General features: G+C 42.7%; 3 protein-coding genes and 10 non-coding genes across 17 annotated transcripts; 5 read left to right on the top strand and 8 right to left on the bottom strand.

Annotated features, from left to right (window-relative positions):
- The first annotated feature begins 26,935 nt into the window (after positions 1-26,935).
- On the top strand, positions 26,936-47,340 carry LOC148666459 (uncharacterized). Of its 5 annotated transcripts, none has more exons than XM_088631709.1 (4): positions 36,137-36,799; positions 42,208-42,414; positions 42,562-46,123; positions 46,657-47,340. In XM_088631709.1, the coding sequence occupies exons 1-3, from the start codon at positions 36,220-36,222 to the stop codon at positions 44,304-44,306; spliced, it is 2,532 nt and encodes an 843-aa protein (XP_088487835.1). In that variant the 5' UTR covers positions 36,137-36,219; the 3' UTR covers positions 44,307-46,123; positions 46,657-47,340. The 5 variants fall into 5 exon arrangements, with proteins under 5 accessions (XP_088487836.1, XP_088487835.1, XP_088487833.1 ...); XM_088631707.1 differs by having other exon boundaries at positions 42,208-46,123; positions 46,657-46,708; positions 47,137-47,340; XM_088631710.1 differs by lacking the exon at positions 36,137-36,799 and adding an exon at positions 26,936-27,006 and having other exon boundaries at positions 42,208-46,123.
- Positions 32,642-32,713, bottom strand: trnaa-cgc (transfer RNA alanine (anticodon CGC)). The gene has a single exon. It is a non-coding gene; the product is annotated as a tRNA-Ala (tRNA).
- A 7,089-nt stretch (positions 47,341-54,429) lies between the features above and the next one.
- On the bottom strand, positions 54,430-55,621 carry LOC148666458 (uncharacterized). The gene is made up of 4 exons (XM_088630976.1): positions 55,258-55,621; positions 54,960-55,058; positions 54,809-54,882; positions 54,430-54,641 (listed from the first exon to the last, which is right to left on the bottom strand). Exons 2-4 carry the CDS (start codon positions 55,025-55,027, stop codon positions 54,430-54,432), a joined length of 354 nt encoding a protein of 117 aa, XP_088487102.1. The 5' UTR covers positions 55,028-55,058; positions 55,258-55,621.
- Positions 55,622-55,867: 246 nt separating this feature from the next.
- Positions 55,868-69,411, bottom strand: LOC148666456 (zona pellucida sperm-binding protein 3-like). The gene is made up of 3 exons (XM_088630975.1): positions 69,394-69,411; positions 56,089-56,397; positions 55,868-55,987 (listed from the first exon to the last, which is right to left on the bottom strand). Exons 1-3 carry the CDS (start codon positions 69,409-69,411, stop codon positions 55,868-55,870), a joined length of 447 nt encoding a protein of 148 aa, XP_088487101.1.
- On the top strand, positions 68,559-68,631 carry trnag-acc (transfer RNA glycine (anticodon ACC)). Its single transcript has one exon. It is a non-coding gene; the product is annotated as a tRNA-Gly (tRNA).
- Positions 69,412-70,018: 607 nt separating the features above from the next.
- LOC148666455 (U1 spliceosomal RNA) lies at positions 70,019-70,183 on the bottom strand. Its single transcript, XR_015937879.1, has one exon. It is a non-coding gene; the product is annotated as a U1 spliceosomal RNA (small nuclear RNA).
- Positions 70,184-73,376: 3,193 nt separating this feature from the next.
- Positions 73,377-73,495, top strand: LOC148666454 (5S ribosomal RNA). The gene has a single exon (XR_015938453.1). It is a non-coding gene; the product is annotated as a 5S ribosomal RNA (ribosomal RNA).
- Positions 73,496-74,032: 537 nt separating this feature from the next.
- LOC148666453 (5S ribosomal RNA) lies at positions 74,033-74,151 on the top strand. Its single transcript, XR_015938553.1, has one exon. It is a non-coding gene; the product is annotated as a 5S ribosomal RNA (ribosomal RNA).
- Positions 74,152-74,688: 537 nt separating this feature from the next.
- Positions 74,689-74,807, top strand: LOC148666452 (5S ribosomal RNA). The gene has a single exon (XR_015937304.1). It is a non-coding gene; the product is annotated as a 5S ribosomal RNA (ribosomal RNA).
- A 10,374-nt stretch (positions 74,808-85,181) lies between these two features.
- trnaa-cgc (transfer RNA alanine (anticodon CGC)) lies at positions 85,182-85,254 on the bottom strand. Its single transcript has one exon. It is a non-coding gene; the product is annotated as a tRNA-Ala (tRNA).
- Positions 85,255-99,190: 13,936 nt separating this feature from the next.
- Positions 99,191-99,283, bottom strand: trnar-ucu (transfer RNA arginine (anticodon UCU)). Its single transcript has 2 exons — positions 99,247-99,283; positions 99,191-99,226 (listed from the first exon to the last, which is right to left on the bottom strand). It is a non-coding gene; the product is annotated as a tRNA-Arg (tRNA).
- A 9,365-nt stretch (positions 99,284-108,648) lies between these two features.
- trnai-uau (transfer RNA isoleucine (anticodon UAU)) lies at positions 108,649-108,742 on the bottom strand. The gene is made up of 2 exons: positions 108,705-108,742; positions 108,649-108,684 (listed from the first exon to the last, which is right to left on the bottom strand). It is a non-coding gene; the product is annotated as a tRNA-Ile (tRNA).
- A 3,958-nt stretch (positions 108,743-112,700) lies between these two features.
- On the bottom strand, positions 112,701-112,772 carry trnat-cgu (transfer RNA threonine (anticodon CGU)). Its single transcript has one exon. It is a non-coding gene; the product is annotated as a tRNA-Thr (tRNA).
- Positions 112,773-135,793: the final 23,021 nt, after the last annotated feature.

Raw genomic sequence — 135,793 nt, 5'->3', positions numbered from 1 at the left:
TTGTTCTTTGGAACAGCTTTATTGAAAAAAGTAATAGTTCAGACAATTAGTTAAATATTTGTTAACAACACTACACACAACATAAACATACAACACGCAATTACAAATTTGCTAACAAGATGTTTTAGACACCTACATCCTAAACACCCAGAAAATCCTCAAACTGCTACCAAGTATTCAGCTTTTACAGAACACCTACATAAAAGAAAGAGATAAACCAAACCTTCTAAACCAAAGACATTACAACCTACAGTTAAATCTCTTTCTTTGTGAACCCAATTGCTACAAAATGAATGGGAACCTATCTCCCTGTTCTAAAGATGCTCCCACTAGCCAGGAGAGGCACTTTTTAACTAAGGGATTATATAAAAAAGAAATAAAAGTTTCTAAAAACAACAGAAAGGCAAGCTCTCTTTATGAGGTTCAAAGACTAAACTCCAGTCCGGTCTTTCCAGTTGATCTGGACAAGTAGTAAAAGCAAGAAGTAGCTCTCGCCTTCTATCATTGACAGTTGATTGACAATCATTTACCCAGAACTTTATGGTTGCTTTGATCTCTGAATCTCACACCTCAGCATCTCAGCAAACATCTCCTTGCTTTGCAGCCCCTAGCCATGTACTGTAATTGGAATTGGAATTGATGACATTACCCAGGTGTACCTAGATTTTTTAAAACACTTACATAGTCACAATAGTGTAGTGAATGGGGATTTTAATTTTCTGTAACAATCAGAAATTATAGCAGTATATTTTGAGAGTACTTGTAGACTTTTAGGAACTAATCAAACATAATAATCTATAGTCTCACACATGTATTCTAACCAGACAATATACAATTTATTGATATAATAATAATTTGCATAACAAACAATAAGCATAATAGAACATACTGTATCTGAGAAGTACTCTGCTTTGATATCAATGGCTATTAGTGGGCTAACAGTTATAGTATACAGAATAGATGTTACAATATTGTACTCAAAAGCGTTTCATAGGTTTTTTTAATTAAATTGTATCTTTTTGGAAGAATTGATGATTCAGTGTAGAATTAACTTATACTTATGAAGTATCAATGTAATTCTCTCTGCAGTCAGAGAACAGAATTCCTGGTCTTGGGGAATCTAAAGCTGCTGATCAATTTAAATTAATTTAAATCTGATTGGCTAGGTGTGTCAGTAGGTGGGTTTCAGTGACACTGTGATCTTTGTGATCTAACTTTGTACAATTCAGGTCACTCAGTCTTTATTGGCTGTTATTGATCCTTGTAGGACATGGAGTGAAGCTACTGCTACTGCAAAATGCCTGATTCCCCCCTGTCTTGGATGACAGTGCAACAGAGATGGATTACTGGAGGTTATCTTTCCCATCCCTGAAATACCTAACCCACACTGAGCCCCCTGGCTGTACTTTTACCTGAAGTGGGGTCTTCCTCACTGCTGAACACATCACTGTACCCAGAGGGTGTCTCATCAGAGAGGAGTCTCCCTGTGAACAGAAGAGAAGGTCAGTAATGGCTCTGTCATTCTGATACAGACTGGCCTGTCAGAGACCTCTTTTCTTCTAGGTAGTGTTTATTTGAAGATATGAAATTAGGTTGAGACTAATTTCTAATGACAAAGGCTACTGTGGGCTGGTACAGGGGGTACTCCTTAGTCTTATTTATAATAACTCACCTGACACAGTGTCTGGATTCTGGGGCACAGTGATGGCATCATCATAGTACTCAGGGGCCTCTTCTTTCACAGAGGACATCAGCTTTCCTAAAGCACACAGAGCACAGCTTCACTGTCACACATCAGCACACTGAGTTATCTAGAGCACAGGACTGCTGGAGCTCATCAGAACACACTGATTAACTGAACATCACACAGGATCTAAAACTCCAGGCTCTAAGTACAGGAGATCAGGGGGAACCTGATTTCCAGTCCTATTCACAACTGTTATAAATGTAAAACAATTCCTAGATTTTCAAATAAGATGTTGAAGGAAAACAGGGCAGAGAAAGTTTGGCTGTATTTGGACAGAGAGGGTGGTGATGTGAACCCTATGAGATACTGAAGAGGAGCCGGACACTGTCAGCAGTGACCCAGATTGAGTGTGCAGGGCTGAGATCACAGAGAGAGAGTCAGATTCATGTAACTGGTACAGAATAGTACAGACTCCGTATTCAGAGGCTGAGATCCAAGAAAGAGTAGAGAGATTCAGACTCTGTGGGAGTCCAGACTGGAGTTTAGTCTTTGAACCTCATAAAGAGAGCTTGCCTTTCTGTTGTTTTTAGAAACTTTTATTTCTTTTTTATATAATCCCTTAGTTAAAAAGTGCCTCTCCTGGCTAGTGGGAGCATCTTTAGAACAGGGAGATAGGTTCCCATTTATTCCCATTTATTTTGTAGCAATTGGGTTCACAAAGAGAGAGATTTAACTGTAGGTTGTAATGTCTTTGGTTTAGAAGGTTTGGTTTATCTCTTTCTTTTATGTAGGTGTTCTGTAAAAGCTGAATACTTGGTAGCAGTTTGAGGATTTTCTGGGTGTTTAGGATGTAGGTGTCTAAAACACCTTGTTAGCAAATTTGTAATTGCATGCTGTATGTTTATGTTGTGTGTATTGGTGCAGAGTTTCCCCATGTGATTGGACTGAAATAACCCACCTGACAAGGCATCTGGACTCTGAGGTACAGTTACAGCATCATCGTAGTACTCTGGGATCTCTTCTTTCAGAGAGGTTATTGAGTCTCCTGAACCACACAGAGAGACAGAGAATTTACACTTCAGGACTCAGACTTACTTTGACCATAGAGCTGCAAAGTAATTGGAAAGTGTGATTTTAAATGTTTTGTGGTGTATAGTTAAGCCAAAACTCTAGGGTCGCTGATTAATCTAATCTGAAAGGCCGTTTTTACAGCATGCTGTTCCGCAGTCTCCTTTTCTATCAAAACCAATGAGAGCACCCCAGTATTGACCAGGTCTAGTTTTGCTCGGCATCTATGATTTGCTGATGTAGCGGCAATGCTTGTTAATAAGACAGAATTAAGCGTTGGTATGCTCCTAAATGAGGCCCCATCTCACCCTCCATCTCTGTGGTGCAGCCACAGAGAAAGAATTCATGCAGGCTGATTTAAGATGTTTTCTTTTGATAAGAAACAAGCTCCCAGACGGGGATGCAATTAGCTAAGCCTGGCTATCATGATCAATGGTCAACCATTGGCGCCTATCAGTCTAGGGAGTGCCGAATGGACATCTGGACTGCATTCCTAAGTGTCAAGAGTAAGTGAATTATATCTCATCTTGACCAACCAATCAGGGACTGGCAGGGCGTGGTAATACCATGTGGGTCTCCAATGCCCGCCAAACTCTCAACCAATCAGCACACATCTGGGTCTTGGTCAAAAAGGGAGTGCAAGCTCAGATCGGAGCTCTCCTTGGCCATTTTCGCGCATCCTCAGAGACAATCACGTGACAACTGCTGTTGTCTGCAAAAGGACTTGGACTTTGTTCTAAGCGCGAGGCCGAGGATCCCGTACGTACTCAAAATTCTACCAACGTGAATGCTCCGCTTGATCAACGGCAGCCTACAGTTGGACCCTCGTCGACAACCTGAATAGCTTATTCAGAAGCAGCGCTGGACCGGGAACGAACCAGCTTCTTCCCAGGCAAAAGAGTGACTTGTGAGGACTCGCAGTCACACTCTGTGCATAGAGACTTTCTACTAGCCAGCCGGACTGCTGGTAGATCCCCTCGGAGCAACGACTGCCCTGCGCGCCGCAGTCAGATTCCTCCGCCCGTCCTACTCCGAGCTGCACCTTGACTGGTTGGCCGGTAGCCAGAGGACGCCGACACAACGCCCATTGGACAACCGCTGGAACAGAGGCTGCAACAGAGCCTGTCAGCTGGTTTGGTGTTCGTGCCGGGAATTCCAAATCCATACACAGTGGATAAGTAAACCCCATGTTCTACATTGCATCTCGAGAATTCAATTGTACCTCAACACAAGTTGTTATCAATTTAATTCATGAGTAATGTATTTACTTCCGAGTTTAGAGTAACAGTGGGTAATAACACTAGCGATTAGCGATTTGGTAACCGAACGATATATATTGACATATATTCTCTGTTGTGTATCTCTTTGTGTTTGCATCTCTTCGAGATTATATACCTTGTATATTGATAACCCTCACAGTAAGGTCTGCCGCTCGTATCCAGGCAGACTAGTATATGTTTGGTGCACAGTTTATATTAAGAAATGTATCCCGTGTATTGAACCCGTGTGTGTGCGTTGTTAGTTGTTCTGACGATTGATTTTCTAAAAGCCCCAACGAACAACCTCGTGATTACTGCTACAATTAATAATTGTCTCAGTAAACCCATCAAACCACTACACTGAGATAAGGCTAGTGTGAGGCAACACTGAAGAAACACGTGTGGTTATATTTATATAATTCAGGATTTTCTACATAAGTTCTCTAAACGTCAGCCTGGTTTGAGGTGAGAGTGAGTACTGGACTGAAGACCTCCTCACTCCCACACTGAGCCCCTTGACTCCATCTCCCCTCACCTGGTACTGGGTCTCCCTCACTGTCCTCCACATCATCGTATCCAGAGGGCAGCTCGTCAGAGAGGAATCTCCCTGTGAACAGGAGGACAGATCAATATTACCTGCAGTCAGACAGCAGACTCATTGTCTTCCACTGGCTGTGGAAGAAGCCAGGGTGTGAACAGTATCTCAGAGTTTGTGTGTATAAGGCAGATCAGGAACTGTGAACTGTGGTGTCAGTTACTTTGACACCAGTTGAGAAAAAACAATCCTACAGTCAATCAGCACTGTCTCTTACTGGGAGAGAAGCCAGGTTGTCAACAGAAACACAGAGTTTATGATGCTTTTCTTCACTTACTTTGACAGCAGTTGAGAAAGAAAACTCTACAGATTTAAAACCAGTATGGTGAGATTTTCTACAAGTGTTAAGTCCTCAGATCTTCCTCAGAAGATGGAGACTAATCACTCCTGAAGACTCTCTCCACTCACCTCTCCTGGGTGCGCTGTTGGTTCCCTCTCTGGCCAGTTTGTACTCTATTTCCTCGTAAACGGCATCATGATAGGGTGCGAGTGCTCCCTTAGATAGGGCTGTGTGAGAAAATAGACACTCAGGGTTAACATGCAGGGAGAGGAGTACAAGATCAAACATTGACTACTAAACCTTCTTTGGACATTACAGCACATAAATGTTATGCTTCTGGATTTGCAAATTTCCTGATATCTCCATCTGTAATTGTTGATAATCTTTTTTAAACTTGAAATGGTTTTCTCTACCAGGTCTCTACCAGGGCACAGCCGGTGCCCCTCAAGGCTGTGTGCTCAGCCCACTGCTTTACTCCCTGTTCACCCACGACTGTACTGCTAAGTTCAGCACAAACACCATCACCAAGTATGCTGACAATACCACAGTCGTGGGCCTGATCACTGACAACGATGAGGCTGCCTACAGAGAGGAGATAAAACAACTCGCAGACTGGTGCCGAACCAACAACCTATGTCTCAACATCAGCAAAACCAAAGAGCTGATTGTTGACTTCAGAAGACAAGGAAAAGTTCACTCCCCCATCTACATAGAAGGGTCTGCGGTGGAGATGGTGAATAACTTCAAATTCCTCGGCGTTCACATCTCTAAGGACCTTACATGGACACTGAACACCTCCAGTCTCATCAAGAAGGCACAACAGCGGCTGTACTTCCTGAGAAGGCTGAAGAAAATACACCTACATCCACAGATCCTCACCAACTTCTACAGATGTACGGTGGAGAGCATACTGACCAGCTGCATCACAGTCTGGTACGGCAACTGCACCGCATCCGACCGTAAGGCACTACAGCGGGTGGTCAAAACTGCCCAACACATCGTCGGCAGTGCCTTACCATCCATCCAGGAAATATACAACACCAGGAGTCTGAAAAAAGCCACCAAAATTATGTCTGACCCCACTCACCCCGGTCATAACTTGTTTGTTCCCCTACCATCTGGCAGAAGGTTCCGGTCACTCCAGTCGCACACAACTAGACTCCAAAATAGCTTCTTCCCCAGAGCTGTCAAGTTGGTGACGCCCCCACTCCCTTCCACCTTATTATGATCTCTCCTAACATCCTCCTGTACCCACAACCACTGTACTCCTACACCACCACACACACGTAAGTCAAAATTGTACTGTCCCCTCGATAGCCCAGTAAAATTGTAACAGGCATAATAATATTCAATATTAATTAACCACACTACTTTTAACCACACTGTTTTTTTGCACTGTTCCAAGAATTACCTTGCACTGTTTCTGTCCTGTTAAATTTTCTCTGCGGAATTTTGCACAGTTTTCGATTACTTGATTACATGTTATTTATGTTATGTTATTACATGTTACTATTATTGCTATTGTGTAACTGTCTTATTGTGTAACTGTTTATTGTCTCATCTTCTGTCCTATTTATATACTGCACCTGAGTGACTAATGAGAAACACTTTTCATTATACTATGCACCTGTGTAAGTTTAATGACAATAAAGTTGAATTGAATTGAATTGAATTGAATTATTCCTCAAGGTAATTATGTAAATATAAGTTCCATGTGAGTGACAGAACTGACCACTAGAGGTCACTATGTGGATGGAGAGTTCCCTCCCTACCTTTCCTCAGATTCCTGTTCTGGATCAGCTGCCCCACTAACAGGGCCAGCACCACGAAGAGCAGAGCCCCCAGCAGCAGGAGGACCAGGGGCGAGGCAGACAGGCCTCCCAGTGGCTGTGTCTGGGGTGTTGTCCTGGTTCTGCCTGAGAGAGGGGGAGACAATGGATGAACAGGGATCAGGAGAGGTGCTCTTGGGCTCATATACACTTCGACACATGTCCTGTTCTCCTCCTGTTCCGATATGTGGCTCTCATGGCTTCAGGGTGAACCCAAGATCAATGAAGAACAGTTAAGGATTCCCAATCTAACCCATCAGGACTGTCACTAAATCAGTGTGGAAAGAGAGGACACTAGCACAAGATCTACACTGGAAATCTGAAAACACTGATCTTCACTCTGAGAGAGGAGAGGAGACACTACAACAACACTGGGAATCTGAAGAGACACTGATCTTCACACTCAAGGAGGAGAGGAGACACTACAACAACACTGGGAATCTGAAGAGACACTGATCTTCACACTCAAGGAGGAGAGGAGACACTACAGCTACACTGGGAATCTGAAGAGACAGAAAGACAGGAGTTATCAATGACAAGGAAGATTTCTGCTCACCTTTAGCTGTTGCTGGACTGGCTGTTGTCTCTGACAAACCTGTAAAAGAGATAGGAGAACTGTCATTATTTTGTCTTTGGTTTTAAAGCAAGTTGAATCCAGAGTGGTCTTAATAAAAAAAAATCTTTACATTTGTTCCTTGAGGTCAAATCTAGGATTGCTGGATGAATGGTGTCTTGTTCAGAATTAAAGCCTAGTGCTGTTCACACACACATGGCTACAAAACATCCCAATCTTGTGACTGATGATCTTTGTTGGTTCAGTTAGATATTAAGCAGTGATAGAGTATGGGTAACATCAGTCTAACTTCTCCATTGATCTGCTACCTTGTTTATCTACAGTTCTAAGACTCTCCTCACCTGTACAGGTAACCCCTGCATCCTCCTTGTGTCGACAGTCGCTCTGATTCAGTCCAGAGTGACAGCAGTCCCACAGGTGAAGCTCACTGCCTGTGCAGTTCACCTCGTCCAGCCAGATGGCACCACTCCCTGGTCCGAATGAGGCCTCTATTGCTGCACTCACTGCGTCCCCACAGCCCAGCTGTCTGCAGACCACCTGGGCATCCTGCAGGTCCCAGGAGTCGTCACAGATTGTCCCCCAGGAGCCCTCATACCGCAGCTCCACCCGGCCAGAGCAGTTAGTGCCTCCAGCCAGGCGCAGAGCCAGTGGGACTGAAAGACAACAGAAAGGTTATCAAGTGTCATTAGATCTGTGACTGTAGACGAGAGCAGAGAGCTTACTGAGTGTCTTCAGCTCAGTGACTGTGGTAGAGGTTAGTGAGGTATTGAGTGGCTCTAGAAGAGAGCTGTATGGTTACTGTTCCTCAGCTCAGGGCTGCAGTGTCTCTGACTGTTTTACACACTGAACTCACCTGGGCAGTGCTGCTGTGGCTGCTCTTCCTGAGGGGCTGGAGTGCTTCTGTCAGCTTCTTTTCTAGGACCTTCAAAGATTAATAATAATTATTTCATTTTATACATGTTTAGAGATAAATTAATAAGAATTCAGTTTAAAGCTTTTGTCTGTTCTAAAAATGGCAAAACACTAATTCACAGAGCATTACTCTTCCGTCTGTACCTGAGCAGGTGATCTCAGCCACTTCCCGATCTGTGCAGTCATTCTGACCCCAGGGGGAGGAGGGACACTGCCACAGGGTGGAGTCGTGTTTGCGACAGGAGACAAAGTCCAGCCATTTGGGATCAGGGCTCAGCCTGGAGTTTGTCTCTCTGACAGTGCCCTTGTCTCCACAGCCCAGCTGTTTACAGATCACTGCAACTGTGAAGTCTGTCATGCTGTTGGCACAGATGCTGCCCCAGGTGCCATTGTAGTAAACCTCTGCCTGTCCTGAACAGCCTGCAGATAGCCTCAGGAGAGTGTGATCTGCCAAGACAGCAGGGAAAGTCAAAGGAAACAAACCCTGACAAGACAGCCCAACGTTTCAATCTGAACTGGTAAGAAACAACCAGCAAACAATGTGAACAGCAACCAGTCTCATTTCCTGTACTAATCCAGTTATAACTGACTCACGTAATGAAACAAGGACAGCTGTACAATAACACAGCTGACATGAAGGTGACAGGAGTGTGTGGTTCTGTTCATTCAGAATCTGGACAGTGCATCACACAGAGCTTTAAAATCCCATTACATGATCAGGTTCTGACCCAAAATGTAATTCTGATCAGCTTGGCTATTCAGCAGCAGCACAACTAAGAGACTGAGGCATGAAAGTAGAATGCGTGGCTCAGGGTGAGCAGTGCAGCGCTGTGAGTGGAGAAAACGAGGCTCAGGGTGACATTTAACACCAAGTGGTTCATCAGGATATGACCAGAAGCCATTCTTGGAACAAATCAAAATGAAACATTTGAGGCAGAAAATCATGAAAGATCATGGCCAAGACAAATACACCCAAACAGACAACAGGTCTTATTGATGTGAGAAGTTTAAAGTTTGGACCCTAGATTTTACTGGAGGACTGAGATTAATATATCCTCATTAAAGTGGAGGGGAATTTATCTTGAGTTTCTTTCTCTATTTATTTTTGCTGGGATGTGCATTCACAACTGTATCATAAATATAAATATTTATTTTAAAATTAATTCTGCATACAGCTCAGTCTTTTCCTCAACAAGATATATTTAAGCACTCCAGATGCAAACCATATCCACAATGTGGAATTTAAGACTATGGATTATTTTACTTAACTAACTTACTGAACACAAGATTCTCACATCCTCACAAGTCAAACATATCTAGGCACTCTAGATGTAAGCCATATCCACAATGTGGGATTAAATTATCTGAATCATTGTAATTTTAATTATCTCCCCTACCTGAACACAGGATTCTCACATCCTCCTTGTGTCCACAGTTGTGCTGTCCCCACCATGCTGAGGGACACTCCCCCAGGGACGACTCATTCCCCAGACAGCCCACCTCGTCCAGCCAGATGGGACCAGTTCCCTGGCTAAAGGAGGCCGGCACTGGGGCACTGAGGGCCGTCCCACACTGGAGCTGCCTGCACACCACCTCAGAGTCTGCCAGGTCCCAGGAGTCATCACACACTGTCCCCCAGGAGCCATTGTGATAAACCTCCAGCCTCCCAGCACAATCATCTCCTCTCCCAACCAGCCTAAGGGATAGCTGATCTAGGACCAGAAAATTAGAGGTCAGGGGTCAGAGATCAGGAGTTCTTAGAGATCACCATGACCTCCTGTTACAAGTTGGCCCACTAGGCACAGCAGATACAGTTCAAGTACAGTGTTTCTTGACTTTTGATTAATTTAATATTTACACTTATTGTAACAAATTGTTCATAAGCAGTATATATATATATTATTATTATATTATATATATATTTAATATATACAGTAAGTTTAACATATTCCACATTGTTCATAAACAGTATACCAGATAAGTTATTTTTTCTGACCCACTGTTGGGCATAGAGACAATAGCTCCACCAGTGTCAAATTGCATTATTCAGATAGATGTGTTTGCTGTAGAGCCCAAAGACCCGAGTGTGTTTGTGACACACAGAAAAAACTGCACACACACAGCTGTTGCCTCATTGACTGATCTGGGATTCCACTGAGCAACAGAGACATCAGCACACACTGAGAGCCCTGGAGATACAGAACAGGGGCTAATTCATACCTGGTGTTTTGGAAGAGGGAAGAGCTGAAGAAAGGAAGTCTGTGAAACAAACAGAGAGAGAGAAATCAGACTGTTAACCTTGTGTGAGAGGAGCAATTTAACACCAGAAATGAAACTACAAATAAAACAGCACTGATGTGATTAAGACAGTCCTCATTCTCTCTTTACCTGCTCCAGGTGAATCTCTGGTCATATTTGAGTCTGTAAAAGAGAAGAAAGGAGCTCATTTCTGTCCACTGGAGTGATGTTTCACCAGTGGAATGTCAGCTGTGTGTGGGGCTCAACTGCACATAACATCTGTAAACTTTGACTTTCTGAGACTCACTTTCTTTTCAGGCTCCTGTTTAACTGGGCTCTATTAATTAAACTAATTAAGCAGGTCAGATGTTAATTACAGGATACTGAGGTACATAACTTTCTTTAATCTTTTAGAGCATTGATATCAACATAAATATAAAACTGAGCTTTAGTCCTCAGTGTATTTGTGCATCTATCCATCAGAAAGAAAATAACAACCTAATAACACCTTGAGGGAATATTTGAGATAGATATGACATGTTTAAAACACACTCACGTTTTAAGGAATATGTGTTTTCATCTTTGCATCTCTTACATGACTGGCAGTGTGTAACAGAGCAGATATTCAATCATGAAAACAGTGTGCTTCTGTGTGTAAGCAGAGGGAGTGTCACTGTGTTTTAAATACACGATTCTCACCAGAGCAGATGACTCCTGCGTCCTGTCCATGAGAGCACCCTGCTCTCCCCCACGAAGAGACAGCACAGTGTGAGAGACGACTCTCATTGCCCTTGCACTCAAACACATCAGCCCATACTGGTCCACTGCCCTGTCCAAACCTGGCCTGTCCTGGTGCTGCTACAGCCTCTCCAAGTCCAGCTGCTGGCAGAGAGCCCTGGCATCTCTCAGATCCCAGTACAGGTCACACACTGTCCCCCAGTCCTTGAAGAGCCACTGTAACTCCACTCGGCCAGAGCAGGAGTCAGAGCCGTTCGCCAGCCTGAACCCTGTGTATCCTGCAGATAGGAGAGAACTTCACCAGCATGACACCACAGCAGGCCACAAGAAATACAACAAATTAAAGTACCAATACAGTGAAAAAAAACTATAAGATCCAGCACATAGTGAGTGAGAAACCAATAGCAGGCATAGAATAAGATATTGTGATGCCATAAGGGATTGTTTCCTCAAAGGGTGCTACTTTCCCTGGGGACTCATTTTTCCAAGTTTTCCCCATACGTAAGATAACGATGTGCAGCTCATAGGAGACAATTAGCACCCTGCTCTAGGCCACATAAAACCAGGAAGGACTTGGAGAAGACAGAAAAATTCCCCAATAATTGCCTCAGCCTGGCACATATTGAAATAAAGTATTAATAAACTGTCCCCAAGATGAAGGTTTTCACTTATATTTTCATCTCTACAATTCCAGTCTTAGGCCTGAAGAATAGCGTTGATATTTCTGTAACAGTCCTTGCCATCACACTGGCTGTTTACCTTACTTTTCCTAGCTTCATTGGTGAGGAGCTTTGTTACAATTGAAAAATCTACCTACTACCTGCTAACTGTACTTTTTTCCCACACAGTCTGAGTGGGCTGAAGGGTAGGCTGCTGCTATTAAAACAGGCTTTGGCACAGCCTAGGCTGATTCGTTTTCCAAGCCTCAAGGCTGAAGGGCAGTTTTCGCCATTGCACAGGCTGTAGATACACGTTTCACAAGACAGCCCAGGCAGAAAGCACCATCCCCTCAGTTCTTACGCTGAACCACCTGTGTTATTTTCTTCCCCTAGCAGTTCCACACCGGGTGCCGATCGGAACACCAACACAGCCAACCGACATCCTCAAGAACAACAAGCTACTATGTCTAGTGCACCAGGTCCAGATCATAAACTGTAAGTTCCAGCTAATAAATCACTGGTTTAAATTAAGTCTAGTGTGTGGGGTGTGTGCTTGGGACCCTGCCTAGAACCTGCCGATTGCGTGCTGCCCCACTCGACACTCCTCAGGAGATCACCCACTCTCCCCTGGAGATCACTCAGTCTACATCAGAGATCACCCAATCACAATATGTATCATTTATGACTCTATAACGATTGTTTCCATGAGTGAAAACATTGTGACAATCTTACCTGTACAAGTCAGACCCACAGCTCTGCTCTGGGAGCAGCTCTGCTCTGGCCTGGCTGCAGTGGGGCAGTGCCGTAGCTTGGACTCTTGTCCTGTACACTGGAACTGCTCTGACCCAACTGGACCCTGGCCCTGTCCGAAATGAGCCCCTCTGTGTATCACTGAAGGAGCCCCACAGTCCAGCTCCCGACAGACAACCTCTGCATCCTGCCAGTCAAAGTCAAAGTCACACACTGAGGTCCAGGTGTTCTTGAGATTCACCTCCACTCTCCCGGAGCAAAGACTGTGTCCATTCACCAGCCTCAGGAAACCTGCAATAGAGAACTACAGGCTGTCAGTCTGAGCAGGTAATCTCTCATAGTGCAGCGCATTGCTCACTGTCATTGAACCTGGCTGTCACGAACACGGACTGAAATCCATGTCAGATCTTATAGAAGACCCTATGAGATGCGGTAAGAGCTGGAGAATACAGGAGGCGTGGTAAAAGGGAACACACAGGGGTTTAATGGTGCACAAAATAATAGTGACAATCTGTGAGACAGTGTACGGGGAAAACAAAACGGCATCCAAATCCAAACGGCTCCAAGGGCAGGTCAAATGCACAGTCCGAGAGTCCATCAACAAGGAATCCATCCTGGGACGAGACAAAGTTAAAACCCCCGGGAGGGGGGAGCACACGGACAAACGAAACATGGAGGTCCAAGGGTAACGGGGCGAGATCCTCCAGACCCCGGGCTCAGGAAACGGGAGGTGTCAGGGATGAGGCCTATGCCCTCAGGAGACGGATGTAGGGTTTCCTGGTGCTAGGCGGGCCTCGCGACATCTTACCCTAATGATGAGCCCCAAGGACTGGAGGAGCTGGTCTTTAAATAATAACACTAAAAGGGCACACCTGGAGAGCTTAATCACACGGACAATAATGGGAGCAGTGGAGCGCCCTCTAGGGAGGGATGTCGGGCGTGACACTGGCGTCTGTGAAAATTAAACTTACTACCCTATGAAAATAAATTACCTTCATGTGAAAAATAGATATCATAGATTCTCAATTTAAATCTTGACTTCTTATTGTTCCATTCATAAACAGATTTACACCTATGATTAGGCGTAGAAAATTACATTTTATAAATGCATATACTATTACAATCAATTGTACAATAATGCAAAGTGCTTTCAATAAGAATATAGATAATAGGATAGATATAGATAAGAAAGTAGATAATAGGATATAAAAATTAAATGAAAGAGAGGAGTGTTGGAAGAAAATCTGAAAGGTCAACGTCAAATAGTTAAACCAAAAAATATTTTGTGGCTGAATGTTTTAACTGAATGTAAAATTGATTAATTTCTTCCAGAAATAATGTAGATATATGTTAATCAAATAATTTTAGATGTATATTAAGATCAAAGAGGCTAAATCACCTATCTCCACCTCCACCTCCACCTGTTCTCTAAAATGTGTCTCTGAAGAAACTCAGTGCATTATTAGCCGTACACTGGGGCAAATAAAACTCACAGACACCAAACTGATCAGTTTGTGGAACATTACAAAGTACCCAAATTATCACTATCATTCCAGCTGCTCAACATGCCCATAACTATTACTACAGCGCTGACAGTAGTGCTACATGTTGCACACAGACTGCTGTGAAATCAATCAAAACAGAAAGTGATAACAAATCCATCCATGAATTCTGCTTCTTCCAGTTCAGTGGAGCCAGAGGTATGAAATTAATAACTACAGAAGAAATGGCTGATCATTATCATCTAATTCACAAAAGAAGAGCAGCGTGTCACTCCAGGCGTTATAAACCCAAGGAACAGAGATCTCACATCCTGGCACTGCTGGAGCAGGACAGTCTGACCTGGGTACTGACAGATACTCTGGAGATGACCAGGACTGTCACAGCCTGGCACTGCTGGAGCAGGACTGTCTGACCTGGGCACTGACAGACACTCTGGACAATATGACAACACACACTAGCTGAGGGTAAGACACAGTAAAGAGAAACAGACCCTGAGGAAGTATAGGCTCAATTACCGAAGCTCACTTCTATTAAGATTAATAGAAACAGTATTATTCTTCATGTATTTACAGTATATATTGGCTATGGAGGTGTGCATATGTAAACTTATTTCAGGTACAGTGCCTACATATTATTTTCTAATTTGTAAAGGGATGAGTATGTGGACACAAGACAAGATTGTGATTTCTGTCAAACCCATGAAGATTGATCTGCCATCCTCAGTCACCTGTAAGGTGACATTTAAAAGCAGGAAGCAGTTCACCCTGATGAGATGGGAGCAGAAGGAAGGGACTGATCACTTTTGAAAAAGATATTAAAGAGCTGGTAAGCAGCTTAACTGCCTGTTGTATTCCTTCATGTGAAGATGCTCATTCAAATGTTTAGCTTTAGTTTTTTGTTTTCTGGTTGTTTTTTATTGTTCTGTAAATAATTAAACACTATTTTGGAAATGAAGGCTGTATTTGTGTTCATCCAAAGAGCTGCCTGTTTATAGCAGCTGGCTTCTGGGTTTGACACTAACTTACAAAGCGTTTTTGTTTTCTGAAACCTGAACCCTGGAAGAAATGGAACAGAGGGAGAAGGACATTTTCCCCTAGAAAAACTGAGATGTTACATCAGATTTTTTAGTTATTTTCTAAGAATGTGATTGTATTCATTATCTATTTAAAAAAGGTTACATATGTACACTGAGAACTGAGGGCACCTTTGCTAAAGGATTGTAGGAATATGGAACAGGTTACCCAGATATCCCAGCTTTCTTGAAGAAACAGTGGATGAGTTCCTTGGATCAATACTGACTACCAAATGGACCAGGAAGCTGAGAGATCTCCTCTACTTTGTAATAGATTAAATTTTGAGAGTACATATCAGTCATATTGTTTTTATTCTATAGTTTTTATTTCTATAGTTTTTAGATATTGTTGTAACTAATTTGTTTCACTCAATCTCACAGAATGTGGTCATTGTTGTTATGTTTGTAAATATATCAGAGAAAAGCAACTGATGTTCAATGTCAATGCTGTCATTCTTTGATCAATACAGCTCTTTGAATCTGAATTAAATAGAGAAAAGGGAGACTTAAGAGAGACACAGCAGAACTGTAAGTGAAAATGATGCTGGTGATTTACATGGAGGACAAACAGTAGTTTTCAAATCAAGACCAAGAATAAATTTGTTTATACGGATCTATCGGTCACATACTGTAAATTTATTTGTAGATTTACAGCCTTATGATCAAACACTGTCCTTTGGCCTCTTTATTGGTCAATTGTAAAACCTAACAGGAATCATACAGGTGGGGTTGGGGGTTTCAGACAGCTTTCAATATCTTTTCTACACACTGCAGAAAATACAATCCAGAAGGAGAAAAGACACAGTGACTTTGAGGGGTGCTGTCACAGCTCTCAGCAGGACAGTAGCAGTGGGAATGAGAGGATGGACAGATGGATCCTGATGATGGACTCTAGATAAATCGAGGAGTTTTAATTCTCCTCAGTGCTGGAGACTGGAGAGAGTCTGTGTCTCCTACCTGAACACCTCACCCCAGAGTCAGAGATGTGAGGATAGCCTTCCTGTTTCACTTCATCTTTTCCACAGTCCCTCAGTGCAGACTCTGAGCCGCTGCAGGAAACTTCATCTAGCAGGACTGATCCAGACCCTGGTCCGAAGCGAGCTCCTCCTGGTGCTGATACAGCAGATCCACAGCCCAGCTGTCTGCACACCACTGTAGCATCATTGAGATCCCAACCAAACTGGGTTACTGTCCCCCACTCTCCACCATGATACACCTCCACTGTCCCCTCACAGGGACTGGCACCATTCACCAGCCTCACATCAGCACTGCCTGCAGAGAGAGAGAAACAATACCTCTCACCACGTCTACAGAATATTTTTATACTAAGACATTTTAGATATACACCTAGAATTTTTATTTTGTTTTACCTGTTTGATTGGATTGCTAGTCTCTCCCATGGGGAACAAGAGACAGTGGAGTGACAGGAAGTCCACCAGCAGCCATCTTACCTCTCCCTCCACACACCTGTGTCCAGCTCCTGTTATATATCTCTCTGTCCATATCACTGTGTGACTGCAGAGGGCTGTTCTGCTATGGTTACTACAGTGGACAGTGGCTGTAAAGACTGTGCTCATGTGTTTCTAAAAGCTGTGGTTAGTACAGTGGACAGTGGCTGTAAAGACTATGTTCCTGTGTTTCTGGGGGCTGTGGTCAGTACAGTAGTCAGTGGCTGTAAAGACTATGTTCCTCAGTTTCTAGAAGCTGTGGTCAGTAGAGTGGACAGTGGTTCTAATGACTTTTTTCCTGTGTTTCTAGAAAATGTGGTCTGTATAGTGGTCAGTGGCTGTAATGATGGTCTTCCTGTGTTTCTGGAAGCTGTGGTCAGTACAGTGGACAGTGGTTGTAATGACTGTGTTCCTTGGTTTCTGGGAGCTGTGGTCAGTACAGTGGTCAGTGGCTGTAATGATAGTGTTCCTGTCACGGACGTCCAAAGGGACTAACCGTGGGGAGCAGGGGAGCGGAAAATGATCCAAATGCTTAGCAGCGAGATGGGAAAAAGGCCCGGGCTCATTAGTGCAAAGAGTTCAGGAATGCCGTATAGAAACCTGTGCCCTCAGGGAGCGGACGTGGGGCGCCCTGGTGCTAGGCGGGTCTCAGGACATCCGAACCTCAATCCTGAGCCAGGACAGAGTGCAAGACCCGGAAATATATAGCCCAAGGGAAAGAGAGGGACAGGAAGGACAGCAGACCGGAAACTAGGGACAGGACAGAGAAGGAGCGCCCTCTGGCTGTAAAGGGCGTGACAGTTCCTGTGTTTCTGGAAGCTGTGGTCAGTATAGTGGTCAGTAGCTGTAATTACGGTGTTTCTGTGTTTCTGGAAAATGTGGTCAGGACAGTGGACAGTGGCTGTAAAGACTATGTTCTTCAGTTTCTAGAAGCTGTGGTCAGTATATTGGTCAGTTGCTGTAATGATGGTGTTCCTGTGTTTCTAGAAGCTGTGGTCAGTAAAGTGGTTAGTGGTTGCAATGACTGTGTTGCTGTGTTTCTAGAAGCTGTTGTCAGTACAGTGGACAGTGGGTGTAATGAGTGTGTTCCTGTGTTTCTGGAAGCTGTGGTCAGTACAGTGGTCAGTAGCTGTAATGACTGTGCTCCTGTGTTTCTAAAAGCTGTGTTTAGTACAGTGAACAGTGACTGTAATGACGGTGTTCCTGTGTTTCTGGGAGCTGTGGTCAGTATAGTGGACATTGACTGTACTGACGGTGTTCTGGGTTTCTGGAAGCTGTGGTCAGTACAGTGGACAGTGGCTGTGGTGTCAGAAGGCTGAATGACTGAAACCAGGTTTGGTGTATCTGGTGTATCTGGGTCTCAGGCCCCACATGTACTTAGCAGTGCACACTGACCACACGTCTGTATCAGACACTGATTTAAACACTGATAAGTCTTTTTAATGGTCTAAAATAAGTTATAAAATCCAAAACAGAATCAATAAAAATATTTTCTTAATAGATGGATGCTTCACAACTTGTGCTGAAATATGTGAAGTGTAATGCTGCAGAAAGATGGAAAATCTGCAGCAGGAGATATAATTGAAACCCAGGCGCAGGACTTTGAGCTCTTTCAGAGTTTGAATGATCAGGGAGTAACAGATCGAATGCAGGCTGCTGGGCTGAATGAAAAAGGTGAACAGAAAGAAAAAATAAAGAGGGACACCTGTCTCCCAGCTGAAATAAAGAAAAGAAAGGCTGGAGAGTCAGCGAGGAAAAGGAAAGAATTAAAACAGAGAAAATATTTCAGGATCGAAGAGCAGGAGTAGTGAGAAATTAAAATAACCGAGTGATAAACTTGACTATGAGAGGAATGCGATTGCTAGGTTCACAAGATTTAGCTCTAATGATGGAGATTCGGTGCTCTGAACAGTTTCAAATAAAGAGGTGATTAGTGTGACTGGGAGCCTGAATGAAAGACTGAAGGTTTAATTGAAAGACGTCCTGACCCAGTCTGAATGACAGGGTGAGCGCTCGAGGGAATGTTACTGTTGACGTGAGTCAGTCCCAGCCCAGTCTGTACGTGAAGTGTGTATACTTACTGTCCAGGGCACATTTACAGTAACTAGATTTGTTCTTTTTGATTAAATTTTCAATCACCTTCAGTTTGGAGTTTGAAATATTTTTTTTCCATTACATACTATATGCTACAATTCATTTAAATACTACTTTTTATTCATGTATTTTTTGCTATGCTTACATGATAAATATGGGAACAATGTGTTTTAGCTTTTACCTCTCAAGATCTTAGTACATAATTCACAGATTGAATTATAGTTGCACTTAATAATATATTCTAGAATCACAGTGCACAGGTTGTTTTTATTAATCTTTTTTTTAATTCCATAATGTAAGAAAAATTATCCCTATCATTAGTTTTCTAAGACTTACAAACAACAATTCATTTAGCTGTGAAGTATCAGTCAAATTCAGAATAAACATGGAAAAATAATTAAACCTTTCTCTCTTCAAAATGAAGGACTTCCGGGTCAAATACACATTTCTTCCAACATAATAGACACATTTCTCAAATAAAACTCCAGTCTGAACAGATCCCAAACTTTTGTTTAAAGTTGAAAAAACTACAAGATTTGCCTCAGGACTCCTGTGTTGTTACTGAAACTGGACATTGTTGTCTAAAAGCACCCAGTATGGATTCAGGTCAGAAAACTACAACACACTGCAATACAAATACCTACCACCTGAATGTGACTGTTATAACAAATAAACACAACTATATGTCTTGTCCTCAATCGTGTTACAATGTTAGATCCTTCTGTAATATAATTACCATAGTATCTAAAACTACTGTAATCATTCTCAAAAATAACCATGGATCAAAAATATTTTAATACATTTACCTTCAGTACTCCTATTTGTATTAGCACATTCACCTGCAATAGTTACTAATATTATTTGTTAATCGGAAACGTGCCTTAAATATACTTTTATCTCTGATCACCTGTCTGTAATAGTTCTTTGCACTAAAATTGTCACCTTCTCTCTAAATACTCTATTTTTAAATAACATTTCCATAATGTTATAATGTTATTATTATTAATGTTACTTTAATAATACAGTAAATACAAAATGTGTCAATAGTAATAATACTGGAGTCTCAATAATAGTCTAAAAATACTCCAGTGTTTAATAACACATCAGTTCATTACTTTAATAAAACATATTAATTCATCAGTGTGTAAAATAAAATATCAGTCCGATCAATACAACAGTGTTTAAAAACACACTGATCTCCGTTAATACACTAGTCTGTTATTATACCTGTTAGAGAGGGCAGAATTGAGCACAATGAAATAAACAACCCCTGGTAAATATTTCGAAGACGTTGTATTATTGTTAAAACATTTATATTCCATTTTGTTTGCAAATGGGAACATTTCCACAAGTCCTAGCACATGACCCAAATTACAACCAAAATTTTGTATTTTATTATTGTGGTAATAGATAAGGGATTGTCAAGTTGTACAACATTTGTGATAAGGTTGCTAAATATCTACAATATTAATAGTTATAATAATTATATGTTAGTACTTAAAAAACATTTTAAGTCTGTGTTGTGTGTAATAGTGTATAACTGCATATAAAACTATTAATACAGCATTAATAGAAAATAATTTAAAAAACATATAAGCTGAATTAATATTATGATTAATTGTAGAGGTGAAATTCTTGTTAATACTGCAAATTGTTTATTATTTTTCCTTATTTATAGCACCAGAATAAAATCAATTATAATTTTAAGGAATATCCATAAAGCTGAGTTTTAAATTAAACAGAAAAGCGCTTCTGCATGCTGTGGTCACTACGGCGGGCAGTGGCTGTAATGACTGTAGAACCTCAGATGGCTGGTCCTGGGTTCCAGGAGACTGTGGTCACTATACTGGACACAGTACTAACTCTGTGGCTTCCAAGTCCTGGGACCAGTGTTTCTGTGTTACTGGGACCTGTGGTCACAACAGTGGTCAGAGGCTGACAGGTACTTCACATGTTGTGCTGAAATGTGTGTGAGGTGTATATTCCCATTGTCTGTATGTGAATTGTTGACAAAGATTTTCTAGCCTTTACCTGCCAACATCTAAACTTAACACATGATCATCAGACATTTTTTAAAAATACCAGACAGCCCAGTAAAACTGTACCGGTCGTAATAATATTTAATATTTATTAATTAACCATACTATTTTTAACCATACTATTTTTGCACTTTTCCAAGAATTACCTTGCACTGTTTTTGTCCTGTTATATTTTCTCTGTTTGCGGAAGTTTGCACAGTTTTGATTACTTGATTACATGTTATTTATGTTATGTTATTACATGTTACTGTTTTTGCTACTGTGTTACTGTCTATTGTCTTATCTTCTGTCCTATTTATATAATGCACCTGAGTGACTAATGAGAAACACTTTTAATTATACTATGCACCTGTGTAAGTTTAATGACAATACAGTTGAATTGAATTGAATTGAACAGGTTTAACATATAGGCACAGTTACATTTATTGTGATGTTGTCCTGAGCAACTGCTCAAAAATCTAAACTTGAGTCCTGTGATTACTAATTAATTTTTAAATATTACATTTGTATGATAACATGTAATTAAATATTTAATTTGTATTACTTATACTTATATAATTGCATTTGATAATAATTTCAGATTCCGAATGTAGTCAAAAACAATAAAGCATTCTTATTAAAACTTCACAATTTACAAAAAAAAACTGTCATTAGATAACTAACCTAAAAACACAAATTAAATTATTTAGCTGTTAAATAATAGACAAATCCTGTATAAACACAAAACACAACTACCATTTTTTAATTCTTCCTGTAATGCCACAATGTCTTGTAGTTGTTAAATTATTAATTTTACACCTCAGTTTCTGATGAGACCCCAGTTAATAATAATACACCTACAATACTAAGAATTTCCACAATTTTGTTAATATTTTTCATTTTATAGCTTAAACCAATAATGAATGTAACTTTTATCAGCCTGTGCTTTTCAATGTGAAAACAAGCAAACCTGGTCTTACAGGTTATACAAATTTTATTTTCACATAAATATAAAAATACAAGAGCTAATTGTCCTATGACTGAAAATGTTTTACATTTTCAAAATGTAATTGTATGTCTTTAAAATGAAGAATTCACATTCATAACTTCCTATCATATTGGAACACATATTCTTATAACACCTAGAGGAACTACTTGTTTTCACAGCAACTGAATATCACACAGCTTAACGATAGAAACCTGGACTGTCTGAATACACCAAAGATATAATGGCAGCATTAAAACTCCAGTCTTAATTCTCTAGCATAAACACTTTAGGTGTTAATAACATATTTACTGTATATCTATTAATACATCAGTCTGTAATAATTTAATATCAGTCTCAATAATAATTCACTATTTAAAAACACGTGTATCTCTATTAATGCACCAGTCTGTAATAAGACAATACAGAGGAGTCAGAATTGAACACAATAAAACAATAAACAACCCAGGGTATTTCTGAATCATCCTGTATAATATGATATTATTCTAGAAACATTTTTTATTGCTCACACTTTTTTTGTTTTCGAGTAGATGAAGACTTTTTCACATGTCACAGCATATCACTCAAATTATCACTTATATATAAAGTTTATTATTACAGTAACAAGTAAGTTAAATAACTTTTTAAAGATTTTATACACTCCATGTTTTCATAAATTATCAATAGAGGGTGATAATGGCCAGCTTCTGCTCTATCCATCTATAACATTATTGTTATTTAATGTTTAGAAATCTTAAGAATATTTTTTAAAAATCCAATAAAAATTAAAAGCAACTAATTAAATTTAGACACAGCTAATTATATTTCCTTACTTACAGACCAAGATAAAATACAGTTATAATATTTTTGATGAATACCCACAAAGCTGAATGTAAAATGAACATTTAAAAAATGTTCAACCCACTTATTGCTCCATTTCCATCAAAACTTTACTTAATTTAATTCCAGTTGTTGTCTGTCTGTCTGTACAGGAGAAGACTGGTCACTTACTGGCTGAGCTGTGCAGCACCAGGACAGCGAGAGAGAAGATGGACAGGCAGCTCTCCATTGTCATCAGGACAGAGCGCAGCTGAGACCCCTGTCTTCACCCCTGAGCCCACAGGGCAACTGAGCTGCTGCTCCGCACCCTGGACCCCCAGTAACAACACAGCCCCCCGCCCCGCCAATCACACACAGCACTGCCTTTTCAGACTGACAGCAGGAACCTCTCACACAGGCGGGACGCCAATCACACAGGGCCCTTTCAGTCTTCTCCATATATATCAGAGACACATCACTGTTTCCTCTCCCTGAAGACACTCCCAGCAGTGCGGAGGAGAGGAGAGACAGGAGCAGCTCTGTGTCTCACTGGAGGAAACACAGATACAGATACAGATACAGACAGCAGGGCCGCAGGTGCTACAGGGGCAGGAAGAGATCAGATATTAAACTAAAAAAATTGTAGACAAGTATTATATTTTTAAATCAGTATCAAGATAATCAATTATGTATATATGGCCCTGTAATTCTTGCTGTCTGTATCAGGAAGTGTCTAGTGACTGGTGTCCAGAATGTGGTCCTGTGTGCCTTCCTGTCTGTGTCAGGCAGTGTCCAGTGACTGGTGTCCTGAATATGGTCCTGTGTGTCTTGCTGTCTGTGTCAGGCAGTGTCCAGTGACTGGTGTCCTGAATATGGTCCTGTCTTGCTGTTTGTGTCAGGCAGTGTCCAGTGACTGGTGTCCTGCAGTGACTCACAGAGTTGTTGTGTCTCCAGACAGTAATGTCTTCTGGTCATGGTCAAGGGCAGTGTGAGGAGAGCCTGTGCTCAAGGTGGCAGTGAGGTCACTCAGGTCAGCACAGGAATACAGAGACAAGGTGGACTGAATAAGAACTGGCTGTCCTGTGACTGTGATCAATAATTTAAATGAAAAAGAAAGAAAAGCCCAGCAGTGATTGTCCCTTATGTACTGAGCTTGTTTGACAGCAGCTCTTCCAGTTGACTCCCTCAGACCCTCAGTCTATCTCTGCGCAGCTCCAGTCCACACAGATGTTCCAGCCCCTCCAGCTGTGGCCCCAGTGTCTCTCTGTGTGGAGCTGACTGTGTGACTGAGACTCTCTAACAGCACAGTGGAGCTGAACTGATACTGATAGACTGATGCACCACTGGGCTGAACAGTGTGAGGGCACAGCTCACATCCTCTTCCTTATTATTATAGGTAGTAGGAGCAGCAGTAGGAGCAGCAGTAAAATATTAGTAGTAGCAGTGGCAGCAGCAGTTGTGGTAGCAGTAGTAGTATTAGCAGTTATGCTGTATTTAAACTCTCCTGTTCAATATAGCAGAGCTCTTGTGTTACAGCTTCACCATAATAGCTGCAGCAGCAGGAGCCACAGAGCAGGAGTCAGTTTCAAATTTGAAAAAGCAACAAAATAATGAAAAAAAAAGTTCAGTCCTTGTTAATACAGTGGTGATTTAAGGCAGAGCTGTACTGGAGCTACAGGTCAGGCTCTGCAGTGAGAATGTGGTTTGTGCTCCTCCGAGCTCTTCCAGCACAGGAAGCCAGGCTGTACTGTGAGGCTGTGGGTGTCAGTGTGATGAGGCAGCTGAGAGCTGAGCTGTACAGAGAGACACACAGGGAGCCCAGTGTTCAGAGCTCCAGTGCTGCACAGGGAGACACAGGAGAGCCCAATATTCAGAGCTCCAGTGCTGCACAGGGAGACACAGGAGAGCCCAGTGTTCAGAGCTCTAGTGCTGCACAGGGAGACACTGGAGAATCCAGTGTTCAGAGCTCTACAGGGTGACAGGTCCTCTCCCCACACAGCTCTCTCTGTGTGTCTCTCAGGGCTGAACAGGAGGGGCTGTTCCTGTCAGAATGGAGGCTGACTCTCAGAGCTCCAGTGTCAGTATGAGCAGAAGCCCTCAGACCTGACTGCTGTCAGAGCCTCTGAGCCTGAGTGGCCATGAGCACTGAGCTCCTCAGCAGCTGAGAAAAGCCTCCTGTCTCTTGTGGTCACAGTGTGGTTGAACACCTGCACTGTCTTCCTGCTCTTTCTCTTCTCTCTCCCCTTTCCTGACTCTCTCGCTGCGTGTGCTCTTATCTGTCCATCTCTCTTTCCTCTTCTCTCACTCTGACAGTCTGTGCAGAGTATCTGAAGGGGATGTAACATTGCTTGGCAAAGGAAAAGACTTCTCAGAGGCAGAATAAAAAAAAGTATCTCCTCTCAGTCAGATTCACAGCTCAGACTCACACACAGAGCTCTGGGTCCCTCAGTACTTTACCCAAACTCCTCCCTCCTGAACAGACAGAAGCTCATCTCCATCCTTCTCTTTATCCCGACAATTCAGAACCAGAGAACATTGAGACAATCAGTGCTGCTACATGAATAATATCAGACAGAACAGCCTGGACTCAGGTCACATCTCCCCCTTTTCTCCTTCCTCACAGCCTCTTAGAGACAGAAGTGTTTGACTGAAAATTGAGCAATATGTGATTATCTCTTATTATTATTTTTTACTGATTTAATGAACAGCAGTATTGCTACTCTTATAAGTGTAATATGATTATCAGCAGAAGCAGACCGATTGTCTTGTCTACAATAGTGACCAGTTGACCAGTCTGTAGCTCTGAGCAGTGGGACTCAGATCACACAGAAGACCTGTCTGTGTGTTATTCCACACCAGCCCTGGGATACAGCGTCTCCCACAAGTCTCTCACGGAGTCTTATATACAGTTAAACAGAGTCTGATAACAGTGATACAGTTAATTAAATCATCAAACTGGCTGAGGAACTGAGAGCTCGAGTGGAAATAAAACCAGGAGATGCTCTTCAACCTCCAGGATCAGGAGTCTGATCCTCCTGGATTCTGTTCTGTGGAGATTCGTGTAAAACGCTTAAAAGCGCTTATTACAGGGACTTGTGCCCTTTCTCTTCTGCTCTACGGGAGTATGCTATACAACGCATTAGTCTGTGAAGTAAACTATTTTTTTGTTTCATAAATTGTATTCCTCGGTTTGTCGCTCTCCATTTCCAGCTGTTATGAATCGCCTTTATTTTTGGAGATGTTAAATGTGTAAGAAAAGCCCCCCGGGCACCGGACAGGAGTCTCCTCCAGCGGAGACGCGCTCTGCTCTGTCAGAAAGAGCGCTGTGACGTCACAGACACCAGCCAGAGCGCCGGGATCAGAGAGCGAGACCGCGGGAGGCGCGCGGAGCGCACGGAGACTTATTGATCACTTATCTATCGACAACCAATTAATTCAACTGAAGAACCGTAGAATAATCGATTAACTTCACTGATTGGTGAGTACTGACCCTGTTTTAAATATCTATAAAACAGTCAATACAGCCTCTATCGATCAATTACAATAGCGTCTTTAGTGTTAATAATGTTCAATCAGAAATTAAAGAATTATTATTCAAATGATTGTTTAGGAATTGTATGCTAGAGCTTAAAAATTATATTCCAAGTTGATAAATTCTTAAAAACTGTATTCCAAGTTGATAAATTTGTGTAAGTAAAAGCTGAAATGCATTTTTCCACTGTTTACAAATCATAAGTATGGTAACCACGGCGACAGGCGCCAAGTCACTGTGCACTGCTAGGTGTCTCGCCTTCGTCACAAAGAGCGGTGTGACGTCACGGATAGCAACTAATACTAATATTGTCTTCATGTTAATATTAGTGTAAGTACAATCGGTAGTTTTAACATTAATGCTAGTGTTCATGTGAGTATTAATGATGATAGTGCTACTGATTGTTTTAATACTAGTTTTCCTGTTAATATTAATGATAATTATATAGATAAGGTTAGATTTTTTACACTAGTAGTCATGTTAGTTTTAGTGATAGCATTACTGTTATTATTAATATTATAAGTGTGGTAGTATTTTGTGTCAGTGTTGGTGATGATGATAGTGTAAGTCTTAGTGATAGTGTTACTGTTGCGATATAATTGGTATTTGTATTAGTGTTATTTATAGTATATTTGTAGTTATGAGTGTATGTGTTTGTGAGTGTGTGGTGTTTGTGAGGAGTGTGTGGTGTCTGTCAGTGTGTGAATTTGTGTTTGTGAGTGTGTGGATGTGTGTCTATAAGTATTCGTAGTGTCTATGTGTGTGTCTGTGAGTCTGTGTAGTGTCTGTGTGTGAGTGTTTGGATGTGTGTCTGTCAGTGTGTGTGTAGGTGGACTTGTGCTCCACTGGTGTGTCTAACAGAAGTGATCCATCAACAGGTGTTGAGGTCCAGAGCTGTTTGCGAATGGAACCACTTTCTAGAGTCCAGACCCACATCCACAGATCTGTGAGTGCCCTGTTTTTATCACTATTAGTAGTAATGACAGCAGTAATAGTAGCAGGAGTATTAGTATCAGAATTAGTATTAGAATCTGAAGTCGTGGTGGTAGTAGTAGTAACAGTAGTAGTATTAGCAGCAGAAGCAGTAACAACAGTGGCAGTTGGATTATCCAAGCAGTTACTTCAGAAACTAAGGTTTTACAAATTTATACTCTACTTTTCTATGCATGTTTTGTAAAGTGCCTTGATGCTCTGGATTAATTAAATTAAATTAAATTTATTTTTATATAGCGCCTTTCACAATAACTAGGTTGCCCCATGGCGCTTAACAAAGGAAGTGACTGTACAGTGGATATAAAAAGTCTACACACTCTTATTGAAATTGCAGGTTTTTGTGATGTTAACCCAGAAATCAAGATAAATCATGTCAGATGTCTTTCCATCCTTAATGTGACCTTGCCACCAACAAAATTCAAGAGAAAAATTTTGGAAAAATTGAAACTAATAAACCTACAACACCCTGGTTGCATAAGTGTGAACTCCCCCAACTAATACTTTGTGGAAGATGCTTTTACATTTATTACAGCAGTAAGTGTTTGTGAATAAGTCTCCATGAGCTTTGCACACCTGGACTTTGCAATTTACTCTGTAGACAAGCAAATCTGTTCAAGGAAGAAACTCAGTTTAGTGAACTACTGGTGAATTCAGCACAAGTTTTGTCATCACTTGTTAGGATGGCTGAGTTGTCTAAGGTGTCAGACTTGAGAACTGATGTCTTTCATCTTGGTTGGGTGTTCTGGTCTCCAAATGGAAACATGGGATTAAATCCCACTTCTGACAGCTACTTTTTTATTTTTTGTGTATTGTTCCTGTCTTATTGTGCTGACAATGACAATAGGAGGAAAACAGAGAAACCGCTTATCAAGAACATGATGGGCAGGAAAATGCTTCGTCAACACTTAAATGTGATTAGCAGAAAGGAACTTTTAGATGGGCTCCAATTTCTGCCTTAAGAACTTTTTGAGCTGTCTGTAAGTAAAGAAAGATTTCCGGTAAGGTGTGCATTCAAAAGTCAAAGACCGAAATATACAGTGCCTTGCGAAAGTATTCGGCCCCCTTGAACTTTTCAACCTTTTGCCACATTTCAGGCTTCAAACATAAAGATATAAATTTTTTATTTTATGTGAAGAATCACCAACAAGTGGGACACAATTGTGAAGTGGAACGAAATCTATTGGATTTTTGAAACTTTTTTAACTAATAAAAAAATGAAAAGTGGGGCGTGCAAAATTATTCGGCCCCCTTGCGTTAATACTTTGTAGAGCCACCTTTTGCTGCGATTACAGCTGCAAGTCGCTTGGGGTATGTCTCTATCAGTTTTGCACATCGAGAGACTGAAATTCTTGCCCATTCTTCCTTGCAAAACAGCTCGAGCTCAGTGAGGTTGGATGGAGAGCGTTTGTGAACAGCAGTTTTCAGCTCTTTCCACAGATTCTCGATTGGATTCAGGTCTGGACTTTGACTTGGCCATTCAAACACCTGGATACGTTTATTTGTGAACCATTCCTTTGTAGATTTTGCTGTATGTTTGGGATCATTGTCTTGTTGGAAGATAAATCTCCGTCCCAGTTTCAGGTCTTTTGCAGACTCCAACAGGTTTTCATCCAGAATGGTCCTGTATTTGGCTGCATCCATCTTCCCCTCAATTTTAACCATCTTCCCTGTCCCTGCTGAAGAAAAGCAGGCCCAAACCATGATGCTGCCACCACCATGTTTGACAGTGGGGATGGTGTGTTGAGGGTGATGAGCTGTGTTGCTTTTACGCCAAACATATCGTTTTGCATTGTGGCCAAAAAGTTCGATTTTGGTTTCATCTGACCAGAGCACCTTCTTCCACATGTTTGGGGTGTCTCCCAGGTGGCTTGTGGCAAACTTTAGACGAGACTTTTTATGGATATCTTTGAGAAATGGCTTTCTTCTTGCCACTCTTCCATAAAGGCCAGATTTGTGCAGTGTAAGACTGATTGTTGTCCTATGGACAGACTCTCCCACCTCAGCTGTAGTTCTCTGCAGTTCATCCAGAGTGATCATGGGCCTCTTGGCTGCATCTCTGATCAGTCTTCTCCTTGTCTGAGCTGAAAGTTTAGAGGGACGGCCAGGTCTTGGTAGATTTGCAGTGGTCTGATACTCCTTCCATTTCAAGATGATCGCTTGCACAGTGCTCCTTGGGATGTTTGAAGCTTGGGAAATCTTTTTGTATCCAAATCCGGCTTTAAACTTCTCCACAACAGTATTACGGACCTGCCTGGTGTGTTCCTTGGTCTTCATGATGCTCTCTGCGCTTTCAACAGAACCTTGAGACTATCACAGAGCAGGTGCATTTATACAGAGACTTGATTACACACAGGTGGATTCTATTTATCACCATCAGTCATTTAGGACAACATTGGATCATTCAGAGATCCTCGCTGAACTTCTGGAGTGAGTTTGCTGCACTGAAAGTAAAGGGGCCGAATAATTTTGCACGCCCCACTTTTCATTTTTTTATTAGTTAAAAAAGTTTCAAAAATCCAATAGATTTCGTTCCACTTCACAATTGTGTCCCACTTGTTGGTGATTCTTCACATAAAATAAAAAATTTATATCTTTATGTTTGAAGCCTGAAATGTGGCAAAAGGTTGAAAAGTTCAAGGGGGCCGAATACTTTCGCAAGGCACTGTAAAAGCAGCAACACTGCGATTTGTGAGTGTTCTGTAGTGTTAAAATCCACAGGTTTCCATGCTTCTTGGATTTCTTAGCCCAAGAAGTGATTCCTGTTTCATTTTCTATTCACCAATTTGATTTGCATTACGCTCCTCAAACCTCAAAACCGAATAACAAACGCTAATCAAAGTTGCACAAGGGCTACACTACTTTGCCCCGTCTAAATACCATTATGTGAAATTAAGAAACCGCAAAGTGCGGTCTTCAAACAGCAAACGCTCAAGTGTTTATATTTACTTGTGAGCAGACCAACCTTGATTTAGGAAAGCCTTTGCTCGCCCCTTGCTATAACAACGATATCTGAATCGGGCCCCAAAGTGGTAAGAAAGCTGAATTACACAAAGCACATAAGACATTGGGTTGTCACTGTACGCTATCATGTTTTGCTTGCACTGTCCTACTAAAAGATTAGAGGGATCAAAAAGGACACAAACAAACCTTGAATCCACAATTCTGAACTTAAGGGTCACCAGCTCTACCGACTGCACCTCTCTTGCTCCTCTACTACAACAGTGATATTACTAGCGTTGGTTGAACATGGTATAGTAGGCTGACAGCTGAAACACGTGGCTCACAAGCAGTGACAGTACCATTATCAGATATCGCTGCAGCATATTGGTTTGGAAGCAGGAGTAAATATCCCATGGAAACATGTATGCCTCCATTAACATCGTATAGTAGGTGGACATCTTGGCTATGAGGGTTCAAACCCTGTCCGTGCTTCTTTATTCTGCACCACGTTTCTTTATCTAGGTCTTCAAATTACTTGGCAAAACATTGGTTCTTGTTACTCTTTCTCTTAAGCGGAAGATTGGTATTTCAAGCCCACCTAGAGGAGCACGTCTTGTGATTCCCATGTAAGCATAATATCTGCTCAAACTCGATTATTGTTCTCAGTGACACCTAAAACACCTTGATATTTGCAAGAAATGCAAATATTGTGCACGTTTCAAGCTACAAGAAGTAATCAATTTAGTACTTAAGTGAATATGATCTGGAATGCTCAATAACGACCAACATCAGCAGCTTCCAAGAAATTAATTTGAATTTCATACTCACCTTGCATTTCAAAATTACAGTGCAGATTTGGTGGAGAACTTCACAAGCATTATTAGGTTTGGACTGTACAATTGTATTTTAATATCTCGGTATATGTACCTTCATTTTAATATACATGTAACCATAAATGCTGTATAGTATATTGTACTTTTGTTGTACTTTTTAAAACATTTTACCTGAGGACGCAAGGGGACTGTTATATCTTGTGATACATGCAAGACATCTGTAAAAGAAGGTGAAATTTTAATAAAATTGGTGATTAAAAGAAAACCACAACTTGTATGATATTATCTCTCGATATCGAAGACCAATTGAAGGATTTGAAGAAACTATCAAAGAAACAACAGCAATAGCAGATGTTTGGGTTTTGAACCAATGATTACACCTCAATAATCAATTCGTCCTCAAAAAAAGAAGAGACAGGCATGTTTTGAGCCTCATAATGATCCTCTTCTGGATCCACAAGAAACGTGTTTTGGATGTACTTATAACTTCCATCAAAGAGAGATCTCATCAGTTGCATGCAATTGAAACTTTTGACTTTTTGGATGGTATTGAAAATATTTTTTAAAAATAAAATAAACAATTTTCCAAAGAAGATCTCATGAAGTATTGCCAGGATCTATTCTTAGCGTTTGGTAGTGATAACACTGCTGATATTGATGGGGTAGAAACGTACGATCCGTTGACAGGATTTCTGAAGCGAGAAGTCCTAGAATGCCGCCTATAAATGAGCTAGGATTCATACCAAGAAATACTTTTTGTTTTCCACCCAGAAGGCTGCTATTGCATTACACATCTTGTGAAGATTACCAGTTTTGGTAGCTTTTGGGCGTGATTTTCCAAAACCGAAACTAATAACAAAATTATTTAAGATGCACCATGTCCAAAAATTGTAAATCGAGACTAGTATTACTACAGAAGAAAATATTTAACTGAAATATCAATAAGACTCTGTAAGTATAAAAAGTAGAACAATTAAATTTATATAACTTATTTTTTATTCTTATTACAAATGGGCTCACACACCGGAAGACACTAACGTTTATCTTTGTTAGAGTGTGTGAATAACAGTTTAACCCAAAATGTTTGTAATTGTGATTTTGTTAAAATGCAATAAATCGTCTATCAGCAGTAAGAAATTATTAAGAAAGTAAGAATTTTTTTTATTTCACAAACGGTAAGACGTGAAGAGAGTTTACAGTTCGTATCCTTCGCTTTGTCTTAACTTAAGCGTTCAGGATCCAAGCCCGTGTGTGGATGGTTGTGTTTCTTGAATCTCTTGTAATCATCAAAAGTCGTTGTTTAGTCCTTCAGTACTTTCTCGAGTTGTACCATGGATATTATAAACGATTAATACTATTCATGCTCTTTTGCCTTTTCCTTCACATACGGAAAAAGTTCCAAGTGTCCTTATGGCTGTGCTCCACATCTACACGAGAGCACCTGTAACAGTACAGGACACGCAGTGAGGAGTTCGCGCAGCTTTCAGTTTAGTGCGGAGTCCAGAGGGAGGACTCGCTCGCTGAATGATTTCTCAAGAAATCCCGGGTGAGATTTAACAGGTGATTTCTTCAACAGCCACGACAAGTGTGGAGACGTTCTCTGGATTTCCTGAATATGACGTTAAATTAGTTCAAATCATTTGTTGTAGTTAACAGAACTAAATGCTTTGGAGGTACATCTAAAACAGCAGAGCAACACTGTAGCACTTCGTGTGTGACTGAACTTAATTGTGTAAACCTGGCTCTCTATGAACACCGACAAAGAGTTCTCACTCAACAGAAGATTGCGATGTGAGCACAATAATATAAAGCACGTGGAGATGCCAGGGATTGAACCCGGGACCTCATACATGCGAAGCATGCGCTCTACCCCTGAGCTACATCCCCAGTGGTGGGTGCTCATGGAGAATGCCTGCAATTTCCCACTTTCGTGTTTCCTCTACTACAGAGTAAATTCATGGGAATGAAGAAATAAGGAAGGAAAAATAATCGCATTGAAGCTTCCAGAGACTGGGCAAAAACGAATCAGTTATTTTTATATCCAGTCACGCGGGCGACGGTGGTTAATTCCTCAACGGGGGAGTGCTTTTTTACCTCCTTATTCTACTGTCTTTCAATTCTGTTTTCTTTGAAAGCTTTTTGCATCTTTTAAGTGCTCTCGGTTAAACTACGCATAGAACAACAGCAGTACTGATGGTTTTCATGGACCGATGCACACTTCTTCTGTACAACTCCAGTGATAAAGCCCTGTCTGTAAATATTGTAGAAGAACGAAAAAGGGCGAAACAACGCTCCAACCACAGGAATGGTAACCAGAAGGATCGTGGTCTTATTTAATATGTCATTTTGAGATGCCTTGTCAACGCAGACAGGCGTTAGAGCTGAACAAATAATTTATAGTGGTGGTTGTAAACATGAAACATGTTGTTTCTATACCAGGAAGAAAGGAGCAGACTCTTAAACTCTTTAACTCTTAAGTTAAAAGAGACAAAAACGACACCTAATCACAGCTAACATTAATTAAAATGACATCACAACAAAAGAGCAGAGCCTTAAGTGAATCAAATTCGTTTTCATTAAATGTCTGTGTCTTCATCACTTTGACCGGGGTAAAGTTAGCTTGAAGTTCGAAAACGATTTTGGCACGCCTGTAGCGTTTTTATGAAACAATTGCTTTGTATATACAACTGCTCTGTGTATAAAGTACATTGTGAATGTTCTCACAGCCTTCAGTTTGTCTTTTTATTCCACGCACGAATATTCTTGTGTCCATATCACATATCATATAACACAGAACGCCTTCAAACCAAATGCATTTTAAAGACCACGACTTTGAAAATTTTCACAACCCCTCCATAAACATATCAGTGAGCTAATTATCCTTTTCTGACAGTCAGGGTTTTGATTGATGCGCAATTACGCACCATCTGGAACACTGGGGGACCGCTGTATACATACATACATTCACAACGCAGAAATACTGCTCAATAGAGTTTCATGCGAAAAACCCATATATGACCATAGGAAGCAGAACAGCAGTTTCCAATTACCCAGACTGTCAGCACGGGAATAAAGCTTTGTTTTATTTCTGAAACCCTTTCTTTATTTCCTGTTTTCATTCTGCAGGAAAATTCCTATTCTTTACTCAACAGCTTTTTAAAAACAGCACCCATGATGTTCAAATCATGATGTCCATGATTGTTTACACAGAAGACTGGCAGAGCTTTGGGTTGTGAATCTCTTTTTCTCATGGTTTGATTGAATGTGGCACTGTGCACTAGGATAGGGGGATGCTGTTCACAAGCCAATAGCATTTAAACCACAGCACCCACAACGCTGCAAGTAAGTGTTTTACACACTAAGCAGGTCCTCTGACCTTTCCCAGCCTTGCTTTGGGTTGTGAAACCTCTTTCAGTTTTTGTTATGATTTTTTCAATACGGCACCTACTGTATTAGACACGCAATACACTGGGATAGGGAGGTCCTCTTCATGACTCAATAGCATTTGAAGCACAACATTCACAATGCTACAACCAAGTGTTTTACACAGCAGACAGCCCCCCTCACCTCATACAACCTTGCTTTGGGTTGTGAAAGTATTCTTTATTTTTTATGATTTTTTTTAATATAACACTACAGGTAATATACTGGAATAGGGGGGTCTTCTTAATACATGGGGTACATGGGGATAGCGCCTTAAAAGGTGGCTTCTCAAAGCTCTTTACAGAATGACAACAACAATAAATAAAAATACACAAGATAAAACACAATTACAATATATAGAGGAGACCGTGGATGGTGGTACTAAGAAAAGCAGAGGGGTGAAGAATGGAACCAGTTCAGTAAAGGCTTTTCTAAAGAAGAGGGTTTTGAGTCTGGATTTGAAGTAGTTTAGAGAAGGTGACTCTGTGATATCCTTGGGGAGAGAGTTCCAGGGCTTGGGGCATAACAGGAGAAGGCCCTGTCACCCACAGAATGTAGATGGGCTTGGGGAACAGTTAGGAGAGCAGAATTAGAAGACAGAAGGTTGCAAGGTGGGGAGTAGGGCGATAATAGTTCAGACAGGTGCTGAGGTGCCAAGCCATGCAGAGCCTTATAGGTGAAATTATATTGTCAAATTTGTAAACCTGAAATTATTTTTTGTTCATATAGTCATTAAGATCCAAAAGACTTGGACAGAGATTCAACGAGCCCAGGCATAGAGACTGAGTGTCGAGCGAGCAGGAGCGGTGAGGAAGGAGACTGCGAGAACATAGATATAGATACTTTACACAAAGTACAGACAGTGCATCAAGACAATATACTGTACAAACAGTAGACAACGTACAAGTAAACAATGCAGACATGTAAACAGTGACTGCAGACGTGCGGAATAAATAAGAAATTAAGGTAGATGTTTCTATTAAATTAACGGTATTCGAAATGTTGTAAAAAGAAAACCAATTTGTTTTGTAAAAAAAATGAGAGATGATTTTTATTTTATACAGGAAAGGTGTGCGTGTCAAGTTGATCTTTTCGGAGTGCACCATTTGAAAATATAAATTGGAAGTTAGTTTGGATAACTCCTGATGGATATTGTATTACAAATAAAGCTAAAAAGATATGATTTAAAATTGTTCATAGGTTTTATCCAGTTAAATAAGTACTGTCTAAATTTAAGCATGAGCAGGATGATTTGTGCGTTTTTTGTCGGGTTGAAAGGGAATGTTTGGTACATTTACTTGTAAGGTGTGTGTTTGTGAAGTTGGACGGACTTGCAGAGTTTTGTTTGTAGGCATTTAAAGGTGTTTTTTTTAGGTTTAAGGACTTTGATATTGTACTGTGTAAGAGAACTTTCTTTAAAAAGAATTTATTTATAGCAAATTTATTAGTCATTCTGAGTAAATTTCACATTCATAAATCAAAATGGTCCAGTAATACTCCCCTTTTTAGTACTTTTCAGATGGAGTTGAAATATTATTTAAATTCTATAAAAATGAAAAAAATGCTTAAGCAAGGAAAACATTTGATATATGTAAAAAATATAATTTACTTCGTTACCTCTGCCAGTTAATTTTTTTTTTCTGTTCGTGTTTTTTTTCTCTTGTATCTGTTTCTGCTCCTCTAGTTGTATTTGTAAATTATTTACACATTTAATAAAAATAAAAAAATGTCGACCGTATACGTTACACTATAATATAACGCAAACATCTATTCTGGACTATTTTTTTCAGATTTTTATTATTCGAATAATATTTTTGTGGTTTATAGCAACGGTCACTAAGGAAGTTCATCTGATAACCCGGAAGTCCTCTCTTTGACCACTTTTCGCTTTCCGTGTGTTCAAACCCACGTGTTTACAGCCGCTGCAGCTGCAGGACTTGTCTGTGTCTTCCAGGATCGACTCTGAAGAAATGGAGAATCTGTTGCTTAATCTGAAAACTGAGGCGCACTCTTTCATGGAGATTGTGCTTAAATCGATCGTGCATAAAGTTTCGGAAGTTTTCCGAAACCGGACAGATGATTCCGAGAAATCGATTAAACAAAAATTCCGCCGGATCTCTCAGGTTCTGGCGAGACAGGTCGTGATTAAAATCACGTCTGTCGACAACTGTTTCGGGGTCGAAATCGCGCAAATGAAGCAGGAAAACGAGCTTCACTGTTTCATGGAGGTTTTGCTCAAATCGTTCGTGTATGAAGTTTCAGAAGTTTTCCGAAACAGGATGTCTGACTCCCACGACTCGTTTCGAGACAAACTCCGCAGCGTCTCCCAGATCCTGGTGAGTCGGGCCGTGATTAATATCACACAGTGTGTGGAGGACAGTTTCGGGACAGAAATAACGCGAATGAAGGAAAACGAGACCTTTAAAGTGCGACTGCAGCTGTGGGAGAAGGAGTCGGGAGCAGGAGGAGATCAGGGAGCGACAGATCATGTTGGACTCATGCCTCCCTGTGAAATCACTGCAGAAACAAATGAAGAAACGGAGCCGTCGGGTAAGTAAGACTTTTATGTAGTAATGTCTGTGTTTAAAAACGGTGTTTTTAACGTCCTCACTGTTGAAACTGTCGTGGAGAGATGCAGAGCGAAGTAGGAGAGGTTTCTTTTCTGCGAACTGAACTAGTTCTGGTCTAGTTAAATTCTCATTAAGGTTATTGCTGTTCTTTGAATGTGGACAGAAACTCGGTTTTGTCTGAGTAATATTGAATTTGTCATCAACTGATACACTTTCTTTATGTGAAAACCAATTTAGGAGACTTTGGAGTCTTGAAAATATGTTTGTGGGCAGATTATTTATCGACGTGGCGGTAACTATCTCTTCTGTGCAGTGTTAATGTACCGCATTGTACATTAAAGCAGTGTCCAGTCAGCCAGTGTGTCTGTATTAACCCCTCTCTCTCAGTGCAATGTTAATGTACTGGAGTGTACAGTCAGTGTGTCTGTATTAACCCCTCTCTCTCTCTCAGTGCAGTGTTAATGTACTGGAGTGTCCGGTCAGTGTGTTAAATACTGGCAATTTAGACAGAACAAATGTTTTCGTGAAAAATCCCCGATTGTCCTCTGCTGCCCTTTTCAATCTTCTGGAGAGCACAAAAGAGTCTTAAGAAAATGATTACAACTTTGTTCGATAAGCTTCTCCTCCTAGACCCTGTTAATTGCTACGATGAGTTCTTGCTTTGTGCTCTGTTTTGCCGTTCAGGGATAGACACGGTGAGATTCAAGTTCATCAGCCTGCGAATGGAGGAAGGAAAAACATTTTTAAGAAATTCTGTCCACATGCACTCACTCACTGCAAAAGCAGCAGCGACCACAGGAAGCGTTTTGACCTGCGTAACAAACCGGTGACGTCACTTGGGGGTGTGTCCCATGCCCCGCTTTTTGTAATGGTGCCCCCTCAAATCCTCATGTACTTGAAGTCCACACTTCTTACGCTGCGTCATGGTGTGGACCTGGAGAAAGGGCTTAGTGTACAGTTTGAAAACTGGGACATGGTCTTATAATGTTAGTGAATAGGGAAGACAAGTTACGCCATGAATCAATAAATGTGTGTTGAATGTCTTATAAACCCTCTTAACATTGACACAGGAGCAGGATTTGTGGCTGCTGTGGTTCGGAGCCTCGAATTGTCTTGCAAATGTGCTCATCTGTGTGACAATGAACCCTTTCTCAGTCTGTCTGGGGGGTGGGGCTCAATCTACTGTCTCCCTTCCTCGATTTAACATCTGATTCGTCCTCACTACCACTACGGGCTTAAGAGCTCATGAATTTAAAGTGAATATTTAACAGGCTGTGATATGTATGTATAACCAATATAAAGGTCAATATAATATACATATTACTGAGAAGTTATCATCAGTGAATGATTTTAAGATTTTAATGATAAATATGATTTATGATTAATGATAAATATCTATTGTACTTTTCTATTCTATTTGTGACTTTAAAATCTTTGTATATAAAATTTCAGATTAAAACATGCTCAGAACTTCAAAGAGGCAGGTACTTTAATGTACATTATAAACCCCTCTCCCCCTCTACAGGTAATGCAACAATGGAAAGGCAACAGCTCCTTAATAACCTATTTTATGCAGTAGGTCTGATATCTACTTCCATACACAATTAAGAATTAACAATCAAAAATCACAAATATGTAGTGCAGTACATGGAATCAGACCGCTCAAGGTTTAAAAAAAATCAAGCAATTGATGAGTAGTTTAAATCCCCAGAAAGAAATAAGGATGAATGCAAAACACTGTATATTGCTTAGAACTGAAGTCTCAAACAACAAATCGTGGCGAGCTTTACACTTCTCTTTTGTTAGCTCCATGATGTCACCCTTTAATCTTAGTGTTCATGTGATGGCCGAATCCCTAGCTAGACCCATGGCCTGGGTATTATGGGAAATGTTTAATGCAAAGTATAGAGAAGTCCGATTAACACTCAAAAATGTAACAAAAAATGAATTTCACCAAACCTGGCTTAAACTGTGCTTTTTCCCAATTTTTACGTGATTAATAATAATATCCTTTCAGTTACATAGTGCTTCTCTGGAAACCCCAGTGAAAGCGCTCTACAGGTAATGGGGACTTCCCTCCACCGCGTAAATGAAAATAACTAAGTTTTTTACATTGTTATGGATTACAGTTTAAGTGCACATCAAAAAGTCTATGTATTTGTAGATAGAAATTGATAAATTAATATTTTTAGACCTGCCTACTCACGTTAACTGCAATACCAAGGCCCATCACCACTTCTTTCGTTTATGATATGTTTTCAAAGCATTGCATTCACCACTTAATCATTTCAGCTTTCACATCAGCAATTTGTAACATGTCAGAGATTTTTTGGGGTTCAGTTCTCCTTGTAACACTTACAGAAACAAAACATTATAATTTAAATTCAGAAGTGTGACAAATCCTTTCAAGTTTCACTTGCATGTGTAGAAATATCATGATAATGACAAATGAAGCTTACTAATTTTTGTAGTATTCCCCGCGATGTAAAACAAGTTTCTCAAATATCTTTACTTTAAAATAAATTCATGGGAACGTCAACGTAGCATCATAATTACAGTATAGCATTTCTAGTTTGTAAAGTAACTTACGATTTGGAAGAAGAGGTCTTCGCCAGAGATGCAGATAATAAATCAAACATCAACTGCAAAGGCTGGGGTCAGCTGATCAAGAGATCACAATTGAAAGATCTGGTGGTCTTGAACTTGCGGTTTTGTATGGTGCCGATGGCACAGAGTGACGTCACGGACAGAAAAAGAAGGCACTATATTAAAATGTAAAACATCCACCCCCACCCGACCAGACAGAGTCGGAAAACAAATTGCATTCATTGTTTTCATCACATCCAGTAATTTAAGTACTGAGTGTGTTGGTACCTGTAAACGTCCTTGTAGTCATATCTGTGTATTCAGAGGTCAAGGTGTGCCCTCATGCTGTATTCTACACCAAGGACTGACCAGAAGTACAGATAAAAGGACTGAGCTAATCATTTCATGTTTGTGCATAAGACCCCTGTTAATACAAACACGTGGATAATGCCAGTTTTTCAAAGAACCTAGATATATGTTCACTTCTGTTCTGTGAAAATAAAAATATTTTCCAATATTGCCGCGGTGTTCATGTGTGAGATGATAGACTCTTGTTTCTCAGATGTGTTATGAACCGTGTAAACTTTGTACATAGTGCCCCTTAAAAAAAGAAAAAAAAGTCCTGAAGTCCTGGTTCCTTTTCACATTGGCAAATGTGCTTTGCATAAAAAAAAACAACAATGGTTCAGAAAGTTGCAAATTCAAGTCTTTTTAAATACGTGGCTACACAGACAGGTCAAATCTTCACACGTCCCTTGATGCCTTTTTATTTAAGAAGGAGACAGTATGAAACTGATTACTTCTTCAGATTTTTAAAAAAGGACAATGCTATGAGGTATTAAGACTTGTTTGTTAAAGCCTCTTTGTAAGAATATACAATTTTGCTAATGTTCACTTTTTAAGTCTACACCCGCAACTCCTCTGATTCGGGTATGATATTGGAGACAAATTTAATTTTCCTGTTCACACAAACACATAGAAGATAATGATATTAAATGCAAAATCCACCACGGCCCCCCCGTACCTGGGCAAACAGAGGAACAAAGTTGCAGAATTGTTACTCTCGCACTGGTAACAGAGTGCTTTAACTCAGTTGATGGATTTACTCGAGGTCAAAGTCACTGTGCATGGTCACGTGATCACCAGAAAAACAAGGCGCTATATCTCAGGAATGAAACAAACGCTACTTTCAACAAACCGGCACAAACGCAGCACTAATGATTGAGACCGGTCCGGTTCCCCTACGACGTTGTAGGGGGGCTGAGTTATGTCTGACCCCGAATCGTTTGTACTGTCTGTAGGGGGGCAACTTTACGGAGCTAATTAACCAGTCAGTGTGTCTGTATGAACCCCTCTCTCTCAGTGCAGTGTTCATGTACTGAAGTGTCCAGTCAGTGTGTCTGTATTAACCCCTCTCTCTCAGTGCAGTGTTAATGTACTGCAGTGTCCAGTCGGTGTGTCTATTAAACCCTCTCTCTCAGTGCAGTGTTAATGTACTGGAGTGTCCAGTCAGTGTGTCTGTATTAACCCCTCTCTTTCTCAGTGCAGTGTTAATGTAAATGTAATGTATTATTATTACTGTATTCTTACTTTTTACACGGTAATAAGGTTTCTGACAAAGCTTGTATATCTAAAATCACGTATTGTCAGAAACCCATTTAAACTCTATTATTCCTCTATGCTTAAACAACCCAAATTGATTGCGAGAATACTAGACGTGTGTTTGTGTAGCTTAAAGCTTACAGCTTTAGCTTGAAGCTTTTAAGATCACATGGCTTCAGCTATCATTACTATGGTAATGTTACTGATATATACATCCATACCAAACCTTATGCTGATGTGGCTGTCTCTATTCTAATTGCATCTCTGACATAAGAACTTGGATGACTCAAAATGTCCTTCATGTTAACTGTGACAAGACTGAAACCATGGTTATTTGTACCACCCATCAACTTTATAAAACCAGTAAGAAACCCTATCTGTAGATGGTCTTGTAGTTGAGCTTCAGTCTAAACTGAAAAACTAGGGGATGATATTTGACGTTCGACTCACATGCGCAGAATGTTGTCAAAACATCTTTCATTCACTTCAGAAATATTCCTCGACTACGCCCTGTGTTATCACTAACTGTGGCTGAAAAGTGTTGTCTAATCTTGAATCGACTACTGTAACGCTCTACTCTCTGGGGTTTCTAAATCCCCATTGAACAAACTCCAGTATGTCCACAATTCGGCAGCCAGAATCCTGACCAGGTCTAGTGCAAGTGTTCCCATTACTCCTATCCTGGAGTCCTTGCACTGGCTTCCTGTCAAGTTTCCTGTCGACTTAACAATCCTCCTGCTCACCTATAAGGCTCTCCATGGCTCAGTACCTGTCTGAGTTATCACCCTACTCCCCACCTCACAACCTTCGCTCTTCTAATTCTGGTCTCTTTACTGTCCCCCAAGCCCGTCTACATTGTATGGGTGACATGGCCTTCTCCTGTTATCCCCCCAAGCTCTGGAACTCTCTCCCTAAGGATATCGGAGAGTCACCTTCTCTAAACTCCTTCAAATCCAGACTCAAAACCTTCTTCTTCAAAAGAGCCTTTATTTAACTGTTCTTTACCCCTCTGCTCCTACTGTACTTAGTACCACCATCTACTGTCTCCTCTAACTGTGTATTCTCATCGTGCTAATTTTGTGTATTTTTTGTTGTTGGCATTCTATAAAACGCTTTGAGAAGCCACCTTTAAAGGTGCTATATAAAATAGTTTTTTTATTATTATTATAAAGGTCTTGTTTTCTTGTCCTGTGTTTACAGGCTCAGAGGCCAGTACTCTCTCTGAAGCTCTGGAAAGGGTTCCTCTTGAACAGCAGCACAGTGAGGAGGAGTGGGGCTCCAGTCTGATGCCGGAGACAGTGCTCACTGCCGCACAAGAGAAAGAGAAACTCAGGGAGCAGCACACAGAGAGCAGACAGAGTGTCAAGGATCTGGACTCTGTGCCCACGATGAAGACAGACCCTGAGAGTGAGACACCTGGGCTCTTAGTATGTGATGATTTTATAGAGAAGATGAATAATCTGGACTCGAACAATATTACACAAGGTTGTAATGAATTGGGCTGTGTCTCTGTACAAGAGCACAGTGAAGAACTGGATGTCTTTAATCTTACAGAGCAGGACATGGAGCCCCAGTTGATTGACTGTGCAGAGCAGCAGACTGATGTACCTGGTGAAGAGAACAGTGTTGAGATACAGCACCGAGAGGAGAGTCAGTACAGGGAGGAGTACAGGGAGGAGCAACAGCAACAGCAACTCCTACAGGGCTTGATAATAATGAGGCCTTGTTCTGTTCAAGTGGAGAGACTGTCATTGCACAGTCTCAAACAATCATGTAATCCCTTAGCATCTGATGACTTAACACACAGGTTTAATAATCTGGTTACTGAGAAAATCGTTGAAAGTTTTAATGAACTGGAGAGTATGTCTGTTCTTGGGCAAAGAGAGGAACAACTGAATGAAATGGATGGTTTAAGTCTCAGAGAGCTGGAGATGGAGTCCCAGATGATTCACACTACTGAGCAGCACACTGAGGGACATAATGAAGAAAACAAATCTGACTTTCAGCACACAGAGCAAGACCATTCCATGGAGCATTTGCAGAATAAGAGACCCCAGCACGATCAGAGGATGAGGAAGAATCACTCAAGGGCTTGCTCAGATGGAGTGGACAAACTGATATTATGGCACAGGGAGGAGCAGCGTTTCTGTCAGTCTGGCATTTCACAATCCTATCAGCACCTTCACACAGGAGAGAGACCGTTCATCTGCAGTCAGTGTGGGAAGAGTTTTAGTAAGTCAAGTAACTTAATTATCCACCAGCGCATTCACACAGGAGAGAGACCGTTCAGCTGTAGTCAGTGTGGGAAGAGTTTTAGTGTGAAAAGCCACTTACAATTACACCAGCGCATTCACACAGGAGAGAGACCTTTCAGCTGCAGTCATTGTGGGAAGAGTTTTAGTCAGTCAAGTCACTTAAAAGGGCATCAGCGCATTCACACAGGAGAGAGACTGTTCAGCTGCGGTCAGTGTGGGAAGAGTTTTAGTCAGTCAAGTACCTTAATAGACCACCAGCGCATTCACACAGGAGAGAGACCTTTCAGCTGCAGTCAGTGTGGGAAGAGTTTTAGTAAGTCAAGTCACTTAAAAAGGCATCAGCGCATTCACACAGGAGAGAGACCTTTCAGCTGTAGTCAGTGTGGAAAGAGTTTTAGTCAATCACACCTCTTAAAACGACATCACCGTATTCACACAGGAGAGAGACCATTCAGCTGCAGTCAGTGTGGGAAGAGTTTTAGTAAGTCAAGTCACTTAAAAAGGCATAAGCACATTCAAACAGGAGAGAGTCCTTTCAGCTGCAGTCAGTGTGGGAAGAGTTTTAGTAAGTCAAGTCACTTAAAAACCCACCAGCGCATTCACACAGGAGAGAGACCGTTCAGCTGTAGTCAGTGTGGGAAGAGTTTTAGTCAGTCAAGTAACTTAATAACCCACCAGCGCATTCACACAGGAGAGAGACCGTTCAGCTGTAGTCAGTGTGGGAAGAGTTTTAGTCAGAAAAGTCACTTACAATTACACCAGCGCATTCACACAGGAGAGAGACCGTTCATGTGGAGTCAGTGTGGGAAGAGTTTTAGTTGGAAAAACCACTTACAATCACACCAGCGCAGTCACACAGGAGAGAGACCGTTCAGCTGCAGTCAGTGTGGGAAGAGTTTTAGTAAGTCAAGTAACTTAATAACCCACCAGCGCAGTCACATAGGAGAGAGACCGTTCATCTGCAGTCAGTGTGGGAAGAGTTTTAGTCACTCAAGTAGCTTAATTATCCACCAGCACATTCACACAGGAGAGAGACCATTGTAGCGGCAAGGTTTATTAAAATACAGGAATTAAGTTTGCTGCTCCCTTGCCAGTCTCTCTCTCCCTCATCTCAAGTGGTGCTTGATACAGAGAGGCCATTCTATTTGGTTCACATTTAAGGTGTTTTTCTAGCTGATAAGAGTGTTCTGATAAGGAACAACTCCCAAAGCTGAGACACGTGAATGGTCATCACTAGTGCCTCACTGTCTGGGAGATTCCAAGGGAGAGTCTCATCCCAAGTGGTTTACAACCCCAAGGTCAGAGTTCATGGTTACTCATCCTCACAGGGGGCACCAATAAATGTAGGCATCCTCTCACAAGGCACCAATAACTGTAGAGGTTTGTACATTTACTGGGACAATTGTTAATTGTAGCAGTAAGTCACAAAATGATTCTCGAATGCCCATGGAACTTTCAACCAATGAGCGACCGTAGTTCCTCCAGGTACAACTCCAGCTCCTCCTGGACATCCTCAGACTCAGCTCAGACAGTCACGTAACAGCCAGTGTGTCCCAGTGCCAGGACTTTCCCTTGTTCTAAGAGTCGAGAATGGAGGTTGCCAGCGTGTAACCAAAGGATCCACCCGAGGTTAGCCCAGCAGCAAGCCTCGTGAGCCCACCGCGAACGCTCACCTGATCAACGAGTGAACTACGGTCGGAACTGTGGACAGCTGAATATCAGTATTCAGGACTCGCGCTACATCGGGAACGAACCGGTCTTCTTCCTGTCTAAAGATTTTTCTGTGTGCAAACTCTGCTAGTTTCAGCCAACACTAACTAGCCGGTCTTCAGAGAGCATCAGCAGCGCACCGCAGCAGAAATCTCTCTCTTCCTTCTCCTTCTCTCACGTCGAACCAGCACTGCCTGGCACCGGGCCAGAGAGTGCCGATTGGACAAAGCAACAGCCTGCCACTGCTTCTTTGTGTCCGCTGGAGATCTGAATCCCCACAGAGAGGATGAGTATTCAACATTCTGCATTACAGTTCAAGAATTCAATTGTTACCTCAACCTGAGTTGATAGCAATTTAATTCCTATGAGTCATGTACTGGCTTTTGAGTATCTAATGTACAAGTTGTAACAAAGTTCATTTACAAAACAGTCTAAATGAATGATATTACGGAATGTATGTCCCTCTTGGTTTGTAACTCTTCGTGATTGAATATATACCTTTTGTATACTGCTAACCCCCTCTATAAGATCTGTTATGTTTATGCACATTTTATGTATTAATAAATGTATTGTCGTGTATTAGTATCTGCGTGTGTGCGTTGTTTGAGTTATCCTGCAAGGTTGATTCTAATAGCCATCAGAAGAATAATTTTTGTGACTTACTGCTACAATTAATAATTGTCCCAGTTAAGCTCAAACCCCTAAATTTACTGGTGCCTCGTGAGAGGATGCCTATAGAGTAAAGAACAGGAACATGTAAGATGATTAATATACATTAATATACCCATCCACTCGATTCAGGGTTGTGGTGGAACTGGAACAATCCTGGCAAGCAGTGGGTGCAAAGCACTATCACAGATAATGTGACACCAGTCCATCACAGGACTCACTCACCACGGCCAATTTTCACAGAAGCCAATTAAAATCCATGTCAATACAGAACAACAGACCTCCACCTCCATAGCTTCCATGTTGTACAGTATTTTGAGAAAATCTGGAATGTACCTTTCTTTTTTATCAGATGTTTAATCTTAAACTAAGCTGTAATGCCCAGGTCAGCAGCTGTGAAGGGAGACGAAGAAGTTTTTCATTTCATCTGCGGGAAAGCCAATTCACAGTCCTTCCAAAGACTTGAGAAGACTGCATGAGAAGTAAGCAGAATAATATATTACTTTAATTTCTATGGTGTCATGCCCCACACTCTACCTCCAAAACGCTGTTCTATCCCTGTCACACCCCACACTCTCCCTCGCAAACGCTGTTGCATTCCCAGAACCACTGTTTCATAATCTCATCCCTGATTGAACCCATCACATTCTCACATGGACCAGATTCCTCAAATTCTCACTCCCTAACCAATTATCCAATCACACCCCTTTCCTTTCAGTATTTAAACTCCCCTCACACACGCATCCCCACGCTCACTATAGAGAAGCCTCTTGTAGTATTCTTCAGTGCGTGTTTCCAAGCCTTTTGACTGATCTCCTGTTATGAATCTTCTGCCTCTGCCTTTTGACCTCGCCTTCTGGATTTTGTCTTTTGGATTGTTTTTGGATATCGTTACCGGACCCTTTGCCTCCCTTATCGACCCAGCCTTTGGATTTCGTCTTTGGATCGTCCCTTTGCTACTTTGTGTTCTGTGGGATTCTGGTCACGCATAAGGATCCTCCAATTCTACCTATAGGTTCCCTGACACAGACGAGGGGAGTCCTGGTGTCCGTGTGGCGGCGCAGCTGGTAAAAATGCTCCCTGTGCTGTGTGTGTTGTGAGCTGCTGGTGTTTCTGAGAGAAACGGGCTGTTTGTGTGGGAAGATGCTCTTTCCTCAGGAGGGGAAAAGTCCGTCTGGGGCTCAGCTGGAAGAACCGAGCGGGAAGGAAAGTTCTGGAAGTGCGCGTCTCCTCTCCGTCTGCTTCAGTCCCAGTTACTGCGACAGCAGGACAGAACACGAGTGACGAGCGAGTCTTCTTTTGTACACGGAGTATTAGAGGGGTTTTTAGGAAACAGCACAGAGAGAGAGAAAAGGACACCAGTGGGAGAGAGTCCTGAGGCTGATTGATGAATCTCTCAGTTCTTGTCTTGATCCAAGTTGTACCCCGTCCCAGTTTAAACTGGTTTACAATATGGGATTTCTGCACTGACAAGACCCTACATGTGTCTCCACAGGAGATGGGAGTCCTGTAACGTGTTTTTAGACAGAAACCCGCCAGAACAGACACATTAGAAGTTACCTGGAGGAGAGGTCAGAGCGGGGACAGTTTCTGGACGAGTATAAAAACCCTGAACTTCGCTTTTTATAGCCACACTTTCTGATTAAAGTGTCCCGTTACTTCAGTCTCAAGAAAACTATTTAAAATTTCCAGAAATGGATTAGTCGGGTGATGTCCAATTTTATTAGAAAGAGATATGATCTCCTGACTCTTACTCTCACTTATATAATAGTATGTGTTGTTATCAGTACAGTTACTCCAACATCGGGACTCATTACAGCTCATGACATTAATTACAATTAATTCACTCTTTATCCTGAGTGTCTTCAGTCGTGAACAGAGGTCCGTCCAGTTTCTATGCACTGTATCCAGTACAGGGTTGCGTCTTTAACACTAATGAAATGTAAAGAATGAAAACACATTGAAACAAGCAGTAAAACGGGTACAAAACGGATACATTTAGAGGACTATTATACATATACGGTTGGAGTTCCGGATAACTTTAGAGCAGTGGTTCTCAAACTTTTTGGACCAAGTACCACCCCTAATCCAACCAAAGCATCCATGTACCACCTACAAGTCATCATCTCATAGGAACCCCAGAAATTCTCAATGACCAACATGAGCGTGCGTGCACACACACTCACACATACATATAATAAATATTATAATAATAAACTTTAATTGATATAGCGCCTTTAAAGGTGGCTTCTCAAAGTGTTTTACAGAAAAAAAAAACATTAACAACAACTAATAAAAAAGCACCATTTCAGTGAGAGGGGTGAGCCTGTTAAGTTGAGCAAAGCAGATGTGAATTAATTTTCGAGCCTTGATACAATTCACAACCGAGTCTAACAGATATTAAATCGTCAGGCATTTTCTTGACGGCAAAGTTCTCGCGGTGGATGTTGAAATGCGTACATTAATTTCTGGAGCAACCTCTCTATTTCGTGCAATTACACCGTTATGTCAGCTTGTCATTGCTCTAGCACCGTCTGTACAAACTCAGACGCATTATATCCAGTCGAGGGCATTCTCTTCGATAAATACATTCAGAAGCTGAAATATGTGCTCTCCTGTAGTTCCTGTTGGTAGCGGTTTACAGAACAGAAAGTCTTCATGGGACATGCCCTCAAACTCGTATCTAACGTAAACGAGCAAATTGGCCAAATCGACTACAGACTCATCTAATTGCAGTGAAAAACATCTGCTCCTCTTAACGCGCTCTATCAGTGTACTTTTGATTATAATCCTTCATTTCAATAATTCTATGAATGAGTTCAGGGGGAGGGGGGCAGCAGGTCGAGCTATTTAGCAGCTTTTTCTCCACACATAATACGTGTCAGCTCTTTTGCCAACGGTAAATAAGGTTCTTCAAAAATAGTGTAGCTTACCTGCTTTAGCAATACGCAAGCTTGCATTTTTCAGCGTTTCCGTTTTTATTTCCGTATTTATTTGTTTTTATTTCATGCGCATGGGAGCGAAACACAGAGACGCTCGGTGTATTTTTCTCAAATTAGAACAGTTCTGTGTGCTCACAAGATTACCGGCGTTCGTAGCACGTATTTCTATGCATTCCTGTGTTTAGAACGTTGGCATAGTTCCAAAATCACGTACATTCTTTGTTCTCCCTATTTGCTGGAGATGCAGTAGCTTTTTTTAAATACAATTGGTCACTTGCATCCGTAGCACGCATTCCTATAGAGTGGTATAGAATTACAGAGTATCTCTTGTGTCCACTGAAGTATTAGCGCGCACTGTATCGTAGTACGTAGGCTGCGTGTTCGACACGTATTAAAATACAAAATATGAAAACCGATCCCGATTTTTCAGCGCACATGACACAGTTCCAGGGTCATTTGGCGTACCACTTGGCGGCACTCCACGTACCACTGCCGGTACGCGTACCACAGTTTGAGAACCACTGCTTTAGAGGACTATTATACATATATGGTTAGAGGTCTATTATACGGATAACTTTAGAGGACTATTATAGGTATATGGTTAGAGATCTATTATACGGATAACTTTAGAGGACTATTATACATACATGGTTAGGGGTCTATTATACATCAAAGATAGGTTTTTTAGGTGTAGAAACTAGTAAAGCAAGCCAATGATTTGGTTTAGAAATGTATTCTGAAAATACACATTTACACCTGAAAAATATGTATTTCAAATTATACATTGTATACAATCAATCAAAAATCAACATATGGGCAACAATCATAAAAAACACAACTAGTCTTAAACTTCAGCTACAAATTCTGTATACAGTATAGTAATGACAAACCCAAACTAATTACATTAACACACTAACTCAAAACCACATTTTGATTCAAATATAAATTTTAAAATGTACAGATGCAGCCATTCAAAATGCACGGTACAAACCCGCGGTACGGTAAACTACCCACAAGCCACCGCAGGGCACCGCGGTAAGTGATTGGCTGGTTGGTAGTGAAAAGATTTAATCATTTAATCTCTTTACTGTGCACATTTTAATCCGCTTAGTTTTGAATATTTATATGGAATTTTACCACTAAAGGGAAATTTTAGTAGCTGAGCATAAAAAGAAGAGGAGCATAACACATCTGAAGGTCATAAACGATATTAATTTAGGAACATAAACATTAATGTATGTACGTAAACTGTACTGTGTATGGCTGGTCTTGGTTGTTTAAAGAAAAAATACACACCAGTCTTCCATTTCTCCCTAAACATTTTAAGCATGAAAGTTTTATGAAACGGTACCCAAATATGCGATTGCTGTATAAAATAAATTTTAATTTAAAACAAATATTTAACACAAAAATTAAGCTGTTTACATCTTCCGCCTGAGAACAGTCACCCGTTGCTACCCAATGCAGAAACACAGCCACTAACTAGCAAAGAGAGGACATTAGCTAGCCAATATGATAAAGAAATAAATGATTATTTTGTTTTTTTCTTTTGCACATTTATTTGAACATTTCCATCGATTGTACAAGCACTTGGAAACTGTCCAATCCCTAGTTCATCAGGCATTTTCTTTTACACTGCGGGCATTCTCCCGGTCTGGCACCTTCTAGGTCTGTGTCTTCTAGGATATAATGCCAGCGAACTCTTGTTTTTATGTCCACTATAACAGACATTCTCCTTTGCTTTTAACCGAGCATTTAATAATTTCCTAAAATGAAAATGATTTACTTTATTTCCCTCACGGGATCAATAAAAGTATCTATCATCTATCTAAACAATGGGACAGAATTCTGGGGTCTCCCTATACCAGAGATTATGGTAGGGCTTCAGAATGGTGATTGGCTGACACCAATTGGAGGAAAAAAGACGTGCTGGTTTGCTATACATACTGTACCAGGAAGAGGATTTCTTTCTATTCGAAACGTGTATTTTAAAAGTTTAATTAAGAAGTAAAAACCTTACAGCGTACACAGATTTCTAAACTGATCAAGATCGTTATCTTTGTCTTATGCATAATAATGTTCACCGCTCTGTCCAGCAAATTAATAATAAACTTTATTTTATATAGCGTTTTAAACGTTTTAAGTAATTGGATTGCTCATAAACCTAATCACTTATTCTACATAAACACAGCGTAATTTCTCTCTGAAAATGCTTTTTCTTTTTATTTAGGCTCAGATTTCAACTATAGATCGTATTATTAATAACCATAATAACGACCAACCAACAAAAACAACCATATAAACATAATACCAACCAAAAACATAGTTAACAACCACAATACAAAATCAAATATATCAAACCATTAAACTCTTATCATAATCCCGCCCCTTTAGCAAAACCAAACCCTCCTCCCATCCCAGTTTATCCTCTTTATTATAAACAAAATCCACCTCAGTTTTCAACATAAAGCATTACACAAAATCAATACCTCAACACTCCATACTCAACAATGATAATTCACAAACAGCCAGAACATGTAACTCCAGATTTACAAATAGACCTCATTTCCATAGCCCCGCCCCTTAAGCAAAACCAACATTCCTCCCCTGTTTTCTAAAGAAATGTTTCCAGTAACTCGAGGGAACAACTTTGCAGATGCAACTGTCAGGTGAGCAGTACTTGTAGAACAGGAGTCTGAGACCCCTGTGAAACCTCTGTTGGTGAAAAGGGGACAGCCACAGGACATTCAGGCTGAGGCCTCTAAAACAAAAAAGGACATGGTTAGAAAAGCGTTCGGGGCTGATGATGATGGGGTGTGGTGCTGCCAGCACACTGGACGCCCTGCATGCCCTCACAGCCTAATGCCCTTTGTAGCCCCACAAATGCACTCTGTCGGACACCCAGGTGGGAATCAAAAGGTGTGCCGGTTACCCAAAACTGGGTGAGAACCGGGTTTGAAGCAGTAGCCACTTATGTGGTATCTCAATGTAATTTTGTTATCAAAGGAACTCAACTACAGTTCAGGTGAGGGTGCTACAGCTCAAAAGGCCTGCTCCTGAGGAACCTTTCAAACCTGGCAAATTGACAATTGTAAAGGGAAACCTGGGCTCTTATAATCTGTTTTCCCAGTGGGTTGCTGCCACTGGCTCTGTGTCTACCAAACACTTGATAACAGAGATAAGCCCTCGGTGGGCACTGCCCTGCCCCTTGTATTATGATCAAGGAACACACTTCACAGGGAAGGTGTGTCAGGCTGTGGCTGCATTGTTCCGAGTGAGATGGACTGAGATCATCCTCAGTCTGCTGGAACAGTGGAATGAAGGAACAGATCTCTGAAAGATCGACTAGACATCAGACTGAAGGAACGCCATGGGATGCAGGCTGGATCAAACAGAACTGTGTAACAGAGCCTGTTTGATATCATCACGGGCCAATCAATGAAACTTCCTGGAGGGACGAATTTAGCTAATGGATTGTTGAATTTGCTAATTCTCTATTGTAGTATTGTAGGTTGCTAGGACTTAGCAAAGAACATCTATGATGAAGAAAAATATATATCATAATTATAATCCAGATGATTGGGGCATTGGTGCATGGCTACAGTCTGTGCTAGGAACCTGGAGAGGGTCTCTGGTTCAATACATATTTGTGGGTCTGGTATTATTCGTTATGATCATACTGTTAATATCCTGCTTGAAAAACATGTGGACTAAAGCTGCTGCTTCTGTGCTAATTGTATGCCCTGAAGGGATCATGAAGGTCAAAAAATGATTTCATGGGAAAGGTTCTCTTATCTAGTGGCAGAACCTGATGGGTAGACCAATATAGTTTTAGGGGGGGTTACCCTTGGGAGTGATTCCCATAGATGCACATTATTATTATGGTTTGTTTGTTTATAATAAGATGTTTTGCAGGAACGGACCAAAGAGAAATTTTACAACTTCAGCTAGAATTGTTCTGCAAAACGGCACAGCTGAGGCAGTGGAACAATGTGTAGATTTTTCTAAGAGTTATTACCCAGCTGTTGACCAATCTTGTAAAAAACCCCTAAGAAAAATGCTGGGCTCCAGCCCACAGGGATTTACCTGTGCTGTAAGAACTAATGCGTGAATAAGGAGACTGGATTCTGGTGAAAGACAGGAAAAAGAGGTGTTCGCTCAGGTGGAGGGGGCCGTGCCAGGTGCCCTGAATTCATGGTTCCCATTTTAAAAAGGTCACAAACGAACTGAGCAAAGAGCAGGAGTGATGTCTCCACAGGGATAGATGGGGATCACATGCTTGGGACTGATGTGCACAGCCTTTTTCCTTTTTATGTGGAAGCCTGTCACCCAGAAGCCCAGAAAGAGGAAGAATCTAAACGCGAAGCCTCTTTGTATACAAACTGGCTGAATGAAACTGATAATGAGGGGGATATGAGTAATTTGTGGTACAAATTTATAAATCATACTGTAAAGTTAAAGAAATTTAATGCATCTTGTTATGTATGTGCTTTAATGCCTCATTCTACAGCCTCACCCATTTCTCTCCTGGTTAGAATCACTGTTTGGGCCAGGGGGAATGTTTTTCTTTAAGTTACTAACACCAATTATAGTAGCTGTGATACTTGTCTTTCTGTTTTTGTGTTGCTGTACAAAATATATTATTCCAATGCTTTGAAATATGGTAACGAATGTTTGCGCATCAGTATGTTCTGGTAAGAACGCAAGAATCTGAAGTATGGGAGCCTCCTGGGAGTCCATATGAAGAATCTAACTTTTAATCATTTTCAAGAATAAAAAGGAGGGAATTGAAGTGGAAATCTAATAAGTAAATTGATTCTTAAAAATGTAGAGAGCTTTGAAAAAAAAAATATATTTCCATGACAGGAACCATTATATAAAATAGTTTATCCTAGATCCTTGAAGCTTTATTAGGGCAGTGCAGTAGGGCTAAAAATTAACAGTGTTAGTGGGCCAGCAGGATTTGTGCAAATTATAGGTAGTCACAAAGAGACTAGGATTCACTTGAAATTCATGACATGGGACACCGAAACAGGGGAGAGGCTTTATGTAGTAAGCGTTCAGTCTCAATCTACGCAGTCTGTGCTGCTGGTAGAGGTGGTTGTGAACACTTGTCTTCCCAGACTAGTACTGGGATCTCCAGTCTCAATCCTAATACTTCCCATGACTGTCCACTACCACTACTGTGAAACCAACACCCATAAGACAAGACCTCCGAGATTCTAACTGCACCATTATTCACTGATGTTTGTGCACCAGTATTGTTCCTCTGGTGAGGAAGGGAAGGCCTACTTTATACCAAGCCCCTGTTGACAATTCCTTCCTTGTGTTTCTTTTAATCAGTTTGTGTAGCCTAGAATAGGACATCAGATCTCACTCTTACTGGGCACTACAGTAGCAACTCACACTCCATAAGCACTACCCCTCTCGGAAATGGGAGGATTGCCAGTATATTGAACACCTCTGTCTCTCCCCCAGTAAAGAGTGTCACACTGCCCTGCCCAAGGAACAGTGCAGCCATCTTCCCCCAGTACAACGCTTTGTTATTCCAGCCATTTTCAGTCCTCATTGGCAGCAAGACAGGAAGCATTCTTGACAGGGGAACCCCCACAAATACTTTCATTGATTAGTGGGTCTCACTTCCCTTGAATTCCTCCACCCCATTCAAACCTATAAACCATAAAGAAACAAGGGCAGGCAGAAGGGTCTTTCACAGCTTTATTGAGATGTTGCCATTACAAGGCGAGTGGAGGCAGGAGAGTCACAAGGGCCAGGCTGGAGCCTTCATTCAGGCACCTGGGGAGGAAGAAGGAGAACAATGCAGCTGAACTGCAGGACACCCACCCCTACAGGAGCTCCTCCTGCCAGACCCTACCTGTCCACTGGCCAACATCTCCAAAGTCCTCTGCTCCCTCCACATCCTCACTGGTGCTCTCAGCATCTTCACTGGAGATCTGAGGGTCTCCCTCCTCATCCTCAGTCCAGTCAGCTCCCACATCCAGAGGAGCTTCTACTGGTGCCACAGCCACCCGACTGCTGGTCACCAGGCTCCTGGTACCTGTGGACAAGTAACACCCAGGAGTGAGGGATCTGCTATACCCAGAGACCCACAGTCTACTCATCTACACAGTCCCTTTGTCAGGCACGGGATCATTCCTCAGTTGTCCAAGCATGGTTGTCTCCTGGGCAGAGATGCATCCACAAGGGATAGAGAACCAGACCCACCTTCATTCTGACTGCCAGCACACCTGGACTCACAGCAGGCACAGACCTCATGGTCACCATACAGCTCCTCCCACCTGGAGGAGAGGAGGACAGGTGAGGCCTCCACCTGGCATGTCCCAGAGCACCCTCAGCAGGCTCCTTGCAGAAGTACCTCTTAGCCTCCCTGTTGTAGTTGCAGGACTTGGTCCCTGGTGTTGCTTTAGCAGGAGCCACAGCCATGACAGTGCATGTACAGCTCAGTCACTTCATGCTGCAAGAGGGAAGGTCAACAGCATTAAGGGATCAAGGCCAATAGAGGGACAGAGAAGGACCTTCTGCCATCAGTGAAGGCAAGCTGGCAGCTCTAGGCACTACAGCTGTCACAGTCTGGTTCACATCTAGATCATGGACGTGAAAGCAGACCATGGATCAGTAGAGCAGGAAGGCTGAGCAGCCTTTGAGAGCAGTACCTTCCTGGACAGCTTCTTCTGGAAGAGGAAGGCATCAATCGTGAAGCGGAGCACATCCTTCTGCTTGGAGGGGACAAACCTGGACAGGCAGCCATCTGCCTTGCTGTCCACCATGCACCTGGGGACAAGGATGAACCCCTGCAGGCTCTCGGGGCTCCTGCCCACCTGTCCTTCCAGAAGGGGCCGTACCCCAAGTTATCGATCACAGGGAAACAGGGCTGCAAGTGCTGGTCCGGTTTCTCGGTTACGTAACACGAGTGGATGTACAGCCTCTGCTCCGCTGTGGCAAAGTAGGCAGTGGCCTGGAAGTACATGGGCTGACCCAGGAAGTACTCATCCTTAGGAGAGAGCCGGACCCAGTGGGCTGGAGAGAGAGAGGCAGCATTACACCTGCACACAGCACCCCCTGCTGCCAGGAGGAGCCACTCGCTCAAGGAGCTTACAGTTGGTGGTGAGCAGGACAAAGCTGTGCTTGTTCTTCAGGTCCTTGAAGAAGGTCCTTCTCCTGGCCCACGTGGGGACATAGCCAACCTAGTAGGAGTAGTGGAACCTGCAGGACAGAGGAGATGAGGGGCTTCTGGACACTTTCCCAGCAGCAGCAGAGCCCTGCCTACCTGTTGTAGGAGCACTTGACCCGCACAGAGAAGGGAATGAAGTGATGCACAAGCGCACTGGAGGAGGGCGGGGCATAGTGGAGAGTGTTGGAGTACACCAGGCGGCCCTGGACAACCTGCAAGGTCACAGAGGAAGGGGTATTCCCAGGAAAGGCAACCCCGACACTAGCCCTACAGTTCACATCGATACATTGCCTGTAGATGAAGACCCACTTACCGATCGCTCGGTACCGCACTCGTGAAGCCCGTAGATGAAGTAGAAGTAATGGCGTGTGGTTCGGCTGACGCTGCAGTTGCCCAAGGTCACCTCCGATGGCCGACAGCTGAAGCCGAACAGGAGCCGACTGACCCTCACGTACATCCTGCTGGAGTCGCACCACACAGCCACTCCTCGGGTGCCCCCGATGGCCGGGCGAGCCGGCTGCCGCCCTCGCTGGGGAGGAAACAGGACGCTCTTGATGTAGGCGGGTAAGGGGCGGCTGCCGGCTTCATCTTCTCCTTGTCGAAGTAGGGCGAGTACGCGTCTCTGGACACGGGAAGGCGGCGAAAGTCGGGGGCCAAGGACTGCGAGTCGTGCTCGCTTGCAGACAGGTCTTCGGAGGGCGCATCTGCCAGGTTCAAGTCCTCCAACTGGGCTGCATCTTCAGGAGCCGGGAGGTCGGCCTGGAGCGCCAATTCCCGAGAGTCCCAGCCAGCCGGCCCGGCGGAGATCAGTGCGGGGAGCCCGGCCCCTGCGCACAGGCACAGCATAAAGAGAAACGAGCGCATCGCCAAATTAACGTCCCGCTTAATTGCTACAGGAGTAAAATAAGTAAACCACAAAACCGTGTTGAAGCAAGAAAGCATAAAGTGTGAACGCGGTGACTAGGTTTTTATACTGGCAGGACCTGCTACCGCACACCTGGTCACACTACCGCTCAATCAACACAATCAATTACACACAGAGACCCGGATTGTTCTCAGCGTCTAATTAGAACCTGCTTCCAGTCTGAGGCGGGACTCCGTGAAGCCGCCTGAACACTTTCCCGTGTGTATCTGACCTCAGCGGAGGAGTTCCACGCAATTTCGACAGAATTAAATCACCCACACGTGTAAAATTTGCTCAGATTAATTTATTGTTCAATTAGTTTCTAATTTCCGAGGAAAGTGTGTTAAACTCGCTGTCAGACAGAGTACGGAACATGCGACACGTCCGTCCACACTTTCTTTTATCGAGGGGGCTGTTCTATCAACACGTACCGCAATGAAAATAATTTTACTATTTTTCATGTGTAATTGCATGTCATATTAAAATGTGTAATACAAGCATTTCTTTGCTTCCCAGTAAAGAAATACTGATCAGCTTTTGACATGATCTGATAATAATTTGTCTGATTTTCCAGAGATTGCTTTTGCTTCGCAGCACTGAGAACCTATGGAAGCCCGTTTCCGCCAGGGAGTAAAAAAAACGCACTATGGTATCTCAGAATTGTGACTTAGAATCATAGAATTGCGACCTAAAAACTCAGAATTTTGACTTTATCTCTCACATTTGCGACTTCGAAATAGCCCATATTTCATTGTCTGTCCTTTTGTTATTGTAACGGATTCGGGTTCTAGGGCTTGTGCCCTCGCCGCTCCCACCCTACTTCGTGCCTCAAACCCCGTATTGGCTCAAACCCAGGTCTTGCTGGCTAGATCCCGAATCCGTTACAATAACAAAAGGACAGACAATGAAATATGGGCTATTTCGAAGTTGCAAATGTGAGATATAAAGTCGGAGTTGTGAGTTACTAAGTCGCAATTCTGAGTTACTTAGCCGGAATTCTGCGATACCATAGCGCGTTTTTTTAACTCCCTGGCGGAAACGGGCTTTCATACATTTCAATTAGTCTGATCAGTGCAGGACAAGTTAATGTAGAATCATTACTATGTGTGTCTCTTGTTTGTATATAAATGAATGTCTTTGACAACTTAATGTTAGTTTTTAATTTAGTTTTACGATGTAGGTCATGCGTTAACATATGCACGAGCATACGAAATGTCTCACTCCTGATTCAGCTCATGCTCCATAGGAGAGAAGAGATTCCTCCTGCTTTTCGTACAATCATATCAGAACAGAAGCCCGTGTCGCCCAGCTCTGATTCAAGAGCGACTCGCATCTTCAGCCCTTTTTTTATTCGTGATCCTAATTTTCTTTAGTTATGATCAATATTGAACTTTTTCTAAATAAAACGACAATAATCAAACATGCAGGCAGACTTTTAAAAAGTATTAGGAGCTGACAGGGTGCCCCTTTGGAATAGTTGTCAGAAAATGTGAGAAAAGGAAAGGTACGTAAGCTCTCACACACAGCATTAGAGATTGGCATCTGATGAAAAAAACAACTACCTGTCTCCCCAGCATTTAAAGGTGCTGTTGTTTTGATTTTACATATTGTTAGCATTTTAATGAATTGTTAAAAGATTGATACACAAATCGCTAAATAAGAAAACGTAAAAACCCTAGCTGTAAGCAATTGGCCATTCATATTCCTGAATTTTAAATCCCTGTGTTTTTCTGTATCCGAATGCCTGGTGCAGCTAATTTGAAAGCAGAGTCTACCATTTACTGTATTGCAGAAGCGTATTGTTGCCACCAAGGAAAAAAAAATCCTGAGTTTACAGGAGTAAAGGAGGAAACAAATGCAAACACCGTTTAGAAAAAACACACACGTCTCAGGCCTTAACCATGACAAGAATGGAATTTGAACCTAGATGAGCAGAGCACAATGGATTAGCAATCCAAAAACTCCTGACTCCTGTTTAATTTTCTTTTCGCTTGCTCGATTTGTAGTACGCTCCTCAATCCTTACAACCGATAAACAAAACGGCTTCATGTGCCACAGCATTCTGCTGCAGGTACGGGTTGCACCGTGTATTAGGCGAACCCGAATTAAATATTTCAAATTTGTGAAGAATTTCATGAAAAAGATCACAGCCAATGTCAGCAAATCGGAGCCTGTAGGCAGCTTCAACAGAACAAAACGATCTGAAGCCGCAATTCTTTCATAGAGTGTATTGTGACACTCTAACCACGTTGTTGCTATTACTGCTACTTCTGCTGCCGTTGGTTAAAACTCTACTCAGCGGGCAAGTAAAGGTGTACAAGGAATAGACTACTTTGAGCCGTCCAAATTCCATTATGTGAATTTAAGCTTTTTTTTAATTAATAATAGCATTAGTAATACAATGTGTGCTCAGAAATGTTACTTATTAGCTTATGAAGCAACAGTGTTTCGACAATTTGCGGTCTTCAAAAAGTAAACGCTGAAGTTTTTATACTTCCTTGTGAGCAGATCACCTTTGATTTAGAAAAGGAAAACTTACTCCCCTGTTGCTTTCATTGCAATATCTGAATCGAGACCCAAGCGCTAAGAAAGCTGAATAACGCAAAAGACATATTCCCGATTTTAATTTAGATACACATTTTCTAATGCAGCTTTCATTACAAGACAGTCTATTTCTCGAAAGCGTGTTATGTAAAAAAGAGAAAAACGAAAATATATGCGACCCACTATGCCTTCCTCCAAATCTTTTTCTAGATCTCTTCGTCTTACCTTCTCTTCCTCCCTGGGCCACTTGCCCACTTCTCTCACTAAACCAGCATTCCGTCTCTTTACAGCTATCTGTTCCAAGACCAGGCTTTCTAACCACCTTCTATTCCTTTACAGATGTCGTCGACATAATATCATCCCTAAAGGATTTCGCCTTAAATTTAATACCTTTTCTTTTGACTCTGATACCACCCAGAGTAACACTCAGAGACTTCTAAAACAATTTTCTAGGAAACTAATGCTCTCTACCATTTTCTCCCTCAAAAAACAGATTATCCTTTCCGACAACAACATCAAAGAGGCTAAGGAATTTCTACGGCTGACAGCTCCACATCATCTTCCCTTCATAACTAACCTCATTAGATCTCTCAAGTCTAAACTCTACCAGTTTCTCACTACAGAGAAGGACAAAAAACTCAGTCATCTTCTACAGAAGAAAACTATTAACACCCCGAACACCCTCACCAACCCTAACCTTGTTGTCACCATACCTTCTGACCTTTCCCTTTCACAGGATGAGCGATCCCTCCTCAGCAAAGGGCTCAGTTTTGGACCAGTTCCCAGGAAACTGGACATCACCCAGACCAATGTCGACCTTAACCGCTTTTACCGCAGGATCCGTCTCAGAGCACATTTTGCCGACAATTTCTCTTCACAGGCAGCTGATAACAACCCGGTTATTGATGTCATTAACAACATTAATCCCAAACAGAGCTGTTGGATTCCCTCCTCTGGCCGTTTTCCACCAGTTGATTATTTCATCAACCAATGCACTAATCAAGCTCCCAAGGCACTCCCTATACCCAGTAAACATAGGTCTAACCTCACCCAAGGAGAAAATCAGGCGCTCCAGTCTCTCCGCAACAGGGATGATATTGTCATCAAACCAGCGGACAAAGGAGGTGCTGTTGTGGTGTGGCGTAAGGATCTATATATCTTTGAAGCCTCTAGACAACTAACTGACACTTCTGCCTACCTCCCTCTCCAACAGGACCCTACCACTGACTACCAAAAGGAAGTGGTATCCACCATTTCCCTTTTTATCAGCAGTAACGAGCTCCCCCAGGAGGCGAACCGGCTCATCATGGAACATCCACAGGTATCTCAATTTTACCTCCTCCCCAAAATCCACAAACCGGACACCCCTGGACGCCCCATCGTATCAGCATGTAACTGTCCAACTACTTACATCTCAGCCTTTCTCGACAGCCTCGTGAGACCGCTGGTTGAAGATCTTCCCTCATACATCAAAGACACCAACCACGCGCTCCAACTTTTTAATGATTTCCAATTTCAGGGTACCGAATGCTACATTTTTACCATGGACATCACATCTCTGTACACCGTCATTCCCCATAATGACGGCCTTACAGCCCTCAAGCACACGCTGGACAAACGCACAGTGCTTGATCCACCCACCCACACCCTGGTACGCCGTGCAGAATTGGTCCTCACACTGAACGCATTCTCTTTCAATAATCTTTTTTACCAACAGGTCAGTGGAGTTGCCATGGGCACCAGGATGGGACCCAGCTATGCCAACATTTTTGTCAGCTGGGTAGAAGAACGCTTCTTCGCTTCCTACACTGGCTATGTCCCTGACCTCTACAAGCGATATATTGATGACTGCGTCGGTGCCGCCACATGCTCCAACGATCAGCTTGAGTTCTTCCTGCACCATTTCACCAACTTCCACCCGTCCCTCAAATATACGGTTAACATATCTTCCACCACTCTTCTGTTTCTAGACATCCACTTGTCTATCAACTACCCCCGACTGTCCACTTCAGTTTATTACAAACCCACGGATTCACACAGCTACCTCCTGTACAGCTAATTTCACCCCAACCACACTAAAAACTCTCTTCCTTTTTCACAATTCCTTAGGTTACGACGATTATGCAGCGACGACATCGACTTCGAGAACCAAGCCCTCGAAATGTACTAATTTTTCATCAACAGAGGATACCCCAGCAGTGTGATTGACAAGGCCCTTGCCCGAGCCAAAAACACCCCCCGGACCATCAACCCGATCAGGAACTCCCGCCGTAAAAACTGCATTCCTTTGGTGCTTCCTTACCACCCTAACACACTTCCTATCCCCAGGACCATTAACCAGAACTTTTCCATCGTACAGGATGATCCCTCCATTGGGGCCCTCTTTTCTGATCGCCCTATCATCTCATATCGCCGACCACCTAATCTGCGTAACCTCCTTGTTCACAGCTCCCTTGACCGCCCTCAACAACCATCCACACCAGGCACTTTCCCTTGCAACAGAGCTCGCTGTATCACCTGCAAATACACAGCCACCACCACACTCATTCAAGGCCCCTCAGGACAATTTCCGGATCACCCAGACAGCATCTTGTACCTCCAGCAACCTTATTTACTGTATCTCTTGCAGTAAATGCCCAGCCATCTACATTGGAGAAACAGGAAGGAGACTCGAAGACCGCTTCAGAGAACACGTCAGGGCTGTGAAGATTAAAGATCTCTCCAAGCCCATTGTTTCTCATTTCACCTCTGACGGCCACAACCACTCTAATCTCTCTGTATGTGTTCTCAAAGACAGTTTGCAGAAACTCATACATCAGAAAGACCACCGAAACTAAAATTATTCTGCAGCTAGGATCACACATTCTCCCTTCCCTTAACGACAGACTACTGTTCTTTTAAATTTTCTCCATTCATTGGAAGTTTCATTTCACACCTCTCTGCACCCAATCTGACTTCACACCTCTTGATTGGCCTCTCTTTCTGTCCCCTGCTCCCACCTCTCACTCCTCCTCCCTCTCAACCTTTGTTCTCCTGCTACTTTACCTTTGCCTACTGCCCTGTCTCTCTCACACCTGAAGAAGGCTCCACGGCCGAAACGTTGTGTTCTCTTTCTTCTTTTTTTCAGCATGGAATAAACCTATTACTTGACACTGATTTATGCAGAGAGTAGCGGGGGTGGGATGTCAGGGCCATACGACACTTCTTTACTTAGAGAGTGGCAGGCGTGCAATGTCAGGGCCTGACAACACTGCTTAACGCAGAGAGTGGAGGGGTGGGTCTCAGGGCCATATGACAGTGCTTAACGCAGTGAGTGGCGAGGCTGGGATGTCAGGGCTATACGACAGTGCTTTACGCAGAGAGTGGAGGGGTGGGTCTCAGGGCCATATGACAGTGCTTAACGCAGTGAGTGGCGAGGCTGGGATGTCAGGGCCATACGACAGTGCTTTACGCAGAGTGGAGGGGGCGGGATGTCAGGGCCTGACAACACTGCTTAACGCAAAGAGTGGAGGGGTGGGTGTCAGGGCCATATGACAGTGCTTTAGGCAGAAGGTGGCGGGGGTAGGATGTCAGGGCCTGACAACACTGCTTTATGCAGAGAGTGGTGGGGGTGGGATGTCAGGGCCTGACAACACTGCTTAACGCAGAGAGTGGAGGGGTGGGTGTCATGGCCATAAGACACTGCTTTATGCAGATAGTGGAGGGGTGATTGTCAGAGCCATAAGACACTTCTTTACGCACAGAGTGACAGGGTGGGATGTCAGGGCCTGACGATACTGCTATACGCAGAGAGTGGAAGGGGTTGGATGTCAGGGCCATACGACAGTGCTTTACGCAGAGAGTGGCGGGGGTGGGATGTCAGGGCCTGATGAGACTTCTTTATGCAGAGTGGAAGGGTGGGTGTCAGGGCCATACGACAGGGGTTAACGCAGAGAGTGGAGGGGGTGGGATGTCAGGGCCTGACGATACTGCTTTACACAGAGAGTGGCAGGGTTGGGATGTCAGGGCCTGACGATACTGCTTATCGTAGAGAGTGGCGGGGGTTAGATGTTAGGGCCATATGACATTTCTTTACGCAGACAGTGGCGAGTGTGGGATGTCAGGGAATGACGATACTGCTTTACGGAGAGAGTGGCGGGGGTGGGATGTCAGGGCATGAAGAGACTTCTTTATGCAGAGTGGAAGGGTGGGTGTCAGGGCCATACGACAGGGGTTAACGCAGAGAGTGGAGGGGGTGGGATGTCAGGGCCTGACGATACTGCTTTACACAGAGAGTGGCAGGGTTGGGATGTCAGGGCCTGACGATACTGCTTTATGCAGAGAGTGGAGGGGTGGGTGTCAGGGCCATATGACACTTCTTTACGCAGAGAGTTTAGGGGGTGGGTGTCAGGGCCATACGACCGTGCTTAACGCAGAGAGTGGAGGGGTGAGTGTCAGGGCCATATGACAGTGCTTTACGCAGAGAGTGTCGGGGGTGGGATGTCAGGGCCTGACGATACTGCTTTACGCAGAGATTGGTGGGGGTGGGATGTCAGTGCATGAAGACACTGGTTTATGCAGAGAGTGGAGGGGTGGGTGTCAGGGCCTGACAACACTGCTTAACGCAGAGAGTGGAGGGGTGAGTGTCAGGGCCATATGACAGTGCTTTAGGCAGAGAGTGGCGTGGGTGGGATGTCATAGCCTGACCATACAACTTTACGCAGAGAGTGGCAGGGTTGGGATGTCAGGGCCTCACGAGACTGCATTATGCAGAGAGTGGAGGGGTGGGTGTCAGGGCCATGCGACACTTCTTTATGCAGAGAGTGGCTGGGGTGGGATGTCAGGGCCTGACGATCCTGCTTATCGTAGAGAGTGGCGGGGGTTAGATGTTAGGGCCATACGACATTTCTTTACGCAGACAGTGGTGAGTTTGGGATGTCAGGGCATGAAGACAATGCTTTTGTAGAAAATGGAGGGGTGGGTGTCAGGGCCATACGACAATTCTTTAGGCAGAGAGTGGCGGGGTTGGGATGTCAGAGCCTGACAGCACTGCTTAACGCAGAGTGTGGAGGGGTGGGTATCAGGCCCATACGACACTTCTTTTCGCAGAGAGTGGCAGGGGTGGGATGTCAGGGCCTGACGATACTGCTTTACGCAGATAGTGGCGGGGGTGGGATGTCAGGGCTTGACGACACTGCTTTATGCAGAGAGTGGAGGGGTGGGTGTCAGGGCCATACGACAATTCCTTACGCAGAGAGTGGCGGGGTTGGGATGTCAGAGCCTGAGAGCACTGCTTAATGCAGAGAGTGGAGGGGTGAGTGTCAGGGCCTGACGATACTGCTTTATGCAGATAGTGGCGGGGGTGGGATGTCAGGGCTTGACGACACTGCTTTTCGCAGAGAGTGGAGGGGTGGGTGTCAGGGCCATACGACAGTGCTTAACGCAGTGAGCGGCGAGGCTGGGATGTCAGGGCCATACGACAGTGTTAACGCAGAGAGTGGAGGGGTGAGTGTCAGGGCCATGTGACAGTGCTTTAGGCAGAGAGTAGCGTGGGTGGGATGTCAGGGCCTGACCATACTGCTTTACGCAGAGAGTGGCGGGGGTGGGATGTCAGGGCCTGACGAGACTGCTTAATGCAAAGAGTGGAGGGGTGGGTGTCAGGGCCATACGACAGTGCATTATGCAGATAGTGGAGGGTGTCGGATGTCAGGGTTTGACAACACTGCTTTATGCAGAGTGTGCAGGGGTGGGTGTCAGGGCTATACGACAGGGGTTAACGCAGAGAGTGGCGGGGGTGGGAAGTCAGGGCCTGACGATACTGCTTTACGCGGAGAGTGGCGGGGGTGGGATGTCAGGGCATGAAGACACTGGTTTATGCAGAGAATGGAGGGGTGGGTATCAGGGCCATACGACACTTCTTTTCGCAGAGAGTGGCAGGGGTGGGATGTCAGGGCCTGACGATACTGCTTTACACAGATAGTGGCGGGGGTGGGATGTCAGGGCTTGAGGACACTGCTTTATGCAGAGAGTGGAGGGGTGGGTGTCAGGGCCATACGACAATTCTTTACGCAGAGAGTGGCGGGGTTGGGATGTCAGAGCCTGACAGCACTGCTTAATACAGAGAGTGGAGGGGTTGGTATCAGGGCCATATGACACTTCTTTACGCAGAGAGTTTAGGGGGTGGGTGTCAGGGCCATATGACAGTGTTTAACGCAGTGAGCGGCGAGGCTGGGATGTCAGGGCCATACGACACTGCTTTATGCAGAGAGTGGAGGGGTGGGTGTCAGGGCCATACGACAGGGGTTAACGCAAAGAGTGGAGGGGTGTGATGTCAGGGCCATACGACAGTGCTTTACACAGAGAGTGGCGGGGATGGGATGTCAGGGCCTCACGAGACTGCATTATGCAGAGAGTTGAGGGGTGGGTGTCAGGGCCATGCGACACATCTTTACGCAGAGAGTGGCAGGATTGGGATGTCAGAGCCTGACAGCACTGCTTAATGCAGAAAGTGGAGGGGTTGGTATCAGGGCCATATGACACTTCTTTACGCAGAGAGTGGAGGGGGTGGGTGTCAGGTCCATACGACAGTGCTTAACGCAGTGAGCGGCGAGGCTGGGATTTCAGGGCCTGACCATACTGCTTTACGCAGAGAGTGACGGGGGTGGGATGTCAGGGCCATACGAAAGTGCTTAACGCAGATAGTGGAGGGTGTGGGATGTCAAGGCTTAACAACACTGCTTTATGCAGAGAGTGGAGGGGTGGGTGTCAGGGCCATACGACACTTCTTTACGTGGAGAGTGGCGGGGGTGGGTGTCAGGGCATGAAGACACTGCTTCCTGCAGAGAGTGGAGGGGTGGGTGTCAGGGCCATACGACAGTGCTTAACGCAGTGAGCGACGAGGCTGGGATGTCAGGGCCTGACCATACTGCTTTACGCAGAGAGTGACGGGGGTGGGATGTCAGGGCCATACGAAAGTGCTTAACGCAGATAGTGGAGGGTGTGGGATGTCAGGGCTTAACAACACTGCTTTATGCAGAGAGTGGAGGGGTGGGTGTCAGGGCCATACGACAGTGCTTAACGCAGTGAGCGGCGAGGCTGGGATGTCAGGGCCATACGACAGTGCTTTACGCAGATAGTGGAGGGTGTGGGATGTCAGGGCCTGACAACACTGCTTAATGCAGAGAGTGGAGGGGTGGGTGTCAGGGCCATATGACAGTGCTTTAGGCAGAGAGTGGCGTGGGTGGGATGTCAGGGCCTGACCATACTGCTTTACGCAGAGAGTGGCGGGGGTTGGATGTCAGGGCCTGACCAGACTGCTTAATGCAGAGAGTGGAGGGGTGGGTGACAGGGCTATACGACACTTATTTATTCAGAGAGTGGCAGGGGTGGGATGTCAGGGCCTGACGATACTGCTTTACGCATATAGTGGCGGGGTTGGTATGTCAGGGCATGAAGACACTGCTTCATGCAGAGAGTGGAAGGGTGGGTGTCAGGGCCATACGACACTTATTTACGCAGAGAGTGACAGGGCCATACGACAGTGCTTTATTCAGAAAGTGGTTGGGGTGGATTTTCAGGGCCAGATGAGACTGCTTTATTCAGAGTGCGGAGGGGTGGGTGTCAGGGCCATACGACACTTCTTTACGTAGAGAGTGGCGGGGGTGGGATGTTAGGGCCTGACGATATTGCTTTACGCAGATAGTGGCAGGGGTGTGATGTCAGGGCCATTCGACACTGCTTTACACAGTGAGTGGCGGGGTTGGGATGTCAGGGCCATATGACACTGTTTTACACAGAGAGTGGAGGGGTGGGTTTCAGGGCTATACGACAGTGCTTTACGCAGGGAGTGGCAGGGGTGGGATGTCAGGGCCTGACGATACTGCTTTACGCAGAGAGTGGTGGGGGTGTGATGTCAGGGCCATATGACACTGTTTTACACAGAGAGTGGACAGGTGGGTGTCAGGTCCATACGACACTTCTTTACGCAGAGAGTTGCGGGATTGGGATGTCAGGGCCTGAAGATACTACTTTACGCAGTTAGTGGTGGGGGTGGGATATCAGGGCCATACGACATTTCTTTACGTAGAGAGTGGCGGGGGTGGGATGTCGGGGCTTGATGACACTGCTTTATTCAATGAGTGGAGGGGTGGGTGTCAGGGCTATACGACAGTGCTTTCCGTAGAGAGTGGTGGGGGTGTGATGTCAGGGCCATACGACACTGCTTTACACAGTGAGTGGCGGGGTTGGGATGTCAGGGATGACAACCGAGGAGCCAAGAGATCATTTCAGCATTTCGCGACCAACTCGGAATGACTTGCCTTTGACGCTTTTCAAAGCGTTCTTTGTGCACGACGACTGCGCCACCTAGCAGATACAAATGGGTTGTAGAACTTTGAACTAGCAAATGGAAGAGGGCTAAGCCCCCTCTCTTTTAGCCCAGGTTCGATCTGTCTCCCAGAATCACCAGGGCGCACCCACACACACACACCCGTGCCGTTGAAGTGCTCTGCTTCATTTCTAAGGGCAACTCAACATTCACTCCTACCCCGAGTGCAGAAAAGACAGCGTCCGCAACAACAACAGCTCAGGTCTCTGCACAGGAGCTAAGCTGCCCCCATCTCCTCTGCTCTGCGGCTCCTGCGGAGTGGAGTCCTGCCTGGAGCCGTGTTTGCAGGCGGCAGTTCGCTGCGCCCTGTCTGTGCGTCGTGTCCAAGAGCTCCTGGGAGGAAGAGAGAGCCCTCCCACTCGGGGGCTTTTCCACGGTCTGTGTGAGGAGGGGCGGGTGTGTCAAGTAGCTTATCAAGCGGAAGCCTGGGGAGGCAGAGAGCTGTGATCGTGCAGACCTTGAGGTGTCACCTCTTTGTCTGCTTTCCCGCCCCCCCTCCGCCCAAGCTCTGCTCCAAAGTAGCCCGGCAACCCCTCACACCTGCACGTGTCACAACCTAAGGTGTGGTCATGAGACACCCATGGGGTGTCGTTCTGTTCTTGCTAATTGTTTCCTGCCCGTCGCAGGCAGGAGTCCATGCGAGGAAGATGCACTGGACAGAGCTCAGAGGGCGCACCTGGGTGGCTTTCCTTCAGAGTGACGTTCCTGCAACACTCTCCCGCTACTCTTGGTGCGCTCATGCCGCAACACAGGAAGGCTGGAGCAGGTGGCTGTGGGCTCTGCGCACCGCCAAAATAGCTCAGTTGGGAGAGCGTTAGACTGAAGATCTAAAGGTCCCTGGTTTGATCCCGGGTTTTGGTATTTTGTTTCATCGCGCCCTTTGTTCCTCTCTCCAGCGCACCCTGCCTAAAGTGACGCGTCCCTTTCTCAGCCCGAAACGCAAGCAAGACACCAGCAGCGGTCCCTGCAGGTTTCCGTAGTGTAGCGGCTATCACGTTCGCCTACCACGCGAAAGGTCCCCGGTTCGAGACCGGGTGGAAGCAGCCTCGTTTTGCACGCTCCTGTACTTCACAGAGGTCTTGAACGACCGGTCATTTGTTCCCAATGTATTTCCGGTGCCTTCGTGCACTCTTGTACCAAACGCACGTTCCTTCTGTACATGGAGCCGATGATTTGCAATTGGGCTATGCCGACAGACCAGGACGAGCTCTGTCGGCTCAAAAGCAGCGCAGGACCTGCAAGAACAACAGAAAGATTAGCATCCAGCAGGGGCCTCTTAGTGAGCCCAAGATCTCATCAAGAATCGGCTCCAGCAACAGGGCTGGGCGCATTGTTCCATTCTCCGACCACTCTCGGTGTAAACAAGTCCCTCCTGGTCTCTGCTTGAAATGCACTTTCCTGCTTTTGCTTTGGTGTAACTGGCTTCCCCTGCATGGGCGAATGTGAAGAAGATCCTTAGTAAGTCATTGAAGAAAACCAAGAAGAGGTCGGAGTGGCCTCTGTCGTTCATCAACGATCCAGTCAGGCAGTACTCCTCCTATTCTGCCAGTATGCGGCTTCGAACCGGGGTTGTTGCGGCCACAACACAAATTCTGAGCACTATACGATCACAGCGAGTTACCAAGACATACACAGCCAGTAGGAAAGGATGTACTCTCTTTGTGTGACACTAGTCGGAAAAGTCCTGACGCTGCATTTCAACTGAGCCCTAGTATACATCAACCCTTCGACACTCTGAGTGCCAACTCTCTTGTGTGTTTTCTCCATCAAGCAGGTCATGAAGGCAGCAATTACAGTTTGCTTACATGACGCACGCACAACATGGCTGTATGCTCCCATATGGTCTAGCGGTTACGATACCTGATCTTCACCCAGGTGGCCTGGTTTCAGCTCCTTGTATGAGAACGTGTCAGTTTTGCCTCCTGCTTTCCAAAGATCAGCACCATGTTTTACGCCTCCCCCGAATATCGAAGCTGCCTCTAAATCTGCAAAAGAAGATGAGTCGATAAACCACTTGTTTTTCGTATAACTATACATATATTCATTTATTACAGATTTCATTCATTGAGCACGGATACAATAGAGGTACAGCCATTCACTGTTTGACATGTCTGCACTGGTACAGAACCTAGCAATCAGAAAACCGGTGAAACTGTCTTGAGAATTAGCATACAGTACAGAGGCCCCCATGACCAAATAAAGGCTAACCTCGATAATCAGCCTAAATAATGCAGACAACAGCAAAACGACTGACTTTGAAAAGGGAATGAATGTCCGGAAGGAGTAGTGTAACCAGCTTGAAATGCTTCTCCGGACCTCTAACTAAAAGAAACCGGGAACCAGCAGTGGCATCGACTCCTTTCGAACTGGGATCCTATCGCAGCTCGTGGTGTCCTAACTCTCCCGTATCTGATATTGGACCAAGCACATCAGGAGAGAGCGCGAACGCAGTCCCCCACTACCAGAAATTATGCAGTCGAGATTCCCACATTTGGGGAATTCGCAGGGGTCAGCACAGCCGGAGTGCAATGGCCGAGCCTCGCCCTGGGTGAACCGATTTTTTAAGAACTTTATTTTCTTTTCACAAAAAAATACAGGACATCACAAATTAGAAAGCTTTACATTAATATACATACTTAAAACAGTATATATAATCACATCTCATTACATATTGACACGGTACCAGTTATATAGCAACAATTTATTTTTTTCTGGTGCAAATCACATTCTTTACTTAAACATGATAATGTTTTTCACAGTTTCTTGAGATATTGACCTATGCTCTCAATTTCCCACAGATTTTCTGCTTCCTCCCTCCCTTCTCTCCACAGATCTCTGAGGTAATAGTTCTCTCGGGTGATGAACAGGGCCAGGCTACCTGCTGCCTTGACTGGGACCTCGATGCCTTTGAACAGCCCCATGTTCCTCACTCTCCACAGGGCGTCTTTCCCACTGTTCACCACGGCCCAGATCCTGTCAAACACGTCAGGAGGAAGTTTGACAGGAGAGATGCCGTTGTAGCGGCAATGCTTGTTAATAAGACAGAATTAGGCGGTGGTATTCTGTCCTAAATGAGGCCCCATCTCACCCTCCATCTTTGTGGTGCAGCCACAGAGAAAGTATTCATGCAGGTTGATTTAAGATGTTTTCTTTTGATAATGGACAGCTCCCAGATGGGGATGCACTTAGCTTAGCCTGGCTATCATGATCAATGGTCATCCATTGGTGCCTATCTGTCTAGGGAGTGCCGAATGGACATCTGGACTGCATTCCTAAGTGTCAAGAGTAAGTGACTCATATCTCACCATGACCAACCAATCAGGGACTGGCAGGGCGTGGTAATACCACGTGGGTCTCTAATGCCCGCCAAACTCTCAACCAATCAGCACACATCTATGTCTTGGTCAAAAAGGGAGCGCAAGCTCAGATCGGGGCTCTCCTTGGCCATTTTCGCGTATCCTCAGAGACAATCACGTGACAACTGCTGTTGTCTGCAAAGGGACTTGGACTTTGTTCTAAGCGCGAGGCCGAGGATCCCATACGTACTCAGAATTCTACCAACGTGAATGATCCGCTTGATCAACGGCAGCCTACAGTTGGACCCTCATCGACAACCTGAATAGCTTATTCAGAAGCAGCGCTGGACCAGGAACGAACCAGCTTCTTCCCAGGCAAAAGAGTGACTTGGTGTTCGTGCCGGGAGATTCCAAATCCATACACAGTGGATAAGTAAACCCCATGTTCTACATTGTGTCTCGAGAATTCAATTGTACCTCAACACAAGTTGTTATCAATTTAATTCATGAGTAATGTATTTACTTCCGAGTTTAGAGTAACAGTGGGTAATAACACTGATTAGCGATTTGGTAACCGAATGATATATATTGACATATATTCTTTGTTGTGTATCTCTTTGTGTTGGCATCTCTTCGAGATTATATACCTTGTATATTGATAACCCTCACAGTAAGGTCTGCCGCTCGTATCCAGGCAGACTAGTATATGTTTGGTGCACAATTTATATGAATAAATGTATCTCGTGTATTGAACCCGTGTGTGTGCGTTGTTAGTTGTTCTGACGATTGATTTTCTAAAAGCCACAACGAACAACCTCGTGATTACTGCTACAATTAATAATTGTCTCAGTAAACCCATCAAACCTCTACAACCATGATACACCACCATAAACTATATTAATTTAGGAACATAAACATATAGTGTAAACTGTATATGGCTGGTATTGGTAGTTTAAAGAAAAAATACACACCAGTATTCCACTTTCTTCCTAAACATTTTAAGCATCAAAGTCTTACATGTAGTAAGATTTTACCACGTTTCGGAAACGTTTTTACATGCTCCTTCTGACCATCTTAACTTTATATACTTTGTGAAAAGTCATAAGATATTAACATTTTCTGTGAATGTGCTCGTTATCGGAGTAAACAAAAGCATACTTTTAGAATTTGATTAATAGGGAATATAATATGGAATCACGTACCTAAAGAAATTAATAACGATATAATTATTTTTATGTACTGTAGCTCAAATAGTAGTATAATATACTTTCTATGGATACATGTGCCTCTGCGCAACGCAGAAGCACATCCACAAGTAACATTACCTAGCTAAGAGAAGACATTGGCTAGCCATTATGATAAATACAGTGGAAAAAAGCAATTGGGAAAATAAGACTTGCTGATCTGTTATACATACCAGGAAGAGAACAGAATATGATTTTTTTCTGTTCGAAACGTGTGTTGTCTTTATGAAATTCATGTATTTTAAACGTTTAATTAAGCAGAAAAAAATTTACAGAAAGATACTAAGCTGATCACGAATAGAAAGATCACCCGTTTTTCGCGCATCAAAAGTGGCTATTAACTGGATGAACTGTTATTAACTGGAGTCAACTGGGTGAAAACACATAATATGAACATGAAACAAAACAAAAAATAAAAATAAGATACAATCTACAGACATTAAAACCGGTGTCATGGAAATATAACTATCAAGGAAGCCACAAGAGAGAGTTCTCACCTGAGTAAGGTCTTTATTTCAATATTGGGAGCAACCAGAGACTCAATTTGTTACAGGCAGTACAGGGTTTTCATAAGACGTTGCGCTGGAAAAAAGCTCAGCGCTTTGTCCCTTCTAAAACTTCCACTTTCCCTAAGAGAAAACAGATTACATCAAAAAGCGAAAGAAGAAGCACTAGATATGTTATTCAAAGCTTTTCAGTTACTTTCAGCTAATTCTAACGACCCAGACAGCATATATTGTTTTGGAAAATTGTCTTCTAAAGTAACCTAAACAGTGTACTTGACAGTGTACTTGACGCACTGTTTTCTAAAATTCTGCACGTACTGTAGCACAGCAATTACATCCTTGAAATATATTATCTAAAAGCCCCAATATATTTATTTGCAAAGCTCTCTACATTTTAAGAATCAATTTACTTATTAGATTTCCACTTCAAGACTTGTTCGGCTGGCGTTCGGGGAGTCGCGTTTTTCAGAATTGTATTGAGATCGTTTTCCACAGAGCTCAGATGTCAAAGCACAGCAGCAGCTCTCCACAGCGATCCTCTATAGCGCCCTTTCTCCCGCAGCTCCGTCCTCATTGGAAGGAAGCAAGAGTGAAAGGCTGAAGTGAAATAGAGCGGGGACGAAGGCAGTGAAGAGAGAGAACGTGGGAAGAAGAGAAAAACGCAAGGGAAAAAAAGTAGCGTCGTAAAAGAGGTGACGGAGCTGTCCTCTCAATAAGAAGGGTGCCAGCGAGCCTTGCTCTCGCTTGCGGCCACACCCCCTTGAGCACGCCTGATCTCGTCTGATCTCGGAAGCTAAACAGGGATGGGCCTGGTTAGTACTTGGATGGGAGACCGCCTGGGAATACCAGGTGCTGTAAGCTTTTAAGCGCAGGAGGCGCTCTATCCCCGCTCGCTCGCTCATTCCTCTGTTCACACGTGCAGTGCGGCTTGTCCGTCTGTTTATTTGTCAGCTTTGGCGAGACACGGGTGCTTGTGTATTAGCGTGAGCGTTTTTTATTCTGATCAGGAACAGTTTTACAAGTCCGCAAAGGATCGAGGAAAGGTTTATCGCCAGCTGAAAAGAGACACAGCGCTTCGGCTGTGGAGACTTGTTCGGCTGGCGTTCGGAGAGTCGCGTTTTTCAGAATTGTATTGAGATCGTTTTCCACAGAGCTCAGATGTCAAAGCACAGCAGCAGCTCTCCACAGCGATCCTCTATAGCGCCCTTTCTCCCGCAGCTCCGTCCTCATTGGAAGGAAGCAAGAGTGAAAGGCTGAAGTGAAATAGAGCGGGGACGAAGGCAGTGAAGAGAGAGAACGTGGGAAGAAGAGAAAAACGCAAGGGAAAAAAAGCAGCGTCGTAAAAGAGGTGACGGAGCTGTCCTCTCAATAAGAAGGGTGCCAGCGAGCCTTGCTCTCGCTTACGGCCACACCCCCTTGAGCACGCCTGATCTCGTCTGGTCTCGGAAGCTAAACAGGGATGGGCCTGGTTAGTACTTGGATGGGAGACCACCTGGGAATACCAGGTGCTGTAAGCTTTTAAGCGCAGGAGGCGCCCTATCCCCGCTCGCTCGCTCATTCCCCTGTTCACACGTGCAGTGCGGCTTGTCCGTCTGTTTATTTGTCAGCTTTGGCGAGACACGGGTGCTTGTGTATTAGCGTGAGCGTTTTTTATTCTGGTCATGAACAGTTTTACAAGTCCGCAAAGGATCGAGGAAAGGTTTATCGCCAGCTGAAAAGAGACACAGCGCTTCGGCTGTGGAGACTTGTTCGGCTGGCGTTCGGAGAGTCGCGTTTTTCAGAATTGTATTGAGATCGTTTTCCACAGAGCTCAGATGTCAAAGCACAGCAGCAGCTCTCCACAGCGATCCTCTATAGCGCCCTTTCTCCCGCAGCTCCGTCCTCATTGGAAGAAAGCAAGAGTGAAAAGCTGAAATGAAATAGAGTGGGGACGAAGGCAGTGAAGAGAGAGAACGTGGGAAGAAGAGAAAAACGCAAGGGAAAAAAAGCAGCGTCGTAAAAGAGGTGACGGAGCTGTCCTCTCAATAAGAAGGGTGCCAGCGAGCCTTGCTCTCGCTTACGGCCACACCCCCTTGAGCACGCCTGATCTCGTCTGATCTCGGAAGCTAAACAGGGATGGGCCTGGTTAGTACTTGGATGGGAGACCGCCTGGGAATACCAGGTGCTGTAAGCTTTTAAGCGCAGGAGGCGCCCTATCCCCGCTCGCTCGCTCATTCCCCTGTTCACACGTGCAGTGCGGCTTGTCCGTCTGTTTATTTGTCAGCTTTGGCCAGACACGGGTGCTTGTGTATTAGCGTGAGCGTTTTTTATTCTGATCATGAACAGTTTTACAAGTCCGCAAAGGATCGAGGAAAGGTTTATCGCCAGCTGAAAAGAGACACAGCGCTTCGGCTGTGGAGACTTGTTCGGCTGGCGTTCGGAGAGTCGCGTTTTTCAGAATTGTATTGAGATCGTTTTCCACAGAGCTCAGATGTCAAAGCAATAAGAACTCTGTTATACCCATCTAGAAACATGCAATCAGCATGTTATTGCTGAAGCAATAGTCACAACATTATTCCACACCTGGGTGAGAGGCGGGTTATGATGACAGTCATGCTTTCTACACCTTATACTGAGCTCAGAAATGGCCCAAGCGGACATCTCACGAGCAGATCCCTCCGCGTATAAGAAAGGCAACTTGTCTCAGCAAAAATACCACGGATTCACATCCAAAATATGATAAAAAGGCAAAAACCCCACACTTGGAATGCAAACGTACCCTAAAAAGGAAACACGGTTTTAAAACCAACTTGATTTTCCCCTGGAGAAACCTTTTTATGGACACACATCGCATCTATTACACATGTAGAACTAAATATAAAGATAAAACTTAATATAAGAAGTCATGACATATCACACATGACGAAGTCTGGTCCAGAATAAACAGTTTACACTGACCCACCTTTATTTACCCTGGTCACTCACTTCTATTAACTGTTTAACTGGGTAACAAATTAATATTTGTTTCAATTTGGGATCTACACCTGGGAGCCCTGAAATGTTGGCCAGAGGGGAGAAGCTGATATTCAGACGTGAGAATATATTTAAAAAAAGGATCTGATGTTGTTTTTCACCTGTCTAATCAAAGCTTGTTCAAAAATTATCTGATTATAGGACACACGAGTTTATAATCATACTCATTCCACTTTTTAACCCCGTATATATGCACAATATGAAACGTATATACACTAAATCTCACGTGTGACTCCCATAATATACATTTCTTTACGAAAATTAGGAACACTTACTACAATTATCAACCCCCCATAACGAGGCAATATTTCATACCTTTGTTTCTTTGTGGGTTCAAAGTTCTTGTCACGCCCTCTGCAGCCAGGGGGCGCTCCTTCTCTGTCCTGTCCCTAGTTTCCGGTCTGCTGTCCTTCCTGTCCCTCTCTTTCCCTTGGGCTATATATTTCCGGGTCTTGCACTCTGTCCTCGCTCAGCATTGATGTTTGGATGTCCTGAGACCCGCCTAGCACCAGGGCGCCCCACGTCCGCTCCCTGAGGGCATAGGTTTCTATTCGGCATTCCTGAACTCTTTGCACTATGAGCCCGGGCCTTTTTCCCGTCTCGCCGCTACGCATATGGGTCTTTTTCTGCTCTCCTGCTCCCCACGGTTAGTCCCTTTGGACGTCCGTGACAGTTCTGTCCTGTCGTTTCACACGTAATGTTTTGGTAGTTATCTCAATTTTCCTTTGCAATTATCTCCAAGATCATCATCAACTTTTTGTAAAACGCTATGCACAACTGATATTTAAAGAAAGTCCTGTACCAAAACGTCTTCGTAGGGAAAGACAACTTTTTTTTCCTTACGTTAGTCGCTATACGGTTACTCAGAAAATCCATTCACCGCCTTTAAAAAAAAAGTTTCGTTTTTTATTGTGGTTCACTGACATTTCTGTCACAATTCTTAGGGACCCCAAATAAAATTCACTTGCCGGTATAAAGACTCCGGCGAGGATAAGACAGGTATCGAGCCACCTGCGTATCTAGCGGACGTTTAAAATAAAAAAATGGCGTGTAATGTTGCGAAGGGCTACTGTTTTTTATATTTTTTCGATTGTAAGGGACGTGGGCCGCGACAGAAATACTGGACGGGGTGGGAAAAGGTTTATTGATGGTTTATTGTACCGCAACGGTCACAACTGACTCACCAGCAAAGATGGCGCCAAGGCCACATCGACTCCCTCCCGCCCTGCCTCGCACCGAAGCTCGAGCTGCGGAGCGCGACGCCAAACCGCCGGTCCACGGTCGCGGGTGCCGGACATAGACGTCATAAACCCTTCCGAGGCGCAGGAATTATAGATCACTGTAGTTTCTTCTGGACCCGGGTTAGGGACAGTGTGCCCTCCGTGAGAGTCTTCTGAGGAAGCCAGTGTCTCATGGGTGTCCAGGCTTGGTACCATCTGTCCATCACAGGACACACAGACACACACACTCACACACCCTGGACAGGACACCAGTCCATCACAGGACACACACACACTCACTCACACACCCTGGACAGGACACCAGTCACTCACAGGACACACACACACACTCACACACCCTGAACAGGACACCAGTCCCTCACAGGACACACACACACAACCTGGATAGGACACCAGTCCCTCACAGGACACTCAGACACACACACTCACACACCCTGGACAGGAACCAGTCCATCACATGACAAACACACACTCACTCACACACCCTGGACAGGACAGCACTCCATCACAGGACACACACACACCAGGGCCAGTTTTCCCAGAAGCCAATTAGCCCAAAAGCCTGTCTTTGGACCCGGAGAACACAGGGAGAACATGCAGACTCCACACAGACAGCCCCCCCCCCCGGGTCCAGACCCGAGCCCGGAGCCCCCCCGCGCTGAACCCCTCCGTACAGACGGCCGCACACAGCTCCATTGTTCCCGATTCCCGAGGTGATCTGTTAAAAGAAGCCGATGTGTTGCCTCCAGGTGACATTTCCTACTGGAGTCAGGACAGGAGGCTCTTCTGTACACAGAAGGGGGTGGGGGTGGGGAACAAGCCGCCCAGCCCTGTGGTTGAAGCCGATACCCCGGCTTCTCTCCAGACACAGCTGGGTGAGCTCCTCCAGTCAGTACAGGGGGCTCTACTGTACACAGAGGGTGGTGGGGGTGTGGAACAACTCCTTTGTTCGGGGCCTTGGGGCATTCTTGTTGTGAAAGGCGCTATATAAAAAAACTGAATTGAAATTGAATCTTACAGGTTTGGGTTTTTCGGAGATCTTGTCAGAGATCTTGTCTGACGTGCCATTTCAAAAACGTAACGACACTCCTCACGTCCGAGCGCCGCCGGTCTGTGACGTAACGTATGCTTACACAACCATGACGGTTTCATCATGGACAGCACGAAAGCCCGAAAAGTGGTTGACGTTTTAATTTGGCAACGGCATGATGGATCCCAGTTTTTTATTTTATTTTGGAGGTCAAAGAGGACAAAAAAGGAAACGTCCGGAGGTGGATCGATGGTCATCTCTGCGGTTGTTCTGATGTTCTGGAAAAAACAAAACAAAAAAAAAACGGCTCGCTTGCCCGGTCGTGTAGTGTTTCCACACCCCACGCAAATCAACTTCTCTTCGCCCCCGGGGACTCGTCGCCCGCCGCACCCCTCTCACGTGATAGGGGCTTCCCCCGGCTGTGACGTACTTACCCTACCCCCTTTTCCGCCAACGTCATACCGAAGGTCGCGCTTCGGGCCGCGGCGATGTTGACGGACTGTCTTGTAGCGTGAGAAGGGTTTAAATTTTGACTTAAGGAGTTGGCCATCGTTATATTTCGCGAGGTATCATACGGGGGGAAAAAGAACATTTATATTTATCAACCTACTAGTAATACTGGGTGGATGTCACGTTCCCCAAAGTTCAGTGCCTCTCTCTAATAAAGTAGAAACGCGACATTAAACTCCGTTCGAAACGGGAGAAATCACCAGGACACGATACAACTGACGTCCGGAAAAGAAAAAAAGAACTCCTATTCCCATTTGTAATGACCCCGTCGTGTTTTTCCCGGTGTGCGCTTATCTTTCGGAGACCGTTTCTCTCTGGTGTTGTTTTGCTGTTGGAATAAATGCCGAGGTGACCCTTCTGTGTGGAGTCTGCGTGTTCTCTCCAGCGGGTCGTTTCCTCCACCGCAGGGGCTGGTCGAACCGGGGTCTCCCAATCGTCACAGAAGTGTGTATCGTTTTGGGTGGTGGTGGGGGGGTGCATCGGGGATACTGCGCCCCGAGGGGGTGACCTCTCACCTTACTCCGGACGAAGGGAGAAGACCTGTACCTTCACGAGTCCGGGTTGTGAAAACTTCTTCTGGCAGTTCAAAACGTTTCGAAGGGACTACAGCGCTACCCTGTTTTCCATTTGTATCGTGTATTATTAGACAGTCATGAGTATCTGTACTGATCACAGAGTCCCCCTCTCACTGCCAGGACTGAAGACCAGTGCAGCACGAATAATAATAATAATTAATAAGTCTGGACTCTCCACTCAGAGCTCCTCCCAGGTCAGGGGGATCCCCTCCAGCCCCCCCAGTGTGCAGCCCCTACCTGGATGATGCTCCAGTCCGCTCAGCACACAGCAGCTCTCAGTGGGGAGGAGAGCAGAGGGATGGAGCCAGTTCAGAGAGGGGGGTGATAAGGAGGCCATGATGGGTCAAGACCAGGGGGGGAATCAGGCCAGGACACTGGGGTAACACCCCTACTCTTCTCCAGAAACACCCCGGGATTGTTAACGAGCACAGAGAGTCAGGACCTCGGTTTTACGTCTCATCCGAAGGACGGCGCCTGTTTACAGTCCAGTGTCCCCCGTCACTATACTGGGGCATCAGGACCCACACAGACTGCAGGGTGAGAGCGCCCCCTGCTGGCCCCACTCACACCTCTCCCAGCAGCAACCTTAGGGGGGGGGGGGAGGGAAAAAACCAAAAGCTAAACAGATTTTTTTAAAAAAAAATGTATTGATGCTTAACAAAAGGTCATCAGTCCAGTCTGGGGCCCCTCAGCTTCAGTCCAGACCAGTCTGGGGCCCCTCAGCTTCAGTCCAGTCTGGGGCCCATCAGCTTCAGTCCAGTGCAGTCTGGGGTCCCTCAGCTTCAGTCCAGACTGGGGTCCCTCAGCATCGGTCCAGCACAGTCTGGGGTCCCTCAGCTTCGGTCCAGCACAGACTGGGGTCCCTCAGCTTCGGTCCAGTCTGGGGTCCCTCAGCTTCGGTCCAGCACAGACTGGGGTCCCTCAGCTTCGGTCCAGACTGGGGTCCCTAAGCTTCGGTCCAGCACAGTCTGGGGTCCCTCAGCTTCGGTACAGCACAGCCTGAGGTCCCTCAGCTTTGGTCCAGTCCAGTCTGGGGCCTCTCAGCTCCAGTCTAGTCCAGTCTGGGGCCCCTCAGCTCCAGTCCAGTCCAGTCTGGTGTCCCTCAGCTCCAGTGCTGTCCAGTCTGGGGTCCCTCAGCTTCAGAACAGCACAGTCTGGGGTCCCTCAGCTTCGGTCCAGCACAGTCTGGGGTCCCTCAGCTTCGGCCCAGCACAGACTGGGGTCCCTCAGCTTCGGTCCAGCATAGACTGGGGTCCCTCAGCTTCGGTCCAGCACAGTCTGGTGTCCCTCAGCTCCTGTCCAGTCCAGTCTGGGGTCCCTCAGCTTCGGTCCAGCACAGTCTGGGGTCCCTCAGCTTCGGTCCAGTCTGGTGTCTCTCAGCTCCGGTCCAGTCCAGTCTGGTGTCCCTAGGTTGCAGTCCAGTCGTCTGGTGTCCCTCAGCTCCGGTTCAGTCCAATTCAGTCCAGTCCAGTCCAGTCCAGATCTTAGCAGGCACAGAACCAGGAAAGGAACCTGGAAAGAATATTGTTATTGCAGGTGTGAGGGACACAGACACAGACGTCACCATGACATCAAACAGCAAGAGGAGACTCCTCCTTGAATCACAGACACGACCGGGCGGCGCCCCCGTCTGCTCACCTGCACCTCCTCTTCCTCTTCTTGTCCTTCCCGGCAGCCTGCTCCTCCTCTCCCTCGCTCTTCCTCTCCTGAGCTACGGTCTCCGCCGCCTCCATCGGCTCGTCCTGATCTTCTGTCTCCACTGACACGCAGCTCAGGGACTTCAAAAAGACGCATCGGCGCTTCTGAAGCAGAGACAGGAGAGTCACGTTAAGAGTCGGACTGGACACTCCAGTACATGAACACTGCACTGAGAGAGAGAGGGGTTGATACAGACACACTGACTAGACACTCCAGGACATGAACACTGCACTGAGAGAGAGGGGTTCATACAGACACACTGACTGGACACTCCAGGACATGAACACTGCACTGAGAGAGAGAGGGGTTCATACAGACACACTGACTGGACACTCCAGGACATGAACACTGCACTGAGAGAGAGAGGGGTTCATACAGACACACTGACTGGACACTCCAGTACATGAACACTGCACTGAGAGAGAGAGGGGTTCATACAGACACACTGACTGGACACTGACTGGACACTAGACAGGAGTAAAGAGAGGATCAGAGCATTACCCACCTTCTTTTTCTTCTATCTCACAGGAGGTGGTGATTGGACCTCCTCCAGCTGGAGTCCGAGGAGGGAGAGAGGGGGTAGGAGAGGGACAGCACAGGGAGAGGAAGAGACAGGTGAGTCAAGTGTCCCAAGAGCACAGAGACTCTGCTGAGATCACACTCGCAGGGAGTGAGCCTGGGTGTAGCCCACTAATACTGACCCCCTGGACACCACAGGACAGAGAGGAGGAGGAGTAGAGAGACACACTGCCTGGACACCACAGGACAGAGAGGAGGAGGAGAGAGACACACTGCCTGGACACCACAGGACAGAGAGGAGGAGGAGAGAGACATACTGACTGGACACCACAGGACAGAGAGGAGGAGGAGAGAGACACACTGAGGACAGAGAGGAGGAGGAGAGAGACACTGACAGACAGGGCTGAACGAGAGAGAGACACTGAGACCCAGGGACAGACAAGACGGCGAAACTCCACCACAGACAGGACAGGAGGCAGGGTGGGACTAGCACTGACCTCCTTCCTCTCTCCTGCCGGAGGAGCTGTCTCCACCTCCTCCTCCTCCTGCAAGTCAAGAGACAGGCTGAGAGAGGGACGGGCTGGCGGGACATCGGCAAACAGAGCTGAAGGCAGAGAGCCGGGGAGACAGGCCCAGCTGGGACAACGCAGGACAGACAGAGAGACAGACAGAAAGGAAGGAGAGAGAGAGACAAAGATGAAGGCACAGAAAGACAGCGGGCAAAGAGAAAGATTGAGATTGAGGTACAAACAAACCGAGAGAGAGAGAGGAAGGAGAGAGAGAGAGACAGAGATCGAGGGACAGACAGACTGACAGACGGGGCTGAAAGAGAGAGACAGAGAGGCAGGGACAGACAGACAGCAGGGCGAGAGAGAGACAGAGATCGAGGGACAATAATTTGGTTTCGAAATTTATTCTGAAAATATACAATCATTCACTCCTGAAAAATATCGAGTTCAAATTATACATTATGTACAATATTGTAGTCAACATATGGCTAATCATCAAAAAAAAAAAAAAAAAACTGTACTGGGGGACACAGCTGGCTGTGCTGCTCTGGACAGAACACACTGAGGTCCAGTTTCCACCTCCTGCAGGATCAAACAGCACCTCAACTGGCTCTCCAGTGAACAGAGGGACAGACAGAGAGGCTTCAGGCTGCAGGGTGACAGTGTCTCTGTGAGCTGAAAGACAATCAGGACAGAGGATGATATAAGAACACACTCTGTCAAGAATATGGAGCCCTCTAGTGACCCTACTGTAGACCTGCTCACCACCCACAGTGACGATCACAGTGCTGATACTGCTTCCCTTAAGGTCCCTCACTGTGTAGTTGCCCTGATCAGCTGGAGTGAGGGAGCGGAGTGTCAGAGAGCTGTTCTGCACTGACACTCACTGTTCGTACCTGGGGCCAGGGAGCCCTGCGCTGCTCAGTAAGACTATACAAGACTGGACAGATCCTGCAGGATCAAACAGCACCTCCACTGGACCAGCAGTGTGGAGGGGGAGAGACAGAGAGGCACCAGGCTGCAAGCTGTGGACTTCTGAGTGAGCTGAAAAGGGACAGGTAGAAACATGTTGAATATTTAGTTTTACAACAATACCTTGAGTTTGGACTGCGATCAGCTTCATTTTGTATTTCAGCTGTGAAAATGCAATTTCAAAAATGCACGCCCCAGTCATGTTAGGTTCAAGTTACAGTTGCATCACAACTCAATACATTTGCAATTCACTTCAAATGTTGTTTTTGTTTGATCCAGTCTGTCCTCACCTAAAGGAGATACTTACTTTTAACACCTTTTATTTCTTCTGGGAGGTTAACTGGCTTCTGAGATAATTGTTCCTGGTGTTTGTGTTGTGTATGCCTTGCAATGGAGGGGTGAGAAATAATGGACTTATTACATTATAATGAATAATAATTGCTTACACTTATATAGTGCTTTTCTGGACACTCCACTCAAAACGCTTTGCAGGACATGGGGACTCCCCTCCACCACCACCAATGTGCAGCATCCACCTGGATGATGCGACGGCAGCCATAGTGCGCCAGAACGCTCCCCACACACCAGCTATCAGTGGGGAGGAGAGCAGAGTAATGAAGCCAATTCATAAATGGGGGTTATTAGGAGGTCATGATTGGTAAGGGTCAATGGGAAATTTGGCCAGGACACTGGGGTAAAACCCCTACTCTTTTCGAGAAACACCCTGGGATTTTTAATGACCACAGAGAGTCAGGACCTCGGTTTTACGTCTCATCCGAAGGACGGCGCCAGTTTACAGTCCAGTGTCCCCATCACTAGACTGGGGCATTAGGACCCACACAGACCGCAGGGTGAGCACCCCCTGCTGGCCCCATTAACACCTCTTCCAGCAGCCACCTTAGTTATTATTGTCGAGAAGGAAAGAATATTAGGAACATGAAAAGGCTGAATTTCTTAAATGCATTTTTTATACTGAAACAGAGAGGCACACACACGTCATTACAAACGCACACCCGCACAGAGACGTCCTCAAGCGCCTTGTTCACAATTATGGGCTCCAACAGGAACAAAAAACGCAAGCCTGACAACTCGAGCATTCAAACCAAGAACCCAACACGTACTCACGTTGGCAGCCTGTGCAGAAAAGCATAAAGAACCACAAGCCTTCTCTTTTGGGAGGAAAAACACACAGTCCCTCTCTCACACTCCTGATTTCCTTAAATAGCTCATTCTTCATCTCTGGCTCCTACATACAGTATAGCAGCGCTCAGTCTGCTTTGAATAAGCCATAAATCCAAGATTTGTTTAATCTGTTCCTCTTGTCTAGGCCTAGAGCTGCTTTTCATAAAAGAGCTGTTTGCATAAATAGCTAGGGTTACAGCTGAAGACACCAGCTTCATCCCCCAGTGTGTTGTACGTCGAGAGCAAGAGAAGAGGTCGTGCCTTTTCATAGATTTTTCTTCTGAAAAGTCGGGTTCTCGGAGGCAGATTTAGCCCCTCATGCAGTGTAGAGAGATAGACAGGCCCGCGCGCGCACAGTTAGAGCTGCACCCTCACACAGAGTCAGACCCGCACAGACACGTCCTCTTGTTTAAACAAATACACAAACCTGACGGCGCTCACAATGATCCAGACACACACACACACACACACACACACACACACACACACGACATCAGTAGTCACTCTCGCACACTGGACCCCAGCTCAGTCCTCACCTCCAGCTCCTGCGAACCGCTTCGAACAAACTGTATTAAGAAAATTAGGTTGCGTTCCGGTAGCAGGCCATCCTGGGCACCAGTGTGAGTTACACACTCATTTGTAAAAGCCCTTCCGCATCGTCGGGCATGCTTCACAGTGCTGGACCTGGGGTGTGGGTGCTGTCTGTGTGGAGTTTGCATGTTCTCTCCCTGGTCTGTGGGGGTTTCCTCCAGGTGCTCCAGTTTCCACCCACAGTCCAGGGACAGGCTGCCACTTTCACTGGGCAGTGCACCGTCACCGTGGCAGCATGGCGGGTCGGATCTGATTTCAGTCTTTATTTCCTTTTTTAGAGATCCTGTAACCAGGACCTGTTCACTGCCACGACGGACACAAGGAACAATAAAGCCGAAGTCTTGTTTCCCACAAGAAACAACAAAACCGAAGTATTGTTCGATGTGCCGGTACAAACTTTTAGGTTATATAGTCCTTCCTTGCTGCTTCAGACGTCATTCGGTGTTATGGTAAGGGGGGGGGTCGTGGTATTTGGCCAGTTAAGAGACCCTGGCCAAATGGTCAGTTTAAGATTATGCCCCCTCGCATCTGGAATCCTTATCAGTTAACCCCCTTTCCTGCCATAAACCCCTGTTGCTTAGAAGTCTAATTTTCAGGCAGAACTGACTTAAGTTAACCCTATTTACATCTTGTCTCTTACTTCAGCCCTCTTCCATTTGCTAGTTAAAAGTTGTACAACCCATTTGTATGCGACAAAAGAAGCCGGTCTGTTTCCGCCCGGTTTCGAACCGAGGGCCTTTCGCATGCGAGGCGAACATGATAACCACTACACTACAGAAACAGTGGTAAGACGTGCCCAGCGGCCCAGTGCTGAGCTTCGCCAATGCGTTTCAGCTGCTTCCAGTGCCTTTATTGGAGTGCGCTGATGGACCGTGCTCTCTCTCCAGAGACCAGCACGCCTGTCATGGATGGAGCAGGAAAGGCGGCGCCACATTCTACAGCCCTCTCCACGCAATCGACGAAATCGGGCTACTGAAGTGGAGAAAATCGCCTCTCCAGAAAGTGCAAATATCATCTTGGAGAGTATAAATCCTATTGCCGAAGGTCAGCCCTGTCTACCAGAGTAACCCTCCCACCTCCTGCAGCGATGATCAGCTCGTCTCACACGCGAGAAGTCTTCTGTTGGAAACAAGCGCCTCCTCTTCTCGCGCGTTTTGCACGTTCGAGTGGTTTTAATGCGGCTCCTTCGTACACGGTGCTGATCTTTTGGAAAGCAGGAGGCAAAACTGACACATTCCCATACCGGGAGTATGGAGTTTTCAACCCGGGGCGCCTGGGAGAAAACCAGGAATCCTAACCGCTAGACCATATGGGAGCACACAACCCCGCTGTTCCGGGCATCATGCAAGCAAACTACATAAATATGAGAAAACACGCAAGAGAGTTGTCACTCAGAGTGTCGAAGGGTAGATGTATACTGGGGCTCAGTTGAAATGCAACGTCAGGACTTTTCCGAATTATGTCACACGAAGAGAGCACAGCCTTTTCCGCCCTGCCACGTGTGTATCGGTAACTTGCCATGATCGTATAGAGGTCAGTACTTTGCGTTGTGGCCGTCCTGATGTACCCCGGTCTCCCGCGTGACAGGTGGGGATACTCGCCACTATACTAACGAGGAAGACATCGCTCTCTGCTTAGTGTGCAAAACACTTACTTGCAGCATTGTGGGTGCTGTGGTTTAAATGCTATTGGTTTGTGAACAGAATACCCCTATCCCAGTGCATTGTGCCACATTAAATAAAAGCACGAGAAAAAGAGATTCAGAATGCAAAGCTGTGTCAGTGTTCTGTGTAAAAAATCGGTTTGAACATCATGGGAGCTGTTTTTAATAAGCTGCTGAGTAAAGAATATTTTAATATTCCTGCTGTCAGTAGTATTGTGAATATAGTTGACTCTTACCTGAATGAAAACAGGAGATAAAGGAAGGGTTTCAGAATTCAGACAAAGCTTTATTCCCCTGCTTACAGTCTGAGTAATTGGAGACTGCGCTATTCTTTTGCCTATGGTCATATACAAGTTTTTCGCATGAAGCCGTATTGAACAGTATTTGTCGCGTTGTGAACTTGTGTATACAGCGGTCCCCCGGGTTCCAGTTAGTGCGTAATTACGCATCGATGAAAAACCGGAGGTTTAAAAAAAGATCATTAGCTCACTGATACTTTGATGTAGAGGCTGTGGAAATATCCACATGTCGTGGTCTTTAAAATGCATTTGGTTTGAAGGCGTTCTGTGCTTCCGTTGCGAAGATATGGACAAAAGAATATTCGCAATCGGGCTACTGAAGTGGAGAAAATCGCCTCTCCAGAAAGTGCAAATATCATAGAGGTAGAGGTAGTGAGAGAGGAGGAGTACAAATTCAAGCAGAGGCCTGAGTGGAGCACTGTCGTATGGCCCTGACATCAATCCCTCAACTCTCTGCATAAAGCAGTGTCTTATGGCCATGACATCCCACCCCCACCACTCTCAATGGAAAGCACTGTCGTATAACCATGACATCCCACCTCCACCGCTCTCTGCGAAAAGCAGTATCGTCAGGCCCTGACATCCCACCCCCACCACTCTCTGCATAAAGAAGTGTCGTATGGCCCTGACGCCCACCCCTCCACTCTCTGCGTTAAGCTGTGTTGTCAGGCCCTGACATCCCACCTCCTCCATTCTCTGTGTAAAGCAGTGTCATATGGCCCTGACATCCCGACCCCGCCACTCTCTGTGTAAAGCAGTGTCATATGGCCCTGACATCCCACCCCCACCACTCTCTGCGGAAAGCACTGTCATATAGCCCTGACACCCACCCCTCCACTCTTTGAATAAAGCAGTGTCGTCAAGCCCTGACATCCCACCCCCGCCATTCTCTACGTAAAGAAGTGTCATATGGCCCTGACACCCACCCCTCCACTCTCTGCGTTAAGCTGTGTTGTCAGGCCCTGACATCCCACCCCCGCCACTCTCTGTGTAAAGCAGTGTCATATGGCCCTGACACCAATCCCTCCACTCTCTACGTAAAGAAGTGTTGTATGGCCCTGACACCCACCCATCCACTCTCTGCGTTAAGCTGTGTTGTCAGGCCCTGACATCCCACCTCCGCCACTCTCTGTGTAAAGCACTGTCGTATGGCCCTGACATCACACCCCCACCACTCTCTGCGTGAAGCACAGTCATATAGCCCTGACGACCACCCCTCCATTCTTTGCATAAAGCAGTGACGTCAAGCCCTGACATCCCACCTCCGCCACTCTCTACGTTAACCCCTGTTAACTCGCTTGCTGAATGATCTCTCAAGAAATCCCTGGTGAGATTCAACAGGTGTTTTCTTCAACAGCCACTAAAAGTCTGATGACCTTCTCTGGATTTCCTGAATATGATGTAAAATTAGTTCAAATCATTTGGTAGTTAACAGAACAAAATGCTTTGGAGGTACATTTAAAACAGCAGAGCAACACTGTAGCACTTCGTGTGTGACTGAATTTAATTGTGTAAACCTGGCTCTCTATGAACACGAGCAAAGAGTTCTCACTCAACAGAAGATTGCGATGTGAGCACAATAATATAAGACATCTGGTGATGCCAGGGATTGAACTCAGAACTTCATATATGAAAAGCATGCACTTTACCACTGAACTACATCCCCTATGGCACAGATGGTGGAACTGACTTAAAGATGTGCATATGTTCACTGACCACAATCCACCCTTCATGAATAATTGAAATGAATAATTTATTTTTATATCCAGTCACATGGGCGACGGTGGTTGATTCTTCAACGGGGGAGAGCGTTTTTCTTCCTCCTTACTCGACTGTCTATCAATTATGTTTTCCTTGAAATCTTTTTGCATCTTTTAAGTGCTTGCGATTAAATTACGCATAGAAAAACAGCAGTACAGTTGATGTTCATGGACTGATGCACACAACTCCAGTGATAAAGCCCTGTTTGTAAATATTGTAGAAGAACGTTAAAGGGCGAAACAACGCTCCAACCACGGGAATGGTAACAAGAAGGATCGTGTTCTTATTTAATATGTGCTTTTGAATTGCCTTGTCAATACACACAGGCTTTAGAGATGGACAAATAATTTACAGTGGTGTTTGTAAACAAAGATGGAACATGTTTTTTTCTATACCAGGAAGAAAGGAGCAGACTCTTAAACTTTAAGAGACAGAAACAACACCTCATCACAGCTAACACTAATTAAAACAACATCACAACAGAAGAGTGAAGCCTTGAGTGAATCAAATTAGTTTTCATTGGTCGTCTGTGTCTTCATAACTTTGTAGGTGAGAGAGAGGATTGCTAAAATGTGCGGGTGCTTCTTAGAAGTGTGTTGGTAGTACAGGTGACTTCCAAATAATTGAGCCGGGTTTTAATCCCGGCCAGTGCATCCCCAAAACTTTTCAAGATAATCTGTTATCCGGTAGCACATCTCCTGAAACTAACATTCGAGGTAGGAAGCGTGCTCTTAAACACCAAAACACTCAAAAAGGAAGAAGCAGATCTCTGTACACAAGACAGTAGTGCGATATTAGAATTTCTGAGTTCTTGATGGATTCAGGCTCCTTCTCAGAGGTCCTTGCTCGCCAAATAACTTTACATCTGAGGAAGAGCACCACGGAAAAAAAAACCAACTCAACAAGCGAGCGTGTTGGTTGCTCTTGCTCTTAATGCAAGGAGCTGTTTTTTTTTCCTCGCAATAATCATTATTAACCAAAAACAGCAGCACAGGTAAGTCGCATTTGTGATTATGTCACTTCTCTGCTTCAGCAAGGTCAATAAAAGACTTTGAAAGTAGTAAAGCAAAACTGAACTCAAAATCATATTAGGAATTCTGAGCGATATCTCCATACAGGTAATCCAATAAGAACGTTGAAATATTTGAATATAATCTCTCTATATATTTCGCTGCTTTTTACCCGGAGTAAAACTATTGGATTGAAGGAATGCTAACCGCTGGGTTAAAATGTATAGTTGTTATTTGGAGAAATCTGTAAACTCGTGATCTTATATGTTTTAAAAGACAGCACAGGGAAAAACGACAGTGCTGATTATTTTCCAGAGACAGAGCACTGATGACCTCTCCGAGCTGATTGATAAAGCCCACCCAGTGGATAGTCTAGCAGAACGTCAAAGAACATTCACCTTTGTATCCAAAGAAACGACAGGAACAACATCAGGAAGCACAATCAATTCCCCTTTTAAATCTTTCCTGTAAGGTATGCTATGTGAATCCATGAAGTTAATCCTCTGATCTCTTTTGATCACGAACAAAGTATTTCTGATGGAGCGCTATGTTCAAAGATTTAATAAGCTTTACCCCTGCCAACGATTCGGCGTGAAGAATTAAAAGTTTCACAGACAAAAGCAGCTCACCACCACAGCCAATATTAAATGTACTTGCCGGTACACTATCATGTGCACTGCCTCAAAAGTGATCTCGGCAGACGTTGTTCCCTACATAAAGCTGAACGTGCCAAAGAGAATTTCTGTTGAGAAAACAAAATATTTTTTCTGCCTTGATGTTAAGCCTGTCTTTTAGAAAGTCTATCTCTAAACACCTCCCGCAGCCTAACAAAAAGCGCTTTTACTGATTGTATTGCAGGTCTTAAAACATTAATATTTGGCAGCAGTGGAATTCAAACCCATGCCCCCAGAGAGACTGGAGCCTAAATCCAGTACCTTAGACCACTCAGCCACGCTACCTTCCTCCATATCCATCTTCCTCACATTGCTGGCTTGGACTAGGGGGGGCTTCAGCTCTTGTCGTCAGATCTAATGATATCATGACATGTGGAAGAGACTGCACCTTCATCTTCCGAGATGCTTTCAATAACACAAACGCTACTTTCACTGGCACAAACACAGCAATAATGAAGGTGGTGGGATTCATCCTTTGTGCTGTTTGTAGGGGTGCAACTCTACGGTGATCTGCTGACTTGAAGAGCAAAAATCAAAATCCTCTGCTATTACTGTTGCTTTTTTCATAGTTTCTTCAAATCCTTCATTTGAACGTAGATTTTGAAGGATATTGATGATAATACCACATAAATTGTGGTTTTCTTGTGATCGCCAATTTTATTCAAATACCAGTCTTTTTTACAGTTCCTTGCATGTTTCACAAGGTATAATAGCCCCCTTCGCATCCTCAGCTAACATATTTTAAAATTACAATAGCTTATACAGCATGCATGTTTACATTTATATTAAAATTAAAGTAAATATACAAGAATACATACAGTGCTAACCCAATAATTCTTGTCAGGTTCTCCAACAAATCTGCGTTGTTATTTTAACATGTTTCAGCTGAGGGTGCAACAGGAGTAAAAATGAATTTTCCCGCCAGCCATTCAAAGACCAAATTCCATGAGTGAACATTATTTTCTCAGATGTTGCCGGAATTGGACTTTGCCGGTGGTATTGAATTATGTCCACAACTGTTGTAGTAGTTCCTTCTTGAAATTCGACACGTGCAAAGCACTCGTAATATCATAGATGTTAAAATTCGCTGAGTCTATTCGAGTCATGGTGTGTATCCCTGCCTATCATTGGGAGACGGGTAGCTTTTTTACACTCAGATTCCAATCTTCAATGCTTTGTGTGAGAGCTTACATAACTTTCATTTTCTCACAATTTCTGACGATTGTTCCAAAGGGGCACCCTGTCAATTCCGAATACTTTTCAAAAATCTGCCTGCATGTTTGATTATTGTCATTTCATTTAGAAAAAGTTCAATATTGATCATAACTAAAGAAAATAATGATCACGAACAAAAAAGGGATAAAGATGCAAGTCGATCTTGAATCAGAGCTGGGTGACACGGGCTTCTGTTCTGATATGGTTGTATGAGAAACAGGAGGAATCGCCAATCTCCTATAGAACATGAGTTGAATCAGGAGTGAGACATTTAGTATACTCGTGCATATGTCAACGCCTGACCTACATCGTAAAACTAACATTAAGTTGTCAGAGACATTCATTTATATACAAACAAGAGACAGACCAAGTAATAATTCTACATTAGTTCAGGTGGGTAAACCTGAACTAACTAACTAACTAATAAACCTTTTAATAATTCTACATTAACGTGTCTTACATTGATCAGACTAATTGACATGGTCTGATTCAGAGCCTGTGCAGTTCGTGCTAATTACAACAAGGACAGTTCTGATCCCTCATCACCGAACTGAACACAAGTTCAGCTGTTCTCCAGTTTTGTTACGCATGGTTTTTCATTGCAATTGAGTTCAGAGCTGGAGCTGATCTCCAGACAGTACAGTGTTTTGGGTAAGTTGTCGAAATTCGCATGAGGCTGCAGACAACTTACCCAAAGTGTTTTCTATAGCTTTCAGGTGGAGTTCATTTATATAAAAGAACGTAAGTGGTATAAACGCAACAAGCCAGACGGCAGTCGAACCTCTAATTTTCTGACGCGAGGCCTGACGCGTTATTCATTATGCCACTGACCCTGCTATTGTAGTGCTAAAAAAACATGTTTTCTACATTTATGTCTGTTCACTCTAAAAACTCTAAAAAAGACAAAGGGTTTGTGTGTCGCGCTTAAATTCCGCTTCATTTCGAATGCAAATAAAAACCGTTTTGTTCCAAGAAATCATAGATTTGTCACATCCTTCATACTATACTTCTCTCTTGTATTAGTAAAGCATTTTGATTTAAACTGAACAATATATGAAAGGTTTCATCTATACACTTACACATAATAAGTATACGAATAAATACTCGGTAGAAGCCGCAGCTCAGGTATTAGAGAGATTTAAAATCGGATCGGAGGATTTAGAGTCCAGACTGCAAACCAACAGCTTACACAGGTCTTTTATAGAACCGTTTTGATTTCCTTTGCTTTGTCCCTGTGATGTCATTGTTCTGCTCGCAGCCGAGCCCGACACACGTCTGTTTTTTGTCGCTGGGCGCACACCCTGCGGTCCATGCGGGTCCTAATACCCCAGTACAATGAAGGGGACCCTAAACGGTAAACAGGTGCCGTCCTTCGGCTGAGACGTAAAACCGAGGCCCTCTGTGATCATTCAGGAGAATGGTGGTGGTGGAGGGGAGTCCCCATTACCTGTAAAGCGCATTGAGTGGAGTATCCAGAACAGCGCTATATAAGTGTGCGCAATAATAATAATAATAATAATTATTATTATTATTATTGTAATGTAAAATGCAATAAAAAATAAAAAAATATCAAACTTTGATTCAAAATAGATTAATATAAAAACTGATAAAGCTAATGCTTTTTTCAGGGCTATAGCTGTAGCTGCGAGAAGCTTAAAAGCGCACAAGTGATCTGTCTTTCGTCAAAGTAATTGCCGGAGCAGTAAGACGCAGAGCACCATCCAGCAGCTGTAGACGATGTTCGGGGAAGAGCTAATTCTGTTTTTAGCACAGGGAGTGAGAATGAGCTCAGTCCGGCTCCGAGCAGAATCCATCCTGGTTTGGTTACAGTGCGCCTGAGGATCTTTGGATCGCAACGTAAAAAAAATAATTGCTCACATCGTGTGACTTCCACGACAGGAAGGAAAGATATCACTTAAAAAAATCAGAACTGAAGATTTGGATCCTGGGCCTCAATTTGATCAAATTATTAAAATAATAATTATTAAAATATCAGATGTGTTTGCCTTTGTAAGCATTTGTTTAAAAAATAAGTTCACAATACGATAAAAACACAGAAAGCACAAACTTCATAATACAACGATACAAAATCAATACCAAATCATTATGCCAATTAAGTACCTATCCTTTGAAAACAGAGAACACCTTTATATCTACAAAAAACTTGACATTTGTATGTATTTTTGAATTACAAAGCAGACAGAGTAGTCCCTTAATTCAAAGATCGGATCTTGGCCAAAACAAGACAATCAGACGTGGGCTGAATTCGGAACAGGAACCTCTACTTCGTCGTTTATTGAACTTTTGATAAATGTCTGAATGAAACAGATTCGCTTTTTTAACTCTTTGATTAAAGTACACAAAAAGCACCTTCCTTCGAGCTGGAATCGAACCAGCGACCTAAGGACTCCCTGCTAATTCTCCTACACTCCTCCTCTCTGCTCTACCAACTGAGCTATCGAAGGAATGTCAAACATTGCGCTCTGGCACATACTGTCCAATGGAGTGAAATGTTCCGGGTGATTTAAATCCCACTTCGACATCAAGTTTCCAACTCGTTTCCTTAGTCTTGTTTACCTTGAATTTAAGCCACGAACCAGGATTCTACTGTATAAACTTCCAGGGATATTACAAAATGTTTGATGGGGCATCAATCATTCCAGGCGGAAATTGACTCTTTTTTTTTCTCGAGGGATCATATTAAACATTTCATTAGTATCGAGAGGAGGATCACCATGAGACACAAAACAAACAGTTTCTTTCTGTCTTTATTAGAAAGTAGCGTTTGTGCTACATTAATAATATTTTCGTGGAAATAAAGAAGTTTCGAAATGTGGTTTTGAGTTAAATATTAGCGTGTTCATGTAATTAGTTTGTGTTTGTCATTACTATATATATATATTGCCATGTTACTAGAATTTGTAACTGAAGTTTACTAGTTGTGTTTTTTTATGATGGTTAGACATTTGTTGATTACAATATTGTATATAATGTATAATTTGAACTACATATTTTTCAGGTGTGAATAATTGTATATTTTAAGAATAAATTTCTAAAATAAATCATTGGCTTTATTTACTAGTTTCTACACCTATAAAAATCTTTCTTTGATGTATAATAGACCTTTAACTATATATGTATAGTAGTCTTCTAAATTTATCCGTATAATAGAACTACAACCATTTATGTATAATAAACATATAATCATAGATGTCTAATTGACGTATAACGATATACGTATATTAGAATTTCATTCTAGACCAGTTACGGAGCACAGTTACACGTCTGGTATGCGTTTAATAGTCGTATATTCTACATCTTTTGCCCACTGGGATGTGCCGATTTTAACTTGGCAAACCAAGATACACATTTTCTAATGAAACCTTAATTAAAAGAGTTTGTTTCTCGAAAGCGTGTTATGTAAAAAAAGAGAAAAACGAAAATATATGGATGGTAATCTTTCAAAGCTGAAGATTTTACTTTTGAAAAATTGACATTTTATGTACTGTATGCAGATGTATTCGCTGGTTTTAGAACTTTGCTGTACTTCCTGAATCATTTTCAGTATTATAAAGTGGGTGTAGATTTTTCTTTCAGGTTAGGACGCGAGTGTGTACATGTGTTTGATTTTCGTTTCACTGATTCTCATTGAAGATTTGGGAATTAACGACGAAAGAATCAGTTGCCTCGGAAAGCAGAAGGTTTGGTTCTCAACGATATTGAAGACACGCCCATGTAGAGCAGCGGGTGATGATTTGTGCTATAAAAGACCAAGTGCTCAAAGTGACGTCTGCGTTTACCGTTTAGACTTTTCATCTCGGGCGCACTTTTAGAAAGCAAAGATAGAGCAGTTGTGTTGAATCACATTATAACAGCTGTCAGCAGAGTGGCGCAGCGGAAGCGTGCTGGGCCCATAACCCAGAGATCGATGGATCGAAACCATCCTCTGCTATGTACACTTTATGCACGATTGATAAGCATACCATCAGTTTAATGAAGTGCATTAAAACTGTTTTTTTCTCTCGTGTGTATGAAAGCTTCACACTTAAGGTACTCTTTCATCTTTACCAATAGCAGATGCCCAAATGTATCTTTGGTTGTTCTGCGATCCTTCATAGTTTCCTCAATTCCTTCAAATGAACATCCATATCAAAGCAATTATGTATATATATATTACAATTAAGGTACATATTAAAAATATCAACGCACATTTGTATAATGCTCATTTTATAATGATTGTCAAGGATTGTCAAGTTCTCCAACAAATCTGTGTTCTAATTTTAAAATATTTTTGCTAAGGATACAACTGGTGTATAAATGAATTCTCCCAACAGCCAGTTAAAGAAAAATTCCACACGTGAAGATGGTTTTCTTGGACATTGACTTAGGTACTTATTTGTTTACTTGTTGTAGTTGCACACGAGTAAAACACGAAGATTTCCTGCCACATTCAAGAGGGTTTGCGAAGAAATCCCTTCAATTTTTAGCGGAGATTTTGTTTACATCATCACAATCTGAAGCACGTCCCTGAGTACGTTTGACCCACCAGCCCTTTGTTTAACAGCTGCACAGGGACACATTCCCGTTGCTTTTCACAACTCACATGTTTGTAGTTAAAGAAAATAAAATACTGTCATTTTCCTGCCAGCTGGCAGTATTTCTTCTGCACTGACCAAGAGTAACCAAGAACTTCATTTCATCTTTCGCAGGCTGTAATCTACAGAAAAGGAAGTGAATACTTGTATTAAGCTAAATCAAGCCGACGGAGTTGCACTGCTGTTGTTTTTCTCCACTTTTCGTTAAAAGGAGAAAAAAATCACTGGCATTTTTTGGAAGCATTTCTTCTGTCCTGAGAAGCAAGATTTGTATTTTATCTTTCAGAAGTTGTATGAATTTCTTGAAGTTCAGAAACAACTTGTTCCAGAAAAGAAATTAACACTTGCTTCAAAGTAAATCAAGATGTCGGTGTCTCTTGCTGTGTGTGCTCTTATCTGTCCATCTCTCTCTCCTCTTCTCTCTGGCAGTCTGTGCAGAGTATCTGAAGGGGATGTAACACCACTTGGAAAAGAAAAAAATTCTCAGGAAAATTCTCAGGCAGAATAAAAAATCATTATTCTCTTCTCAGTCAGATTCACAGCTCAGACTCACACTCAGACAGGATCTCAACTCCGTACTGCTCTCTATCCTCACAATCCAGAACCAGAAGATATTCAGACAATCAGTGCTGCTACATGAACAATATCAGACAGAACAGCCTGGACTCATGTCACATTTCCCCCTTTTATCTTTCCTCCCAGCCCTCTTAGAGACATAGAAGAGCTCCTGGTTCTCCTCTCTGTGAACTGGGCTCAGGGGTCACTGATCTGGCAGTTGTGGGCTCTGTTCCAGGTCGAAAGCAAGAAGGATCTATTAACGCTTTCCAGGACTTCCAGCCCTTCAGTATTACTTTCTTTACTGTATGTCAGCCTCCCAAAATGTTTATAAATGTTTTATGAGTGTGGAATTATCTTATTATTTATATACAGTATTTATGTAATAAACACCAGTAGTGACACTATGATCGGTATATTGATTATTTGTAGCCGATGGTCCGATGGTCGTGTCTACAATAGTGACCATTTGACCAGTCTGTAGCTCTGAGCAGTGGGACTCAGATCACACAGAAGACCTGTCTGTGTGATTCCATACCAGCCCTGGGATTCAGCTACTCTCACAAATGTCTCACAGACCGTCTTATAAATTTACAATTAGATGAAGTCATGTAACAGTTTTACAGATAATTTAAATAATCAGACAGCAGTTTTGGCAGTGGATACATCTCCACATGGGGGAAAGAAACTGAAATATATGTGCTCACTGTAAAGTAGGAAGAGGTGGTCAGACAAGCAAAACAACTTTGCAGATAATGTGAAGTGACATTGTTTTGTGTCAATCAGCTCACAGATTTCGCTTCATGTGCCTTAAGCTGTGCAATTTGTATGGTTGTTGAATGAGATTGATTTCTTCACAAGCCCAGTCAATTGCCAGGTGGAGAGCTTGCCGACACACACCTTCATGAAGACTCTCTTTAAGATTTCATTGTCAAGTCGCCTCCTTTGCATACAATAGTAGCACCGACACTAAGAGAAAGGATGAGAAATGGCGTTTATCAAGCGATTGCAGTGTTTGTTTGACTGAGGATCCTTGTGTGCTGAACTGGCCTCTGGAGAAGTGTAGTGCAGTAAAACAGAAGGTTTGTGTCACTCAAGATTGTTACAGAACAGAACAATACAATTACAATACTTTTATGAGAGTAAATATTACTGGTGCATCACAGTTCTTATAATGGTGAAAACAGGAGCACCTTCTCTACATTTTTGACTGAAGTATTTAAATGGAAAGAAATACTATCACTATGCAATTCATAAATGCAATTGACCTCCTCTAAATGTTCTAGTTTGATGAAACAATGTATGGAATTAGGTGACAATATCGGAATTCATTCAAATGCACAGGATTAATTTTCAGCAACAAAAAAAGTGCTCGGAAATATTTTACAAGAATGAAACCTTACATTCACCTAAATAAACATTCACCATCTACATTAGCAGAGAACAGTAGGACAGAAGGTTAGTGTCACTGGACACTGCGTCAGAGAGGCCGATCTCTTCTCCCTCATTATGCAGGCTTACCCACTCATGATGAACTGTCCTCCAGCGATACTCAGCTGCCATCATCGACTCAGACATGACGTTCATGTACATATTATACCTTAATATGGTACTGCGTTACAATAATTTGATCAAAACAACTGGTGAAAAAAAAGATAAAGACTTTGTCCAAAAAAGAAGCATTTATACCTTTCCTCTCCTACCAGCCATTACAAGTCACCTAGTTTTTAATTTAGAGGTGGATTAAAGCTCTAGTCTCTTTGGGGGTGTGAGTTGGAATCCCACTGCTGCCAAATATCTCCAACTATCTCAGTGTTAAGAAGCAAAAAACACACATTTGCTGCAGAAGTAACAGGAGAATTTGTGCCATTCAGCCTCATAGCGTGATGTCATTTTCTCATGCTCATTTTTAGATGCTTGTGATCGAATCTATGATTCTTATGAGTGTGCCCTCCATAAAGGTAGCACAGATATAACGTGCCAAGTTTTCAGAGAATCGCATTAAATACAGGTCAGAAGAAGGCGACAAAGTGTCCGCTAGGCAGTTCAGCTATTTCAACGGTGTTCTCTGTTGTTTAGGTCCAGAATGACACCCGTTACAACCAGGAAACACACAGTGTCAGGCATCAAAAAGACTTCCCAAAACCCTGATCCTCTCCTTGATCCGGTGATGGCATCCAGACATTTCCTGCAACAAAGCCAGGATACGGTCTTCAACAACACGAGTGAAAGGCTAATTCCCAACCTTTGCAATCCTTTGCAAAGAAGGACCGCATGTGCTCAGTGTTAAATGCGCTGTTCATTATTATTATTAATAATAATAATCTATACATTATATAGTGCCTTTAAAGGTGGCTTTTCAAAGTGCTTTACAGAATGAAACCAATAAAGTTAAAAAATACACAAGATAAGCAGGATGAGAATACACAGTTAGAGGAGACAATAGATGGTGGTATTAAATACAGTAGGAACAGAGGGGTAAAGAATAGTTCATTAAAGGCTCTTCTAAAGAAGAGGGTTTTGAGTCTGGATTTGAAGGAGTTTAGAGAAGGTGACTCTCTGATATCCTTGGGAATAAAGATCCAGAGCTTTGGTGCAAAACAGGAGAAGGCCCTGTCACCCATAGAGTGTAGATGGACTGGGGGACAGATAGGAGACCAGAATTAGAAGAGCAAGGTTGTGAGGTGGGGAGTAGGGCGATAACCCAGACAGGTACTGTGGTGTCAAGCCATGGAGAGCCTTATAGGTGAGCATGAGGATTTTGAAGTTGACAGGAAGCCAGTGCAAGGAGTCCAGGACAGGAGTAATGTGATCACAGTCCAGTGCTAATTTCTTTCTTGTGGCTGCTGGTTCATTTTCAACTGTGGACTCTTAAGAAGTCCTTTATTTGACTTGATCAACACTAATCCCTAGAGGATTTTGAAAGGTTGAATCAAAATGATACATGACTCTGGTGGGACTCAAACCCACAACCTTTGAATGACTTCATTCTATCAAAGCCTAGAAGTCCAATGCGCTCTCCATTGCGCCACAGAGCCAACCAATACATCGCTATATAAAACAGCTACAGAAAGCTGTAACTCATGCTTCTCCCGTTGTCTTTAAATTAAGCTCCATAAATATTGACAATGAGCGGCCTGTTGTCTACGAATAGATACCACTGGGATTCACACCCAGGGTCTCCTGGTTTTTAGTGAGGCGGCTTAACCAGCTAAGCCATGGTGCCAAACCTGCTAAATGTTATCCACAACTTCAAACACCTGTGAGAAACGGGCAACTGCAGTGTTACGCCTGCTAGCTCAACAGATAATCCTTTTCAAAGTTTAAGGAGAGGATTTCTTTGTCAATTCAATTAAACATTTTAGAAATGCTGAACGATTGATGTGTTTCACGCGCAGAAATATTTTATCGTTACGTACTTTTTCTGTGCAGTTAGTTCTCCTTCAACTCCGCCCAACAACAGAGGTCGTTTTTAATACAGGAGTGTAGATTAAGCCGACTCAGGGACGCCAAATAATGTAGGGAAAACCGGTTCAGGGACGCCAAATATGTAATCATAGTGGCTCTCTGAAGGCACCAGTTCTGTAGGGTTTGGGCATTTACTGAGACAATTATTAATTGTAGCAGTAAATCACAAAGTTGATTCTTTTGATGGCTTTAGAGTCCAACCATGCGACATAACTCAAACAACGCACACACACAGGTGCTAATACACGAGGATACATTTATTAATACATAGAATATGCCTATAAACCTAACAGATCTTATCGAGAGGGTTATCAGAATACAAAAGGTATATATTCAATCAGTTACAAAGTGTTACACATATCAAGAGGACATACGTTCAGTATATCATTCATTTAGACCGTTTCGTAAAGTGAACTTGGTTACAACTTCTACATTAGATACTCAAAACAAGTACATAACTCTTAGGAATTAAATTGATATCAACTGGTTTGGATAACAATTGAATTCTCAAGCTGTAATGCAGTGAAGTTGAATACTCATCCAATTTCTGGGGATTCAGATCTCCTGCGGGCACAAAGAAACAGTTGCAGGCTGTTGCTGTCCAATCCGCGCTCTCTGGCTCGGTGCCAGGCTGTGCTGTGCGGCTTGTGACGGTGCACTGCTGATGCTCACTGTTGGCTTTAACTAGCAAAGTTTGTGCACAGGAGAAAAGATGACTGTGGGTCCCAGAAAGTCAGGAAGAGGACCGGTTCATTCCTGATGAAGAGCTAGTTCTGAATAGTGATTCAGCTGTCCACAGTTCCGACCTGTTCACGAGGCCTGCTGCTGGTTACTCTCTGGCAACCTCCACTCTAGACTCTAAGAACAAAGGAAAGTTCTGGCACTCGGACACACTGGCCGTTCCGTGGTTGTCCGGGCTGAGTCTCAGGATGGTCAGGAGGCACGCTGCGAGAATGTCCTGCCCTTGGGAGCCTTCTGCTCCTGGGCCGTCCTGCCCTGGAATTCTCCTTTGAATTCCCTTTAGAACAGTCCACAGAATCCTCTCCAGAATCTTACTGATCTCACTGAATCTCCCTGAATCTCTGTGTTGCCTGTTTTTACCTGGAGGAACTTCAGCTCGTTGATTGGCTGAAAGTTCCATGGGCATCAGAGTCCCACGTGGGTTACTCAGCCCTACCAGCCCCTGATTGGTTGATCAAGGTGAGATATGAGTCACTTACTCCTGACACTTAGGAATGCAGTCCAGATGTCCAACTGGCACTCCCTAGACAGATAGGCACCAATGGATGACCATTGATCATGATAGCCAGGCTTAGCTAAGTGCATCCCCCTTTGGGAGCTGTCCTTATCAGGAACCTTAAATCAGCCTGCATGAATAGTTTCTCTGTGGCTGCACCACAGAGATGAACAGAGAAATGGGGCCTCATTTGGGAAGGCTCAGAACACTTAATTCTTTCTTATTAATAAGCCTCGCCGCTACAGTAGGCATGGTGCATTTGTCTGTGAAACTTGAATGCTGTGCTTTTTCACGCAGAATCATTGGCAGGAGCAAAGCTTATTCAATCTTTGTGCACAGCGCTCTATCAGAAATACTTTGTCCAAGTTTTGAAGAGATTGTGGGATTCTCTGCACACGTTCACATCGCGTACCTCAAACAACACCACCATTCGATGGGAAATTGATTCTACTTCTTGCAGTTGTTCCTGTGGTTGCGATAGTTACAAAGTTGCACTTTCCTCCACCTTCTGCTATAGTATTCATTGGGTGAGCTTCATCAATTGGCTCAGAAAGGTCAACTGTGCTTTGGAAAAAATCAGCAGCAGTGTCTTTATTTTGTCGGTGAGTATGGCTGTCTTTTAAAGCACATGAAAAACACGAGTTTGTGGATTTCTCCAAATAGCAACGAATTCAGTTGTGCAGAGCTTTACTGCTTTCAGAGGGTCTTTTACCGACGTTGCTGTAGTAGAGAAGTGACATAATCACAAACGCAACCATTTGTGCTGGCTGTTTAACTAAGTATTAAGCTTTTTTAACTATCACATGATTTTAACTAATTTAACATCATCTCCAGAAGAGCACCTCGCACTGCTCACTGAGCTGATGTATGTGCCCATTTCTCAAAAAATTAAATATCATCTGAACTGATTTTTTTCTACTTTAAATGCTTTCCTACTCTTTTAATATTTCAGTTAAATCTTTTATTTTGAAGTACTTTCCATTGATATTAATCCTAGTCCCGATGAATGATTCTGGGACATGGTGCGTCTTGAATAATGTTCTTATAGGTTTCAGTTTGGAAAAGTGCGCTCTCCAGAAGCTACCGAAACCTCTAATGGTCACACAAAGCTTAATGCAATAGCAACGTTTGGGGTTGAAAAAGAATATAACTTGCTATGAATACGAACACTGTTCCAGGAGGCGTGTAAGGACTATTTTGGCTCAGATCACCAATTTACCTTACATTTCTACTCCATTAATATCGCTATTGAGTGCTAAAGGTAGGTCCTGGCAATACTTCTTGAGATCTTCTTTAGAAAAATTTAAAAATATATATTTCCAGTACTAAAAAAAAAGTAAAAAATACTGATTACGTGCAACTGATAAAATCTCTCTTCCAGGGACGTTGTAGCTACATGCAAATTACAATGGAAAACTTTATCAGCTTTAAAAGTTTCTTTTGCATTTATAAGACGATCAGCATGACACTCAAAACATACCTGTATTCAGTAAGCGGTGAGTCTGCTGGCTGAGCAAGTTGCCTCCTCTACACACAATAGCAGCCCCGACGCTAAGATAAATGAAAAGAAATTGCTTTTATTGGGCACTTTTCATATCCGATGAGCTTGACATCTCCCAAGGGCGATGGAGTTTTTTTGCGACACTTACAAGAGAAATCATGTAAGGGAAAAATGTATTTTTTTCATGGAGAAAACGTGCACCAGGAAATGTTTTGTTTTGAAGAAGTGATTTAACATGATACATGACCTAATTTACTAGAGTAAATGCTCACACTGCAAGGTCTGCTTTACTACAAGAGAGAAGTAGAGTGAAAGATGTCATAATTGCACTGCGTTGTTGAAGAAAACATCTTTTTCTTTGAATTCTAAATCAATCAGAATTTCAAAGTGACACACAAACCCTTTGTCTGTATTAAAGAGATGATATTTTAAAACTGATAAAAATGTAGAAAACACGTTTCTCACTTAGAAATTTAGGATGGGATTATTACTATTACTAGTAATTACTAGTTGCAGTGCTGAACTCACCATGGTGCAATTCAGTTACATGATTGGCCAGTGGTTTCATGGATAATGCGTCTGATTTTGCATCATGAGATTGGAGGTTCGATTTCTACCGGGTTCGTGTGTTTTTAAATCAGGCTACTCAGAAATAGATGTCCATTATGTGAATGAACCGCACCTGAAAGCAAACGTTGGTCGGGTTTCCTTCTTTCCAGCATGAAATAGCAAATCGTTACAAAAAGCACCAGCTAATGTCCAATAGCATTAGTCATTTTAATTAACATGAATATACTGTAAGGTCTTGGTACATGGGATTGGATTTCATCCACAATTTAAAAAAGGGCAAATTATATTTATAGGCTTCAGACACATTTTAATACAAAAGTGACCTAAAACTCTGTAACTTTCAGGTTAGTTTGAACCTGTAATGAAAAAGGGGCCTGAAACTTCCATTCTGTGATGTAACTGTCTCTAAAGTCGGACGTGATGTTTCACGGATGTGCAGTGTGCCTTTTCTCTTGTCATGTTCAAAATGACTTGCTGTGTAATTTCCTGAATGCGTGTCCTGTACTGCTCTGTTATTTCATTTAGATTATCTATGTGGTGTACAGATAAAACCAAACTGCAAGGTCTAATTCCTGGGTTCGGCACCAGCTGAACCTGAACATACATCATCCGATCTCAACATGATTTGAACACACAACCTTTTGATGTGGTATCAGATGCACTACCATCACACCACTCCCCATAAGTGCTTTTAATTCCCCCAAGGAGAAAAATATTTTTTTTTCATTCTCTCCTGTGAGAAGCGCCGCTCTTCCAACGAGGGTCTCTTCTTCCCAGAACACAGATTATTTTTCCTGTCCGGCTCTCACACAGAGAGCAGACACACTGTCTCCACTAATGTGTTTACTACATCTATAGATCTGACCCCCTTACAGCCCTGATATTCCTGGACAGGATCCCATATTGAGCAGTATTTCTCACGTTCTGAACTTACAGTGTGTACACAATATACTTTATACACAAAGTAAGTGTTTTCGTAACTCTTGGACGTTTTGTCAAAATGTTACTGGCATGCCAAAATTGCCCCCTCAACTGAACAGTCCCACCCCCCTCAGTTTTGGATAAAAGGTTTGGATAAAAAGTTTTTGAACACTTTCACTTACTTAACTTGAGCCGTAAAAAATAGTTGTACTTTGTCAATGGTCAGATAACTACACTAACCCCGAATTCACAGTTACTACATCAGACTGTTTGATGTGCAGGAGGGCTATCTGTCCAGGAACAGCACGTTACATAGTGTCTATGTTTTGGGGTGTCAACATTATTATGACCTTATTTGCTCAGGTGGACCAATGCCTTGCAGTAGTTTATCCTTATACTTACAATCGTTATATAACTAGGACTGTAGTTATAGAAGTTTGTACTTTCTGTTGGTTTTACAATGATTTCTTAATGATTCAGAACCTCGTTACCGTTGATGTTGTTGCAAAAATGAACACATATGGTTGATGCTCCAGGCAAAAATAATCACGTGAGTTCTGATGAACGTGGAACTGTTCTTCATCACTAAATACCAGATTGCTTGTCGTTATCTTCTAACATGAAATACTAATCAGTGGCATGCTTGCGAGAATTCACTTGGATGGTTGCAATGGCTCCGTTTAAACCGAAATATCACTACCCCCCTCAGGATTTCAGACCCCCCCCCCCCCTACAGATCATTCCCCTGGCGCCAGTCCTGGGTATAATGGTGAACATAGCTGCCTTGCAAGCAGTGAATCTGGGTGTGATTCCCACCTGACCCATCAACAAACCTTTTCCAATGAGTCTTTGATCAATTTAAAAAAGTCTTGAAGCTGGTAGGCTAGGGAAGAAGCACTGTTTGAGTGCACTGAGGAAAATGTGCTACTGTGCTGTGCTGCTCCAGTAGCGCAATTGGTCAGGTTGTGGTGCTTTTATAGTGGAGTTATACCGAGGTTGTGAGCTCAATCATCACGTGGAGTAGGTTCCGTTTTCAGCTGCAGAAACGTGCTGTTGAATTTATGTCGGTTCTTGTGTTACTTTTTCCTCTCGATGGAGCTGTATTAATGCAGGCACACCTGCTTCCATGTCAAGTTATTTTATCGTTGCTTACAAACCAACACACTGCAGACACCTCTGATATTGTCACTGCTTGTGGGCCACGTGTTCCTGCTGTCAGCCTACCATGATCATACACCTATAGAAATATTACTGCTGTAGTACAGGAGCGAAGAAACAAAACGAAAGCACACCAAGTTTAAAAAGGTCAAAATGTGTCAAAGCCCTTCCTCGAGGAGAATGGGGTTCAAACCTACTTGTGCAGAGTATCATGTATTAAGAGGAGATTGCCTTAACCACTAGGCCACCTCCATACACACTTCAGCCCCCTCCGGACATGAGTTGCCTCTTTCCCCATACTCAAGGGTAATTTTCCTCTTCCACCTACAATTTCAACATTTACCTTGTGAGATGTCAAACCACAGAGCCTGTGCTGCGCTTCAGTGTTAGCTGTAGTGGACACCCCGTTGAACATAAAAAGCATATTGAGCTCCTTGGACATAAGCCATTTCTCGTCACTTGCCCAGCGAGCAGGCTCAGCGCACACTGAATGCAGGTGTCTCAGAGCAATTGAGATGTGTCCAAGTGGCTGTAAAAGGGATATTTGATGCCAGTGCCATGGCTTATTTCTCCGACGGCAGGCGTAGCGGCGTGCCGGTTGGAGTATTCTCGGTCGCATTTAATGGCAACGTCATGGCAACGTCAGCTCAAACCACCAAATGGAGATGGGCGTGCCGACAAGCTGACCCTGCTGATGCGGGATTAACACTAGGCTAAGAGAATGCTGTGGCTTAGTTGGTTAAAGTGCCTGCCTAGTAAACAGGAGATCCTGGGGTTGAGTCTCAGTGGTGCCTGTCTTGCCACACAGTTTATCATTTTGGAAAGCAACATGCTTCTACATTTAATTTAAAGGAAGTGTTCATTTAATTTTTGGAACAACTTGTTTTTAAAAAAATCCATACAAATTGCGAAAGATAAAATACTCATCTGTTTTGTCAGTGCAGAGGAATTACTGCCAGCTGGCAAGGAAACAAAAACGATTTTTTTGTCTTTAGCCAAAAACCTGTGAATGTAGAAAAAAGGTGATGTGCGTTAGTTTTTATGGCACGGTCAGTCTGCATATCCTTCAGTTAAACATAACGTTGGTAAATCAAAAGTCCCCAGAGACGCATTTCAAATTAATCGGACCTCAACACCGTCTCCCCTAAATGTGATGGGGTTTCTTTGGATGTCCTTAAGCATCCTGATAGTTGCAGAGATTTCAAACTTTTGGCTAAAGTCAAACTACAAGAAGTTAATAGTTGAGCGCCTAAGTCAATATCACTGGGAATGTGACTATGTAAACTTAAATAGTATTCAAAATATTGCAATTTTGTTGTAGTTTAAAAAGATATTTTAGCTGGGGATCCTCAAAAATGATGAGGGTAGAAAAGAGAACTATTCGACACCATCAGGAGTGCTTAACGTGTGATAAAAGTGTTTTTTAATCACAAAGTGAAAATAGTGAATTTGTCTTTCACTTAGATGTTCATCAAAAGCTCATTAAACAATGAAGGAGAGGCTCGTGTTCCAAATTCAATTCGTGTCTCATTATCTTGCTTTGATTTTTAAAATGTACACTGTTGACTATACACTCTTCCTAACACGATTAAAGAGCCAAGTTTAGTTCAGAGGTAAAGCATCTCATGCATCGTATGAAGCTCTGTTTTCTATCACCAGCGTCTCCACTCTGATTTCTTTTTAAGCGCGATATCTTTTCTGTGATTTCTTTCGTTTGAATGCCCTCATGTGTGAATTTCAGCACAACACATAAACTCGTTTGTCTGTTTTAAAGAGATGCAATTTTTAAAACAGACAAAATGAAAGACTTATTAACTAAATACACATAGAAAACGTGCACCTAATTGAGAAAATTTGGACTGGGGCGATGTATTATTGTAGCGGCGCAAGCTCACAGTGGTGCACTTGAGGAATGCGGTACAAGGGCCAGTGGTACATTGGATAACGCATCTGATTATGGATCAGGAGACTGTAGGATCGTAATGCTCTTAAACCCAGTACCATAACCGTAGTGTGTTCAGTCCTACACAACCTTTCTATTGACTGAATAAGCCTCCTGTTCCATCTCCATCTTCCTCCCACACATTACGGCTATTTCAGCACCGTTATTGTTGGACCACAGTCACAGATACGTAAGGGACACTATTCTGAAGAACCATCTTAAATAAATAACATGGCAAAAGGTAACAATAATGCTTTCTTAACGTAACCTTACATTTGGCCGTACAATACAATTTTCTGTACCCTCAAATAAAACAAAATCTTACTGCTTTCTCCTGAGAAACACAAGTGTAGTGTTAAATCACAATAAATAATACAACAAATATACTAAACTAACACCCAGATATGACAACACACAGCTATGACAGAACACATTGAAGACTTAAAAGCCCTTTAAATTTTTATTTCCTTAATTTCCATTCTCTTCCCTCCCCAGGATAACTGAAAACTAACTATAATAAAGACTGTATATGCATTACTTGTAATACAGCTACTAATAAAAATATACATGGAACTTAATTATTAATAAATAACACTTTTATTAGTAAATACGTGTAATGATAACATTCATTGTGAATATTTGTGGTGTCTGGAAAGCAATTTTAGTTAAATATAATAATAATTTTCAAGCAAGTGGTGCATAAGCTTGTTACTTAATGAGTACATTATTTCCATTACATTCAAGACAGTTCTAATGTGATCGATTGTTCTGCTTAGTCCGCTACTAAGTAGCTTAAAACCTATGAAGAGGTGGTTTAAGCTAGACTCCTAATGCAGTAACATCTAACGGGCAGCAGCTGTTATTTTAGGTTTGTTGCAATTGAGAACAGGTTTAGTACAGAGCTGCTGACAAATTTCAGTGGAGTTTATTGTATATGGGTTTATTGCAATTGACCCATTGTAGCTACCAATCAGCAGCAAGGAAAAACAAACTTCACTTGTGCCTTTTAAAAAAAGGGAAACAGAGTAGTAGTTTATGTGGTAATTTCAGGTACAATGTAAGAACTAAAGTTATCTACTCCCATAGTAATGCGTGGGGTCCTATAAATAGAAAAAAAAAATTGTAACCCGAAAACACAACAAACACAAAACAAGAAGTCTTCCAGGAACCCAGGTAAATCCCTGTAGTAGTCTAACAACTACAAAAAAAAAAAAAAACAAATGCAACAACTTCAAAAGAAAAAGAACATTAAAAACAAATCTGTGGAACAACAAAAACACAGAGTCTAATGCGAGAGCTTTTTCAAGTCTTCAGTGCTCCTCTCGTCTCAGTAGACCTCTCTCATATATTTGTGTACAGGTCAGCTGGAGGTACACAGCTGATGGTAATTTAAGTAGGGAGCTGCGTCAGAATGCATGGGCTTCAAAGGAAAAAGTCAAGGTTTATTCCATGCTGAAAAGAGAAGGAAACACAATGTTTCAGCTGTGGAGCCTTATTTGATTGTGACTCGAAGTAAACCTTTACTTCTTCGTTTGATGTTAATTTATCTCCATCAGATACCTAATAATATCTAAACTTGACAGTTGCTTTCAGTAGCTAAAGACGCTGCTCCAGGTGAGGCTCGAACTCACAACCTCGGCATAACTTCGCTGTGCACTGCTGTATAAGTACCGCGCGCTGACCGATTGCGCCACTGGAGCTGTGCAAAGTGTGCTCCTCATACAGACTGACGCTGCAGAAACACAGGGTGAAAACGGTTTCGGTTGTGGATCCATTAACATGGGGAACACTGAAATAGCAAGGAGAATACAAGAAAAGAAACTGAAAGAATTGTGCTAACAGCAAAGGGGGACGGAGGGAGGTGGTCGGACAAGTAAATCAGCCTGGTAGATTGTTTGTAGCGACATTTTTGAGTCAATCGGCACACGGATTTCTCTTCATGTGCCTTAAACTGTGCAGTTTGTATTTTCGTTGTAGATAGGTTTCTTCAGACGTCCAGTAAAGTGACAATAATGGAGAACTAGCTGACGCACCCCGTCGTGAAGACCCTCTGTAAGGTGATTACACGTTTCATTTTCAAGTCGCCTCCTTTACACGCAATTGCTTCCCCGACACTGAGAGAACATGAGAAATGGCTTCAATTTTCAATGTGAAGCGCAGTTCAGGCTCGATGGCTTCACATCTCCAATCAATCAAATAAAATTGCAGTGAAGCGATCTAAATAAGACTCTGAAGTACTGGGAAAGATGATTATTTTGAGCGTGCCTCCCAGGGTCTGCTACGAGGCTGAAGTTGGCTTCTTATTCGCCAGCTTCTTATGCGTGTTTTTCGTCCCACCTTAAATGCTGCTGCTGTGATGTTATGTCGCCTTTCGCCTGTAGATGGGTCTCTTCGATCAGTACTAATCCGGCTGGAAAACTGTAGACATCTTCACTGAAAGGGAATATCCAAATAGCGACTGTCCAAACTATATTTTTGTATGAAATATATTTCAGAAAATCGCAAACCAATTTTAAAAACTCACCACAACACGGACTTACACTGGGAAAAGGTGATTGCACTTTCTGCTTATTTCTACGGCCTCCCCCCCGATTATGAAAATGTCTCACAGTTCTGTCACCGACGTGTGAAAGACAATGTAACAGACTATCAAAATCCTGAAGTACAAGACATTTTAAGGCACCAGTTTTTTAAATATGACCCCCTGATCCTGGCATGTCAGAATACATTTCGAAAAAGTATGGCACGAATTGCACGAATTGCAATGGCACAAATTGTTGAGAATATCACTGACCTTGCCGATATTTGCAGGGGATCGAATGTTTTGCACATGTTGAACTACAACAAGTAAAAATTGAGCTCCTTAGTCAATATCCGAGAATGTCCAATAATGGCGAACATCAGTAGCTTCAAGGAAACTTAGACTCGCTTATGGCGTTTTATCTTCGAATGGAGGGTGGGAGAATTCAGTTATACTCTCGTTGCTCATTAGCTAAACTATTTTAAAAATATGACACAAATTTGTTCGAGAAACTTGTAATCGCCTTAAAGAGAGTCTTCTTGAAGATGTGCACCAGCTAGCTCTCCACTGTCAATTGACAGGACTTTAAAACTGTTCTCATACTGTACAACCAACATACAAATTACACATCTTAAGGAACATGGAGAGAAATCCGTGTACTAAATAACATAAAACTGTCGCTGCAAATTATCACCAAGCTGTTTTATGTGTCTGACCACCTCTTTCCTACTTTGCAGCGAGCACAAATCTTTCTGTTTCTTCATCGCTATTTTACTGTCTCTTTCCCCCATGTGGAGATGGATCCACAGCCGAAACTTTAGGTCAGTTCCTGTTACTCTGTCCGATTGAAAGAGCTGTATTAAAGGCACTCCCATCTCTGCAGGAAAGTTATTGCTGCTCTCAACACAATATACTGCAGCCAAATGTGATAGTGATACTGTCACTGCCTGTGGGCCACGTGTTCCTGCTGTCAGCCTATTATGTCATGTTCATCCACACCCAGAAACATTACTGCTGTAGCACAAGAGTTATATAATGTAGGCGCAGTCCATAAAGCATGAATCTCTTAATCTCAGAACTGTGGGTTCAGCCCCCACATTGGGTCCCTCTGTGTCAATTTGATCCCCCCAATCCTCCTAGCATGACCTGATGGCGTAACAGTGATACCCAGTACCCAGCGTAATTCAGCTTTCTTTCCACTTGATTCAGATTTTGATCTGAAATCATCGGCCGAACAAGAGTTTGTCTAAATCGAGGGAGATCTGCTCACAAGCAAGTATTAAACACTTCAGCATTTTCTGTTCGAATACCACACTTTGTCAAAACACTGCCGCTTCTTAAGCTAATAAGTAACAGTTTTTGAGCACGCATTGTATTGTTAATGCTTATATTAAAAAAGCATAAATTCACATAATGGAATTTGGACTGAACAAAGTAGTCCAGCCCCTTTACAACATTACATACCCACTGATTAAAGCTTAAAACTACAGCAGCAGGAGTAATAATAATGGCAACAACATGTTTGGAGTTCGGCATTTCATTTATCCTGCGGAAACATCGTATCGGAATGAACTGCCCGAGATAAAAGAGTAATTGCGGCTTCAGATCGTTTTTACAGAGCATTGCGTTGTTCCGTTCATGCTGACTACACGCTTTAAATTTGTCATTTACTGCAAGCGTTGCTTTTCCGGGTTTTTCTGAAATTCCTCGCATTTGAGCCAGCACTTAAACATTTCATTCCCGTCGCTGAATACATCGTGGAAACGGTATTTGCAACGGAATGCTGTCACACATGAAACCTTTTCGTTATTCGGTTCTGAAGTTTGAAAATGAAAATAAAACGGGGGTCACTTCATAGGTTTGAAAGAAGTCCAAGCAGCATAAAAACCCGCGAATTCTTACAAAGGCTGCACCTTTCTGCTGCTGCTTTTATAAATCAGCCTTAAACATTTGAATGCATACCTTACTGCTGCTAATCACATTCACCTGTTTACGAAGCTTTTTTCTGTCCGCTAAGCAGTTTCTCCGTTTCCCTCGTACTGTGATTGTCAGCGAGCACAACAAGACTGAAACAGTGTAAAGGCAGGTAAAAAAGACAGGGTAAAACGCCTGATTGTCGGGAGTGGGATTTGAACCCGTGCCTCTATTTGGAGAGCGAAACACAAAGCTTAAAAGACACGAATCTGTGAATTTGCTGTTTTAAACCACTCGACTATCCTGAAGAAATGGGTAGTGATTGCACCAGTCGCATCCGATTTTCCGTAATTTTAGGACGATTGATACGACTGGACGAACACAATTTGTGACGTTTAGCATGACATGGAAAACGGTACCGGAGCATTCGGGTCCGGACTACAAGACTCAGAAACAGTTTTTATCCCCCGCACTATCAAACTGTTAAACTCCCAGCCTCTCTCACTCTCACCTCACCTATCACCTATGATCTGAACCTCACAGTGCCTTCTTTCTTACCAAAAACCCAAACACACATTGAAAATCTATCTCTACCATACATGTCAAAAGCTCACTCCCCATCATTTCTATCCCTTTATTTCATTCTTTTGATGCATGTTTTTGCACATAACCTGTTACCTTTTTGTTGTTTTGCACACTGCCTGTTGATGTTTTTTGCACATCGGCTGTTGTCTCTGTCTCTGTGTTTTTTTCTTTGTACTACTTATGTCCGAGAGCTAGCTAAATAGCATTTCGTTATACCATATACCTGTATATGAGTATAATGACAATAAACTTGAATTTGAACTTGAACTTGACATAGTCTTGCAGGCAGTATATTATTTTATCGTTTACTCGTTTAAAAAAACACGGTCTTGTCGTTCCAAAGTCAGATTTTTAGTGCTTTCGAACGTTACTTCCAACCTGGACTGACAGCTCACCCGATCTGTTTGTGATCAGACCATGGAGTGGGGGGCTGTACCAAGCGCATGTTCCTTCCCAATGCTGTGGCGATCATTCAGAAGATGGGTGTGAAGAGAGACAAGCTTTGTCGACTGAAAAACAAAGCAGGATATGCACGAATACTAATTACTGGAGACAGTTATGTCCTCTTACTATTGAGACCCCTACATTGCGAGTTTTTTAAGACTTTGAAACTAAAGGAAAGCGGTGACAAATGAAACAGGCACGGGTGGGGCTTAAACCCACGCTCTTCGGTTTACGAGACCGACGCCTTACCACTTGGTCACCGCGCCTTCGAGTAAATGTGGGAATAATGTTGTTCAAATTATTTTTTTCTGAATCTGGTTTACATCGCCTGGAGGCAGCAACAACAATAAAAGAGATACTTGTCCTTAAACTCGGACGTGATGTTCTGCAGACGTGTGCATAATGTCCTGTTTTCTTACAGTGTAGACATTTTGCTGTTCACGCTCCGCATTCATCTGCTTTGTGCATTGTTAGTCCGCACCTGTAACATGTAATGTCAGCCGTCCCCTGTTCTTCTATTTCTGCGTCCTGCTGCTCGGCTTTTGTTTGTAAAGTTTGAGCGAGCACCCCGTTCAGTGTCACTTTGTCACTGTGGTCAGAAAGCATTCTTGATTCTGCTTGAGCTGCTTCATGAATTCTAGCGACTGTAAGAGCTCTTTTTAAAGTCAGCCCTTCCTCCTGCAGCAATTTATAGTCTCTTATGTGTACATTTTTCCACAAGTTGATCTCTTAACATGTCAGTTTCCAATACTCCAAAGTCACACGATTTATACTGTTAAATTAAACTGTTATTCAAATACTCTAACGTAAATAAACGTTAGTGTCTTCCGGTGTGTGAGTCAATTTCTCCCAAAAAAATATTTGTTAGTCTGTCGGGAGGCTGTGCAAGGTGTTAAGTAATAGAATTTCTAAAAGACAGGCTCCCTAAGCTTAACATCAAGGCTGTTCTCTACAGAAATGCTCTTTAAATTTGTTTTATTTTTAATGTATTTGATTAAAAGATTTTATTAAATGTGAAAAAAATCTGAATGTAAAAAAAGGTCAAAATGCTATTGAAAAAAATCAGTAATGTGAGGAAAGATGGATTGTGGGAGGCCCTTGACCCTCCATGTCATGCTGTATTTCTCTCTCATTCTAGGGGGAGTGGTGCCGTCGCTTCTGGATAAAGTCTGTCAGTGGTCATTCCAGACGGGTCAGGTATGACTGCTCTTCGGCACAAGAGACACGTGACTTGCGAGGATCCCGACAGAGTCATCTTGCTTTTAGAGCCCGGATAGCTCAATCGGTAGAGCATCAGACTTTTAAGCTGAGGGCCCAGGGTTCAAGTTCCTGTTCGGGTGGATGTGGTGTTCATAAGTCTATCGTGAATGTCATTCTAAATAGTCTTTTATCTTTCACTCTTCTAGCTTTACTGTGGTTATTTTAAATGTCCATTACTTGTATTTACAGTAGTGTATTTAGTGTTTCATTTCACAAACCGAAAATGTTCAAGTAGATCTTGTCACTCTACTCACGTAATCATCTAAATTAAATCACAGTAGAGTACAGAACACGCAGTGAGGAGCTCACACAGTGAGTACTCTTGAATACGACAAGAGGAAAGGCACACTGCACATCTGCAGAACATCACGTCCGAGTTTACAGTGACAGCAGAGGTTGGAAGCGACGTAGTTTTTTAATACTCGCTCGCTGAACGATCTCTCAAGAAACCTCGGTGGAGATTTAACGGGTGTCTAATAATCACGTTCAAAAAGATGACGATAAGTTTTTTTTTTTTAACTAGGTAGCCTTAATGGCAACACGGTGTGAGTAGATCTTAAAGCAGCTGCAGACAGAGTACCCGTAATGGCAACACATTTCTGCTTTGAGTTCGGCTTTTCTTATTTCTTCTGCAGAACCAGTGGTATCGGAATATACTGATCCGCATAAGAAGCGCTTTCGGGTTCTGATCATTTTTATTGAGCGCTGCTCTAAACTTTACATTTGCTCGGGGTAGTTTTCCCCATGAAAAAAAGACATATCCCTAATTACACGATTTCACTTTTTTTCTTATCAACGAGTAGAAAGAAATAAAATATATACTTCATTATAAGTACCACAGGCAAGATGGCGTTGCATTCAGGTCGCAGTTACCCCTGGAGACGTTTGTTAAAATCTCACTTCTAATAAAGAGGTCTTTCTCGTTAGAGTAGAAACGATAGAAGCCTTAAGCGGGAAAAGATCACAACATCTCGCATTTCACGTGTTTAATGTTAACTGTCTCAGTGGTTGCCTCGGTGATTGATGGCTCTTCTCCCTCGCAGGTTGACGGCAAACGTCTTCAGAGAGGGAGTTCCCATGCACGGCTTTTCTTTATCAAGAGCTGAGACAACAGAGACAGACTTCCAACTGACATGAATTACTTCTTGAGCGTTTATGACCGTCTTTAAAAGCTGAGAGCAGGTGAAAAAGTCTTTGGAAATGAGGAAATGACTGCCGACAGTAAACAGAGCTGACGCTCAGCTGCAGACAAGCGCTCCTCGTTAGTATAGTGATGAGTACCCCTGCTTGTTGCGCGGGAGACTGGGGTACGTTTCTGTGACAGGTCGCTGGTTTAATTTTTTAAAAACCTGAGTTCACTTAAAAAGTGTGTACTGTGTCCTACGTTTCGGACTTGTTACTGCGGTAGAATATGGAGATCATCTCCAGCTTTGAGCTCAACTGCAACAAGAAGTCATGCTAAATGTAGTCCAGTGAGTAGACATCGCGAGACAACAGAACGAGAGCGTAGAAGGAACTAGGAGTATACGGCACTCTGCACAGTGTACGAAGTAAATTATTTTGCAGTAATTAATTTACACGTGTATAATAAATATAGTAAATATAATAAATTAATTACTGCGAAAATAATTTACTTCGTACACTGTGCAGAGTGCCGTATACTCCTAGTTGCGGCACACACGATACTTACAGTAAAAAGCCTCAGGCACTGTGTTAGATGTGTTTTCGACGTTATATATGCGTTTATTAATGTCGTCGATTTTACGGTTGCAATTCGACGTTGATTATACGTCGAGGCGACTTATATATACGTATAGCCGTATTTTCGCCGTGAATATACGTATATTCGACGAATCAATGCCCACTGCTTGGCATACAAGGGTTTTGCTGAGGGGGTCTCGCTACCTGCCTGAAAAAAACAGTAAAATGTTTGAGTGCCTATAGAGTTTCTATTTTTATTTTCTTGAGAAAAGTTGCTACCATTTCCTGGACACCCCGTCCCCATCAGTGCGCGGTGCCCGGGGAACAATCTGTAGGGGGGCGTCTGAAATTCTGAGGGGGGGTGATATTTCGGTTGAAACGGAGCTGTACGGTGCAGCTACCCAAATGAAATCTCGCAGCTATGCCATTGATTAGTGCTTCATGATAGAAGATAACGACTAGCAATCTGCTATTTGCGATGAAGTTCAGTTTCACATTTTTCGTCACTCTCACGGTTTGTATTGCCTGGAGCGAAAAGTACCATAAGCGTTCATTTTTGCAGCTACATGGACGTTCTGAATCGTTAAGAAAAAAATGTTGTAAAACCAACAGAAATCACAGACTGCTATAACTAGTCCTAGTTATATAACGATTTTAAGTATAATGATAAACTACTGCAAGGAATCGGTCCACCTGAGCAAACAGGATCGTAATGTTGACACTCAATAACGACAGTGATATGTGCAGTTCCTGGACGGATAGCCCTCCTGCCCATCAAACAGACTGAGTGACTGTTCGTGTCATTTAGTGTTGTCTGACCATTGACAAAGTACAACTATTTTTTTAGGGCGCAAATTAAGTTAGGTAAATCTTTTTGCCCAAACTGAAGGGGCGACATTCCTCCCTCCCCCCGTGATGCCAGGCCTGTCCCCATCCTATTCCATAATGTCATTATATATAATACCATACAACAGTGACCGATCCTTACTAACTGCATGCGTTAAAATTGCACATCAGCTCATAGCAGGGGGCACATAGCCGCGATGTATTATCAATGTTAAATTTCAACCATAATATCGACGACATTAATAAACGCATACGTTGAGAAAATATCGAACCCAGCATATTTTCCGGTTATATACCACAATGCATTGCTAGTATTCGTTGGTCACCATTTTGGACACGTTTTTCAAATGTAGAAGTATATCTGCAAATATCTCAGCAATCCTCTTTTGACGAGTAAGTATGAACAATAATAATACTATCTGAATACATACAGATCTTTCTTAATATTATTTTGATTAAAATAGTACGTGAATAAGCAAAAAAATGGCACATAAAATAGTGTGAATGGGGAAGATGACACAAAATCGTTTTGCCGTTTCTCTTATTCTTATTCTATGTTGTACTTTCAAACTCTGGGTACTCTTTAATTAGGACAGACTTTATTGCTCAACTGCTATGATGCAAGCCAAATTTTATACATTTATTTCAGCTTTGAGCTTAGTAAACCGTTCATTTTTTAGATTATACTAAAGAAGATATTAATCATCATTTATTTGGGAAGTAATATTATATAATTTTCTCCTAGCTGCGGTGCTGAAGTCCCACCCTACATCGACAGAAAAAGAAATAAAGGAGCACGCAATGTGTTACTTGAAGAATGCATATGCAAGGCAGGGGGCCAGGAGATCTGGACTCTGAAAATAATAGGTTTTTGGTTCTAACTGTTAGGACAATTAGACAGGGTTTGCAAATAGTGGACAAAAATCGTCTTAACTTCCATTGTAATATTTTTTTTCTTGGAAATATAGAAGTTGTACATTTTAAAATGTATATTTGAATCAAAATGTGGTGTTGAGTTAGTGTGTTAATGTAATTAGTTTTGTGTTTGTCATTACTATACTGTATATTGCCATGTTACCAGAATTTGTAGCTGAAGTTTAAGACTAGTTGTGTTTTTTATGATTATTGCCCATATGTTGATTGTTGATTGATTGTATACAATGTATAATTTGAAATACGTATGTTTCAGGTGTGAATGTGTATTTTCAGAATAAATTTCTAAACCTAATCATTGGCTTGGTTTACTTGTTTCTACACCTTTAAAATCTATCTTTGATGTATAATAGACCTCTAATGTTATCCGTATAATAGACCTCTAACCATATACGTATAATAGACGTTTAAAGTTATCCGTATAATAGACCTCTAACCATATACGTATTGTAACGCAACGGGGGCTCAGGCGGGCCCGACTGGAGGCTCGAACCCGGGACTTCCGCGTCTCTCTGCAGCGACCTAGCCCCGTGAGCTAAAGAGAGATTTCTCTACAGCCCAGTAGCTCTGGTCCTGCTATCACAGGGAAGGGCGGTGACGTCACCCGCTCTGGTACGCCGGCTCTTACACACAGTGCTTGTCGGCCGTAAGCGTTAATAATAGACGTCTAAAGTTATACGTATAATAGACCTCTAAAGTTATCCGGAACTCCAACCATATATGTATAATAGTCCTCTAAATTTATCCGTATAATAGAACTCCAACCATTTATGTATAATGAACGTCTAAACATAGACGTATAATTGACGTATAACTTTAGACGTATATTAGAATTTCATTCTAGACGAATTGTAGACCACATTTAGACGTCTAAGGTATGCGTTTAATAGACGTATATTATACGCATGGAATAAACCTATTACTTGTTCCTATTATACGTCTTTTGCCCACTGGGAAGAGAGAATAAGTGTGAGCGCGGTGACTAGGTTTTTATACTGGCAGGATCTGCTACCACACACCTGGTCACATTACCGCTCAATCAACACAATCAATTACACACAGAGACCCGGATTGTTCTCAGCGTCTAATTAGAACCTGCTTCCAGTCTGAGGCGGGACTCCGTGAAGCCGCCTGAACACTTTCCCGTGTGTATCTGAGCTCAGCAGAGGAGTTCCACGCAATTTAGACAGAATTAAATCACCCACACGTGTAGATTTGGCTCAGATGAATTTATTGTTCAATTAGTTTCTAATTTCCGAGGACAGTGTGTTAAACTCGCTGCCAGACAGAGTACGGAACATGCGACACGTCCGTCCACACTTTCATTTATCGAGGGGGGTGTTCTATCAACATGTACCGCAATGAAAATAATTTTACTATTTTTCACGTGTAATTTCATGTCACATTAAAATGTGTAATACAAGCATTTCTTTGCTTCCCAGTAAAGAAATACTGATCAGCTTTTGACATGATCTGATAATAATTGTCTGATTTTTCGGAGATTAGTTTTGCTTCGCAGCACTGAGAACCTATGGAAGCCCGTTTCCGCCAGGGAGTAAAAAAAAAACGCGCTATGGTATCTCAGAATTGCGACTTAAAAACTCAGAATTCTGACTTTATATCGCACATTTGCAATTCTTGTTACTCTTTCCGCTCGAAAGAGCTGTATTAATACCGGCGCACCTGTCTCCACAGGAAAGTTATTGCTGTTCCCAAACCAATGTACTGCAGCTTGTGGCCACGTGTTCCTGCTGTCAGCCTGTGATACCATGTTCGTCCACCGCTAGAAATATTACTGCTCCAGTACAAGAGTAGAAGAGGAAACAAATGCAAACACCGTTTAGAAAAAACACACACGTCTCAGGCCTTAACCATGACAAGGATGGGATTTGAACCTAGACGAGCAGAGCACAATGGATTAGCAATCCAAAAAGTGACTCCTGTTTAATTTTCTTTTCGCTTGCTCGATTTGTAGTACGCTCCTCAATCCTTACAACCGATAAACAAAATGACTTAATGTGCCACAGCATTCTGCTGCAGGTATGGGTTGCACCGTGTATTAGGCGAACCCGAATAAAAATATTTCAAATATGTGAAGAATATGTATTGTGACACTCTAACCACGCTGTTGCTATTACTGCTACTTCTGCTGCCGTTGCTTTAAAATCTACTCAGCGGGCAAGTAAAGTTGTACAAGGAATAGACTACTTTGAGCCATCCAAATTCCATTATGTGAATTGAAGCTTTTTTTTATTAATAACAGCATTAGTAATACAATGCGTGCTCAGAAACGTTACTTATTAGCTTAGCTTAGCTTATGAAGCAACAGTGTTTCGAAAATTTGCGGTCTTCAAAAAGTAAACGCTGAAGTTTTTATACTTCCTTGTGAGCAGATCACCTTTGATTTAGAAAAGGAAAACTTACTCCCATGTTGCTTTCATTGCAATATCTGAATCGAGACCCAAGCGCTAAGAAAGCTGAATAACGCAAAAGTCATAAACCCGATTTTAATTTAGATACACATTTTCTAATGCAGCCTTCATTACAAGACAGTCTATTCCTCGAAAGCGTGTAATGTGAAAAAGAGAAAAACGAAAATATATGGATGACAATATTTAAAAGATGAAGATTTTACTTTTGAGAAAACCACTGGTTTTAGAACTTTACTGGGCTTCCTGCATTATTTTCAGTGTTATAAACTGGGTGTGGAGGTAGCGATCACTTTGTAGAGCAGTTCATATGCCGGAGCTGTTCAGACTACTCTTGTTATTTCTCAAATGCTTCCATCATTTTTTTCACGCTAGGACGCGAGTGTGTACATGCGCTTGGTTTTCGTTTCACTGATTCTCATTGAAGATTTGGGAATTAACGATGAAAGAATCAGTTGCCTCGGAAAGCAGAAGCTTTGGTTCTCAACGATCTTGAAGACACGCCCATGTAGAGCAGCGTGTGATGATTCGTACTATAAAAGACCAAGTGCTCAAAGTGACTGCGTTTACCGTTGAAACTTTTCATCTCGGGCGCACTTTTAGAAAGCAAAGATGGAGCACTTGTGTTGAACCACAGTATGACAGCCAACAGCACAGTGACGCAGTGGAAGTGTGCTGGGCCCATAACCCAGAGGTCGATGGATCAAAACCATTCTCTGCTATGTACATTTTATGCATGATTGATAAGCACACCATCAGGTTCACCATCATCTTTAATGAAGCGCATCCCTGAGTGTGTTTGACCCACCAGCCCTTTGTTTAACAGCTGCACAAGGACACGTTACTGTTGCTTGTCCTTTCTGGTGGTGCTGTGGGTTAGGTTCCTAAAACCCATGTCACATGTTGCATGTTCAAATCCAGCTGGAGCCACAACTCAAGTGTTTGTAGTTAAATAAAATACTGTCATTTTCCTGCCAGCTGGCAGTATTTCTTCTGCACTGACCAAGAGTAACCAAGAACTTAATTTCATCTTTCGCAGGCTGTAATCTACAGAAAAGGAAGTGAATACTTGTATTAAGCTAAATCAAACCGACGAAGATAATAATAATAATAATAAACTTTATTTTATATAGCGCCTTTAAAGGTGGCTTCTCAAAGCGCTTTACAGGATGACAATAACAATAAATAAGAAGACTACAACAATAAATAAGAAAAATTTCACAAGACAGGACACAATTATAATTACAGCAATACAACAATAACAATAGAGGAGACCGTGGAAGATGGTATTAAGAAGAGCAGAGGGGTGAAGAATGGAACCAGTTAAGTAAAGGCTTTTCTGAAAAGGAGGGTTTTGAGTCTGGATTTGAAGGAGTTTAGAGAAGGTGACTCTCTAATATCCTTGGGCAAGGAGTTCCAGAGCTTGGGGGCATAGCAGGAGAAGGCCCTGTCGCCCATACAATGTAGACGGGCTTGGGGGACAGTAAGGAGGGCAGAATTTGAAGAGCGGAGGTTGCGAGGTGGGGAGTAGGGCGATAAAAGTTCAGACAGGTATTGAGGTGCCAAGCCATGTAAAGCCTTGTAGGTGAGCATGAGGATTTTAAAGTCTACGCGGAATTTGACCGGAAGCCAGTGCAAGGACTCCAGGATAGGAGTAATGTGAACACTTGCACTAGATCTGGTCAGGATTCTGGCTGCTGAATTTTGGACATACTGCAGCTTGTTCAGAGTAGATTTAGATACCCCAGGGAGCAGAGCATTGCAGTAGTCAATTCGAGAGAATACAAATATGTTGATCAGCTTTTCAGCCACAGTTAATGATAGCATAGGGCGTAGTCTTGCGATATTTCTAAGGTGAAAAAAAGATGTTTTGACAGTATGCTGTACATGTGGGTCGAATGTTAAGCCAGAATCGAGTATAACCCCAAGGTTTTTCAATTTTGATTGGAGCTCAAGTACAGAGCCATCTACAGACAGGGTTACAGGACTGGCTTTGCGAAGTTGATGGGGGGTACCAATAAGCATGACTTCAGTCTTGTCACAGTTAAGATGAAGGAAGTTTTGAGTCATCCAAGTTTTTATGTCAGAGATGCAATTAGATAGAATAGAGACAGCCACATCAGTGTCGGGTTTGGTATGGATGTATATTTGAGTATCGTCAGCGTAAAAATGAAAGCTGAGGCCATGTGATCTTAAAAGCTGACCAAGTGGGAACATGTAAATGCTGAAGAGCAAGGGGCCCAGTATTGAGCCCTGAGGGACACCAGACTTGACAAGACCAATTTCAGACCTGTACCCATTGAGAGAGACAATGAGAAGATGCACTGCTGTTGTTTTTCTCCACTTTTCTTTAAAAGGAGAAAAAATCACCGGCATTTTTTTGCAGCATTTCTTCTGTCCTGATAAGCAAGGTTCAGAAGTTGTATGAATTTCTTGAAGTTCAGAAACAACTTGTTCCAGAAAAGAAATGAACACTTGCTTCAAAGTAAATCAAGACGTATGTCTCTCTCGCTGTGTGTGCTCTTATCTGTCCATCTCTCTCTCCTCTTCTCTCACTCTGGCAGTCTGTGCAGAGTATCTGAAGGGGATGTAACACCACTTGGCAAAGAAGAAAAATTCTCAGAAGCAGAATAAAAAATCATTATTCTCTTCTCAGTCAGATTCACAGCTCAGACTCACACTCAGACAGAAGCTCAACTCCGTACTGCTCTCTATCCTCACAATCCAGAACCAGAAGATATTCAGACAATCAGTGCTGCTACATGAACAATATCAAACAGAACAGCCTGGACTCATGTCACATTTCCCCCTTTTCTCCTTTCTCCCAGCCCTCTTAGAGACATAAGAGCTCCTGATTCTCCTCTCTGTGAACTGGGCTCAGGGGTCACTGATCTGGCAGCTGTGGGCTCTGTTCCAGGGCAGAAGCAAGAAACTTCAATAAACCCTTTCCAGGACTTCCAGCCCTTCAGTATTACTTTCTTTAATGTATATCAGCCTCCAAACATGTTTTTTAAGTGTTTTATAACACAAGTGAGTGTGGAATTATTTTTGTATTTATGTAATAAACACCAGTATTGACACTCTGATCAGTATATTGATTATTAGTAGCCAAAGGCCGATGGTCGTGACTAAAATAGTGACCAGTTGACCAGTCTGTAGCTCTGAGCAGTGGGACTCAGATCACACAGAAGAAGATCTGTCTGTGTGTGATTCCATACGAGCCCTGGGATTCAGCTTCACTCACAAGTGTCTTATAAATGTACAATTAGATGAAGTCTTGTAACAGTTATACAGTTAATTGAAATCATCAGACTACCTATAGATGTGAGAGCTTGGTGGAAATAAAACCAGTATACACCTCCAGGACCACGAGTCTGATCCTCCTGGCTCTTATACTCTGAAGATTCGTGTAAAACCCTTAAAAGCGCTTATTTTAGGGACTCGTACTCATTCTCTACTGCTCCACATGGGAACGCTTTGTAACGCATAAATCTGTGAAGTAAACTATTTTTTTTCTGTTTAATGATTTTCATTCCTCGGTTTGTCGCTCTCCTTCTCCAACTGTTATAAATCGCCTCTCTTCACAGCCCGGTTTAGTTTTTTTGGAGATGTTATTTTTGTATGAAAACCAGGAGTCTCCTCCAGCAGAGATGCACTATTTTTAAAAAATTATTAAACGTATAGAATTTACAAATATAACTACAACCAGAAGATCAGAAACATGTACAAGAGAAAAAAACACAACAGAAAAAAAAAATGTAACCACCAGAGGTAATGAAGTAAATTATGTGATCAAATTGTATTTTTACATATATCATGTTTTCCTTGCTTTATTATTTCTCAGTTATTTATAGAATTTAAATAGTGTTTCAACATGCATGCGTTTCCTGTATAAAATAAAAATCAGCACTCACTTTTTTACAAAACAAAAAAAAACGCTTTTCTTTTTGCAACATTTCAAGTACCTCTGGCATTCATGAAAAAGACACACAAAAGCAGCAGAGACACTTATGCTCTGTCAGAATAAGCGGTGTGACGTCACAGACACCAGCCAGAGCGCTGGGATCAGAGAGAGAGACCGCGGGAGGCACGGAGCGCACGGAGAAAAGTTATTGATCACTTATCTATCGACAACCAATTATTTCAACTGAAGAACCATAGAAAAATCGATTAACTTCACCGATTGGTGAGTACTGATTCTTTTCTTGACCCTGTTTAAGTATCTAGAAAACAGTTAATAAAGACTGTATCGACCAATTAACATAGTGCGTTTAGGGTTAATAATGTTCGATCCGAAATTAAACAATGATTATTCATATTATTATTTAGGTAACTGTATCCTAGAGCTAGAAAATGATATTTCAAGTTCATAAATGTATGTAAGTAACAGTTTAAATGCATTTTTCCAGTGTTTATAAATCATAAGAATGGTAACCACGGCGACAGGCGCCCCATCACTCCTCGCGTCTGTCTCGCATTTGTCACAGAGAGCGGTGTGACGTCACAGGTAGCAACTAATACTAATATCAGTGTCTTCATGTTAATATTAGTAAGATTACAACTGGTAGTTTTAATGCTAGTGTTCATGTGAGTATTAATGATGATAGTGCTACTGATTGTTTTAGTTTTAATGTTCATATTCATGTTAATATTAATTATAATTATAGTGTTACTGTTAGAGTATTAACACTAGTAGTAATGAAAGTTTTAGTAACAGCATTGCTGTTATTATTAGTAGTTTGTGTCAGTGTTAGTGATAGTGTTACTGTGGTAGTATTAGTAGTATTTATATTTGTGTTAGTTATTGTGTATCTGTAGATAAGTGTGTTTGTAGTATCTGTGCGTGTGTGGGTGCGTGTCTGGAAGTGTGTGGTGTCTGTGTGTGTGGGCTGTGTGTCTGTGAGTGTGTAGGTATGTGTCTGTGAGCTTGTTGTGTCTGTTAGTGTGTGAGCGTGTGGGGTCTCTGAGTGTTTGGTGTCTATAAGTGTGTGTCTAGGAGTATGCGTAGTGTCTATTTGTTTCTGTGAATGCATGCCTGAGAATGTGTGTGTATGGTTTGTGTCCGTGAGTGTGTGGTGTCTGTCAGTGTGTAGTTTTATATTTGTAAGTGTATGTGTGGGCATGTCTGTCAGTGTGTGTAGTGTCTATGTGAGTATTAATGATGATAGCATTACTGATAGTTTTAGTTTTAATGCTAGTATTTATGTAATATTAGTGATACGTATAGTGTTAGTGTCAGAGTATTAACACTCATCATCATGTTAGTTTTCATGAGAGTATTACTGTTATTATAAGTATTATTAGTCTAGTAGTAGTTTTTGTCAGTGTTAGTAACAATGATAGTGTAAGTTTTGGTGATTGTGTTACTGTTGTAATATTAGCAGTATCTGCATTAGTGTTAGTTATAGTGTATCTGTACCTAAGAGTGTATGCGGTGTCTATGTGCGTATATAGTGTCTATTTGTGTATCTGTGAGTCTGTGAGTGTATATATGTGAGTGTGTGAGTGTCTTATTGTGTGTATAAAGGTGTGATGTGTCTGTGAGTGTAAATGTGTGTGAGAGTGTAGGTGTACAGTATATCTATCAGTGTGTGTGAATGTGTGTGTAGGTGGGCTTGGGTTCCACTGATGTGTCTGACAGAAGTGACCCATCAACAGGTGTTGAGTTCCGCTTGCAAATAAAAAGACTTTCTAGAGTCCAGGCCAACGTCCAGAGAGCTGTGAGTTCTCTGTTTTTATCAGTATTAGTAATAATGACAGAAGTAATTCCCACGCAAATGATTATTAACCAAAACAGACATCAGAAAATATCGCCTTTGCAATGATGTCACTCCTCTTCTTCATGAATTTTCTTTAATGACAGGACATTTCTCTGTCTGAGTGCCTGCTGCGAGTAGTGTGACAAGCCATTTCTCTCCAATATTTTCTAGTTCAGTTATTTATCGCATACAAAATATTATTCTCATTAAGAATATTTTACCTGCAAAGTCACAGTGAAACTACTTCGGCGAATTAACTTTTTATGGGTGGAAAACGTTCCAGGGAAGGCTTGAACACACAACCTCATTATAACTCCACTGTGCACAGCTACATGCATACCACACACTGACCAACTGTGCCGCTGGACCTCTGTAAGGCAGGCTCCTACACTAATTGTAAAACTGGCACAAACGTAGGGCGAAACAGGGTTTTTTGCTGTGGATACATCTCCACATGAGGGAAAGGGACAGTAAAATAGTAAGGAAAATAAAAGAGAAGGAACTGAAATATACAGTATGTGCTCACTGTAATATACTGTAGGAAGAGGTGGTCAACAAGCAAAACAGCTTTGCGGATAATGTGAAGTGACATTGTTTTGTGTCAGTTAGCCCACGAGTTGTGCTTCATGTGCCTTAAGCTGTGCAATTTGTATGGTTGTTGAATGAGATTGGTTTCTTCACAAGGCCGGTCAATTACCAGATGAGAGCTTGCCGATGCACTCCTTCATGAAGACTTTCTTTAAGATGATTACACCTTTCATTGTCAAGTCGCCTCCTTTGCATACAATAGTAGCGCCAACACTAAGAGAAAGGATGGGAAATGGCATTTATCAAGTGATTGCAGTGTTTGTTTGACTGAGGATCCTTGTGTGCTGAACTGACCTCTGGAGAAGTGTAGTGCAGTAAAGGAGAAGATTTGTGTCACTCAAGGCTGTAACGGAACAGAACAATACAATTACAATACTTTTATGAGAGCAAATAATACTGGTGCATCACAGTTCTTATAATGGTGAAAACAGGAGCAACTTCTCTACAGTTTTGACTGAAGTATTTAAACGGCAAGAAATACTATCACTATGCAATTAATTAATGCAATTGGGCTCCTCTAAATGTTCCAGTCTGATGAAACAATGTATAGAATTAGGTGACAATTTCAGAATTCATTCAAATGCACAAGATTAATTTTCAGCAGCAAAAAATGTCGAAAATATTTTACAAGAAAGAAACCTTACATTCACCTAAATCAACATTGACCCTTTACATTAGCAGAGAACACTAGGACAGTTAGTTAGTGTCACTGGACACTGCGTCACAGAGGCTGATCTCTTCAGACTTCAATGAGTCTTCCGACTTGTCGTAGCTGTTGAAGAAGCACCTGTTCAATCTCAACTGAGATTTCCTGAGAGATCATTCAGAGAGCGAGTCCTCCCTCTGGACTCCGCACTGAGCTGAAAGCTGCGCGAATTCCTCACTTTATGTCCTGTACTGTTACATCCGTTCTTGTGTACGTGTTATCTTGTGTTCTCTACGTGTAGAAATGTGACATGTTCATGCACGTCTAGAAACATTACTGCTCTAGTACAGGAGCAAAAGACTAAAAGAAATCACACCCAATTTGAAAAAATCACGTTTGACAAACCATAGGAGGACGAGAATAGGATTCTTTGGTTGTTTGAGTACATAAATCAAAGACACTACGTTCAGCATATTCACATCAGGCACTCGGACAGAGATAAACCCAGAGAAAATCTTCTCACATTTTAATCTGTAACTGCAGGAATCAACAAATTGTTGATTATCTCAACAATAAGTTTTGACCTTCACTTACAATTTTTAAACAATTTACAAAGCCTACAGTGGACGACATTTGGCTCCGGCACACAACAGTTGCTTGGAATATCATTGTAATATTTAATTTGCTTTCCCGTCACACCACTTTTATTAATAATGAAGTTTATCAATACGCGTTTATTTAAAACATGTCACTTACTATTGATAGAGTTTCATTCTGTCTTAATTAGGAGCTGTATCACAGCTAATGCATGCAAAGCCTTCAGTATGCGATTGTGAGAGTTCAGTTATCCCAGGGAGTGAAGAGAACTGAAATTTAGTAAATCCATATTTTAATAGAGTGTAAATCTTCAAAGTGTTCTGTCACTTCAAAAGCAAATTATAGGAGCAGGGATTGAACCCACATAAACATTTGCCCATTGGGCTTTAAGTCCAACACCTTAACCACTCAGCCATCCTGGTCGATAGCTTCAGTTGCTCGATTGCTCAGCCATCCTGGTTTCACCTTTCCAGCTCTGTGTTACACAGTTCATTGAATATATTTGTTAATTGAATATATTAATTTAATATATTTGTTATATTTTTGAATGGAATTGGACTGTACACTGGTGGTTCCCAGGGGAAAACAGGGTTATTGAGCCATTGGGTATTCTGAGAATAAATTGGGTGGGTGAATGTAACCATGCGGTAAAGTAAAACAGTCTTCTTAGATGAAGCGCTACAGATGCAGCCCCTGAAAGTGTATAAGACTTACATTTATAGTACTGCTGACACAAATGGATCATCTACATCAGATCGAAATAGCGATGTGTTCGCTTAGTTGTGCGTAGGATCTCCTCATGAATCTGTCTCATTCATCAGTGGAAATAGAAGCCATTACAATACGATACATGTTCACCTTCAACCCCGCAGCTGTCAGACGTGCTTGTTTTGGGACTATTTGCAATGAGTACCAAATTAGGAGTTAAGAGTCCTTACTGGTATCTTTTAAACTGTGAGGAACATTGGGTTATATACAAACGGGACAGAGACACAGTAATAATCCTATATTAACGTGTCCTGCATTTTAATTTACTGATCAGATAAATTGAAATGTTCTGATTCAGAGCCCCTGCAGTTTGTGCTAATTATAACCACAACAATACCCCTGAGTCCTGAGCACCACACTGAGCACACGTTGAGCTGGGCTCTGACTTTGTTCAGCACGGCTGCTTGTTGCAGTTGAGCTCAGAGCTGGAGATGATCTCCATATTCTACTGCACTAACTAGTCCGAAACTTAGTACACACTTTCTAAATGAAGTCAAGTTGTTAAAAAAATTTAACCAGCGCCCTGTCACAGAAATGTACCCCGGTCTCTCGCGCGACAAGTGAGGTTACTCAGCACTGTACTTACGAGGAGTGCTTGTTCGCAGCTGAGCGTCAGCTCTGTTTACTGTCAGCAGATATTTTCTCATTTCAAAAGACGTTTTCACCTGCTCTCAGCTTTTTAAATATGGTCATAAACGCTCATGAAGTAATTAATGTCAGCTGGAAGTCTGTTTCTGTTGTCTCGGCTCTTGATAAAGAAATGCCGTGCGTGGGAGACTCCCTCTCTGAAGAAGTTTACCGTCACCCTGCGAGGGAGAAGAGCCATCAATCACCGAGGCAACCACTGAGACAGTTAACATTAAACACGTGAAATGCGAGATGTTGTGATTTTTTTCCCCACTTAAGGCTTCTATCGTTTCTACTCTAACGAGAAAAAGAGTACTCATTAGAAGTACGATTTAAACAAACGTCTCACTGCGACCTGAACGCCTTAGACCACCAGCCATCTTGCCTGTGGTTCTTATAATGAATTATATATGTTCCTTCTTTCTCCTCGTTGATCATGAAATCATGTAATTAGAGAAATGTCTTTTTTAATGAGGAAAACCAGCAAAAGCAAATATAAAGTTTAGAGCAGCGCTCAATAAAAACGATCAGAAACCGAAAGCGCTTATTTTGAGGATCAGTATATTCCGATACCGCTGGTTCTGCAGAAGAAATAAGAAAAGCCGGACTCCTACAACTGTGTTGCCATTAAGGCTACTTAGTTAAAATAAAAATGTATCGTCACCTTTCTGAACGTGATTATTAGACATCTGTTGAGAGATCGTTGAGCAAGCGAGTGATAAAAAATTACTTCGCTTCCAATCTCTGCTGTCACTGTAAACTCGGACGTGATGTTCTGCAGATGTACAGTGTGCCTTTCCTCTTGTTGTATTCAAGAGTACTCACTGTGTGAGCTCCTCACTGCGTTTCCTTTCTTTTCCTGTGATTATCTACGTGGAGTGCGGTGACAAAATAGTCTTGAACATTTTCGGTTTGTGAAAGGAAACACTAAAGAAAATACAAGTGATGAACTTTTAAAATATCGACAGTACAGCTAGAAGAGTGGAAGATAAAATACGATTTATAATTAAATTCACAATACACTTAAGGAAAACACAAACGCCCACACAGGGACTTGAACCCTGGACCCTCAGATTAAAAATCTGATGCTCTACTGACTGAGCTATCCGGGCTCTAGACAGTGAATGACACTGTCGTGATCCTCGCAAGTCACATGTCTCTTCTTGTGCCGAAGCGCAGTCATACAGTACCTGACCCGTCTGGAATGTCTACTGACAGACTTTATCCAGAAGCGACGGCACCACTCCCAGTAGAATGAGTGAGAAATACAGCATGACATGGGGCGGTAAGGGGCTCCCACAATTCATCTTTCCTCACATTACTGATTTTTTCAATAGCATTTTGACCTTTTTTCACATTCAGATTTTTTCGCATTTAATAAGATCTTTTAATCAACAACATTAAGAACGAAAACAAATGGAACTTTTTTTGGAACAACAATTAAAAAAACTTTCAATGCCTTGGTTCTATAAGTGTGCACACTTTTTTGTTAAAAATTAAAAAACATTTTGTTAAAATTCAATAAATAGTCAGCAGCAAGAAATTATTCTGAAAGCAAAATTTTTTTATATCATAAACTGTAAGACACGAAGAGAGTTTACAGGTCGTATCCTTCGCTTTGTCTTTTAAATTAAGGGTTCGGGATTCAAACCTGTATTCGGACTGTTGTGTTTCTTGAATTTCTTGTAATCATCGAATGTCGTTGTTTGGTCCATCAGTTTTTTTCTTCAACAGCCACGACACGTCTGAAGACCTCTGGATTTCCTGAATATGACATAAAATGAGTTCAAATCATTTGGTAGTTAACAGAACTAAATGCTTTAGAGGTACATTTAAAACAGCAGAGCAACACCGTAGCACTTCGAGTGTGCCTGAGTTTAATTGTGTGAACTTGGCTCTCTATTAACATGAGCAAAGAGTTCACATTCAACAGAAGATTGCAATGTGAGCACAGAAATATAAAGCACCTGGAGATGCTCATACATGCAAAGCATGCACTCTACCACTGAGGTATATCCCCAACAGACTTATTAACGGAACTGATATGTGCTGATGCTCCCTGAACACAATCCACCACTAACCAAGGATGCCTGCAGTTTCCCACTTTTGTGTTTCCTCTACTACAGAGTAAATTCATAGGAATGAAGAAATAAGGAAGGAAAAATAACCGCATCGAAGCTTCCAGAGATTGGTTAAAATGAATCCGTTATTTTTATATCCAGTCACACGGGCGACGATGATTGATTTATCGACGGGGAGTGCTTTTTTACCTCCTCACTCGACTACCTTGATTAAACTACGCATAGAACAACAGCAGTACAGATGATTTTCATGGACCGACTTGTTTTGTACAACTCGAGTGATAAAGTCCTGTCTGCAAATATTGTAGAAGAACGAAAAAGGGCGAAACAACGCTCCAACCACAGGAATGGTAACAGGAAGGATCATGTTATTTAATATGTCCTTTGGAGATGCCTTGTCAACGCACACAGGCGTTAGAGCTGGACAAATAATTGATAGTGGTGTTTGTAAACAATCATGAAACGTTATTTCTAAACCAGGAAGAAAGGAGCAGACTTAAACTTTAAGAGACAGAAACAACACCTTATCACAGCTAACATTAATTCAAATGACATCACAATAAAAGAGCGGAGCCTTGAGTGAATCAAATTAGTTTTCATTGGACGTCTGTCTCTTCATAACTTTGTAGGTGAGAGGGAGGATTGCGGAAATGTGCCGGTGTTTCTCAGAAGTGCGTTGGTGGTATAGGTGCCTTCTTAATAATCGAGCCGGGTTTGAATCCCGGTAAGTGCATCCCCAAATCTTTTCAAGAAAATCTGTGATCCGGTAACATATCTTTTGAAACTAGCATTCAAGGTAGGATACGTGTTCTTAAATACCAAAAAACTCTATAAGGAAAAAGCAGATCTCTGTACACAAGACGGCAGTGCAATCTTAGAATTCCTGTGTTGTTGACGGATTCAGACTCCTTCTCAGAGGTCTTTGCTCGCCAAATAACTTTGCAGCTGAGGAAGAGCACCCCGGAAAATACCAAACGCAACCAGCGAGCGTGTTGGTTGCTCTTGCTCTTAATGCAAGGAGCTGTTTTTTTTAATCATTATTAACCAAAAACAGCAGCACAGGTAGGTCGCATTTGTGATTATGTCACTTCTCTGCTTCAGCAAGGTCAATAAAAGACTCTGAAAGTAGTAAAGCAAAACTGAACTCAAAATCATATTAGGAATTCTGAGTGATATATCCATACAGGTAATCCAATAAGAATGTTGAAATATTTGAATATCATCTCTCTATATATTTCGCTGCTTTTTACCAGGAGTAAAACTATTGGATTGAAGGAATGCTAACCGCTGGGTTAAAATGTATAGCTGTTATTTGGAGAAATCTGTAAACTCATGATCTTATATGTTTTAAAAGACAGCACAGGAAAAAACAACAATGCTGATTATTTTCCGGAGACGGAGCACTGATGACCTATCCGAGCTGATTGATAAAGCCCACCCAGTGGATACTCTAGCAGAACGTCAAAGAACATTCACCTCTGTATCCAAAGAAACCACAGGAACAACATCAGGAAGCACAATCAATTCCCCTTTTAATTTTTTCCTGTAAGGTATGCTATGTGAATTCATGAAGTTAATCTTCTGATCTCTTTTGAGCACGAACAAAGTATTTCTGATGGAGCGCTATGTTCAAAGATAAGCTATTACCCCTGCCAACGATTCGGCGTGAAGAATTAAAAGTTTCACAGACAAAAGCAGCTCACCACCACAGCCAATATTAAATGTACTTGCCGGTACACTATCATGTGCACTGCCTCAAAAGTGATCTCGGCAGATGTTGTTCCCTACATAAAGCTGAACGTGCCAAAGAGAATTTCTGTTGAGAAAACATAATATTTTTTCTGCCTTGATGTTAAGCCTGTCTTTTAGAAAGTCTATCTCTAAACACCTCCCGCAGCCTAACAAAAAGCGCTTTTACTGATCGTATTGCAGGTCTTAAAACACTAACATTTGGCAGCAGTGGGATTCAAACCCATGCCCCCAGAGAGACTGCAGCCTAAAATCCAGCGCCTTAGACTGCTTGGCCACGCTACCTTCCTCCATATCCATCTTCCTCACATTGCTGGCTTGGAAAATGCCGGGGGCTTCGGCTCTTGTCGTCGGATCTAATGATATCCTGACATGTGGAAGTGACTGCACCTTCATCTTCCGAGATGCTTTCAATAGCACAAATGCTACTTTCACCGGCACAAATATAGCAATAACGAAGGAGGTGGGATTCATCCCTTGTGCTGTTTGTAGGGGTGCAACTCTACGTCGATCTAATGACTTGAAGAGCAAAAATCAGAATCCTCTGCTATTACTGTTCCTTTTTTCATAGTTTCTTTAAATCCTTCATTTGAACATAGATTTTGAAGGATATTGATGATAATACCACATAAATTGTGGTTTTCTTGTGATCGCCAATTTTTTTTCAATACCAGCCTTTTTTACAGTTCCTTGCGTGTTTCACAAGGTATAATAGCCCCCCACGCATCCTCAGCTAACATATTTTAAAATTACAATAGATTATACAGCATGCATGTTTACATTTATATTAAAATTAAAGTAAATATACCAGAATACATACAGTGCTAACCCAATAATTCTTTTCAGGTTCTCCAACAAATCTGCGTTGTTATTTTAACATGTTCAGCTGAGGGTGCAACAGGAGTATAAATGAATTTTCCTGCCAGCTGTTCAAAGACCAAATTCCATGAGTGAACATTATTTTCTCAGAAGTTGCCGGCATTGGACTTTGCCGGTGGTAATGAATTATGTCCACAACTGTTGTAGTAGTTCCTTCTTGAAATTCGACACGTGCAAAGCACTCGTAATATCATAGGTGTTAAAGTTTGCTGAGTCTATTCGAGTCATGGTGTGTATCCCTGCCTATCATTGGGAGACGGGTAGCTTTTTTACACTCAGATTCCAATCTTCAATGCTTTGTGTGAGAGCTTACATAACTTTCATTTTCTCACATTTTCTGACGACTTTTCCAAAGGGGCACCCTGTCAATTCCGAATACTTTTAAAAAATCTGCCTGCATGTTTGATTATTGTCATTTCATTTAGAAAAAGTTCAATATTGATCATAACTAAAGAAAATAATGATCATGAACAAAAAAGGGATAAAGATGCAAGTCGATCTTGAATCAGAGCTGGGTGACACGGGCTTCTGTTCTGATATGGTTGTATGAGAAACAGGAGGAATCGCCAATCTCCTATAGAACATGAGTTGAATCAGGAGTGAGACATTTCGTATACTCGTGCATATGTCAACGCCTGACCTACATCGTAAAACTAACATTAAGTTGTCAGAGACATTTATTTATATACAAACAAGAGACAGACCAAGTAATAATTCTACATTAGTTCAGGTGGGTAAACCTGAACTAACTAACTAATAAACCTATTAATAATTCTACATTAATGTTTCCTACACTGATCAGATTAATTGACATGGTCTGATTCAGAGCCTGTGCAGTTCGTGCTAATTACAACAAGGACAGTTCTGAACTCTCATCACCGAACTGAACACAAGTTCAGCTGTTTTCCAGTTTTGTTACGCATGGTTTTTCATTGCAATTGAGTTCAGAGCTGGAGTTGAACTCCAGACAGTACAGTGTTTTGGGTAAGTTGTCGAAATTCGCATGAGGCTGCAGACAACTTACCCAAAGTGTTTTCTATAACTTTCAGGTGCAGTTCATTTATATAAAAGAATGTAAGTGGTATAAACTCAACAAGCCAGACGGCAGTCGAACCTATAATTTTCTGACGTGAGGCCTGACGCGTTATTCATTACGTCACTGACCCTGCTATTGTAGGGCTAAAAAAACACGTTTTCTACATTTTTGTCTGTTTAAAAATCACTCTAAAAAAGACAAAGGGTTTGTGTGTCCCACTAAAATTCCGCTTCATTTCGAACGCAAATAAAAACCGTTTTGTTCCAAGAAATCATGCATTTGTCACATCCTTCATACTATACTTCTCTCTTGTATTAGTAAAGCATTTTGATTTAAACTGAACACACCTAAGTGTATAGGTGTATAGGTTTCATCCAGAGTCCAGAGTGCAAACCAACAGCTGACACAGGTCTTTTATAGAACCGTTTTGATTTCCTCTACTTTGTCCCCGTGACGTCATTGTCCTGCTCGAAGCCGAGCCCGACACACGTCTGGTTTTTGTTGCTGGGCGCACACCCTGCGGTCCATGCGGGTCCTAATACCCCAGTACAATGACGGGGACACTAAACTGTAAACAGGTGCCGTCCTTCGGCTGAGACGTAAAACCGAGGTCCTGACTCTCTGTGATCATTCAGGAGAATGGTGGTGGTGGAGGGGAGTCCCCATTACCTGTAAAGCGCATTGAGTGGAGTATCCAGAACAGCGCTATATAAGTGTAAGCAATAATGATAATAATTATTATTATTATAATGTAAATTGCAATAAAATAAATCAAACTTTGATTCAAAATAGATTAATGTAAAAACTGATAAAGCTAATGCTTTTTTCAGGGCTATATTTACTTTTTTTTAAAAAAGCGAAGTCTGTAGCGATTGTGAGAGTTAGGGAATGTGTTCCAGCGGGTGCCTTCATATCATGAGCGTCAGTCTCGCCCGTAGCTGCGAGAAGGTTAAAAACGCACTAGTGATCTGTAGACGATGTTCGGGGAAGAAATAATTCTGTTTTCAGCACAGGGAGTGAGAATGAGCTCAGCCCGGCTCCCAGCAGAATCCATTCTGGTTTGGTTACTGTTAGACTGTGCGTCTGAGGCTCTTTGGATCGCAATGTAAAAAAAACAATTGCTCACATCGTGTGACTTCCACGACAGGAAGGAAAGATATCACTTTAAAAAATCAGAACTGAAGATTTGGATCCTGGGCCTCAACTTAAAAATAAACAGAGTTTAACGACAGGAAATTGATTCCAGTTGTCAGATCACGTATACGCATACCTTAGCTTTGTGCAACAACCTGAAACTTTCAGGTACCATAAATAATATTATTGCTAAACATATGCCATTCTAATCTGCAAGCGACCAGAATATAGAATACAAATTTTTGTATAAAAAT

Source organism: Lepisosteus platostomus, chromosome 5, assembly GCF_059453375.1.
Source record: "Lepisosteus platostomus isolate fLepPlt1 chromosome 5, fLepPlt1.hap1, whole genome shotgun sequence".
In the NCBI taxonomy this organism is placed as follows: domain Eukaryota; kingdom Metazoa; phylum Chordata; class Actinopteri; order Semionotiformes; family Lepisosteidae; genus Lepisosteus; species Lepisosteus platostomus.
The sequence above is the reverse complement of the archived record's forward strand: the minus strand, read 5'-3'. Positions and strand labels throughout refer to the sequence as shown.

Bases quoted from the DNA above. Each gene is read 5' to 3' on its own strand.
- LOC148666459 (XM_088631708.1), top strand. From the start codon at position 36,220: ATGGAGAATCTGTTGCTTAATCTGAAAACTGAGGCGCACTCTTTCATG. The intron at 36,800-42,207 runs GTAAGTAAGACT...CTGTGTTTACAG, and splicing joins TGAAGAAACGGAGCCGTCGG to GCTCAGAGGCCAGTACTCTC.
- LOC148666458 (XM_088630976.1), bottom strand. From the start codon at position 55,027: ATGGCTGTGGCTCCTGCTAAAGCAACACCAGGGACCAAGTCCTGCAAC. The intron at 54,883-54,959 runs GTACTTCTGCAA...CCTCTCCTCCAG, and splicing joins TACAACAGGGAGGCTAAGAG to GTGGGAGGAGCTGTATGGTG. The intron at 54,642-54,808 runs GTGGGTCTGGTT...ACTTGTCCACAG, and splicing joins TGCTGGCAGTCAGAATGAAG to GTACCAGGAGCCTGGTGACC.
- LOC148666456 (XM_088630975.1), bottom strand. The intron at 55,988-56,088 runs GTAAGTGGGTCT...GTGACCTTGCAG, and splicing joins AGTGCGGTACCGAGCGATCG to GTTGTCCAGGGCCGCCTGGT.